Genomic DNA, 144,179 nt, shown 5'->3' with positions numbered 1-144,179 from the left:
TGAACTGTTTGGAAAGAAGGAGCAGGTATGGGGGCCTGTGGGAGGGGGCATGCTACTGGGAGTGGGCTTTGAGCTTTCCAAAGCCCACCTGAGGCCCAGTCTCTGTCTCTCTCTCTCATCTCTTTCTCTCCTCCACCGCTCCAGCACCATGGCTTCCCGCACGCCACCATGCTCTCCACCATGAAGATAATGGACCAACCCTCTGAAACTCTCAGCAAGCCACCAACTAAAGGCTTTCCTTTGTAAGAGCTGCCTTGGTCAAGGTGTCTCCTCACGGCAACAGAAGGAGAACTAAGAGAGCTGCTTTGACCTCATGCAAGCTTTGAGGTCCCTGCTGGATCAACCTTTTTAAAACTCCTCTGTGAACATAGTTCTATCTGGCCCCTTGAACTGGGGTGCAAACGCAGCTTCTCTTGTTTCTAGCCGCCTTAGAAACACCTGTGGCCCCTCTACGGTCCTCCAGGCCCTGGTATTTCTGGGCATCTCGAATGGAAACAACCAAGCTTACCTAACGCCTCTGAGAAGCCAGTCCTTCGGCGACTGAGTTCCGCCACACGGTTATGCAGCCTTTACCGTAAGGAGAGAAGGGTAGCTTTCTGCCTCTATGGCAGTCAGACTGATTCCGTCCACTCCTGTGTCCCACAGCCTTACAAGCCAGGCGGTGACAGGTTCTTCTTCTTTTTTTTTTTTTTTTGGTTTTTTGAGACAGGGTTTCTCTGTGTAGCTTTGCGCCTTTCCTGGAACTGGCTTTGGAGACCAGGCTGGCCTCGAACTCACAGAGATCCGCCTGGCTCTGCCTCCCGAGTGCTGCGATTAAAGGCCTGCGCCACCACCGCCCGGCCAGGTTCACTTTAATTGCCTGTTTAAGTTTCCCCTAACTCCAGCAGCTCAAGGGCTGTTTCCTGGACCATCATCGTTCAGGCCCCCACTGGCTCACATATTCCCCCCTGCCCTTTTTTTTTCTACTAAAGGTGGGACTTGATGGGTGTCGTCTACCATCTTTGCACGTCTCTCTCATTCTCTCATTCGTCCAATTTACTAGCCAAATCAGAGGCTAACCTGGAAAACGCTAGCCACATCTCCTATTCTTGTTACACAAACACATTCCTGCTCAGCCTACATCTCAGCCTCAGATGCATTTCTAACTGCACACAACAGTGGCCAGGCAACCTCCACCGCGGCTTGCCAACAACCTTGACCCTCGTGTCCTAAAAGACTGCCAAGTTTCCTCCAAACCCTTCAGGGTATTTCATATGCCTGTGCCGGATCCCACGGATCAAGCAGGCATGCCACCCCATACCACGGAGATGAAGACTGTCGAGCTGTGATTCCTCCCACAGACACGCCTCATCCTGATGGCTCAGCCTTCGCCGCATGTCTCGCTGTTGCGAGGCTCTCTCTGGCATGAGAGTCTCATTTCACTCCCACACCACTGAGAGTGGAAGAGGAGGCGTTTTCTCGCTGTGGCCCGAAGCCAGGGTAGCTCCCGAAAGACTTTAACCCCGAGTGCGGTTTGCACTTTCATTTCACGTTACGTTGAAAATGGCTTCTCAGGCCAGGAGGTGGCGGCGCACACCTTTAATCCCAGCACTCCGGAGGCAGAGCCAGGTGGATCTCTGTGAGTTCGAGGCCAGCCTGGTCTCCAAAGCGAGTTCCAGGAAAGGTGCAAAGCTACACAGAGAAACCTTGTCTCGAAAAAAAAACAAAAAAAAGGGAGGGTTTTAGATAACAACATAGGGAAAATGTATACTATTTGTGTGGCCTTGTTTTTAAAGTATGCTGCTTTATGGTTAAGAAAAATGTCTTTTATTTGTTTGTTGTTTCCATCATTCTTGATTACGGTGTTTTTCAACACAGGCATGAACCTTCCACACTTGAACAAAGCAGGCTGAGCGCCAGCGCCCTTGCTTGGTCCCTCTCCTCTGCTTTTGAACTATGAAAGCAGGAGAACCAGCTCCTCCACATTCAGGCCGCTGTGACGTCCCCCATCCTTGTGGTACGTACGTACTCTCAGACTGTGAATGAAAACAAACTCAGGCTTCCTGAAGCTGCTTTTGTCGTCTAATTTGATTCAACAACTAGGAAGGTAATTAGTACAGCTATAACACTATAAAGCTAAAACCCAGTGAGGGCTTATTGGTGCTGGACAGTATTCTATGTGTTTTCCTTCACTATAAAATCTTGCACCAAAAATATAGCACACATTGAAAAAAAAAAGAAAAACCCAAAATCTTATTTTGATTATGTGTGTATATGTGAATGGGTGTGTGCACATGAATGCAGTGCCAACAGAAGCCAGAAGAGGGAGCTGGGTTCACTTGACCTTGTATTACAGGCAGTTGCTGGGAACTGAACTCCTGGCCTCTAGTGGAGCAGTACCTGCTCTTTAAAACTTGCTCTTTTTGTTGCTGTTGTTTGTTTGTTTGTCTGTTTGTTTTTCCAGACAAGGTTTCTCTGTGTAGCCCCTGGCTGTCTTGGAACTCAATCTGTAGACCAGGCTGGCCTTAAACTCAGAGACCTGCCTGCCTCTGTGTGGCACACCACTAAAAACTTCCTCTTAGTGACTCATGGATGTACTTATTTAAAACTAAACAAGTTTTATAGGGTAGAGGTTTATAGGGAAATGTGATATTTAGAGGGAACGTTATGGCCTTAGATTCATTTATTGATGAGCAAGTGAAAATAAATAAATGGTATTGGACACAAAGAGAACCATAGACTAAATCTAAAGAGAGAACCAAGCCTGGGCATGAAGGCTCATGGTTGTTGTTCTGTACAGTCCAGAGAATGATCTCCCACAGCTGTGGGTGGGTTCTGAATGAGTGGATTTATTAAATATACAGCAAGCAAAAGTATAGGAATAAAGCTAGCAGGAAGCAGCAGATACACAGAGATCACCCCAGGGAGCTGCCCACTTGAGAGAATAACAAAAGGTAACAACATTTACAACAACAACAGATCCGCAGATCCACTGGAGAGGCCCTGTGTAAGCAATTGGCAGGAGTTCCTGAATGAGAGTCCCAGACACCAAAAGATTCTTTCCATCAATGAGCGTCTACCTTTTCTCTTTCCCACTGCAGACATTTTTATATTATGATAAAATGATAGTAATGGGTTGTTAATCATTGACTGGTTCGCTTCTCTTGAGGACTAAGTGTTTCTGCTCTTGCAGCTGACTCAAATGTGTTGGAAACTTAGACAAGAGCTCTCCAGTTCTCTTTAAGAAGGCATAAACACATGACAAGTTATCAATATAGTGTACATTACACCTGTAACCCCAGCCCTTGGAAGGCTGAGGCGGGAGGTTCAAGGCTACCCTGGTCTGCAGTGTGAGAAAGTTTTGGCTTTGTTTATCAAAGGTGGCTAGCCCACCAAGGGCTAATATTTCATAAACATCCCCCAACTTTGTAAAACTCTTATGCAAACCTTCTAATCTGCCAACCTGGTAAAAACCTGTTTACCCCAAGACCTGACTGTATTACCCAGACTTGATAGCCTGGAGAAGCTGACGCCTTCCCCTTTCCTTCATTTCCTATGCCGATTATGAATTAGCCAATCACAACAGATTGTGAAATACAGTCCTGTTAATGGGATAAGACACAGTCACCACCTGTGTTAGAATAAAAACTTAGTGACCATTACTAGCCCGGTTTGGGTCATGGCACAGCATTTTTGCAAAAAGAAATCGCCTTACCTGATTCTTTTCTATTTGTTTATATTTTTCTTTGAGAATTATTCTTTTCCAACGATAGTGAGTTCCAGGACAGCCAGGACTACCTAGCAAGACCCTATTTCAAAGAAACAAACCACAACAACAAAAAAAAAAAAAAGGAAAGAAAGAAGGAAGAAGAGAGAGAGAGAGAGAGGAGGGAGGGAGGGAGGGAGGGGAAGTAAATTAAGACTGACCTTGAACTTGCCACGTAGCCAAGGCCTTAAACTGGAGCAATCCTCCTGCCTCAGTTTCCTCAATACTGGGATTATAAGTGTGCAACGCCACACTAAGAAGTACAATTTTGTACATGATCATGACTACTCATCTTTAATAACCATGTATGGTATGAAGGGTTAGTGATCTGAAAGGCCCAGGTGGAAAGGCCAGCTGGCATGACTGATAACACCTCTGTGCTGTTAGGATCCAGGAAGCCAGCTCACGGTATTTACCTCTCAGACTGCAAGGGAACTGACCTGCAGGAGGAGTCTTTCCTCCTACACAAAACTCTGTGCCCAAGCACACCATCTCCACTCCCTCAGAGAGAGTCAGGCCCTGCAATATTCTAACTGAAGGACAATCTGCCCTCATCGAGGTCAGTTTTAGTTTATATCCACGCCACCTTAGCCAATCCCAATCTGACACCATATATTTGAAACTGCCTTAAATGTTTTCACCAAAAATTAAACTAAAAATGGTATATGAGATCACTCATATGCTAAACAGCTTAATCTAGTCATCCCATTTGTGATGGTTTGAAAGAAAATGGCCCCCAAAGGGAGTGGCACTATTAGGAGGTGTGGCCTCGTTGGAGGAAGTGTGTCACTGTGGGGGCAGGCTTTGATGTCTCTTTTCCTCAAGCTTCCCTCAGTGTGACAGACAGTCGACTTCCTGTTGCCTGCATATCAACATGCATCAGCTACCTCTCCAGCACCATGTCTGCCTGCACACGGCCATGTCCTGCCATGATGATAATGGACTGAATCTCTGGACTGAAAGTGAGTCACCACAATTAAATGTTTTCCTTTGTCAAAGTTGTGGTGGTCACGGTCTTCACAGCAACAAGAAACTCTAAGACACCATGATATGAAAACATAATGTTCTTACTGCAAATGTACATAGTTCTACTTTTGAATTAAAAAACAGGCTTGGGCTAGGGCTATAACTCATTTGGCAGATTTTTACCTAGCAAGCATGTAGCCCTTCGTTTCATCCCCAGCTCCACTTCAAACGCAGCATGCTGGTGCACACTTGTCAGAAGCAGAGGAAGCCCTGAGCGAGTGAAGTCCTGAGGATGTGATTTTGACGTGGACACAGACTAGGACTCTGAAACCAACTAGCCCATGGAAAATTGGCAAACCCGTTACCCATATGGGTCAGGCTCAAGAGGGATCAGAAAGCTCTCCTGGGAGTCTGAGTCTGAGTGTTGATGGATGATGATCAGTGTGTGCAAAGACTTGCAACTTTGAGTTCTTCCTCCAGGGCTGTGTGAGACTGAGGCTGACCGAGAGTGGCCAGCTCCACCCCTGTGCTGGATTTAACACCCTGGAGCTCCAGGTTTCAGAGGTTAGGAAACCTCACCTGGTCCCAGTTCCATTGTGTGTACCCGTGTTCCTGTGCTGTGGGATGATCTGTATGTCCTGTGGGAGCCCTTCTTGGGTTCCTTGTGGCGTTACCCAGCAGGTCCGTATAGAGGATGATTAGGACCATGGGCCTGAGTGCAGGTGTTTGAGATGGTCTGCACTTGGCTGTGCTGTGGGATGGTCTGTATGTCAAGTTGTTCTGATTGGTTAATAAATAAAACCTGATCGTGTGCTGCAGATAGTCACAAGCGTGCAGAATACAGAGAGGTGCAGCCGCCTGCCTTTCTTCACCGCCTGCTATGATTTTGGTTTCTCACTTCATGCCAGGCGTTTCAAGCTATAACCGTTCGAGCCTGTACCCGGGTTCTCCATCAACAGCTACTTACACTTACACCCATAAATCCCCAGCACTTGAGAGATGGAGGCAGGAGGATCAGATGTTCAAGGTCATCCTTAAATACATAGTTGAGATCAAAGCCATGAAATACCACAGGTGATCCTGTCTCAAAAAATAAAGAAAAACCCACAAATTTTTATAAAAATAATAAAATATTCAAAGAGGACTTGCATGGACAGCAGGAAAGAACCTTCATGTCTCAAGTAGTAACAAAGTCATCCATTTTTAAAATAAACCAAAAATTGTCATAGAATCACTCCATGCCAAAGAAAACCGTTGGATGACAGACACACTCATGAAAAGATGCTTAACATCATTAGAAACTCACTTGGAAGCTACACATTGAAACAGGTGCTAGGGAGGTAGCTCAGCTGCATGGCGTTTACCTAGAATATGCAAGGTCTGGGGTGCCATCCCCGACACTGCAAATAAATACACATCCGGACCAGCAAGACACACCTGCAGTCCCAGTACTCAGGAAGCTGAGGCTGGACGTTAGCAAGTCAAGGAGAGAGAGAGAGAGAGAGAGAGAGAGAGAGAGAGAAGAGAGAGAGAGGAGAGGAGAGAGGAAGGGAGGAGAGACAGAGAGAGGAGGAAGAGAGAGAGAGAGAGAGAGAGAGAGAGAGAGAGACAGAGAGATGGGGGGGAGGGAGAGAGAGAGGGAGGGAGAGAGTGTGTGTGTGTATCTTTAAACTAATACATAAGGAGGCAGAGAAATGCTCAGCAGTGATAGGTGCCGCTCTTGCAGTAGGACCAGAGTTCTGCTCCTAGCACCCATGTCAGTCAATATACACCCACACGGAACTCCAAGGGTTTTGATTTCCTCTTCTGGATTCCTCAGGTTCTCTCTCTCTCTCTCTCTCTCTCTCTCTCTCTCTCTCTCTCTCTCTCTCTCTCTCTCTCTCTCACACACACACACACACACACACACACACACATTTTTTAAATATTAAATACATGAATAAATAAATAAAACATAACAAGGAGGAAACACATGAGCTATGAACCAAAGGCTGAGGGGCCCAGCTGGATCAGGCCCTCTGAATAGGTGAGACAGTTGATTGGCTTGATCTGTTTGGGAGGCATCCAGGCAGTGGGACCGGTCCTGTCCTCAGTGCATGAGTTAGCTGTTTGAAACCTGGGCCTTATGCAGGGACACTTGGCTCGGCCTGGGAGAAGGGGACTGAACCTGCCTGGACTGAATCTACCAGGTTGAACTCAATCCTCAGGGGAGTCTTTGCCCTGAAGGAGATGGGAATGGGGGTGGGCTGGGGGAAGGTGGGAATGGGGGTGGGTGGGAGAGGGAGATCAAGGGAATCCGTGGCTGATAAGTAAAATTAAATTAAATTATAAAATAAAAAAAACATAACAAGGAACCACAACACCTAATAGAATAGTTGAGATAGAGAACAACCTGGGGGGATTCTGGGTGCTGCTGAGGATTCAGAGTGACTGGGGCCCTCATTTGATGCTTGTGAGAGTACAAAATGGAAAGACCGTCTATGTATTAATCATACACTCCAACAATGCCACTTCTGGATGTCCAAGAAAACTGGAAACCTAAGTTTACAAGAAAATTATATAACCATTTTTAGCAACTTTTTTCATAAACACTGAAAAAAACCGGGAAGAACCCAAGTGTTCATCAACTGGCAAGTGACTAGAGGAACAAGTTCATCTAAATAATGAACGTGGCGGTTCAACGGAGGACTTGTTGACATACAAATCATGGGTGAAAAATCAAATGCATTGTGCTAAATGAAAGAAGCCAGGCTCAAAAGATTTCACAGCATGTGGACCTATTTATATGGCATTCTGCAAAAGGTAAATCTATAGAGACAGAAAACTGATCAGCAGATTGCCAGGCGCGGAGGTGGGGAAATCACTGGCTATAAAATCAAGCAAACAAGCAAACCATATAAAGAACATGTGTGGTTGATGGAGCAGTTCTAGTATTTATCATGGTGCCAGGAAGGATGGTTCACACGCCTATAGTTCCAGGCGCTTGGGAGGCTGAGACAGGAGGATTACTTGAGTCCAGGAGTTGGATTACTTGAGATCAGCCTAGGCAACTGTTCTACCTTACTTTTCTGTTGCTGTGATAAAACATTTCCACCAAAAGAAATATGGGGAGGAAAGGATTGATTTTTGCTGGCACTTCCAGGTAGTAGTCCATCACGGAGGAAAGCCAAGGCAGGAGCTTGAGGAATGAACCAGGAGACAGGACCTGAAGTAGAGACTGGGGGGGGGGAACACAGCTTACTGGCTTGCTTCCCCCGGCTTGTGCTCAGTCGGCTTTCGTATACAATCCAGGTCCACCTGCCTAGGGGTGGCACCCCCCAAGTGGGCTAGTGTGGTGATATTTTATTTGTGCTGAAATGTGGTGATATTTTATTTGTATGTTAATAAATAAAGTTTGCCTGGAGATCAGAGGACATAGATAGCCATCCATAAACAGAAGTCAGGCGGTGGTAGCACCCTCAATCTGATCACATGGCAGGCAGAGTCTCTGTGTGTTCAAGGACACAGCCAAGTGTGGTGACACACACATTTAATCCCAGTACCAACCATAGAGACCTGGAGGTCTGTATAGACAGGCAGTGACGAGGAAGTGAAGTGGCTGGGCTTAGAGCCAATGAGAAGGCAGAACAACAAGGCAATAAAGGCGCAGGTTAGACAGGAAGAAGCTGGTTCTCTTGGGAAGCTATGACGACATGGTGAGCTAAGGTTAGTTGGTGGCTACCACTATTTCTCTGATCTCTACGGCTTTCAACCCTGTATTTGGCTCTGTGTTTCTTATTTTTTTTTAAAGATTTATTTATTTATTATGCATACAGTGTTCTGTCTGTGTGTATCCCTGCAGGCCGGAAGAGGGCGCCGGAAGAAGGCACCAGCTCTCATTACAGATGGTTGTGAGCCACCATGTGGTTGCTGGGAATTGAACTCAGGTCCTCTGGAAGAGCAGTCAGTGCTCTTAACTGCTGAGCCATCTCTCCAGCCCCTGTGTTTCTTATTTAATAAGACTGTTTAGAAATTCATCTACAGGCTAGATCCTCCCACATCAACCAGCCACAGGTGTGGCCACAGGCTAATTTGATCAGGGCAAACCTGGAATTACAGGTGTGTGCCAGCACACATTCTTTATATGGTACTAGACATGGAACCCAAGGCCTCATGTATGCTAGGCCAGCCCTCTACAACTGAGCTATATATTTATATATGCTTAGCACAAAGTGCCCCCACTTCTTAGAAAAACCAAAACCTATGGTGAATTTACTTTATGTGTTAATAAACATCTAGAGACGTCCCAGCAGTTGGGAGAGAAAAGCAGGAGAATCAGAAGTTCAAGGTCATCCTCAGCTATATAGCAAATTCAAGGCTGGCCTGAGATGCATGAAGTCCTAAGTAAATAAGTAGTAAAAATAGTGCCGGGCGGTGGTGGCACACGCCTTTAATCCCAGCACTCGGGAGGCAGAGCCAGGTGGATCTCTGTGAGTTCAAGGCCAGCCTGGGCTACCAAGTGAGCTCCAGGAAAGGCACAAAGCTACGAAGAGAAACCCTGTCTCGAAAAACCAAAAAAAAATAAAATAAAATAAAGCGGTACAAAACAAAAACTTAATGAAATAGACTGACATCTGATGAGATTTACTGGGAGAGTCATACAAGCAAACAACCCCAGGAATATAGAACTGTAAAAAGGGACATGTTTATACATGTTTAAAAATGTAGTAACATTTTTAAAATCTAAATGATACCCTGGACCATTTCATACCAATTTGAATTTTTTGAACGGCCAGTGAGACGGCTCAGCAGATGGAAGTGCTCGCTGTGAACACCTGACACCCGAGTTCGACCCCTGGAAAGAGCCAACTCCACAAATTTGTCCTCTGACCTCCCTCCACATGAGCGCACACCCTGTGTGCACACACTTTCCCAATACACAACTGTAAATGAAATCTTAAAAACTGGTGTACTCAAATTGGTGCATTAAATTGACAACTCATCTCAATAAAATGGGAAGTCTAAGCCAATAATCCTTCAAGACACTGAACTCAGCTGGGTGTGGTGGCGAGCTCCTTGAATCCCAACATTTGGGAGGCAGGGGCAAGACGATCTCTGAGTTCAAAGCCAACCTGGTTTACATATCATGTTCCAGGAGAGCCATGGCTATAGAGAGAGACCCTGTCTCAAGCAAACAAAAAGACGCTGGACTCACAATCAAAGGTCTCCCATCAAAAGTCAACAGACAAAGCTGCACACAACTGTAATTCCAGCACTAGAGGAGCTGAGGTGGGAGGTTCTCAAGTTCAAAGCCAGCCTAGGCTACAGAGCAAGGCCCTGTTTTTAAGAAGAGCCAAGCTTGTACAATTTTATTGATCAGATATATCAAAATGTTAGGAAACAAAAAGTTCTACATCCAGTAAGAGCTTCAGAAAACTAGGAAGGGGGAGTGCCCCCATCCCCATTTCATTTTCTTAGGCTATTGCTTAGTCAAGCAAGGACAGGAACAAGAAAATCCCAAGCACTTTCACTCATGAACATAGAGGGAGAGCTAGAACCCAGCGGTGTGTTTCAGAACACCCACATAGGTGTGAGCCATCACAGCCAGGTAGTCTTAGCGGGACTCTAAGGGATGAAAGGATGGTTTCACAGCAGGAAACTCCATTATTATGCAAGATGGGAGAAAACATGTTATTTTAATAGTTACAGAAAAGGCATTTGGTAATGCGGAACACTGGTTATTATTAACAATTTCCAGGAATCTAGGGATGAAAAGAAATGTCCTTTACTCTATTGATATCCACAGTCAAGCATGCAGGCCAGGATTGCCGCGCAGGATTGCCAGCTCGGCCAGAGGATGCTGTAAGGCAATTGTTATGAAGGTGGCTGTGCTATTTGGGGTGGAATGTAGAGGCGATGCGGTTTCATTCTGGACTAGCGCCGACAGCAAGTAAGAACAGGATTGGATATTCTTTATTTTGTAAAGATTTGCTTATTTTACTTTATGTGGATGGGTGTTTGGCTGCATGTATGCTTAGGCACCACATGTGTGCTTGGCGCCCTCAGTGGTCAGAAGAGGGAGTCTGATCCCCTGGAACTGGAGTTATAGATGGTTGGGAGCCACCACATTCTCAAACAGTGGCCGACTGTCTTCATTAGAGTTTCTATTGCTGTAAGGAGACACCATGACCACAACAACTCTTATAAACAAAAAGCATTTAATTGGGGTGGCTTACATTTTCAGAGGTTCAGTCCATTATCACCGTGGTGCAACATGGTGGCATGCAGGCAGACATGGAGCTGGAGAAGGAACTGAGAGTCCTACATCTTGACCCACAGGCAACAGGAAGTGGTCTGAGACACTGGGTGTGGCTTGAGCATAGAGGAGACCTCAAAGCCCACTCCCACAGGGACACACTTCCTCCAACAAGGCTGTACCTACTCCAACAAAGCCACATCTCCCTATGACCTTATGGGGGCCAATGACATTCAAACTACCACACAGGGATTTGCGTTCGCTGGATACAGATGAAGGCATTTGCGAGAGAGTCGGGGTCTCCTTGCCTTCTCTGGGTGTGCACCTGACTGGAATCTCCAGGTGTTCAGCCACCTGGAGGCTCTCGATATGTTAATAACTTTAATCTAGGAAGTAGACCTTGGTTTCAAAGTTCTCTGCCTGACACCTGGTAATTATGGCATCTAGTATGCATTAAAACTTTGTATGGGGTCCGTCTACCTACAGGACATTTCACCATCCTCAGGGACCAGCTCCAAGCCACAGTCTCCAAGTCCATGCAGCTTGGCCTGTTGTTTGTTTATTACTCTTTTGGGGGGATCAGTACCCAGCTCCCAAATCACACATGGAAGCTTATTCTTATTTATGAATGCTTGGCCTTAGCTTGGCTTAGTTTCTTGCCAGCTTTTCTTAACTTATCCCATCTACCTTTTGCCTCTGGGCTTTTCCTGTTCTCTTTCTTCTGTAAATTTTACGTTTACTCCGTGGCTTGCTGTGTAGCTGGGTAACTGGACCCTCGTGTCCTCCTCCTTCCCAGGCTCCTTGATCTCTCTTTCCAAATTTCTCCCTCTATATGTTCACTCTGTCCGCCAGCCCTGCCTATCCTTTCTCCTGCCTCTTTATTGGCCGTTCAGTTCTTTATTAGACCATCGGGTCAGGTGGATCTTGGTATGATCCGTGACTACAGAAGGAGGAAAGAGCATCACATTGTGAGAATGGGGCGGGGCCAGGAGTGGAGCCAGCAGGAGAAAGCCAAGGCCAAGGATGACCAGAGGCACTAGAATCTAGGAAGAAGCAGGGGCAGATTCTTGAGCCTTCGGCGACATCAGGACCCTTGTCAACACCTTGATTTGGGGCATCTGGCTTTCGGCACCGAGACAATACAATCCTGTTACATTAAACACCCCATGTGGTGGTAATTTTTAAGGCAGTTCTAGAAAACTATTTTATCTGGAACTCCTGGCTCTCATCTCCATCCTCAGACTCCAGTGCCGCAGCTGCCGGGGGAGGCTGCCAGTCTCAACGCAAACTCAATAGCCACTCTCAGCTTTTTTTTTTTTTTTTTTTTTTTTTTTTTTGTTCTCTTTTTTGCACGACTCCAGCTCCCTTCAGACGCCCCTAGCCCCCTCCGTGCCTGTGCCCTCTCGGACCACGAGAAGGCCATCTCCTCCGCCGACGCTAGATGGCGCCAGAGGAATGAGCCAGCGCTTCTTCTTGGGCTCTGATTGGGTGCAACATGACTTGCCCGGATCCTATCTCCAAGCCAATGGTTCTTTCCGGAGAAAAGGGTGTCAGGGAGAGGAAAGCGGATCCCCCCCCCCCACGCACACACACCTCAAAACTGCCTTGCTAGCTCCGGCTCCCGCTTTGTAGCCTCGCAGCCTGGCACCCTCAGCTTTTGAGTGACAGTTCAGGGACCTGTGCCTCCCAGGCTGGCAAGAGGTCGCCCCGAGGATGCAGAAATGCTTGCCAGGGGAGTTTGGGGTGAACTTCCTGTCGTGTGAGGACTTCTGTCTGGCAGGGGACAGGCCGAGGACGGCAAAGACAGGCAGAGCTCCGCATCTTCAAATGCCGCCTTTAGTTGGGTCACAGGCTTCTATCTATCTGTAATTGTCGAAATCCAGGTGGGAACTCTCAGTTTCAGCGAATTTACTCCAGAGCTGTGGGTCCCTTTTTAAACATTTTATTATTTTTATGTATGTGAGTGTTTTCGTCTGCATGTACGTCTATATACCACAAGCCTGCCTAAAGGCCACAGATACCAGAAAAAGGCATCAGATTCTCTGGAACAGGAGTTACAGGTAGCTGTGAGCCACCAGGTGGGCTCTGGGAGTTGAACGTGGGACGTTTGGAAGAGCAGCCAGTTTTGACATCTCTCAAAAACAAAATTAATTTTGTGCATGTGCTCACCCGTGTGGACGTCAGAGACAATCTGCAGGAATCAGATCTCTTCTTCCACTGTGTGGGTTCTGGGGTCAGGGTTAGTGTCGCTAGATGGTCTTTACCCACTGAACTGCCTCAGTCTTTTCTTTTTCTCCCCCACCCTCCACGGGGTTTCTCTGTCTCTTGGCTGTCCTAGAACTCACTCTGTAGACCAGGCTGGCTTCAAACTCAGAGGTCCGCCTGCCTCCTGAGTGCTGGGATTAACGGCGTCACCACCGCACCGCCTGGTTCTTTTTAAAACTCTCTTTTCTCTTTCTTCTATGACCCATCACAAAGATCTGGAGTGTCTACCTCTAAAGAAAGTCTGGCCGTTGCTCTTAGTTTCCCTGCCACCCTTGGGTTCAGGCTATCCCATTTCTTATGGAGACAAGTCCCTCACTCCTCTAATGGTAGTTTGCAGACCAGCCTTGGGAGCCCCTACGTTCTTGATAGAAATGCAGAATCCCTGCCTCACCTTCTGAGTCCTTCTGAGTCAGGATCTGCTTTTGAACAAACTCCCAAATAATACTGGTGCCTTGACAGGGCTGAGGTCTCTCCTCACCTTCATCCATTTCCAACGCAGTAAGAACTTTTGGAGAATACACAATATCATCCCCTTTCCCTGCTTTAGTCCCTCCATGATGGCACCCTGTGGCTCTCAGGTATATAGAAGTCCCAGGACGTTGGGTGTGTGTGTATATATATATTTTTTCAGCTACCAGGTACCAGCTGCTTTTCCAGTACCAGCTCACCACTCTCATCCCCTCCTCGACACATGCTATTCCAGGGTGTCTGGTATACTGGTCTCATATGCCAGGGCTTTGGGCTTGGGCTTCCTAGCCTCCAGACAGTAAGAAGTAAATTTCTGAGCTTTGTAAATCACCCTAAAGGACTGTGTTACAGCAACAGTGTGGGAGCCCACAGTGAGATCTGAGCTTGCTTTGCCAGCAGGGCTGCATAAGAGGATGATTGGACCATGGACCTGGGTACCAGGTGTTTGGAAGGGTCTACACTTGGCTGTACCTAGCAAGAGGGAGGTCTTTTGCCTCGCACCATGGCGTTGTTATAAAAAGCCTTTTTGAATGAAGTCCTGGGATGTTGGGTATTGACCCAGGTCCTCCCGAAGCTATCCTGTATTTCCGTCTTTCCTCTCGTTGGCTAGATCTCTCTACCTAATATCTCTTATCCCTCTCTCCTCAAGAATTAGCCTGGGGAAAGTGGGGGAAAGTCCCCCACACAACGGGAGTAGACTGAGACAGAACTTCAGATCAAGGGTATGTCATAATCATTTTTAATTGAAATTATTTTAAGTAAAATAATTTTATTTAAAAATAATCATAGCCAAGCAGTAGTGGCGTGCACCTTTAATCCCAGCACTCCGGAGGCAGAGGCAGGCAGATCTCTGTGAGTTCAAGGCCAGTCTGGTCTACAGAGTGAGTTCCAGGACAGCCAAAGATACTCAGAGGAACCCTGTCTCAGAAAACAAACAAATGCAATCATACACTTACAGAAAGCTTCCTGAACCATGTGGATGACTCCCTCCAAATACTGTTGTGTGTATAGCCATGATACAGCCGTCAAATCTAGAACTCAGCAGTGGCACAGATCATCCACCCTGCACATCCCATGTAGCTTTCTCCTTGCCTAGCTAATGTTTACATGATTTAAAGTGCCAACTATCATTCTCTCAAGGAATCTTGTCCTGAGCAGGCTGGCCACCTGTCTCAAGATGGGGACTGTGCTGATCTCATTCCCATCTTGTGTCCTTATGCTTCGCGGAGTTTGCACAGACATGCCCTGTACTCATTTGGTAATAACACATCTGGTGATTACTGTGCGTCAGAGCTGGCCCAGGAGAATCTAAGTGCGTGTGTTTCCAGGAATAACGTGACTCTCCATCCCAGGAATGTAAATATGTAGTAAGTTTGCATCAGACCTTGTAAAAACCTGGGTTCTGTGGGGAGAGGAGAGGAGAGGAGAGGAGAGGAGAAGAGGAGAGGAGAGGAGAGGAGAGGAGAGGAGAGGAGAGGAGAGGAGAGGAGAGGAGCTGGGTTCTGCCTCCTCTGGCTCTGCCCTCACTGGTAGATTGTCCCTGACCCTCTAAATTCCTTACATCCTTCCCATCTTACAAATCCAACCACCTCTACTTCGCCTGGAAACAGCTTCGGTCATCCCCCAAGAACACATGTGATGGGCTTTCTCCTGAGTCCTGGTCACAGCCTGAGTCCCACATGCCTTGACTCTCTGCATGGGTTCCCAGAATGCTTTCTTACAAACCAAAGCCATTAGCTGTAGATGAATTGCTAAACGGTCTTATTAAATAAAAACCTGGAGCCAGATATTGGGGTGAAAACCTGAGAGATCAGAGGAATAGGAAAAGCCACAAGCTAACCTCACCTTCCCGACCCTGTTTCCAAAAGAGATCTACTTCCTGTATACCCACGCCTATGTGCCTTTCTGTTCTGCTATCTCATTTGCTCTCTCTTCCTGCCCAGCTCTGTCACTTTCTGTCTGTCTGTACAGACCTCCAAACCTTTATGGTTAACTAGTGTCGGAATTTAAGGCGGGTACCACTACACCTGACTGTTCCCAGTGTGGCCTTGAATTCACAGAGATCCAGACAGATCCCTGCCTCCTGAGTGATAGGGTTAAAGGCGTGTGCTACCATTGCCTGACTTCTATGTCTAATATAGGGGCTGGCTTTTTCCTTGGATCTCCAGGCAAGCTTTATTTATTAGAGTACAAATAAAGTATCACCACAATTAGTTCACCGCCATGTTATACCTTCTGTTTCTCCTTGCTTTAGAGATGTAATCCTTCTGATCCCTTTGTCATTCACGAATCTCAGGCCTTTCACCCAGAGATTGTGTGTGTGTGTGTGTGTGTGTGTGTGTGTGTGTGTGTAATTCAGTAATTTATTGAGCATGTGTTACACTCGCTTGCTTCAAAACTCCAAAGTGCAAGAGGGTCTAGGACTAGAGAGATGGCTCAGCAGTTATGAACATGTACTCTCTTTCAGAGGACCCAAGTTCAGTTCACAATGCCCATATCAGGGAGCTCACAACTGCCTGTGACTCCAGCTCCAGGGAATCTGGTGGCTCTGGCCTCTTCGGGCACCTGCACTCAAGTACACACACACACACACACACACACACACACACACACACACACACACACACCAGTGGCACAGCATCACCACCTAACCTTTACCCCCATTCAGCTTTTAACCAGATAACAAAGGCATTTTTTTTTTCTTTAAGCCTACAGCACCCGGTATTCTCAGGTGGTCTCCCATCCAAGTACTAACCAGGCCCGACCCTGCTTAGCTTCCGAGAGCAGACGAGATTGGGTGCATTCAGGGTGGCATGACCATAGACAACAAATGCATTTTATGCAAAATAAATAAATAGATGGATAGACAAGTGGATGGATATGGATAGATGGACAGACGGACAGACAAACAGACGGACAGAAAAGACTCAGCTGAGAATCACAGGCCCCACTCTATTGCTTCGTGTCTCTTTGGGCTTCCTTAAGATAGAGTAGTACCTTGGTCTCACCTTGATCTTCATGATTTTGACATGTTGAAGACTTCTGGCCAGTCTGTATTTATGACTCAATTTGGGGTTTTGCCTCGATTTTTAAAGCATTCTTAGCTATCTTATTTTCTCTCCTGTATCTGTTTGTATGTGAGGCATCAGTTGTCTTTAGTTCGTCTTGATCATTATTCTCAGTTTTGCTTTATTTAATAGGTACAGTAAATAGCTTAGACATCATAAGCAAGACTCTGTGGGCTGGTTAGATTTGGGTGCATTTCCAGAGGAAATCCAGAGAGTGGCGCTGTCATCTCTCGATGCATCCCGTCAGGTGGCAGATAATTTTGATTTGTCCCTGTGGGCAAAGTCTGCCAGGCATTTTCACTATGAGGTTTTCTATATGGTGTTTCCTTATTTTTTTCCCCAGGGGGATACAGAGGGGAGATGCCCATTCACCCCAGATGCAGCACTGATAACAGAATAAAGGAAAGATTGTGTCCAAGTCCTGGTTGGGGAAACTGATGAATTTATTCTAGTTACTTCGGGAGCGTGGGTGACTCAGAGGCAGCTGTGTCATGGAGAAGTTCCACCCCAGCATGGGTGAGGACTCCCGGAAGTTGCATTACAACAACTGTTTACGGCTTTCATAACCCCTGGGAAGGGACGGGGAGCTCCGGGACTTGTTAGGTTACTGTGAGTTTCATGGGCTTCCCTGTTCCCTACAGAAGGGGATGTGTCAATCCAGAGGGAATGGCTATACGATGTATGGACACCTTAGGTTTTATGTTTTTAATTATTGTTAGCATTATTTTGATGATCTAACCATCTCTGACTTTGAGGAACTGGAGATGTGGCTCAGTGATTACGAGCATATTCTTGGTTCCCAGCATCTACATGGCAGTTCACAACCATCTATAACTCTAGTTCCAGGTGATCTGACACCCTCTTCTGGACTTTGAAGGCACCAGAGACATATGTGGTGCACAAACATGCATGCAGGCACACACTCACACACATAAAATAAATCCTTAAAAAAGTTACTGGCCGTGAGAGTCGTTCGGGCACATATCTACTATTCTTTGAAAACTTCTTTTGCTGTTTAACATAAAATGACTTTCTTGGGATCAGCCATTTCTCTTCAAGGAGCTCTGGTTTCTTTCAGTGTGAATAGTATTTATTTATTAATTATATTTATGCGTATGCATGTGCTTACATGAATTTTTGAGCCCCAAGTGCATGCAAGAGCCCAAGGAAGCCAGAAAAGATGTCCTATCCCCTGGAACTGGAGTTAAAGGTAGTTGTGAGCCACCATGTGAGTGCTGGGGACTGAACCCAGATGCAATAGCAGTAAGCACTCAACTACTTAGCATCTCTCTAGCCCTGGAAATAGTTTTTAAAAACAATAAACTGGGGCTGGAGAGATGGTTCAGCAGCTAAGAGCCCTGGCTGCTCTTCCAAGAGGACCCCATTTCAATATTCAGCATCCATATGGAGGCTCACACCATCTGTAATTTCAGTCCAAAGAGCCCCCTCTTCTGGCCACTGATGGTACTGCACACACAGTGCACATACACTCTTAACACATACAATGAAATAGAGGTAGGTAGGTAGGTGGGTGGGTGGGTAGATAGATAGATAGATAGATAGATAGATAGATAGATAGATAGATAGATAGATAGATAGATAGATGATAGATAGATAGAAGTATGGGTGATGGTGGCAGTGGTGCACGCCATTCATCCCAGTACTTGGGAGGCAGAGGCAGGTGGGTCTCAGAAAGTTTGAGGCCAGCCTGCTCTACAGATTGAGTTCCAGGACAGCAAGAACTATTACACAGAGAAACCCTGTCTTTTTTGTTGTTGTTGTTTGTTTTGGTTTGGTTTTTTGAGACAGGGTTTCTCTGTGTTGTTTTGGTGCCTGTTCTGGATTTCACTCTATAGACCAGGCTGGCCTCGAACTCACAGAGATCCGCCTGGCTCTGCCTCCTGAGTGCTGGGATTAAAGGCAGGTGTCACCACTGCCTGGCGAGAAACCCTGTCTTGAAAAACCACACACACACACACACACACACACACACACACACACACACACGTAAATAATAATAACAACAACAATAATAATAACAGTAAAAGCAACGACTCTAATCTCAGTGTACTTTTCTCACTGTCCTTGGGGTGTCACTGCTCCCAAGTCCCCTGGGAAGAACCTACGAATATCTGTGTATACAGCAAGTGTGTATAGGCACATCCACATTATTTCTGCATTGCTTTATCAAAGGGGGCTCTGTTGATTTTTGTCTGTTGAAAACCATGAGTTTAGATGGCTATAATGATGCATGTCTTTAGTCCCAGCACTCAGGAGGCAGAGGCAGGAGGATCTATGAGTTAGAGGCCAGCCTGGTCTACATAGTTGCAGGCAGCCAGAGCTACTCTGCTTCAAAAAAAGAAAGGAAGGAAGGAAGGAAGGAAGGAAGGAAGGAAGGAAGGAAGGAAAAGAAAAAGGGGAAGAAATAAGGAAAGAAAAAAAAAAGAAAGAAAACCATGAGATTACTCTCCCATCCATTGTAATCTGGCACTGCGGGGGCCCATTTTTTTTTTTCTTGTTTTATTTTTGGCTTTTTTGTTGTTTGTTTGTTTGTTTCTTGGAGGGGCTTGGTGTGGGAATCTTCCTAACTTTCAAGCTTTGTGATTCCCTTCTCTTCACTGCATGATGTGTTATTTTGTTTGAGACTTAGTAGTCAAGGTTGGCCTTAAATTTGCCATGTACCAGAGGATGACCTTGGATTCTTTTTTATTTTTATTTTTTTTAGACAGAGTCTCGTTATGTAGCCTTGGCTGGCCTGGAACTCACTATTTGGACCACACTGGCCTGGAACTCATAGAGATTCACCTACCTCTGGCTCCAGAGTGATAGATGGAAAGAATGGCATGAATTACCCAGCACCATTCAGTACCTTTTTTTTTTTCAAAGATTTTTTTAAAAATGTGTATGTGTTTTGCCTATATGTATGTATGTGCACCACCTGCATGCTTGGTGCCCACAGATATCAGAAGGCGGCATTGGATTCCCTGGAACTGGAGTTATGGACAGCTGTGGCCATGGTGCTGGGAACTGAAACCAGGTCTTCTACAAGAGCAACAAATACTTTTAACTGCTAGCCATGTCTCCAACTCTAGATTTGAAAAAAAAAAAGGGGGGGGGAGGACGGTGTCTACAAAGAACAGAAGAGATACCCATTCCCTTGCGGCTGGAGTTACAGGTGTTTGTGAGCCACTGGGATTCACACGTGCGTCTTCACAATGGAGCAGCAAGCGCTGTTGGCCCTGAGCCATCTCTGCAGCTCTGGCTGCACAGTGTCTTTATGAATGAGTTATTCAAAGAGAGGAGAGAGAGTGAGGACCTCTGGGTAGCTTTGGAGCCTGACCTGGAACTCGTTCTGTGGCCCAGGCTGGCCTCGAACTCACAGAGATCTGCCTGCCTCTGCCTCCCAAGTGCTGGGATTAAAGACGTGCGCCACTGCTGCCCTGCAAGACGGGGTTTGTGTATCAGACCAACTAGCTGTCTGGAACTTGCTTTGTAGACCAGGCTGGCTTTGAACTCACAGAGATCCACCTGCCTCTGTCTCCGAGCGCTGGTATGGAAGGTGTGCGCCGCCGTGCCCAGCGAATGCTCCGAGTTTTACTGCTGTTGTTTTTGTTCCTTTGGTCAACGTGGCAGGCCAGATAGATTATTCCTGATGCTTTGCTGGCCACTATTAGATAACTTGACCATTTCTGAATGCCTCCAGTGACGAATGGAAATTGACCAGGAAAGAATGTTGTAACTGGGTGAAGTACTGTCCCTCCAGATTCAGTACTGCCCCTCTGAGTAAACACTGTCCCTCTGGGTTCAGCACTGGGTGGGGTTTGAACCTGGGGCCTCATGCAGGTTAGGCAAGCACTCTATCACTGTGATATACTTCTTCAAAACCAGGTTGGGTTTAAACCAAGTCAGTAGCTCAGGCAGGCCTTGAATTTCCAATGCCCTTGCCTCAGCTTCCTGAGTAGACAGGATTACAGCCCTGTGCCATGGGGCTTGGCTTTCCCCCTCATTTCTGGAAAGCACTAAGGAAAAGAGTAACTTGTATCTTGGAGTAGCTAGCTGCCTGGCTGTTGCTGACAGAAACTTCCAGGCAAGCACAATAGGTGCGTCTTGTGTTGTCCCAGCCAGAGAGAAAGCAGCTTGGTCTGTCCTGGACACATCTGATGCCTTCATCTGCAGAGGCAGGAGCTGGCTGGTCCCCAGAAAGTTCTGCTTCTCTGTTAGTAAACCACAGTCTTCAGGAGGGAAGTCTCTCAGCATTTGTTTGTGGGTAACCTATTCCTGCGTCTTTGATTAAAAGCACTGAAGTCTAACCCTGAGAAGAAAGGTACTCAATTTGAGCAGGTTTCAAGGTAGTCAGAGGTTGGGTTGAAACTGCCTCAGTTTTTTTAAATATAAAATAAAATAAAAAAAAAGGAAGGGGGCAATTTCTTGTAGCTCCTCACCTCATATATATATATGTATATATGTGTGTATGTATATATTATATATATATATATTTTTAATTCCTGCGGATGTGTGCATGTCTACATCCTGGAAGGCCCCCTTCTTCCCATTTCATCCAACAGCCCCTTGCTCACTCACTTCTCTGGCAAGAGTATTAAAACACAATTTATCCTTTAAGACACAGGGGCATCTTCTTCCCTGGGGACTCCTTGCTCCTCCCCCAAAGCACTTTGCAGATCCATCCTTACAGCCTTTTCTTCTCTTTTTAAGCTCTAACATTCCAGGTGGCTGTGAAAGCCCTCTCTTCCCCATTACATCTTCGCACCACACCACTGAGGGTGTAGACCAAGTCTTACCCACCGCTGTGTTCTGAGAAGCTGGCACCAGGCTTTGGCAATGCCAGATAACAGTTTACTGGACACATTCAAAACTAATGAAGGAACAATGAAATGATGGACGCAGAGGTGGGGGAACAGCCATCCTGTACAGTGGTGGCAGCACCAAGTCCCACAAAGTCCCACAAAGCGCGGCTGCTTGAGGACGCCAAGAAACCAGGAGCCTCTAGAACCGAGGCAGTGTGCGGCTGGTGTGTTTGTGTTTGGTTTGCTCAGTCTCTCCAGATGTTGAACTCAGCAGGAAGGCGTCTTCTACAAACAGACTGTCACTCCCCTGGGAAAGCTCCGCTGGGGGGATGTCCACAATTGCCAAACCCTCTGCCTTGCTGGGCTGAGAACCCTGGAACAATGGCTATCCCAGGCACACAAAAGCTGCCCATGCAGACTGCAGGGGCCACATCTAAGTTGCAAAATTTCCTTTTCTGAGGACAGCGGGGAGTCAGGGGAAGTCCAGAAACCCAGGCAGCTGTTCCCCTCCTGGGTGTGGGATGGGATTCTTCTTGTGCTTTTATAATGTTCCTCTATCACCAGCAGCTTGCAGGAGAGCCAAGCCAGCTCAGGAATGTGTCCTGTCCCAAAGCAGGTTCACAGTCCAATGAAATCTCATTTCACAGTAAAAGGAAAAACCCTGGCCAATACCCTAGCACTAGATCCTGAAATTCAGAGCATTCCTCTGGGCCAGGGGCAGACGGGAGATGCAGGGTGGCTCATGGTTCACCCAACCCACCTAGGACGGGGAACCATGCTGACCCCTGGGGCAAAGCCACACCCCAGAGACCGAAGGTCTGGCTCTAACGAGGCTGGTGCCCTGGCTTTGGGAATTCTGGAGAGGAATTTGTGGCCAGGATGATAGGTGGAATGGGACCAAGTGCTGGGGAGGATGTTCCCAGGGAATAGTGATCAGGAAGTCAGGGGGAGCGGGGAAACAGAATGTAGAAGTGACTAGTGATCCCGTGGGATCCAGTTCAGGGTGGCATGCCTGAATTCAAATGCTAGTTCAGTGAGTGACTGGTAACTTTTGTGGTCTTAGGCTGTACTTGGACCCGTCTGAGTTTTGCTTTTTTCACTTGTGAAATGCATAGTCTCTGCCTTGCAAAGTGGCTTCCTCACAGGCCACTGTCCCTGTTGGGGCACAAGTGTATTAGCAATAAAATTCATTGTGCTGAAGACAGGCCTGAGACTGTGCATGGAAGGCCGGGCTTCCTGACTGCAATGGACAGTATGTTTCTCTTATCCTGGGCTAGTGCTGAGGAGGCAGGCCACCAACTCCTGCCATGGGATGGGCTGTTCAGATTCCCTCCTGGCTCCTTGTTCTATGCTCAAGGCCTTTGGGAGCAAAGAGTCTCTCCTTCCAGCTGGGCCTTGGCATTCTGAGTAGGGGTTACCCACTGTCCTCGGACCTGTCAGAGCAGAAGAGGCGGAGTCTCAGCTCCCTCCTCTCCCATCATCCTAAAGTAGAGCCTGCCACTTCCAGGCCACAGGACAAAGGCTGCCCGGCAGGAGCTTCCTCCTGTCTCAGCACCAATGCTCTAGTCCAGGCTGAAGATCAGCCAAAGCTTTGGCGCTGAGCTCTAATGTGGAAGAGGACAGACAGAATTTTAAATGAAGACGGCATTGCCTAGGTTTAGGATTCTGGGACATGTTCCCTATCCATGCTGGGCTCTTTCTCTGTACCTCTTCCCTAGGCCTTATCTGAGGAAGCCAGGGAGGGAGCGATGAGCCTCCCTCAAGTCAAACGGAGTCTTGGCTGAGTAACTTCCCTTGAACTTGCCTGAGGTGACTCTGACTTACCTGAAGCAAGCAGCGGCAGAGGGTGCCCTGCAGACAGAGGGAAGATGAGCTGGAGAGGAGGATGAAGGCCTAGCTCAAAAGCCAAGCAGATCGGTGGGCAGCGATGGTGCATGCCTTTAATCCAACACTCAGAGTTCAAGGCCAGCCTGGTCTACAAAGTGAGTTCTAGTACAGCCAGGACTACACAGAGAAACCCTGTCTTGGAAAAAAAAAAAAACAAAACAAACAAACAAAAAAGAAACAACAACAACAAAAAAAAAAAAACACCCAAGCAATCAAAGCTATTGGTTACTCTCCACAACCTGAAGGTCTTATTGCTGAAGACCAAACATACATATATCATCAAACACAGGGAAGTTGATCTGGGGTCTGATTAGAACCATCACCACTATTGACTAGCATTCAAGGTACTAGAAGGTGTTCTGCATGCTACAAGAGGAAAAAGTAATCATCAGTATCTCCCAGCTACCATCCCTGCATCCCTACAATGGCCTGCCTGTAAGACATACCGGTGCCAGAGTGGTACAGATGTTAGAGGAGAGAACCACCACTTTCTGGTTATCTTTAAGCGCCAGTCCATGAGACAGAACCCATACCTGACACTGATAAGGTGGCCAAGACCCTGAGACTAAATAAGCAACAAGGGGAGAAGTAGACATGGGCTCCCACCCCTGATCAAGAAGCTATCTACAATTAAAACCTGCTGGCAAAGGAAAAATCCGTTTTCTCTAGTGAAGTTTCCCTGGGTCTATTAACCACACACCTCAGGACAGGCCCATTTTCAGGAGGAATTAGCCAACATAAAATGAACTCAATGGTGTTTTTGTAGACTTTTTGGTCTCTTTTGCTTTGTTTGGGCTTTTATTTATTTATTTTTGTCTTATTGGTCTTTATTTTGATGTTTGTTTTTGTGGTTTTATGGGTGTGTTGAATTTTTTTTTCTTTTTTGAGAGAGAGAGAGAACTTAAAGTTGTGTGGGTAGGGAAGTGAGAGGATCTGGGAGGAATTGGGGAAGGGAAAAACATGATCAAAATATAGTGTCTAAAACTTTTTGTTTTGTTTCTAAAAAAAAAAAAAAAAAAAAAAAAGCCAAGCAGAAATGAGAAGTGTAGACTTGCTGAGGGTGGTGGGACAGAGACACACAGTAGTGTTCAACTCCATCCCTGCTTGGCCAGTTGGCCGGTCAGCACATAGCTGGATACATCGGTACCCTCACCTGCAAAGCTGGGAAGCGAATGACCACTGTGGGGTGTGTGCGTGTGCGTGTGCGTGTGTCTGGTTTGTTTCTAACACTGAAGTGAGTTCCAGGTGTGTGTGTGTGTGTGTGTGTGTCTGGTTTGTTTCTAACACTGAAGTGAGTTCCAGGTGTGTGTGTGTGTGTGTGTGTGTGTGTGTGTGTGTGTGTGTGTGTGTGTGTCTGGTTTGTTTCTAACACTGAAGTGAGTTCCAGGAGGTGAGGGATAACCACCTTCAAGCTGTCTTGGTAGGGCTAGTTTTGAGTGGTTTTCCGGTCTTGCATCACAAGGCAGCCTGGGGTTATGGGCTGAGTTCTCTGAGGCATCTATCAAGAACGTGGGCTGGAAGATAGTCATGTTCTAGTCCATCGCTTCATAGCACTGTGACCTTATGATAAAGCACTTCTCAGTTTTGTTATTAATCATTATGGCTGTACGGGGACAGACCACAAGACTGTGCGCTTGCTGGGCCAATCACCATCCCTATTATGGGTTTTGTTGTTTGAGATAGGCACTTGCTATATAGCCCAAGCCAGCCATAAACCAGTACCCAGCAGTTACAACTTCGAGCCCCCTTCATCAGGTGGACCAGCCTGCCACTACTCCACTTCCCCATCTCTGCCTCAGCCCCAGCAAGTTGCTGGGGACCAGGGGACTGAGTGTAGACTGAGCCAAGAATACACTCCATAGATAGCTGGTTGCTGTCTTTTGTTTGACTCTCCCAATTACTTCTCCACCAAACCTAAGTTCCTTTCTTTCTCTCTTGTGCCTGCTGAGTGACCTGACCATTATCATTTTTATAGCTTCTTGGGTAACAGGAATGGACCCTCTATCTATCTATCTATCTATCTATCTATCTATCTATCTATCTATCTATCTATCTATCTACCTACCTACCTACCTACCTACCTACCTACCTACCTACCTACCTACCTACCGTTTCACTATATATCCCTGGCTGGCCTGAGATTTGCTATGTAGGCCAGGATGACCTCAAACTCAGAGATCTGTGTGCCCCACCACTCCCAGTTCCTCATATAATTCAGACCTCACTGCCTTCTTCCCTAAACTACAATTTTTCCTTGTGGTGCTAGGGCTCAAACTTCTGGGGCTTTAAGGATGACAGGCAAGCAAATGCTGTTCCACTGAGTCACATAGCCCTTGTTTTGAAATGGCAGGGTCTCACCTCATAGCCCTGGCTGGCCTTCAACCCCCAATCTTGCCTCTGCCTCTGAAAGGCAGTATTAAAGGTCTACAACATGCTCCTGGTGTTCCTGCAGTTCTTATTTCCCTCTAGCTTCTCTACCGCCAGCAGGTCTGTGCACCCTTGAGATGTCTATTTTCCCCCACATGTAGTCAACACTGTGGTTTTGTGTTCTTCGTGTTAACAAGTGCCTTCATAAATTTGCCAGTTTCTATCCCAACAGCCACCTCCCGGGCTCAGCAGTGTCTTATACCTCTAAATCCATTCTCTACATGCAGTTAGACTCATCTCCCAATCCCTTCAACTTTAGTTCTTGCTAAGACCTACCAAGGTGATTTCTATGCTCGTAGGGTGTGCAAACATCCCTAGTGGGCTGCTGAGGCTCCCCATTCTCCACAATCTCCTTGTGGTCCAAGTCACTGTCCCCTCAAGTGCAGGAATAACTTCTTACACTGCATGTGCACATGGCTCCCTTTGTGCCTACACGAGCTGCATCCCATACCTGGCCTTTCCAGGCTCACATCTACGCTCCTTCACACAGCTTAGCTGTATTTCAGCTTGAAGGATTTCTTTGAGTACCCCATCCCATCTTCTTCTTTTTTTTTTTTTTTGGTTTTTGGAGACAGGGTTTCTCTGTGTAGCTTTGCGCCTTTCCTGGAACTCACTTGGTAGCCCAGGCTGGCCTCGAACTCACAGAGATCTGTCTGGCTCTGCCTCCTGAGTGCTGGGATTAAAGGCGTGTGCCACCACCACCCGGCTCCCATCCCACCTTCTTATAGGTTCCGGTTTATATCAATCACAACACGCTTTTTCATTGTCTACTCTCCTGGCCCAGTTGACACTCTATGCTGGCCCCAACCATATCAGGCTCCAATGTTCAATCCCAGCTTAAGTACAATGGTTGGCACCCTGAAAGAAATACTCGATCAAGAGACAATGGGCTTCCACTGATGATAGCTGGTGGTCCTTCTCCCAGGGCCACACTCCTCTGCACTGCCAGCAGTGGTCTGTGCACCCCCAAAAAACCCCCCCATCCAGTCAATCACCAAACTGTTGGTTCTATGTTCTTAATGAGCAGTTTATGAGTCTGTCTAGTTCCTTAACCTTGTTGCCAGAAAGCCTCTTCACAGTACATCTCTTCGTGAGCTCTTGCCCACATCTACTGTGTGTGTGTGTGTGTGTGTGTGTGTGTGTGTGTGTGTGTGTGTGTGTGTGTACATGCAAAGGCCAGAGGATGACATCAAGAGTCTTCTATTGCTGTCCGGATTATTTTTTTGGGACAGTCTCTCACTGAACCTGGAGCTCACTAATTACCTAGACTGGCTTGGCCAAGCTGATTCTGTCCTCATTTCAGGATTACAGGATCATATCACTACGCTCAGCTTTTTATATGGGTGCTGGGGATCTGAACTCAGTTCCTCATGCTTACAAACACTTTACCAATTGGTCTCTCTTCTCTCCTTCCTTTTGTGGTACTGGCGATTGAACCTAGGGCTTCTCACATGCCAGATAAGAACTCTAACACTAAGCTAGAGCTTTGCCTCCTATACCTATTCTTTTCAATCATCTAGAGTTCTGTAAAGCTTTTTGGAAAGGACTACATCTCCCAAAACTGCCTTCATAAGAATTTTTATTATTATTTAGAAATGCAGTTATATACATAGAACAATTAAAATTAAATTAAACTTTGTACAAATATTAAAATACTATCTTCATACCCACTGCAATGTACAGGATACCAAAAAATATATATATAAAATAAAATAAAGCAAACCCAGATTGATTGACATCCTGCACAATCAATTATGCATGTGTTGTTTTAAACCATTACATGAGTACCATTCTGCAAAGTATCCCATAGTGGTGCACAACCTTATGAAGCCAGGCTAGTGTGCATACAGCCATGCAGCCCACAGCCATTTCCTCTCCCTACTTGGCAATCTAAGTGCTCTATCCCCGCACCACACCCAGTGAGCTTTTTGGGGGGCGTGGGGTGGGGTGGGGAGGGGCTTTGTTCAAAACTCTACTACGTTTTCAACTGGAAATTAAGTCACACCTCAGAAAGACTGGCCCCGCTACTTTGGCTTTCCAGGGAACCAGCAACCACGTTACTCAGCCCAATATCTGCCAAGAAAATCATTCTCTAGGCGCAGAAGACCCAGCAGGCCCCACGAGGAGGCTCCAGCCACTGCCAGGCGCAAGCATACTTGGAACTAAGCTGTGCAGTAGATGTGCTATGTGTCCCTTCTGGCCCCTCTTTGCTCTGTAAGGAGGAGGGAGGGAGCAAGGATCTAGAAATGTTTGCAGCATATTCCATTTTCTACTCTAGAATGTTCCTCAGGAACAGAGGAGACACTGTTATGTAGGAAGCCAAGTGTTTCAAGAGCTCTGATGGGATTGGGAGGGAAAAGGCCAACTGCCATCTATCCCCATTCAGCCACTTCACAAAGCAGGAAAAGTATACCTTTGTCTTGTAGCCTGGCTTCTCTACAGACTGTAAAGCTGGGGGTGGAGGGAGGAGGGCAAGACGAATAGGGAAGACGGTGTTACTTTAAGTTCTCTTTGCAAATGGAGTGCTTGTCGAATGTACATTGAAATGCCTTATAAAAGCAAACAAATCCACAAAGTGGTCAGGACTCCGCCCATTTCACAGTTCTCACCCAGTGAAACAGGAATATGGAAATGTCACACAAAAGACAGATCTGGGCAGACAGAGCCTACCTGTTAAACTAAGGCATGGAGGGACGGAATTTTCTATTTATTTATTTATTTCACCATTCTGGCCCTTGGAAATTGATAAGACTGTGACAGCAAGTCACCAGGATATAAAACCTGCATTGAGTCGGCACAAGTATGAAAAAGCAAAAACATCTCCCAAACCAAAAAACAAAGTAAAAAAACAAAAACAAAAAACACCTCTGTGTAGAAGTCCTTTGGTGCCGACTGCCTTTTGGACAAGTCTGCAGGATGTCCCTGGAGGTGAGCCCAGCAAAGCAGGCTGCCTGGCTTCTTCCCACTTGCTCCAAGTTCCTTCCTGCCCAACAGCCTGGCACCTGCCACTGACCCTGTTTCTAGCCAGGCTCCACCTCAAGGCAATTAAGTCCCCCAGTCCCTCTGTCAGGGACAAAGTCCAGATGCCCCCAAAACCACCAGCACATGGCTGACGGTTAAGAAATTGCTTTAGAAGAAAGAGAACAACAGAGGAAGAAGTCGCAGATGCCAGCAGCAGTAGATGGGAAACTCCAAGAGCAGACTTTCTCGAAACCAGTGACTAGAGGATGGGAACATGGCCTCATCCTCCAGTTAGATGAGCCTGGCTTGTGATCCCCAGAGAGCAGGTTAATGGATGGGGAGAGGGAAGGAGGCACCGGGAGGTTCTTTTACCCAAGGGCCAAGCCAGTTACCATGTATCTAAATAAATCCAAAACAAAAAGTGCAATCTGTTAAGAGGCAAAAACCCAGAGTAAAGATACAGAAAAGGGAAGGATCTTCCATTTTTCTTTTAAAAACTCCTAGAGCAGAATTCAGATTTTTAGAAAAGCAGCAAGCAGAAGAGGAAGGTCCATTCGGAGGACTCCCACCCCTCTGCCCCACGTTTCTCTGGAGGAGGGTGGGCCCCACTGAGGGTGACGGAGAGCCACAGTGGCTGTTGACAGCAGCTGCTAAGAGGTGAGCACTGTCTCCTCTGGGCTTCAGTCTTCTAGTTCTAGCACCTTCTCCAGTCCAGTCCTAGCCAACCACACTGGACGCTGGGCACAACAGACTGGCCCTCTGGGTGGGGGTGTGAGAGTGGCCAGCAGGGACAGCAGGCACTGCCCTTACCCTGAGAGGAAAGGAGATGAGGGTGGCAGGAAGGCAGGCATGCCAGGGACTAAAGTGCATTGTAAGTGGAGGCAGTGGGCAGTGGTGGGCTAGGGGACGGCATTCCCCATCTGAGGCCACTGACGCCTGGAACTAACCCGTTAGGTCAGGACTATAAATACACTGGGCTTTTTATTATCTTTACCACCCCAGAGAGGCTCAGGGAGAAACATCACAGGTGCAGTCCAGGATTGGCTCTGATGTTTCCCAGCCTTGAGGCTTGAGAAAAAGAGAGAGGGAGGGAGAGAGAGGGAGAGGGAGGAAGAGGGAGAGGGAGGAAGAGGGAAGGAGAGAGGGAGGGAGAGGGAGGGGGAAGGGGGGAGGGAGGGAGGGAGCGAGTGAGCGAGCGAGAATCTAATGCCACATATGTCTTCTGAAGATGGCAGAAACCTGGTGGGGCTTAGCTACCCAGGTATTCAGTGCCATGGGAGGCCCAGCACAATGACTGGAGCACCCACCCCTTCAATGCCAGCACCTTCCCACTCCCGAGGCCTACTTCTCAGGCTTCTGGGTACCCGCCGACCCACATTAGCTGGTAAAGCCAGGGGTGCTGGGAATCCTTTCTCAGGCCTGCAGGACAGATAGAGAGTGGCTTGTCAGCAATGCTATGTGGAAGAGCGTGGAGAAGAGAGCAGAGCAGGAGAAGCGGCTCAGCAGGCCACTTCCTGGGCAGAGTTACTAAGGCACGTGACTGTGGTGAGGAGGATCCTCGGGACCTGGCCGGAGCTGCCTGCAGCCACGGGGGACTTGGTCTGTACCTCTCAACCTCTCCTCCATCACCACAAACCTAGAAATGGGCAACTTGCCCAGACTGCCAAAACCCAGATGAGCTTTTGTTGGCATCTCAGCAAATCTTGGGGTTCTGTGGGCTGCAAGGAAGCCAGAGCTACCTAGGACGAAGTCCAGGAGACAGCATGCAACTTCCCCTTATCCAGGAACAGAAACCAAGGCCAAGGCAGCCAATGCTGGAAGCAGGAAGTGAGAACTTGCATATTAGGAAGACAATCATTATCTGACAACCTTCTTCCTTCCCATAGGTCTTCTGGGTGCTTCTTGGAAACTCCGAAGAGTCAGGAACCTGCACCCGAGCTGAAGAGCTGAGTGCTGGGCAGGTCTGGCACGACTTCCCAAACCTTCTATCCTCAGTCAAGGAAGATGCCATCAGTGTCAACACACAGGGCAAGTTCAGGGACCCACACTCTGGCCCCAATAAGAGTCTCTCCTGCTTTGAGGGCCTAAGTGCTCAATCTGTTTCTGCAGCCCCAGGACCAGCCCCTGTGTACAGGTAGCAACAGCCACTAAGGCCTGTGGACAGCAACCCACCTGCACACAGGGAACCTGGACAGGGTGGGGGAAGGCACAAGTAAACACAGCAGTGCTCAGGCCCTCGTGACTGCGGGGCTGTCACCAGAGAGCTGGCTGCAAGGGACCCGGTGGCTCAGGGGAAGGGAGGGTTCAACCCAGCACATTCAGACATGTCCCTGACAGATGGGAAGGCTGGGCCAGGCAAAGAGCCAGGTCCTCCAGCTGTTCAGCGGGCAGATGGTGAGACTCTTCCTTGCGTATCCAGCGGGGTGGCCTGCAGGCCCTCAGGTACACACAGATACACAGGTGGCAGCTCAGGCATTCAGGTGGGGCAGCTGGAGAGGACACGGTACTCAAACCCACAGGAGGAGAGAGGACGGACGGGCAGAGAGGAGAGAGGACGGGCAGTCCTCATGCTTCTTTCAACAGGGGGATATCTGCAGAAAGATGGGGAGGAAAGGCCTGTAGTTACCTAAAGGTGTCTCTCAATATCATCCCAACTCTACCCGAGGAACCCCCACACAGCCCCCACCCATTTAAAGAAATAAACGTTCTGCTGCACACATCTAAACTAGTCAGAATTTCTTGCTTTCTGTCTGCCTCATCTCTCCTACTGCCTGACTGATAAAATCTCAATGCTGAGCCTGGCATTCAAACACCTGCTGGTCCCCCCAACACAACCCTGCCTCTCTTCTCTGCTGGTCTAAGAAGCTACAAAGTCCTCCCCAAGTCCCAGCACGTCCTTACAGCCCCCTGCCATCTGTGTGGACCTGGACAAATCACTTTGTTCTTCTGGGTTCTGGTCTTCTCCTATGTCACCAGAGGGGAGAAGGTTAGACCCATGTGTCAAGCTCCTGAGTTCCTAGGACATCAGCCTTAAGTATCTTGTTTTCTGAATACCTCATTATGGCATCAGTTCTCCAATTTTTATTTCATTATTCTATTTTTGTTTTGTTTTGTTTTTTGAGACAGTGTTTCTCTGTGTAAAGTCCTGGCTATCCTGGAACTCACTCTGTAGCCTGTATCCTGGAACTCACAGAGATCCTCCTGGCTCTGCCTCCTGAGTGCTGGAATTAAAGGCGCGTACCACCACTGTCAGGCCATTATTCTATTTTTTTAAACTTTCTTTCTTTTTTAATGTGTGTGTACATCTCCTTCTACCATGTGGGGCCCGGGGATCAAATTCAGCCCATCAGGCTTGGTAGCAAGTGCCTTTACCTGCTGAGTCATCTTGCTGGTCTTATTTGTTTTAGAGATAGGGTCAATGCAGTTCAAACTAACCTGGACTTGTGGTCCTCTTGTCTCAGTCTCTGAAATGCTAGTATTGCAGGCCTGAGGCACCATATCTGGTTAGCACTACAATTATTGGTTCCATAATTTCTTCAATGCAGGCCCCACTGTCCTTTCAACTGATACTCCATGCAGCAGTGAGCATGTCTCCTCATTTGGCACCAAACAGATGAGGCTTTCAAAGAGGTTTGCTCAAACCAGGTGTGATGACACATCTTTTTTTTTTCTTTTTCCGGAGCTGAGGACCGAACCCAGGGCCTACCACTGAGCTAAATCCCCAACCCTATACTTTTAATTCCAGCAGAATATTTTTAATTGGAAGCAGAAGCAGGTCAATCTCTGTGGGGTTGAGGCCAGCCTGGTCTACACAGTGAGTTTCAGGCCAGCCAAGCCTACATAGTGAGGCTCTGTCTTTAAAAAAAAAAAAAAAAAAAAAAAAAAAAGCCAGCACATGGTAGACCACTGTGATCAGAGACTTGGGAGGCTAAGGCAGAAGGACAACGGTTTCTGAGGTTATGCAGAGAGGCCCCGTCTCTGAAACAACAATAAAATAACACAAAAGCCCCCAAAACAAAAACAAGTAGCCATCAAGGCAGAGCAGGGAACCTCCTTGGCTCCTGAGGAAGGATAAAGGATGCCTGCCACGCGTCCTTAGGTGTCCTTAGCCACATGTGCCCGAGGGTCCCGAGGTCACTGACTGCCACATCCAAACTGGGTCAGTGATCACAGGGTCCTCGACATCCCTCTCCAACAAAGAGCAAAGAAGGCAGGCTACCGACAGACACATTTCTAAGTGTTAGACATAAGACTCTATCCAGGACACCAGGATTTGTGAAGTTTCCTCTGGGGATCTTTCAGAAAGACTGAAAGTGTTACTACCAACTGGGAGCTTCGAGGCTTTGTTTGGATCCTGAACTACACTGAGATTTCACTTACAGATATTCTTTAAAGTGACAGATTTGAATTATAGTTAAACTCTCCAGGCTCCAGCAAAGGCAGACTGTCAGTGGGCAACAGCCACTGCACTCTATGGCCAGTCTGACACAAAGGAGCTAGAGTTACCTGGGAGCCATCATGGCACTGTAAGGTTAAAACTGCTGGTTTAGAGCCAGTCATTCAGTTTTACATCTCAGCTGTCAATGACCAGTGATAAATGACAAGTGAAACTGGGCCCCATTTTCTCCATCTGTAAAATGGGGACAGTCATAAATACCTAGCACTCACTGATAGCTTAACTGAGATGGCCAGCACAAGGAAACCAGGGTTATACTCCTGTGTAAAACGAAGGCGCGCTCTTCTCTACAAGACACGCAGGCTACTATTTTCTCAGCAGTACAGCACAAGTTCTCCTTGTTATTTTCTGCCTTTTATGAATACAAAACTTTTTAATCGCCCTATACCCTGAAACCCATCCAGTTGGTTTAGCAGAGCCTATGGCTGTGAACAGTATTAGACTCCAGAGCCATCAAGATTCATAGCTAGCAATGAAGTCTCCCTAGGAGAGCCCAAAGCTCTACCTGGCATTCTGAAGACCAAATCCTACTTTGTAGGCTAATACTCTGGCTATTACCCCTTTTTTGGGGGGTGGGGAGGGTGAAAACACACCAATTATCAGAGTGGCCCACAAGGCTTCCTTCACTCCCAGCAAGGATTCCAACAGCCCATAATCCATGTTCAGCAAAGACCGCTTACCATCTGGGTACTCCTCTGAGGTGAGGGATAAAAGGCTTTGTATGTCACTGCTCTCCGAGTCTGCGGTGTCTTTGTGTGTCAGCTGGCTGCTCCCGGAGCCGGCCACCCAGGAAGAGGTGGTTGCCTGGTGCACCATCACAGTCTCTGAGCCCTGGGAACCCCAGGCTTCACACAGCCCAGAATGGCCCGGGGCCTCCTCCTCTCCACCTGCAGAGGAGCAGGCCCCCTGGCCCTGCATCTGTGGCTCCCTTGGCATGTTCCTCCCAGGAGGCGCAGACCCTTCCGACAAAACAATCTGTACTCTGGGGTCAGCCGGTGGCATGCAGTGGCCAGAACTGCCATACACAGCTTCCTCGTATGAAGGTAGTGCAACCTGGACCCCATCCACCATGATGGAGACCTGGTCCCCAGAAACCCCCTGGTCACGCCTGTATCAGAAAAGAAAAAGAGGAAAGAATCTGAGCAACACAGAGATGAATCAATAACATCGTACCAACAAAATCCATCATTTTCCAACACTTACTATATGTCAGCAAGTAGGAAGTGCTTTACACACTTTAGCACACTGACTGGATCCTCACCTGAATCCTTTCACGTAGGGATTCACCAAGAGTGTGGGCTTGGCTCAGAGAACTAGTGTAACTGCTTAGCAGTCAGAGAGCCGGTAAGGGATGGACTTGGGATTGAATCCAGTTTTACATACTTCTAAAGACTTGTGTTCTTGGGCTAGAGAGGGTGGCTCAATGGTTAAGAGCACTGGCTGCTCTTCCAAAGGACCCAGGGTTTGCTTTCCAGTATCCACATATCATGCACAGACATACATGTAGGCAAAAAACTCATACATCTTGCTGGGCATGGCAGTGCGTGCCTCTAATCCCAGAACTTAGGAAGCAGATGCAGAAAAATATAAGTTTGAGGCCAGGTGGTCTACAGCATGAGACTCTTGTCTTTAAAAAAAAAAAATTATACATAAAATTATGAATTTCAACACAAATGCAGAAAAGAACATGTGGCAAAGCCTACATACAGGCCCCTGCATGATCCAAAGGTGGCACTGGTGTACACTCCCACCGAGGTCAGGAACTGCAGCGCAGACATTCTGTGCCCAGCCCAGCTACTCCCACTTCCTCACCACCACTGTGTCCTGACTTACATGGAAACCACTTCTCTGATTTTTTTTTTTTTTTTTGAGACAGGGTATACACCACCACACCAGCTGATTTTGTTTTAAAGAAACATGTCTTGCTACTATTTAAGCTCAGACAAATCCTGAACTCAGGGTTACTTTACCTCAGGTTCCCAAGTTCTGGGATTACAATACCAGGCCTGGCTTACTCCCCGGCCCCCCAAATAATTTTTTTATTTTTATTTTACTTGCATGTATGTCTGTTGTGAGGGTGTCAGATCTTAGAGTTAACAGACAGTTGTGAGCTGCCATGTAGGTGCTGAGAATTGAATCTAGGTCCTCTGGAAGAGCAGTCAGTGCTCTTAAACACTGAGCCATCTCTCCAGTCCTGCCTGGTTTACTTTTTATTTACTTATTTATTTTTGTTTTTTTAAGACGGGGTTTGTGTAGCCCTAGCTGTCCCGGAGCTTGCTCTGTAGACCAGGCTGGTCTCAAACTCAGAGATCCACTTGCCTCTGCCTCCCAAGTGCTGGGATTAAAGGCATTTGTCACCTATCACCTATCACCCAGCTCTTACTTTGTATTTAATAGTTTGACTATAACACAAAATCCTTCAACACTGGTTTAGCTTTAAATTATATGTTTAGACATGTAGCCCCTCTGGCTTCTTTTGAATGAACACTGTGAGATTTATTTATACACACACATTTTCTGGGGATCACTCTTGTTATATACACACTCCCCCCTCCCCTCTGGAACCATTTGAAAGCATGGTGAAGACATAATTTTGTATAATCCTCAGGACTTCTTTCCCCATATAACTTAGTGTTGTTACATTCTAGAAACTTAACAATAGTGTACCATATACAAACTTCCCAAACTGTAAAATCACCCACTGCTGCTCTGTTCTTTCTTTTTATCCAGAATTAAACATGCTGTGCTGGCTAATTTTACGTCAACTTGACATAGGCTAGAATAGTGGTTCTCAACCTTCCTAATGCTGTGACCCTTTGTTTTTTATTTTTTAAAGATTTATTTATTTATTATGTATACAGTATGTTTTACTGCATGCCAGAAGAGGGCACCAGATCTCATTACGGATGGTTGTGAGCCACCATGTGGTTGCTGGGAATTGAACTCAGGACCTTTGGAAGAACAGACATTGCTCTTAACCTCTGAGCCTTCTCTCCAGCCCTGCTGTGACCCTTTAATACAGCTCCTCATATTGTGGTGACCTCCAGTCATAAAATTATTTCGTTGTTACTTCGTAACTGTAATTTTGTTACTGTTATGAATTGTAATGTAAATATCTAATATGCAACCCCAATGAAAGGGTCACTTGAACCCAAGGGGGATGCATGCGATCCACAGATTGAGAACCACTGGGCTGGAGTCATCTGAGAGGAGAAAATCCCAGTTGAGGAAATTGGGCTGTAGGCAATCCTGCAGAGTAGCAATTAATGTAGGAAGGCCCAGCCCATTGTGGGCGGGATCATCCCAGTGGTCCTGGGTTCCATAAGAAAACAGGCTAAGCAAGCCACGAGGAGTAGCACTCCTCCATGGCCTCTGCATCAGTTCCTGCCTTGTTTAAATTTCAGTCCCTACCTCCTTCAGTGAAGGATTATGGCTGTGGAAATTGGTCATAGCATCAGTGACCCTGAGACACACACCCTGTGTTTAGTTGTCCTGTCCCTTTCATCTCCATTCCTCTAGAGTATCCACTAGAGTTTATGACACTGACATTTTTTTTTGTTTTTTTTTTTGTTTGTTTTTCGAGACAGGGTTTCTCTGTGTAGCTTTGTGCTTTTCCTGGAACTCACTTGGTAGCCCAGGCTGGCCTCAAACTCACAGAGATCCGCCTGGCTCTGCCTCCTGAGTGCTGGGATTAAAGGCGTGCGCCACCACCGCCCAGCTAACACTGACATTTTTTAAAAATTAAAATTATTTTCTTTTCTGTGTATGGCTGTTTTGTCTGCATGCATGTCTGTGCATCACACGGGCGCAATACTGCAGAGGCCAGAAGAAGGTGTCAGATCTTCTGGAACTGAATTTACAGATGGCTGTAAGCCATCATGTGGATGCCAGGAATTAAACTTGGGTCCTCTAGAAGGGTAGCCAGTGTTCTTAACTGCTGGGTCATCTCTCCAGCCTTGAGATCCTGACAGTTTTTTAAGTGTCCAGGCGAGGGAAGATGTGTTCTTTCATTTTCCACACTGAGAGGCTGCTACAAGCCACAGAAATATGAAGTAGGAATTCAGCTGACTATGACAAAGTCAAGGGCCTTCCAGAGGACAAAGCCAAGTCTTAAGGAGTCTTGGTGATATTGGCTTTTGAATATTAGCCGTTTCCTGCTTTGAATTTCTCGTGTGCTACTGCAGTGTATTGATCATTCTTTGGGCATAGTTTTTCCATATACAATTAAGGTGTTTGGATAACAGTCACACAGGCAAGGCTTCCTTCTTCCAGGCTTTTGGTTTCTCCTTTTTAGCATTAGAATCAGATATCTCCTTTAGCTTTCAAGGCCAGGGCCAGCTCCAAACAAAAAAGCATTTTACCTGAGATACCTCTCAAACATCCAAGGACAAACGACAGACAGAATAAGCATTCTAGACCACCTGCTCGTCTCCTGAATTAAGTAAATATCCATACAGAGACACTGCCTAGGCCAGGTGGATGTTAAGTACATAGCTTTGTTTCTGTGCAAATTAAACTCAGACCCTCCTTTCTTACACAGCCTTAGTGTTATCTTTAGACTTCCCTTTTGACATTCAAAACAAAAGGGCTTTTTTTCATACCAGGTTCATCAAGCTGTGACGCAGGCTGCCTAGTTACCCTTGCCAAGTTTTATAGTGATGGCTCCTAAAGAAATATAGGCAATTTTATTTTACTCATGATCTATACTAACATTATAGACTCCTAACATTTTACCTAACCACTTCTAGGAATGTAGTTTAAGCACACAAATTCCCTTTTTTTGATATATTAACTGATTTTAGCTCTCAGCTGATCCCACTCCCCTTTTGGGTTGTAAAAGAAAGCCTAACAGTCACTGCCTAAGGTAAACTCTTATCCACCTTTATGACCCTGTAAGAATTCAAGCCTTGAGGGGCCCCCAGCTGCATCAGGCCCTCTGAATAGGTGAGACAGTTGATTGGCTTGATCAGTTTGGGAGGCAAGTAGGCAGTGGGACCAAGTCCTGAGTTCACTGCATGAGTTGGCTGTTTGAAACCTGGAGCTTTATGCAGGGACACTTGGTTCAACCTGGGAGGAGGGGACTGGACCTGCCTGGACTGAGTCTACCAGGTTGATCGCAGTCCTCAGGGGAGGATTTGCCCTGGAGGAGGTGGGAATGGGGGGTGGACTGGGGGTAAGGGGAGGGGGTGGGAGGGGGGAGAATAGGGGAACCCGTGGCTGATATGTAGAACTGAATGGTATTGTAAAATAAAACAAAATAAAAAAAAAGAAAAGAAAAAAAAAAAAGAATTCAAGCCTTGTGACCTCGCTTTGGCGAGAGAATTGCTGCTTTGTATGGGCATATAACTGAAAGCCTCAGAGACTTGAGAGAGGACTAGAAGAACTGGCAAAGATGAGGAGAGAGCTAAGATGAATGAAGATGAAGGAACAGAGACAGAACAATGAGAGGACATGAGAGGAAGGGGCAGAGAAGAGAACAGGCTGGAGCTGTGCAGATAGATTCTGACTCAGAAGAATAGTGTATGGACTACGGAGTTTTGTGTAAGTAGATTCATTTGATATCCCTCAGATTAGTATCCCTGCTGCTTGTAGTGTCTTCCCCAGGACTGGGAGAAATCTCGTCAGGGCAGGCATCTGAGGGGAATTTGATGAGAGGCCTGTACAGATGCCAGCCTATATTGGCATTACCATTGCTCACAACTCTTGATTTCCTTACCTGTACCTGACAGACACAATCTACATTGCCCAATTCAAATAACATACACACTGAAGACAATTAGCATCCCTAAAAGTACCCAGAGATTTCTAAATAAAAAGGAAACTTAAAAAAAATATTTTTGGGGGTTGGGGATTTAGCTCAGTGGTAGAACGCTTGCCTAGCAAGCTCAAGGCCCTGGGTTCAATCCTCAGCTCTAAAAAAAAAAAAAAAGTATTTTTTGCTGGGCATGGTTGTACATGCCTTTAATCCAAACACTTGGGAGGCAGAGGGATGCCAATACCTGTGAATTCTAGGTTAGCCTAGTCTACAGAGTGAGTTCCAGGACAGCCAAAGCTACACAGAGAAACCTTGTCTTGAAAAACAAAATTAATTTATTTATTCAGTATATGCTGTCCTATGATCCCCACATGTACATCATGGTATGGCACATGTCCACTCACATAGTAAACATAAATAAATAGTTCCCTTCAAAATACCTCTTTAAGGGGGCTGGAGAGATGGCTCAGAGGTTAAGAGCACTGCCTGCTGTTCCAGAGGTCCTGAGTTCAATTCCCAGCAACCACATGGTGGCTCATAGCCATCTGTAATGAGATCTCGTGCCCTCTTGGCATGCAGGCATACGTAGAAGCAGAATGTTGTATACATAATAAATAAATAATCTTAAAAAAAAACTCTTTAAAAATAATTGTTACTCCTCCTTTCTTCTAAACAAAACAAGAGGAAGAAGGAAAAATCACATTCCTATACAGAAATTAACTTGAGGGTAGTCTGCATCTGTAAGTTCCAAATGTGGAGCATTTTATAGAATGTGGTTAGTCTGGACTGCTATGCCTGAGAGCTAAGACAGTGACTAATGCAGGGCTATGAATGAATCTAAACAATCTGTTTTTCAAAGACATGAGGTACCCTCAAGAGTTAAGCAACTACAGAGGCCAAGTTAGGGCAGGAGAAAAGTCCCCTATCAGAGATACACTCAGGGCCATTCCCACCATCTGCCTCCCCACCATCTCCTGAGTCTAGGATGATTAATAGATAATATGCTATAAGAGAAAAAGGAGAATCTGCAGATAAGAAAACCCACTTCTGATTTCAGAATGGTACTATGATCCTGGATTTTCACTACACATTAAAACTATCTGAGAAGCTTTCTAGAAAATGTTAAGGCCTGGATCCCACTCCAAACCGAATAAATTAGAATTCGGGGAAAGCCGAGGTGCACTAAGGATTGGAAACCAGGAGCAGGAAGAGGCAGCTTGCAAATACAACCATGTATCAGCCTCATACAGAGGGCTATAAATCCTATCACTGTGCCTTAGCTCCAGAGTATCTCAGGAGTGATGCCAATGCTGCTAGACCCACACTCCAGAGACAAGTGGAAATGCTACGGCTTTGAGGCTGGACAGATTTAGGTTCAAATCTCAGTTCTGCAATCATCCTGAGATATAACGTGAATGCCTCAGTTTCTTTGTCTGCAATGTTCCCATCAGGATCAAAGCAATGTATGTGAACCAACAAGCACAGTGCCAGGCCCATCCAGGAGTTTACTCACAGCTGGACCCTCCTCTCCACTTCCCTAAGATACAGACTAGCAGAGGCTATAGGCCAACAGCTTTCTATAACTAGTCCAAGGTCGGTCTCACGGGGATGCTTGACTAACAGTGTGCTCACCTGCTATGATGGAAAGACTTCAGCTTTGGCTGCAGCAGTACAAACAGCACCACGAGGAGAAGAATGAGTGCTACAGAGCTGGCAGTGGAAGCCACTATGGACAGCGCAGGGACCCCGAGTGACGTGTGCGTTTCTTTGTCTAAGGAAACAAGTCATCACAAACATTTGGTACCCAGAAGCATAACACATGGCCTCTACAGATGATGCAGCCAAATATTCCCTACAGAATATAGAATATTTGACAGAAACATTTATTTGACAGCTAGGCCTTCTCAGGAAAATCTTATAAAGTGGCCTAGGTATTCCCTGAATAAGATATCCCCACCCCCCAGATCAAGTGGTACCTAAACTCAATTTAACTCTGGAGTTCTTAAAACACCAATAGCAGGCTGGCGAACACCCACCATTAAAAGGGCCACATCTTTCTACCACCCTGAGTTCCACAATGTTTTCCGCCATATAGCAGGATAATTAAGAAGTGGGCAAATAATAAGGTCCTGTTCTAAGGCCCTCAGCCTTCATTGTAAACCCCGTATTGTTTCCCACCCTCTTCTGAGGTGTTATGGGTTAAGCACGCTCTGGTCTTGAGGCCCAAGTGTGAAACAGAGAGAAGGCCACACAACACACATTTCCTTTTAGGAATCTGCATCTTCCTGTCATGCAAGACAAGAAGAGGCAAGAAAGAAACAGAAGGATTCTGTACAGCTGGGCTGTAACTCCATAACAAAACTGTCACTTTCTATTCAAGGGAAAAATAAAATGGAGGAGACACTGGAAAATGTTAGCACTGTGCTCGCTGTTCACTTTACGAGCAGACAGAAGAGCCTAAGGCCGTCAGCATCTGACTAGGCAAAGAGAGATCCTGACATCAAAGGAATTTTACATAGTCAGGCAGATGCCTCAATAAAGACAGAGCTTCTCAATGGTTCAGTGGAATGCAACGTGACATGCACTAGCAACCCCAATGACATCCACAAAGACATGGAATACCAAAGAAAGAGAGGCCAAAGGGCTGAACACAGCCAAGGGGGCTCTCAAGAAAGCGCTGCGCCGTTCCCCAGAGACTGGGAAAGAGCAGGCCGGGCAGCACCCCGCGTCACTTGTAGACTGACCTTCATTGAGATGGCAGCTGACCTCCATGGCCGGCCTCCACTCGCCATCCTTGCAGGTCAGGTATTTGTAGTCGCCCTTCAGCATGTAGCCTTCTGCACACAGGTACTCGATGACACTGCCTGCCGTCAGGGGGTCTTTGCAGGGCCGGGGGTGGCAAATGTAGCCGCCATTCTCTGGCTCTGGGGGCAGAGGGCACACTGCAAAGACAGAGGGAGAGGCTTCAATGGGCATGTGCTCTCACAGTGTGACCCCGAAATCTGAGGGGCATTAGAACCATCCTTGGAAAAGCCTGTTGAACTAGGATGGAAATAAGTTGTCACTGACAGAGGTGAAGTGTGCCGGTCAGTCTGGCTGTTTACAGCAGCTCTCCTCCCCGCTGGCCAGCAGACTCCAGAAAAGTTCTGTACCTGCTGCACTTTGGATCTGATTCTAACGGCGCCTACTAACAGTGAGTCAGACTGAGAGGGGATAAAGCATGGGCAACTCATTATGGCAAGTGTTAGGCTGTTTACAACATCAATGTCAGGAAGGACTCCGTGGTGTAATCAAATCATGAATTTGGCTTCTGAGAAGAGTTCAGAGAGCTTTCCTGGGAGGCTTCCCAAGCCCTGTGCACCTTCTCTGGTCTGCCAGGCTTCACTTGCCTCTGTCCCATAAACTCCACATTTCTCCTCTAGGCATGACAAGCTAGTTTTAAAGTCATGCTCATCTCTTAGGATTCTGTGCGACAGTTATCATTTCTTTCCTCTGACGATGTGGACATTACATCCCACAAAGTGAGGCAACTTTTAGCCAAAATTAGGGCAGGGTGAATGTCAACTTGGGACCAAAGTCAGGTCCTCTGATTCTAACCCTGAGCTCATTTTCCCATGAAACCCAACCCCTATCCCATGAGTCGCCTGATCTGTAAAGCTCTGTGTACCAAGATCACTCTCTCAGTCTGGTCAACTAAAGAGATGGCGAACAGGGTGTGGGTGTGGTGGGACTGTGGTTTAGAAAAGCTGTCACAGGATCACAGGAGCTGGAAGGTCTGAGCAGCTCTTAGGAGAAGGGAAACGATTTCTATTTCTGACAGATTACAGACCCGAATACCAAGCCTGGTAGCAAAGGAGGTATGTCTAGCCACACTTAAGGCATCTGGTGGGGGTGCTAAGGAGCCACTGAAAGGCTAGCCTGGGAGAAGGCAGCATGATCAGGCACTCATGACCTTCAACTTTCCAAATGTTTTACAAACACAAGATACAACAAAGATTTTTCCAAAGGAAATTCAGTTTTGCTGACTACATGCCAGCCTATCCTTGTATCACAGAGACATCTGTGTGGGAGTCAGAATGATGGTTTCCTTTTCTCACTTCCTCCAACAGGCTCAGAGTGACTGGGGGTCACACAGGAGTGTCTGACTATCACGATAAGGCCCTGGCTCACTTCCATGTGAATGCCCCACAGACCACATTCTGCAGCTGTACCCTGCAGCCTCCCACTAGTTCTGACCCAGAATGCTATTATGCAGGCTGACATCAAGTCTGGTGGGGGAAGGTACTAGATATGAAAAAGATCCTCGCCTCAGGCTGCACATCCCTAGAGATAGTTTGTTTTGTCATTTAAGTACATTTATAATTTTTCTTGGTCATTTCTTGGGACTGAACCAGCAACTTGTCCATGCTAGATAAGCACTCTATCACTGAGACACTCCCATTTACTTTCCCAATTTATTTGTTCCTTTGGTAGTACTGAGAGTTGATTTCAGGGCCTTACAATACTAGTATATACTCTACCACTGAGCTACAGTTCCAGCTCAACAATTTTTTAAAAGTTGCTAATTTTAAACGTTGAGAAAGGATCTAGAACTCTGACAGCAACTATGAAACTAGAAGATGAATACAAACATGAGACCCTATCCCCTTGAAGGACACACTCCTGATATCCCTACCACACACCCAGCTCAAAGTCCCAAACAGGAAGAAAGTGAATGCAAACATTTCTGTAATTCTCAAAGAGGTGGCTAAGTCATCCAGGGAGCTGGCCAGCAAATCAGCTGCTTTACTGTTCCATTTTCCATCTTCTGTTCAGAGTAGTAAGTCATCCCCCCCCCACCTTCTGACTGACTCGTGTCTCTGCAGACTGTGTCTAATCGGTTCATTTCCTGGACATAATTAATGCTGAACATTCTTCTGGGTAGCTCCTGGGAGTAGAGTAGGCAGGACCCAAAGAGGCCAGTGTGCTTGGAAGAGGCTCTCAGAGGAAGGGCTAGGATTCTAAAGCCATGTCTACTCTGCTCCATGTTTCCCTTTGTAAATCCCATAAATAGATAGGATCTCAGTATATATGTGGCATAAAGTTAAAAAATAAGAATCTGTATAGTGAAAAGCCAGACATCTTCTTGTGCTCTGGCCAATCAGTTCCCTCCAAAGACACTCAGCATGTAGTTTTCCCTTATGCTTCTAAAAAATCTCCGCATAGAGACTTATTATAATATGTCCCAAAGAATGGGATTCCTGCTTCAAGAGAGGGAACATAAGAGCAGCAGAAACAACAGCTTGTATGGGGGCTCAGAACAACTCTGGGAGAAAGTGGCGCCTCAGTGAGACTTCTTTTCATCAGGAGGGAGGGGCAAGGGGAAGCAAATGCATTGAGACTGGAGAACGTGAGTTAAACCCAGAGAATCAAAGTATCCCGGTTTAGCTGAGTTGATTAACAAAAACCTTAGAGAGGACTTTGACTCACAATAAGAGAGGCTTGTTTTATGTTTAAGATTCTTTTTCAACTAGTCTAAGGTGGATCAGATTATTTCCGAAGTACAGCAAAAATAAACTTGGTATAAAAATTATTTTGTTAATCTATGAAAGTCACTCAAAGGCAGCAAGCTGGAATATAGTAGGTTCAGCATTAAGATAGTCAGACCAAGGTTCAAGAAAATAAAGAAGTGCCGGGCGGTGGTGGTGCATGCCTTTAATCCCAGCACTCCAGACTCAGGAGGCAGAGCCAGGTGGATCTCTGTGAGTTCGAGGCCAGCCTGGTCTACAAAGTGAGTTCCAGGACAGCCAGGACTGTTACACAGAGAAACTCTGTCTCGAAAAACCAAACCAAACCAACCCCCCCCCCCCAAAAAAAAGAAAGAGGTTTTAGAATGAAGGGTCAGCAAACAGAACAGGCAAGGTCACTTTGAGATATCAAGGGCACACATACACAAGAAAACCAGAACCCACAAAGCAAATGAAACACCCAGCAACTTCTGGGAGCCATGGTCCCAGCCAGGAGGCTGACAATTTATACCTCAGGTTTTCTTCAACAATTCCTCACTTAAAGAGGGAATTTCAAGCTCTGTTCTTAACCCTGGGAAGACAATGAACTCATCTGATTTGGCAATACTACTTAATTTTTAAGAGGAATAGAAAGCCAGATGACTTTACAGGGGAAAAAAAATTCATCCTCTTAGCTGCTTCTATATTCTACTGTCTCCCACAGATAATTAGGCTCCTAGTGTTAAGTGTCCTTTCTCCTCTGAGACTTTCTCTACAGCCACACTCAGCTCCATAGATTCTGAGTAGAGTAATATCGGAAATTGTCTTGTACCATGCCACGTACATGACAGATATTGATAATTCTCTGTTTACTTTCATACTGCAAAGTAAACGCTCAAGGGAAGGGGCTAACCCATCAGAAGACAGTGTCTCCAGGGGAACTAACACACTGTGAGCATTCGGTGACCATCTAGCCGGGCAGCAGAGGGAAAACACATTGGAGAGAAATGATCCGGCTGAAGTTTCCACTTCCTCAAAAACCAACAAGAATCCCACAGCCTTTCTAACTGTCCTGCTTTTGTTGTTTTGGTGCCCAGTCTTTCAGGAAGGAGACAAATTAAAACTCATTTTTGTTTTTTTGAGACAAGGTTTCTCTGTGTAGAAAACTCATTTTTATAATAGCTCAACAAGCAAAATAAAACTCCAGAGAAGACCGGGGGGGGGGGGAGACACGGGACAAAGATTTGAACCCTGTCAAAACAAGTAGGAAGCTATAGAAAACAGGGGTATGCAGCCTCTGGGTTTTTAAGGGATTAGAGGTGAGAAGGGCTGGCATACATTTAAATATCTAGTGTATTTTCAAAAGACTAAATGAAAGGTTTCTAGCAACAGCCACCAAGAAAACACTACACTGTCAGAAAACAGGAGCCACAGGCTTAACCAACTGTTCTGTGTTAATCGTTCACTCACAGGTCTGAAATAATACAGTTTCACACTAAAATCAGTGTGTTAGCATTTGGGATATAAATGAGGTGACTGGAGAGATGGCTCAGCAGTTAAGAGCACTGACTGATCTTCCAGAAGACCAGGGTTCCATTCCTAGCAGCACATGGGGACTGAGGATGGGGGAGGGGAAGAGAAAGAGGGTCCCAGGCCCAAGCATCAATTCTAGAGAGGTGATCATCGGAGCGGGGCTGAGGTAGTACTGTTAATGTCCTACTGAGCTGTATGTAATTCCAGACGACAATTAGAGGGGTCCCTTTCCACATGTGTCCTTAGGAGGGCTGTCAAGACTGTAACAAGGCAGAGCATGACACTACGAATAGAGCCTAGGGTCCAAATTCCTTGGCTCCTTAGCAGTATGACCTCCTCCCTCCCCTTTCCCCACCATACACCCATCTCCTTTTTTCCTGGTTACCCCAGGTAAAAGCAGCTCTGTTTCATCATGTGTTCCCACTAGGATGTTCTGCCTCGCTACAGGCTCAGGTGACTGTGGACTGAAATGGTGAGCCCTTTCCTTTTAACTTGCTTTTCTCCAGCATTTTGTCACAATAACAGAAAGCTAACAGGGCTAGTAAAGGCTAATGTAATGGTCAGCAGAGCCTTAGTAAAGGAGTCCTTGGCTAAATATTGGATGATAGGATTGTGGACCCAAAAAACAGCAGAATGATCTATATGATGGTCATGAAATGTTATCAAATGTGGTGGCCACACTCCTATAATTCCAGCATCAGAAGGCTGAAGCAGAAGGATTCTGAGCTCAAGGAAAGCCTAGGCTTACACATTGAGATGTTGCCTCCCCTCCCCCAAAGCAGTCACATAAAAACCAAGCATTTCACACAGAGGACCCTTTAAGGTTATTTTTAAAGGTTATTTTTAAGAGGACTTATTTATTCACTTGTCAAACTTTCTTGATACATAAAGGTTCAATTTCTACTTCCAGTTTATTAGCAGCAGAGCCAGAGAAAAGACAAGGGGATTATAGAAAGTAAAGTTATTCAAATATGCTGTTTTGTGCAGGAAGCAGTAGTTACTGTACACAGCTTTCTGGATGTACCAAGCACCTTCTTGAGTTCCTTCTACATGAAGCATTTTACACATGAGGACAAGGAGACTCTTCTGAGTTGAATGATTTTCCCCAAGGCTGACCTCTATGTGCCTGTTCATCCCAGACAAGTTGGAATTAGAGCATTATAAATATAGAAAGGGAGAAAGGAGGAGGAAAAAGAGACCATCTGGTGGCAGTCAAAGGTTTCTGTGAGGTATCTTTGACAAGTTGAGTCTTAACAGCTTATGCTTACTGATATATGCCAGGCATTATTCTAAGGAGTTTACACATGGAACTCCTTTATGTTTCACAACACACACAGACACACACACACACACACACACACACAAATTTGTCTTAAATATATTTATAACACAATACAGATGAGCAAATTAAGGAAGAGAAGTCAAGATACTTGTTCAATGCTAGCCAGCAGGTAAGGCTGGGGCAAAACATCAGAGGGTCTCAGAGTCTAGCTTCTCCTCCAAACCTCAACCTGCCATAGGTGTCTCAGTGAGAAGCTCAGCAACAAGGACAATTTGGACACTGCAAGCAGACACTGAGGTCATTTTCTAGGCCTGTTTTAATATGCAAACGCACTAAACTAAAACACCTCTGAGGTCACTTCTGACACTAAAAAGCTGTCTGAAGTTGACTACGTGCTTAGTTTATAAAAATCCTACAGCCAAGTGGTTTTAAATTGACCTCCGAGTATGAAGGGCTGGCAGCACCTTGTGTCCACGGAGGAAAGAGCTCCTTCAATGGAACAGATTGTTGCCACAGGCTTGCTGTGGGAGCCAGAAAACAGAAATCTCATTACTAAAAGACACCTAAGGCTGCTTCCCAATGGCTCTCCTGGCCTTCTGCATTACTGATCACCACTTGAGTAGTCAAAAGTCTAAATCAGGATGCAGTGAGAGGGAATCAAGATGATTTCTCATGCCATTTGCAACCTTCTCATATAAAACAAATCTTCCAGCAGTCAGACAGGAAGCCCATTGTCCAGCCAGAATCTCTTTTCTTAGAGAACTTCCCACACACTGGGGGTAGGGCCAGCCTGCTACAGCTCAAGCCTTTCCCAGGGTGTGGATGGTGCTGGAATAGGAGAGCACAGGGAGGAACCACACAGACCAAGGCTGTCTCCCTGCAGCCCTTCCCAGTCCCAAAGAAAGGCCCAGCTCAAGCCTTGCTCTGGGACATCAGCAACTAGCAGACAAGTCTAGCTGAGACTGTCCTTGTTTTAGGACTGGACTCTTCCCCCTCCTTCCTTCCCTCTCTTTTACGAGTAACCTCAGACGGAGGAGGAAAAGTATTTTCTTTTATTGCCTCAAACATGGCAACTCTTATTATGGAGAGGGGCACAAAAACCTCTTAGTCACTCAGAATAAAGTGTTGTTTACCTTGGCCAAGGGTCCTGACCTTAAAGCACACACACCCAGCTGAAACTCCCACTTTTACAAGGCTGTAGCTCCTGAACGCCTCTCCAGCCACAGCTAAAGAGCACAGGCTAGAATTTGTCAGCGTGGGTCCACCCTGTTTGCTGCCTTCAAAAGTCATCCCTTACAGTCTTAGAAAGATCTATTCCTTGGGTTCCTCATCTAAAACAAGGGGGGGGGGGTACAAAGGTATCTACTTCACATAGTTGCTGTGCAGATTAATTCCAATACATAGGACAAGTACCTGGTTTAGGGTCTGTTACATACTCAGTGTTCAGTAAGCAGAAACTTTATTTTTTCCCCTCTGTGTTCCTGTAACAACTTCATTCCTCCTGATAAACTACTACTATATTGTTTTTACATTTATTTTTCCACAGGTCACCCTTCCTCCATTTCTCCACTAAGTGCCACAACCCATCTGTCCACACTATAGGATAGGGATGTGTTTTGTTCATGTTTGGTCCCCGATGCTTCATAAATAATATGACAGATAGTAAATACTTAGTAGAAATTGGTATGAGCTTGCAAATCCTGTCTTGCTTCTAACTAGAATGGGCCACATAATAGAGAATCTCTCTGCAAGTAAATCTCTTATTCTCTAAACAGGCATCTAGCTAATCATGAAAATATACTGTCTGCCCAACAGGATCAGGCCACAAAGGATCAGAGCATGGTCTTAGATCTCAAACAAATGAATCTGAGTTTGACCCAAGGATCCACTCTGCGGCCTGTCAACTGCCCTGTTTTCCTCTGAGTCTTATTCAATAGCAGTATGTGGTTCTACCAGTGTGATGAGCTAACTAATAAAAACAACATTCATGAAAATGCTTATATCGTGCTGCACATATAACAGGCACTAAAACATGTTTACATTTACTCCAGAGTAAACCAAGCCCCATATTTCTGAGTTTTGAATGGAGCAGGGCAAAGGCTTTAAGTAGAAAAGGACTATTTCAGAATTTCTTGATGTTGAGAGGGGGCAGGCAGCAAACATCAGGATGAAGCACTGGGGGGCTGCTTCTCGCTCTCTTCACCGTCTCAGCAGTTGAGCTAGCCCCTTCCCACTCCCCCGCAGCTGCGGAGCCTCAGGTACAGGCTACAGGTACAAGGCTGCACCTGGCTGACGAGTGACCTCCACATGGTCTGCCACCCTTTTACCTCTTCTTGTTTTCACAGCTCAGGAGGGAGGGAAAACCAGGCTGGCAGCTGGGCTGGGTCCTTTCTCCTCCCCACTGCTGTGACTGCTGGAAGAACGGACTAGGGGGCATTTATGCCTTGACTCCAGGTCCAGGCCCCAGTCCCCCATTCAGTGAGCTATGCCCAGGACAGAAAGATGACCACAAAGGTATTCTGGGTGTGCTAACACATTACCGTGCTACCTAGGGGTGGTAGAGAAGGGTCAAGAGAAATCGGAGGAGTTTGTATTTTCCCTCAGTAGCAATGGCTACCCAGTCTCATCTCCTTCCCCTAGCTCCTACCTAGCTGTCTAATGGTATGCTTTAGCCCTCCAGAATCCAACCCGCAGGAGGAATCCCTAGACAGCTGCTCAGACACTGTCAGAGGCTAACTGTGATAATAAACTGAGGCTTCCAGAGAAAATAGAGTTAGAGGTCCAGTACAAAGGTCAAAGTTGTAGCTTCATTTCCTCTACCATCTAAAAGCAATGTCTCGGCACACCCACTTAAGAAGCATACATTTAAGTGTAAAACAAACTTGTCTCTGTTGTCCCATGAGGTGCAAATGCGAAAGAGAATTAACATTTATCAACAGGCACTACATTGATCTTATTCAATTCTCCCACCCTACAAGGGAGGTGTAATGAGAATTTAGTCAGACTAAGAAACTAAAACTCTGACAAATTTAGTAATGGCCTGATAGAACATGGCTACTAAATTGTCAAATCTGTATTCAAATTCTGATTTTCCCTTATGTGCTAATGGAATCTCCCTGATTACAAGATGTCTCAAAAACAACAACAACAAAAACCTCCCCCACACTGCAATATATCACATGGGGGGATAAGAGACATGAATACAAGGTGCTGCAACTCCTGTCTAGAGTAGAGTAAAGATGGGTTGTTTGCTTGTAAACATAGAGGCTTCCTGTGTTCACATATCAGTAGGCAGTATTTCCCCAGCAAGGCGGGGGAGAAAAGGCAGTTTCCTTCACTACAGATGAACTATTTAAAGATCACAGATACCAAAGCTACACCTTAGAGTTGTGGAGTATTTTCAGAAGTGAAATGCAAAGTGATGTTACCACTAAATGCAGAATACACAGGGCCACTGAGGTACTTCTACTGAAACCCAAACAGCCCTACCGCATCCCACCAGTGAGCCAGGCAGTGCAGGCTGCTTCCACTGGCTCATGAGGCACTGTACTCACCGAGGCCTGGAGAACTTAGAACAATGAGGCATTCAGTAAATCCTAGTTATGGGTGGCCATAAAGCTCTGCTGAGGCAGTGGCTACATATCCTTGGTCTTTGAAAAGCACCCACAGGAACTGGGGGTAGAGATCTGAACATTGTTTTCTCAAGAAGGAGATGAGACTCAGTCTAAGACATACTATGAAGTGAGTTCTGTGCACTCTGCAGAGGGTGTGTGTCTGTCCACCCTGTCATGAGACAGGGATAACAGGATAGGAATGAGAGATGGAGGGTGCTATCAGGGGTATAGGCCTTGTCTTTTTTTTTTTTTTTAAAGAACCAAAACATCTCAGGAACAAGGCAATGAAAGTATATGGGTAGAAAGAGTCAAAAGGTACAACACCCCAAGATCTGGGTATTCTTCCTCTTCTACCTTACAGGACAGTGGTTCTCAACCTATGGGTCTTGACCCTCACAGGGGTTGTATCAGGTATTCTGAATATCAGATATTCACGTTGCTACTCATAACAGTAGCAAAATTACAGTTGTGAAGTAGCAATGAAATAATTTTATGACTGGGAGTCACTGCTACATGAGGGACTGTATTAAAGGGTCACAGCAACTGGATGGTTGAGAACCACTGCTGTCGGGGATGGAAGTCTCAGCTTTAAACAATGTTAACCCACAAGATTCTGATCACCTTGTCTCACATGTACATCACCACAAAAGCAGTTTGTCATGGTTTGATCTGCATGTCCCACAAGGAGACTCTGTGCCAGCTGATCGTGAACGGTGAGAGTATTTATATTGTTGTTGAGGGCTGTGAGTCTTTTGTTTCCTTGTTGTTTTGTGCTGCTAAGAACTGAACCTAGGGCCTCACAATGCTATGCAAACACCACCACTGAGCGGCCCAGTCCTGTCTGGTTTGTTCTTGTTGTTCTTCCCTTCTGTCATCCAATGATGACATCCAACAAGGTGACCATCAGGCCGCTCTGCACAGGCTCAGAAAAACCCTTTACTCTTCCTATGCTCTTTCCTGGTACTCCTTCCATGTATTGTTCTCTGAGGAAGCCACACTCAGTTTTCATTTTAAATTATGTGTGTATGTGTGTCTCTGTATGTACAGGTGCCTGTAGAAGTGGTTGTGAGCAGTCACATGTGGGTGCTAAGAACCAAACTCAGGTCTTTTGCAAGAGCAGTAGGTGCTCTTAACTACTTAACATCTCTTCAGCCCCACTTAAGTTTCTTTCTCTTCTTTCTTTGAGACAGGGTCTCACCATGTAGCAGTGGCTGCCTGGAACTCGCTATCAAGTCCAAGTTTGCCTTGAACTATAACCAATCTATCTAAGCTCATGCAGAGTCCAAAGCAAGTGCTTGATCATTACCAAAGATCTAGGATTTGCCTGTTCTAGGAGCCTGTACTTAAGCAGTCTGGCTCTGGAATGTGTCCCTTGACCATCACATAAAGCAACCTCAAAACGGCAATTTGTGAGCCTGCATGGTAGCATAGATCTGTAACCTCAGTACTTGAATAGGCTGATACAAAGCTCAAAGTTGGCCCGGGCTACACAGTAAGATTTGGTCTTAAAACAAACCAAGTGTGCCGGGCGGTGGTGGCGCAAGCCTTTAATCCCAGCACTCGGGAGGCAGAGGCAGGCGGATCTCTGTGAGTTCGAGGCCAGCCTGGGCTACCAAGTGAGTTCCAGGAAAGGCGCAAAGCTACACAGAGAAACCCTGTCTCAGAAAACAAAAAAAAAAAAAAAAAAAACAAAAAAAAAACCCACTATACACACACACACACACACACACACACACACACACACACACATATATATATATAAAATAATCTGTCTGTATCTAATTTGTGAAACTTTAGGCCTAGACAAATTATACAGTCTCAATTCAATGCTTTATTTAGTATTATGTTTTTTTGTTTGTTTGGTTTTGGTTTTTCAAGTCAGGGTTTCTCTGTGTTACAGCTCTGGCTGGCCTCAAACTCACAGAGATCCGCCGGCCTCTGCCTCCTGAGTGCTGGGATTAAAGGTGTTCATCACCACTGCCCGGCATAGTATTATGTTTTTTTGGAGACAGAGTCTCTCTGCGTCTGCCTGGCTGTCCTGGAACTCACTATGTAGACCAGGCTGGTACTGAACTCACAGAGACCTGCCTGCTCTGCCTCCTGAACGCTAAAATTAAAGGTATGCACTACAACACCTGGCTTATTTATTATTTTTAAGACAGGGTCTCACCATGTAGCCCTGGCTGGCCTAGCACAGACCAGGTTGGCTTTAAATCAGGCTGAAGATCATGACCCTGTTCCCTTTGGTGAGTATTAAATCCTGAAAAACCTTTTTTTTTTTTTTGACTGGCCAGTCTAACAGTTCTGGTCAGAAGATATTATCTGATGGAATCTCACCTACTCTGTGTCTACAGATGAGCCTTACCTACTCTATATGTCTACAGACAGAGTAACATACAGATGCAACATTTAGTAAACAGAAATACTCTTTAATCTTGTATCTTTCTAAAGATTAGATTTAATAAGCTCTATCTAGAAGACAATAAAAAAAATTAAGAGTCTTCATCCTATTGTTACTGGAAATTACTTTCCTAGCAGAAATTCCTTCATTAATTTAGAAATAATCTATTGAATACTTACTATGTCCCAGGGTAGTGCTACAAATTCAAGAGCAAATAATACAGCATCTGTCTTTGAAGAGAATCCAGTCTCTCTAGGGTTATAGACAAAGAGCCCGAAGTAGGTTACAGTAACAGTAACATCTCCTCTCTGTTTAAGCTTCAGAGTTCACATAAGGATTACATGCATCCATCCATTCCCTTGAGGAGGTTTTACTAAGTCCCAAGCACTGTGCCAGGCAATGGAGGAAGGCAGGTGGAATGGTGAAAAGGCAGAGGGCCTACTCTCTTGGGGACTCGTGTCTGCTAAGTGACCACAGCATAAATTAGTGTGGGACACAAGAGGTTTTGAAAAAGGATTAACCCAATGGAGAAGTGATGAGAGGAGATGGAAGAAATCAGAGTTCCAAGTGGAGGGTAACAGGACCTGTGACCACAGGATAAAGGACTGCGACAGAGATAAGCAGGGCAGGAAGAACACACTGGGTGTGGAAACAGGGCAGAGACAGAGAAGCAAAGAGAGGTGGCTTGTATATAAGTAGTAACAAATACGTCCAGTATTAGCAGGAGACAGAGATTTAGAAAATCAGTCTGGTAAACTAGGTGTTGCAGCATGTACCTCTAATCTCAGCACTGAGAAGCCTCAGCCAGGCTGCAAGTTCAAGCCAGCCAGGTCCACACAGTCAGCTCCTATCTTAGGGGAAAGCAGTGCGAGGGATGTCAGGCTGGTGTCTGATTCAGATAATTAGGGAAGGCCCTAAATGCAAGACAGGAATGTGAACTTTTGAGTTCTTCTCCCAAGCGATGAGCATTCAAAGAATCCTTTTAGCCCTAAAATGTAGACGTGCACTGCTCATAGTAAAATGCAAGTTTGCTTTATGGTACCAATCCTCCAGAAGAAGCCAAGCGTATAAATCTGCTTATATACTCCTGAAACAGGTGCTTCCTGATGGAACTGGATGTGCAGGGAGGTAGAATGAGGAAAGGGGGAAGAACGGGGAAGTATGTCATCCTGTAATTCAGGTTTGCAGGGGGACAGGAAAAGAACAGGAGGGTAAGGAAAAGGAATATAAAGATGACTCGGGGTCAATTTCTTTCCCAGGACCTGTCACATGGCAGCAGATGGAGTGCATCCCTAGAGGACTGGATTCCAGAAAGCAGCTGCTCCCAGTTCTAGTTTTAACAGCTGGGGTCACAGGTCCTCTTTGCACAAACTCAATGCCAGAAATCAATGGGTCCCATTGTGCCTGCATGTCAGACTCTCCTATCCCAGGCTTATATTCTACATGTACTTGGAACAGAGGATTGTGAAAAAGGACATAACTTACTTTAAAAGACTCTGTCTGTGAATTAATAGAAGATAAGAGAATTATAAAAACCTAATTTTACATAAATTGTCTGGAATTTTCTAGGAAAATGAGATGTTCATTGTCTCAGACTAAAAGAACGTGATCATAAAGTAGGGAGACAGAAGGATAGAGGATAACTAGATGAAAATCACTAAATGTCTCTGGTCTTCTTTTTCATGTCCAATGCATTTTTTGCCTCCAACCAAAAAGCAGGCTAGACATTTCAGTATTAGAAGAGGGATTAAAGAATCCATAAAATGATGTGTATATACACAGAGGAGTATAACTGTATGATTACATAATTAAGCATATTAAAGTATTTATACTGCTGAGACTAAAAGCTCCTTCTCAAAGGCATTCCACCAAAGTTGAAGGGGGAGAAAGAAGACAGAATATACAGCATCTAATTGCAATCTTCTACAACGCCAGACATCCCCAGCTGGTGCCACAGCTGAATTCTCTTAATTAAAATCTTGTAACAGCAAGTAGGAAAGACACTGTATACTTATCAACTCTACTCAGTGACCACCTAGGCATTGAAGAGGCTCCGAATACTATTACAATTAGAGATGTTTCTAGGACAATGGTAACCCAGTGTGGGATATTAATTAGTTTTTCCTAAAAATCTTATTATTTAAAGTACACACTTAACAACTCAATATTCACAAAACTGGGGACAAGGGCTAGAAATTAGAAAAGGTTCACAGTTTAGGAGCTGGTTTACTGACTGATGGTTCTCTTGACTCCTCAAAGTTGAGCCTTTTCAAGACAGAGAAAGCTAACAATATTTGAACAGGGTAGCATTTATTTTAGACTTAAAATCATGGGTTAAATATATCTAAGTGGAATAAAGATGATAGAAATGAGCATATACAAATGAGTACAATGTGCAGCCATTAATACATGAAGAGGCTAGGTAGCCACACAATTTATTTCAGTTCTGGAAAGGCTGTTTATATTTACAAAGAAGTTTTATTTCTGTATGACTTAAAGTTACAGCAGAACCCGTCCCCCTACTTCCCGAATGGTCCCTCAATGCCACACAATGGACTTACATATTAAACGGAAGTCCTGTTCTCAGCCAGAAAAAGACACTAAAATGCCTAATTATATCCTGCCTCTTGACTGTAACTGGGGGACAGTACAATTTGGGTATTTCAAACAACAGTCTGTAGCTGTGCGTGTGTTTTCTTCTTCATAGGTAAGCAGGGAAGCTGACTCACACTCAAGTAAATATTCTGCCCACACTGCCCTCCCCCCTGACCTCTGGCACATTCACTGACTAAATTCCAAATTTTTCAAATATGTATGTCAACTTTATATGACCTACCCTTTTTATAACTGGAACCAGCAATTTCATTTACCATTTTCAGTTTAACCCTACAAAATAAAGGTTCAATTCTAAAAGATCTGCTGCAGAGTAGACAGAACCAGCCACACAGGTCGGAGTCTGAGTCTGCTTTCACAGTATGATGTCGAGTTCTTTATCGGCTCTTGCAAAACTGTCCAAATTCAGAGGCATTGGGCACTGATTTACAACAGACCAGAAAGCAGGCTGCTCCCAAATGTCCAGAAGCAAACTGTTCAATTTTGCTTTGGAGGCCCTCACTTCCAAGGGCCCAGTCATTGCGATACAACTAGAGAAAATATATCCTTAGGTACCCTCAACAGCAAAAGAGGAATGTGGCTATGACCAAGGATCTCTGGCATTCAACATATACACCTGCATTTTCTAGAAAGCAGGCCTGCATCCAGTCAGAGGTATGCTGTGCCTCATAAGGAAAGTCAAGTAGTCAGCACCTATACAAGCCTGCTACTCTCTCAGGACAACTCATCCTGGGCTTCTCCAGCTCCTACACTTTGTGGAAAAGACTTGTCAACTATGCAGATATAGTCCTGAAGATGCTTCCAGCCAGGCATCCTGGTGGAATATTATTAGGAGCACAATAGTTTCTTCTCCAGCTGGGAGCAGCTCAGCCTATGGCGAACAGAATCAATGTGCTCACTTCTCCATACAAGTGGACAATGTCCTCTCAGGTCAGTCCTTTGCCTGCGAAACCAAACCAAACCACTCCGCTGAAAAGGGCACATATGTTTTAGGGCTGATTCTGGACTCTAGGCCTGGTGCTTCCTCCTTGAGCCCTTCCCGAGTATCCTCAATCTTCTCAGAGTAGGCCAAAATTAGACAAACTGCAAAGTTCTGCAACTCTGGCAGATGAGGGCTGTTAACTCAACCATGAGATACTTCACACGCAAACCCAAACAGAAGCTTTCAGGAGAAGAGAAAGAGTTTGCTCTTTAAGGGCAGAAAACGGGGCAAATGTTAAAAACTCAGGGATCGGGGCTGGAGAGATGGCTCGGAGGTTAAGAGCACTGGCTGCTCTTCCAAAGGTCCTGAGTTCAATTCCCAGCAACCACATGGTGGCTCACAACCACCTGTAATGAGATCTGGCGCCCCCTTCTGGCCTGCAGGGATATGTGCAGACAGAACACTGTATACATAATAAATAAATAAATCTTAAAAAAAAAAAAACAAAAAAAAATAAATAAAAAAACCCAAAAACCTCAGGGTCCCTCCTTAGCACTTCTTTTGCCTTATAAGCCCCAAATTCCTTGGTGGAGCCTCATCCTGGCCTGGCAACAAATGGGGCTGATTTGCAAAGAAATGCTCACTATCTAGGGCTACAGGCCATGCCAATGGGTCTCTGCCACGCACCCGAGCCAGGTCTGTAAGGGAGTGGCAGCTCTACCCAGGACCAGCAGCTGAAAGAGAAATGCATTCACTTTCCATAGGAAATCACTTTACCTTCCCCATTTCTATGAGGAATTAATAGATTTTTGAGATTAATGTGTCTATGCTTGTTCATTCCTACAGAATCTCTCAATAAATATTAATTTTTCTAATTTCCATTTCTTACTAAGAGCAACAGCTACATTCTTTCTATTAAAAACACCTTCTTGCCAAACAAAACAGTTTTATTAGCCGGGCACTGGTGGTGGTCTCAGCACTGGGGAGGCCAGCCTAGTCTCAAGGCCAGCCTGGTCTACAGAGCCAGTTCTAGGACAGCCAGGGCTACACAAAGAAACTCTGTATTAAAAAACAAAACAAAACAAAAACTCAGCCGGGCAGTGGTGGCACATGCCTTTAATGCCAGCACTCGGGAGACAGAGGCAGGCGGATCTCTGTGAGTTTGAGGCCAGCCTGGTCTACAAAGCGAGTTCTAGGACAGGCTCCAAAACTACACAGAGAAACCTTGTCTCAAAAAACCAAAACCAAAACCAAAAAACCACCAACCCCCCCAAATAAATAAACACATAAATAGAACACCTTTGACTTACCTCTTTTAATTTAGTCAAACCCCAAAGCTCCCCAAATTTCTTATTGAAAATGTATAAGGGATAGACACAAGAGAATGCTGTTTCACTCTATGTTGGCTAGGGTTTTCAGAAACATTCTTTCACTGCCAACCACGTATGAGGGGACTGATGTCCCCAGGACCTGGGCAGTAATCTTTAGCCAAGCTCATCCTAAAATGATCACGTTATGATAGACTCCACTGGGATGACTGGGAACTTCACTTCCACCTGGAGCAGGACCTAGCTAAAGCTCTACTCAGAGTGGTGGTACCCAACAGCTGATCACAAAGCCAGCAACCACCTAGGGCTTTAACTGCTAGGTCCCATGAGAGAAACTGGTACCAACACTGCACATCACCCAAGACAAAGACAAAAGCAGCAGCCTTCTGCCAGCCACCCCTCTTTCCCAGTGCCTAACTTTAGCATTTCCTTCTTGGCTATGGGCAGCTGGCATTCTTTCTGCTGCCTACACAGAGGCACACTCCACTGTGCTCTCACAGGCTAACCTTTTCTAAGCACATTTTTCCTCACCATGTTTCTTTCAGAATCTTTCAAATACTGCCAATTTCTTTCTATACGTTTCAGGGTTTCTGCCAAATAAGTGCCTTTCCACAGTAAATTCAAACCCAAATCAAACACTAGATGTATCTTAGCATCTCCTTCAGAAATTTCCTTCTCTGAACTCGTCTCCAATCTTGACAATCAAGCACACAATCTTACAATATTATGTTCACCATTTTAAAGTGTGTGTGTGTCCTCCTTGTCCAGAAGCCATGAGCTACTCACAACAGGACACCTACTTTCACCACCTGGAGCACATTAAAGCCACTGGACAAACACCAGACAGAACCTGTGTCCAGACGGCAGATACCTCTCATAGATAAGCCATGTGCTTAAAATATATCCACGGTTCTTGTGTTCCAGGGAGCCTCTCCTTTCTACAGGCCACTTCTGACCCAGTCTTAGCCAATGTGGAGACTTCTGCCTACAGACAGCTCACATTCCAACTTGCATCAAGCATCAAACAAAAGATTTCACAACCCCACCCTTGCTGTAGGCTCCAAAGCTCTTAAAAGGCACCCTGTTTAAACAAGAGGTGCTGGACATTTTTGGGAAATGATGAAGCAACTTCCAATAAGAGAAAGGGAAAAAAAAGCCCCTAAGTGCAAAAATGGCTTCTTGGAAACCAGAACAGCTTCCCTGCCAAGGCAGCGAGCAAAGGATTTGACATCTAGGCCCTTCATCCTTGGCAAAGCTGCTATACAGGGACAGAAGAGATGAGGCATGCAGGGAAAAACAGGAACTCTGTGTAACCTCCAGAATCCCAGCATAATCAGATGATGTACTATCCTTCATGATCTCTTAAGTCCAGTGCCCCTTTATCCTCTTTACATATCTTAACAATGGATGTGGTCAAAAAACTTGAGTGCAAATGCAATCACATCAGAGATACATCGCAGCACTTGTTACATAAAAACAACTGCACAGTGACTTTTTTTGGAGGGTGGTAAAATACTTTTTTCTATAGTCACACTATTTTTTTAAAGAGGAAAAAGAGGGAGGGTACATTTTGCATTTCTTTTTTTAACTTTTATTTATTTTTATTTAATGTGCATTAGTGTTTTGCCATGGACATTAACTGGAGTTACAGACAGTTGTAAGCTGCCATATGGGTGCTAGGAATTGAACCCTGGTCAGTGCTCTTAACCACTAAGCTCTCTCCAGCACCCCATTTTGCATTTCATATACTTGGTTAGATTATAAGGTAGTTTTCTCTTATTTTCTTTTTTATGTGCATTGGTGTTTTACTTGCATGTATGTCTGTGTGAAGGTATCAGATCCTGGAACTGGAGTTACAGACAGTTGGGAACTGTCATGTGGGTGCTGGGAATTGAACCTAGATCCTTTAGAAGAGCAGCCAGAGCTTTTAACTCCTGAGCCATCTCTCCAGCCCTGATTTTCTCACTTAGAGTGGCTGGTTTCAGAGTAGGTACATGTATAAAACTAGAAAAAACAGAAAATTACTATCAATCTGCTCGGTATACAAGGCTTATCAAATCCCCATTATTTCACTTTTAAAACTACTATATTACTATGATACTGGAAATATTCTTCAATCAAGTAAGAAGAAAGAAAAACATCACCCACAAAAGAAAATTTCCCTCAGGTTCCTGTCTGCACCCCGTCCCCCCCCCCATCTTGGTAACTCTTTATACATCCATACAGCATTTGAGAGGGTTCCAATTCTACTTCTTTGGCATAAAACCTCTACCAAACCTGAGAATTCATTTTCATTTAGCCTGTTTGCCTGGGCTAGATGGCAGCTTGCAACACAGTGACCCCTAGCATTTTCCTGATGGCTGGAACACGTGACACCTCCTCCCCTTTACTGTCCCACTTATCTCATCTTTATAGCAGCTATTCTCAAGAATAATGAAAAGGTCATAAACAAGCTGCAAAAGAAAGCCCAACTCCACTGGATGTACAGAATTCCCACCAAGTGTCTCTGTAGGCTCCTTCTCTCTAGTCCATCCTCCTCTACTGCTGCCATTTGGGCCCTAGACCATAAATTAGGAGCTTCCTTTCTGGGTAACCACAGGGATTCCTGCTACGAAACAATTTCAGAAAACAGAAGTTAATCTGCCTTCATTTTATTACCCAAGTTTATTAAATTTTACTTTGAACGTTGCTGTACCATCCAGAATTCTTTCTCTGATTGGAGCCTTCCTTAAGGCAGCAGTAACTTAAAGACAACTCACATATCACTTTTAAAATATACCAGATATCAATTATTACTTTTTTCTCTTCCCCCTCCCCCCCAGACAGGGTTTCTCTGTGTAGTTTTGGTGCCTGTCCCGGATCTCACTCTGTAGACCGGCTGGCCTCGAACTCACAGAGATCCACCTGCCTCTGCCTCCCGAGTGCTGGGATTAAAGGCGTGCGCAACCACTGGCCGGTTCAATTTATTACTTTTTAAAATGAGCAGTATGTGTATCAACAGTGGGGAAAGGGAGAACTTAAGTGTTTCTCTGAGTCTGTTCAATGTGCCCCCTCCTTGCAGGCAAGCTACACTAAAAGACAATTTATTAGGATGTCTCTCCATCAGCTGCTTAAATACAAGTAAAAAATCATCTTTTCTTGCAGCTACTAAAAAAATTGGGCTGCAAAATGATAGGGGCCAACCCTATAAATAGAATTTAAGGGAAGGAATTTGAGGGAAGGGTTAGAGATATATCATCTTTCTTCCTCTAACAAAGCCACAACTAAAACAAAGAAATTAACTTGGAGGAGTTAGGGATTTAGTTCAGTCATGGTGCTTGCTTAGCAAGCAAATGCCACCCTGCCCCCACCCCCAGTACCGAGGGCTAACTTGAAAGCTTTATTTTAATTGGACTGGTTGAGTTAACAGAGAGACTAAGGGAATCATCCCCTCAGAATGACACAGTTGAGTTTTGTGGGGTCTGAGAGACAAATGGAGGGGACATTTGAATGAGAGAAAACAGTGTAAGCAAGGCACAGGAGGCACAGGCCATGACGTATGGTAGGGATGCAAGCTCTAGACAAAAGCTAGAAGGAAAGATGAGGGTTAGGCTGCTATGGAACGTGATCTTATCACAGGCTTAACAAAACTGCTCGTATGTAATCGCTCCAAGCCTGAGATTTCAAGAGGTGTTTTGGCAGCATAATAGAAGGGGACGTGTGGAGAGAGCAACAGAGATGATACTGGAGACAGGAAGACTAGTAAGAGGAATAAGACCTTGCATGTCAGCTATTTTCTTGCTTGGAGTGGGTTATCATTTGTGCCCTGCCTACAGCTAACCACCTGGCTGTGTGCCCACCTATCCACCCCACAGATACCACCAGGAATAAGAAGACCAGTGCCTCTGGAGAGCGGGTGCTTCTAGAATCTCTGTCACTGATAGATTCTGGCCTCTGGACAGCAAGCTACAAAACTAGGGATTCAAAGTGAAGAGTATGCATCACCTCAGGGATTCGATTCACTGCTGTAGTCTGCAAAATGCCAGCTGTCTCTCTTTTACAGACAGTCTGGAGAAAGTGGCAGAACCTCTGCATCCCTGCTCCCGTCCCCACCCATATCCCATCTCCAGACCAATTTTATGTGCTGGGGGAAGACATAAATTAAACCTTAGTTCTAGTAATTGAAAGTCCTGGGAAATGGAAGGTGTCAGTTATAAAATATACTCTAAAACTTCTAGAAGAAAATATTAGAGGCTATCTTTATAAAACTATAAAGGATAAGAGAATACTTTTTTTTTAATGGTTATTAGGGTGCGTGTACACAGATTGTGTGTGGGGGCACATGTGCTGCAGTGTTCCTGAGGAGGTCAGAGTTGGTTCTCTCTTCCCACCAGGCCTGCATGGCAAACACTTCTACCTCCTGAGCCATTTCATATATCCTGAGAGAGTATCTGAAACAGGACAAAGAAAGCACACCCCAAAGAGAAAAAAATACTACTAAAAGTAACAGTTAACACAGTGTTGGTTCTCAACCTCTTTATTCTCAGGTCCCTTTACCATTATTAAAGGCATTAGCAGGAGGGGGGAAAGCACTACGCATGCATATGTAGGTCAGATGTTGTGATGTGTGCCTGTAGTTCTTGCTACCCTGGAGGCTGAAGTAGCTAGGTAAGTCACTTGATCCCAGGAATTTGGGGCCAAACAGTCTGAGCAACACAGTGAAGGAATACCTCTAACAGGGAAAAGGAAAAAAAAACATCAAAATCATTAAGGACCCTGAGCCAGTAAGCAGAAACTGTTTCCATGTAATCATATTGAAAAGTTAATTTATTTATAAATTCTTAAAAAAAAAAACCCACAAAATGGACAGTAACACTGTCAATGACATCATGATATCACAGAGCCTCTGTAATAAAAGCTTTATACATAATGAGTGCAAAAAGGGCAAATAACAACTCAGTGGTAATAAGAAAATGGTTTCAACCCTGTCGAGCCTGTAATTCCCCTCCGAGAATCTCAGCCACAGAAAAAGTTAAAATAACTTATAAACGAGGAAATGACAAAGGGAATAAATTAAAGTCTCAAAGATTTCATTTCTTACTCATTAGATGGGCAAACACAATATAAGCTGTAACAAGTATATTGAGAAATTGAGAAAAAATAATTTCTTACACTTCAGTAGAAGCATAAACTGGCACAACTATTTTGGAGAGCTAACTGACAAGATGTACAATGTAGGAGTCATAAACTTCCCACAATCCAACAGCCCTGCTGCTAGGGGTATATGCCCTGTATACATAGCTTTTTGTTTTTGTTTGTTTGTTTTGAGACAGGATCTCACCGTGTAGTTCTGGTTGGCCTGGATTTTGTTATGTAGACCAGGCTGGCCTCAAACACAAATCTACCTGCTTCTGCCTCCCTAGGGCTGGGATTAAAGGTGTTCACTATCATGCCAAGCCCTGTATATACATACATCTTATGACACATGTACAAGCATGTTCTTTGCAGCATTGTTTAAAGAGTGGAAAACAAAATACCTACAGATAAATCAATGACAATTTTATTTTATTTTATTTTTTGGTTTTTCAAGACAGGGTTTCTCTGTGTAGCTTTGCGCCTTTTCCTGGAACTCATTTGGTAGTCCAGGCTGGCCTCGAACTCAGAGATCTGCCTGGCTCTGCCTCCTGAATGCTGGGATTAAAGGCATGTGCCACCACCGCCCAGCGACAATTTTATTTTATTAACACAATTATATATTACAATTATAATTTAGTTGTTAATGATAATTACAAATAAGTACAATGTTACAACTGTTAAAATGTGAAAAGTTATAAAAGCTTACTACACTTTAAAACACATACAGGGAGCGGGGCAGTGGTGGCCCATGTCTTTAATCCTAGGACTCAGAAGGCAGAGGTAGGTAGATCTCTGACTTCAAAGCCAGCTGGTCTACTCAGAGAAACCCTGTCTCCACTTCCCCAGCCCCCCAAAAAAACACTTTTGGGGCTAGAAAGATGACTCAGCAATTCAGAGCATCATTGGTCTTCAGTGGACCCAGGTTCAATTCAATTTCCAGCACCCACATGGTGGTTCACAAACATCCATACCTCCAGTTCCAGGGGATCTGACACACTTCTGGTCTCTCCAGGCACCAAGCAAGCATGTGGTGCACATATACACAAGCAGGCAAAACACTCACACATTAAAATAAAATGAACAAATCTAAAAATTTTAAACACACATAAAAACACTCTACATTACTGAAGAATATATGTTCACGTGCACAAGAGTCTGGACCCCAGGTGTGAGGACACTGGTCTGTTGATTTATTTCTGAGACTGTCTCTCACTTTGGGCTTAAGCAATTCTCTCAGCTCATTTTTCCAAGTGTAGGGACTCCAAGCACATATACTATCTTGTTTTGTTTTTAGTGTTTACAAATTTTGGAGAAATGGCAGATTTAAAAGTAGCTAATATCTCAAAGATACTACATATATAAGTACTCTTTTTCATCTACAATATTTTTAACCAATAATTTCTTATATTTTTCAAGCAATGTTGCCACAACTCTGTGCAGTTCTTCGAGAAGCAGGTCCGGGTGAGCTGAGACCAGGGCTTGGCCCCTCTAGGGGGCTAACCTCTTCTTCAGCTATTGCCTCAGGTTACTGGAGGTGACCTAAACATTCTTTATAGATGGTATTTTGCAATGTCCCAAGCTAAGACATATCATTTCTCACCAAGGCATCTGGGAACTTGAAAACTGTTTTCTAATCTTCAGTACCCCGGTCCTACTTGGTCTCCAAGTACAGAGAGAAATCTTAAGAACTCACTGAGACTGCCAAGTCCTATGGTAGACCTATTTCCACCAATGCTGTGACTGACCTTGCCCCTCTCCAAAACACTCTCATCTGAAAGCTAAGACCTCCGATAGGATCCATCAGAGTAACACAAGTAACTATAGGCAGGCTAGAACTTTGCTGAAAGGCCCTTGGCCTCAATGGTCTACTATCTGCCTTTCAAGTGAGGCCAGCAACTGCCCCAGCCGCTGCAGTCAACTTTGTGTATATCCTTTCTTATCCTCTCCCCTACATTCACTCCTCCCATTTCCAATTAGGCCTCCATGATAGCAAGCTTTATGATCCAGATCCTTGATCTCTCATGCTTTCTGAAAGAAGGCACCAGAATGTTTTTGGATTAGTATCTTGGTGTGGTCTACCCTCACCAACTGCCACAGAATGAAAGGGGAGTGGGGGTGAAGTTTCTACCTCTGAAAGAAAAAAAAAATGCAATCAGTTTCTTCAGTGAAGAGAACTGAGGATCTGAGAAACTGTTTCACATTTTTATTTTCTTAAAAAAAGAATGGGAGTTGCTGCTGGTCTGCTCCTCAGGTCTATATAGGATAAGAATCTGATTTTAAAAGCACAGCAAGGGTAGAGAGGTGCTGGGGCAGATGAAAAGGACCCCCCACGCCCTGGGGCACTGGGCAGTGTTAAGCACTGTTAAAGTCCCTGTTAGAACTAATGGTGCCTTTTTTGAGTTCTTATTATAAGCATTCCTGTAAATAAGCAAAGATGGCAGGGGAATGAGGCAGTGTGACGATTTAATTGGCAGCTGTTAAACACTCTTTCTGCCCTGTCTACCTTAAGAGAACTGTCAGTCAAATAGCTAGCCCAACTATCTTATACCAACTCTAGCCATCTACAATGTTCCAGCCTTGAGAAAACTGCAGCTAATGACCTGGGATCCTAAAGGCTGAGCAAGGGCAGTTTCAAACAGTTTTCACCAGACTTTTTGCTATCACAGCCTCAGTGAACTCTAGATGACCTTGCAACCCTAGGCCAGAAAGGAAGTATTGCTAGTGGCCTAGCAGAGAAGCTGATGACTGGTGCTAAGGAGCAAGGTTGATTAGTTCAACAGACAAGCCTCAATGGCTGTGATTAGTCCAAGCACCTCTTCCTGGGCTATATAAGCAGGCTGCTCAGGCTCACTTGGTGAGCCAGCTAGAATACCTCTCCTAGGCTGCCTCCTATTAATTTTGCAGCACCAGGGCTAAGTTTCTCTCAAGTGGTCTTTTCTTGCCCACTTTTAGTACTGCAGGCTGAGAACAGCTGTATGGAGGGAGAGCCAAACAGTTGGCGGGACTAGCTGTGAGAACAGCAAGGTGGCCAGCTACGTGACAGCTGAACAGTTCAAGAGAAACCAGGGCAGGAAGAAGGGACACAGTGGGAGAGAGATGACAAGTGAGGGCAGACAGATGAAGCTGAAGGCTCTCGTTGCCAGAGGAGCTCAGCGAGCTGTCTAAGGGCTCAAGGCCTTGGAACAAGAACAGAAACCCAGGCCAGCGTTCAGGGCTAAGGCATCCTGATACCACAGCCTTCCTGGAAGCTGCAATGCCAGCCACAGCCAAGAACTGTGTGAGCATCCTGTATGTACGTCCACATGGTGAACATATATACATGCAGACTAAACACTACTAGTACAGATGAGAGGATCTGGATTCAAAACTGTTTTCCAACTTCCTGGGACCACACAAGGTAACACTTGTGGAGCTGACAGTCTAACACCAGAAGCCTATAGGACTGCAACAATGCAAAGTGCCACCTGCTCCTGCCTGGCTACCCACAATTTCTATACAGGTAGCGCCTTTAGACCCCTACCATCACTACAGCCCAGCAGACTGGTAAAAGCATCACCTCAAATGACACTGTTTTTGTAAGTCTAATGAACGATGCAAACAAAACTCAGCATCTTTCCTACACCCCAGAGTGCCAAGCAGTGAACTGATAACCAAAACTCCCCTTCTCTGAAACCTTCTGATTTGGGTCTGCCTTTCTACCAGCCCCAGTTACGTTTCGGCTCTTCTCAAAGCTTATCCTACCCCCAATTATACTGTAGGACCCTCCTTCCTGTGAGAAGACCCAGTACATAAACACAAATGATCCATGATACCCCAGTAGCTGGGGTAGGGGACATGCCTTCAATTCCAGCACTTAGGAGGCTGAGACAAATTTGAGAACATCCCGGGTCTCAAAACAGCAAAACATTTTAAGTTATTAAAACAATACTAGACAATGGCATGAGAGGTCAGTGTTAAAAACAAAACAGACAAAACAATGTAGCACAGAAAATGCTTAGAGGCCTGGAGAAATGGCTTGGTGGTTACGAGCACTTACTGCTCTTGCAGAGGACTAGGGTTGGGTCCCCAGCACTCACATGTCAGCTCACAACCACTTGTAATTCCAGTTCTAGGGGATCCAACCTCCTCCTGTGGCCTCCACAGGCATCAGGAATGCACATGGGTACATCCATCATGCAAGCAAAACACTCACACAAATAGAATAAAAATAAATGAATCTTTTTTTTAAGTATTTGATTTACAATGAGAGGATGTGGGTTCAAATCCCAGCTCCATCCTTTATAAACTGTGCCATGCTTACTACAAAGATAACAATATAATAAAATATGCACAAATCTAATCTACACTATAGCTGTGACAGACAGCTATCACTTTGTTATGTCGCTGGCCTCCTGAGGTGGTTTGTATTATTATTTTTCTTTAGAGTCAAGAATGGAAAAGCAACCAGGCGGTGGTGGCGCACGCCTTTAATCCCAGCACTTGGGAGGCAGAGGCAGGTGGATCTCTGTGAGTTCGAGGTCAGCCTGGTCTCCAAAGTGAGTTCCAGGAAAGGCATGAAGCTACAAAGAGAAACCCTGTTTGGGGGGGGGGGGGACCAACCAACCAACCAACCAAACAAACAAAAAAAACCCCAAAAGAATGGAAAAGCACAGAAACTAGAACTACAATTGTGCAAATGTTTACAGGTGTTACTGCAGGCCCAGTGATCCCTGTGCAGCCAGCACCCTGCTGGAATCCAACTGCTGAAGCTTCTGCATTCCCACACAGGCTGAAGAGAGGTACTGGGAACATGAACCATGCATATCACATTCCAGGAGGCCTACAGATGTTGAGTGCTAAAAGTGAGCGATGAAAAACTTGCAGGTGTACTTCCTGGGACAAGAGAGCACTCTGTGATAGGACCCTTCTCCACCTGTCCCATCCAGGCTCCAGGTGAGTATGAACTTAATTACAGCAACAGTCTCAGCTTTTGGAAATCCAGCCAAAGCCAGTCATTAAAATCATCTTCAAACCACACTTGCAACAGATGAAAAAGCAGAATGAGGTACCAAGCTGCCTAGATTAAAGCAGTGTGGTAAGGGAAAGAGAAACAGCCGGGATTTCCAATTACTGCTAACAAGAGGGTGTTCAGAAGGGAGTAAATTAATGAAATCATCAAAAGACTGGTGATTTTACTTAAAATGAATGAAATCAACCTCAGTCTTTCCCTGTTTCAAGAGAGATCTTGGGCTAGTCAGTGCTTGAGTTCCCTGAAAGCTGCCCCAGCTGGATCAGAGAGGCTAGCAACAATGAACAAGGGCTGGGAAATCTTTAGCTCCCTTGTCACAGGGCAGAAAGACAGGGCCAGACAATGGTTCTGAGGCAGTATGTTAATTCCTTTCAAGTCAGAAGTCCTTTAGCTTGCCAATACAAACATCACCAGGCTCCAGCAGGAAATAAAGGCAGAAAACAGGGTCAAAACTCAACTTGCAGAACAGCAAACTCCTTTAGGACAAAACATTCTGTAACTCATAGCTACCCAGAAGAACAAGGACAGAAAAGAGAAGGGGACTGAGAGCCCTGAAGAGCCACACCACAGTTATTCAGGGTCCCTGGTGATCAACTTGTGTATGCTTCTAATACGTTCACTACATAAGCAGCTCTAACAGAATGGGAGGAATTACCATGAGTACAGGCGCTAAGGAGGGAAGGATGGAAGTGAACAGGAGAGAGGAAGACAACTGTACCAAGTCTTATTAAGGGAGAAACAACAGGGAAAAAGAGGGACATAGATATAATTTCCTGTTGCCACAACCCATCATAACACAGCCCACACTGTGCTAGATAGTGGAGAATGTGGGCTAACAATCCCATGCATCCTGGAAATAAGAACAGATCATCAGCCTGTGAAGCATTAAGTCATTCCTCTCTGGAAGCAGGTATGAGGAAAGCAACACACACACAACTTGTTTTCATTTTGGATAGCCAGTCTTTGAATACCATTCTGATTCAGTACTGCTTATCAACAGTCCTCACAGGAAAAATGCAAAGAGAGTAACAATTATCCTTAAGTTTCTGGTATAGGGAAAAAGCTGTCTTATCATCACAGGCCACCTGGGCTAGTGTCCCTGGAAATGGGACTGGTGGCAAGTACCCCAGATCAGGTTCTTATTCCTTTATACCACAGAGCCCAAGCTGAGGAAAGGCTCCCTGTAATGCATGCAATGCAGCCTTTTAGAGCTCAATCTGCCAGAAAGGGCAGAATAGTACTGGGAGGAAATGGTCACAGTAACCCAGGTCAGAGATTTACCAAGTCCAACTCCTTTCTGTTGGATAGTTTGCAAGAGCCAGCTCAATCTGGAAGAGGCAAGACAAAGGCCTGCAGACCCTCCCTTAATATTTAGATTTTTCCCCTAGTTTTAAAATTAAGTTGGTGAGTAGATTCAGGATCTTTACATCTTTCTTTCCCCATTTGACCAAAATTTGCTCTGGAAAGGGTAAGATAGGTCAATTCACCCCATGTGTGGTTGGTGGTTCTTACCATATCATTCTCAGACCAGCAGAACTCAGGAGAAATGTAAAAATTTCAAACTTTATCCTAGATCGACCGAATGAGAAGCTCTGTGCAAGCCAATAGTCTACATTTAATAAACCCTGCAGAGGGTATGAACACTCAAATCTGAGAGTTACAGGTCATTTACTGGGATCGATAACCTGTAAGGTCAGCACATCGGTGCCCTCACATGTAAGCCTATTTCCATGAGTGACATCTAGAATTTCTAGCTTGGAGCCCACATAACTGCCACTAAAGTTAGACTAGCTAGCCTCTCAACTCAGCATATTCTTTTTTTTTTTTTTTTTAATTAATTTATTTATTTCTTTACACATAACTGAAAGTGATGTTACAGTACATAAGTTATTTACAACTGTGCAGTAATGTGTTGCAAAATAAATTATCTAGAAGGCAGCAAAAGTACATTGTGAATGTATATAAAACTGTACAAGTTTGCGGATACACTCTATAGGATTATTGGCTCTGTAGTGTTTCAAGTTACGTTCTCAGAAAGAGAAACAAAATGCCCAAGATTAAAGGAAAAAATATACAAACCACGTGGATTTGACTCCATTAAAAACACTATTGGAGAGTCCTGGCTGTGTCCCTGTGTCTAGGCAGGCGGCAGCCGGACCCTTGCCGGCACCAGTGTCCAAGCTTGTCCCAGGGACCATGACGGGACAGCACTTTCCTGCCTCTTTGACCTGGAGGTCACTGCTTATGCGAGGTGGACGCCTTAGTCTATTTTCCATTAGTTGATCAGAATGGAACGAGGAATTAAAAAACACACTCTGTTCTGCGACTCCTCAAGTGCCCTGTCGTTGGCTGGAAGAAAACCTAGAGGGCATGGCTGAGACAGAGCCACCTTGTTGTGGCCATGGTCTCCTAGTCCCAAGGCTGGCAAAGCTCTGCAGTGTCTGGGCCTCGTGCTCCCCACAGCAACTGGTAAAAAGAGATGCATTCTGCTCACTGGCATCTGAAGCAGAGACGAGTGCAGTGCAGTCTCTGGCTCTTCCACTTGATGAACTGGTGCTCCTCCTCCGCTGCCTGGACTCATCGCAGCACTGGCGACCTATATGCCCTTGTTTGTGTCCTGTGACCTTCCTCTAAATGTCATTCAACTCAGCATATTCTTGTGTTCTGTAGATTCAAGACTTCACACAAAAGAGCTCACCATGGTGGGTGGGGTGGCGCATGACTTTAATCCCAGCACTTGGGAGGCAGAGCCAGGTGGATCTCTGTGAGTTCGAGGCCAGCCTGGGCTACAGAGTGAGATCCAGGAGAGGCACAAGGCTACACAGAGAAACCCTGTCTCGAAGGGAAAAAAAAAAAAAAAAAAAAAAAAAAAAAAGCTCACCAAGTGCTTGGTGTGGTGGCGCACACCTTTAATCTCAGCACTCAGGAGGCAGATCTCTTTGAGTTTGAGGCCAACTTGGCTGACATACTGAGTTCCAGGCCATTGAGGGCTCAAAGCAAGCAAGTTGATGATGGAGGGTAGAAGCATGGACTTGGAAAGAAATCTAATGCCTGACCCCCAACCCCACTTGAAGGGCCTCACCTAGTTATTGATCAAGCAGGACTCTGCATACCAGCTTTTAGCTGGAGAGAGAGAGAGAGAGCAGCTTCCAGATGGGTAACAGGTGGGCCAATGGACCTAGGCTTCTCTGTGACTAGAGATTTGACATGAAACCATCCTGCCCAAATCCTATCCATGGCAGCTAAGTACCTGTTCTTCAGCAAGACTGACATAGACATTCACTGAGGAAGAATACTCCTTCTATCCATAAGGGGTTTCTCCATGGAAAGTGTTATGGGCCCTCTGATAACACCCTGGCACACACCAGGAGAGTGGGTTTCCATTGGTGTGTACCAGGAAGTCAGTATTGTAGTACACAATCCAACATCCCAGATACTGTCAACCAGAGCCTAAGAGAATAGTGTTAAAAACTCTGCTGGCACCTTTACTCCCTGTCCTTTACTCCACACACACTTTGCTTGGCCTCTTGTTTCTCCAGCTCACAACAGGACTCATTCCCAATAGGAAAACAGATATCAGACTCAATGCCCTGACTACAATTCCCTTCCAAGGTCCCCAGCAGCTGGCTACGGTCTGCCACCTCAGGTGACATACTGAAATAGTGATGCTATTTGGAACATCTAATCTTTGCCACCACCATACCTGGTGTGTGCAGTACCATTTTAACATTACAGACACAACCACTGAGGGCAGAGTGTGAGAATCTAGTTCAAAATTACAAACCATGCTCATGGCTGAACTAGGATTTAGACCAGCCACCCCGGCTGAAGAAGCAGCATTCTTAACCTTCCTGTGCCATCTTGCCTCTTTTGCCTACTAAGTCCTGTTTGCCGTCAGGTCTCAGTAGACTCCTCTCCCCCAGGAAAGGCTCACAACGATCATCCCATCTTGGTTATGAGTCCCTTCTATGTGTATTCCAGTGCAGTGCTCAATTCCCTGACCAGAGCAGATGTCACATGGAGCTATCACAGTGCACAGCAGTGCCACATCCTAGCCAAGTGCTCACCACATACTTGTAATCAGAGTGCTGTATCACAGCTCTGCCTTCGTCCCAGGGTACTGCTCCTGGATGCCACTGATAATCTCACAGGCTGACAAGTGACAGCTTCCATCACAAACCAGTTCAGTATCTGGCTCCCAGAAAGCCCTCCACTCCATTACACACCTCTTGCTGCGTCCCTCTCTGCCCACTTTCTGTCAACACGCACTTGCTGAACAAAGGTCGCAATGCTGATTGTGAAAATACTAACCCCAACTGTTTCCACAGCAACTCTGGGTCTCTCCTAGTTACCTGTCTTGTTGCTATGACAAAATACCCGACAAAGCAGCATGAAGAAGAAAGGATTTATTTTAGCTCACAGGTTTGAGGGACTAGTCCATCGTGGCTGTTGGCAGGAATGTGATGTAGCTGTTTATAATGCAACCAGTCAGCTGCAGAAGCAGTCAGGTCAAGCAACCAGTCTGGCCCCGAGAGCCAGGGGCACTTCTGCTCATTTCCCTTTCTCCTTTATTCAGTTCGGGAACTCTAGCCTACACGACAGTGCCGCTCACATCTAGGGTGAGTCTTCCCACCTCAGTTAGAAATTGATGTAGAAAACCCCTCAGAAACATGCCCAGACATCTTCATGGTGATTCTAAATCCCATCAAGTTGATAATCAAAATTAACCATCACTTGGTCATTAGAGTTTGGAGCAAGTTTCTAGGATTTTAATATAATGTATTATAATACATCTTCAAAACCGAGAGTTCAGGTCTTCTAAGTTCAGTTTCCTAAGTCTTATCAAACTGGCTGATCCTTTCAAATCAAAGACAGCCAAGCATTAGAATTCTATTCCTAAGAAAATGCTGGCATTCTCTGAAAAGTAAGGGCCAGGACTAAAGACTCTTGTTAATTCTGCACTGCCACTTGTTAATGCTGCACAGACATACAGCACAGCCCATTTTTCTTCCTTAGATGCTATTAATTCTCTTTTCTGTTGCTGTGATAAAATATCATGACCACAAACAACCTATGGAAGAAAGAGTTTACTTTGGCTTAAGGTTCCAGAGGGATGAGTCCATCATGGTGGACAGGCAATTGGAAGGCACAGCAGCAGGAGTAGAAGCTGAGTGGTCACACCTCTTACCTCAAGCACAGAGCAGAGAAAAGCAAACTGGAAGAAGAGTGAGGATGAACTCTCAAAGCATGCCCCGCCCTAGTGATGCACGTCCGCCAGCAAGGCTGCACCACTTCAACCTCCCCCAACAGCACCACCAAGTAGGAACCAAGTGTTCAATACCTGAGCCTTTGGGGGACAGTTCTCATTCAAACTCCTAAGTGGTAAGGGACAGGTGGTGTCCTATAAAAAAGGTGACTCTGAACCAGACCTTGTAGGATAAAGAGAAGTGTGGGAGGGCAGGGAGGCAGGTGGGATTCTAGCCATGGAAAGAATAGGATGAGAATAGGCTTCAAGGTGCTAATGTTCAAGTAAAGAGGAATAAAGACGCTCCTTAGCATGACCTTTAGGGACAGAAGAAGAGGAAGCTGTGGGTGAAGATGTAAAGCCAAGCCTATTCAAAAGACACTACCCCACCCTCACTCTTCAGTGCGAGGAAGTGTTTAATAGAGATGCCATGGTTTTCACTTACACTCTTCTACTCTCCCCCCACCTCTGGGAACAATGGAGGTCTTCCTCTCCCTGTTCTCTTTCTTTTCTCTTCTCTCCTCTCCCTTTTCTCTACTCCAGAACTAATGGGATCTACATTGGACTTTAAGGTCCCTACCCAGGCTAGAAATCAACCTATTCTACAATGGATTCTGGGATCTGACTATATCCTTTCCCCTCCACCTGCATTCCTGAGGCCTGAAAATATCTTCATGTGCTTCTAACTTCCGTGTCAGAATGCTGGAGACAAAAGCCTCAACCAGGAACCATAAACCAACAGGGAGGTCCCCATGCTGCTACTCCTCATGAGGCCTTAGACTTTCAACTTGTCCTCATAGAGAGGACAACCCACAATGAAGTAACTCCACCCAAGGTGGACTTTTCCCCAGGACACACTTATGATTATTATTAGCTTAGGTATAGCAAAGGAATAATGTATAACTTTGTCCCTGCTTTCAATAAGCTTAAGGGCAAATACATATAAAACCAAAAGAAAAAACAATAACTGAAGACAGACTTAAGTATAAATGATCTCAAAAAAAAAAAAAAAAAAAAAAGCTCAGATAAAAGCTAAGAAAACAAAAGGGTTTCCTTTGTAAGGATATAAAGCAGAGAGCTAAACAACCTAAGAAAGTCTCTAGCTAACTTCACAGTGCAGGAACTGGCGAGTATGAGTGACTGTGCATAGCTATCCCCGAGCCTAACTGAGCTTCAGTGGCTCAAAACATCACTGGGTCCTTGGCAACCAGCCTCCGTAAGTAGTGAGCAACTTGAAAGGGAGAGGCTCTTCTCCCACTTGACCCTAAATCTCTCTGAACTTAGGCCCCACACTTAGGAAACACTGACAGGCTGCCATCACGACCACTCAGTCCTTCTCTGTAGGCAATAATCTCAGCTACAAGCCATTCCCAAGTCAACAAGGCGGAACTGTCAGCATTCAAGCCAGTGACAACACAAGTCCCAAGCCCTCTGGAGGAGATACGTGTCCACTACACACGTGGAGCGGACCTCACCCTCTACATTTCATCAAGTGTTCCCTGTTACTCAGAATAATAAAAGCTAGAGCAGATGTTGTAACCCTGCTGTACTCAGCCCTAACTTCCTGAAACCCAATTGTGCCCCACCCCCGAATAGTTGAAATGTCAAAAATACTTTCTACATTCAAAAAAGCTCTGTGAAAAAAAAAAAACTGAAGAAAATGTATTTATCTTCCTTGTATTGCTGCCCGGAATTTTGAATGGTTAAACACTTGTACTTTAATATGTGGCTACTGGCAAAGCTAACAAGGCAAGTCAAACAAAGGGAAATCTCCATCCCTAGAAGGTCAAAGAACCTAGGTAAGAAAGGAAAAGTTCTTACAACTAGAAATGCTGTGTTGGAAAGATGGCCCAGTTGTTAAAGTGCTTGCTGTCTACATGTGAAAACTAGAATTTGGATGTCTAGAACCCTTGCTGGGTGGGCATGAAGGCCGGCCCACCTATTAACTCCAAAGTTGGAAAGGTTGAGATGGAGCATCCCCAGAACGACAAGCCACCAGATTGGGACACTATTTATTGTTAAGTGAGAAGAGACCCTGGCCCAATGAAAAAAGTGGACAGTAATCAAGGAAGACGGCAAACATCAACTTCAAGCCTCCATGTGCATGTGCACTCACACACACATACATGTACACTACACACACGAGAAAATTTAAAAAGAACACCAATAAACACAGGATATTCAAGTAAGAAAGCCAGATGTTACAGGTCTACTTCTGTGATCGCAGCTTTCAAGCTGTACAGCAGGAAGACTCAGGGTTTGAGGCCAGCCAGCAAAGACCCTGTATCAAAAAAGGAAGACAAAAAAAAAAAAAAAAAAAAAGCAGGAAATATAGAGATTATTTCTTTTAATTCCAATTCTTCCAAGTATGTGTTGGGATCTTTCAAAATGTAATCCTTTAATTGCATCACTGTCTTAGTGAAATAAACTGTCTTTAAATGAAAATATCCCTGGCATTTTGAAACTTAACATATAAGGTTTCAAATATGACTCCCAGGCTCCTAACAAACCACAGCTCTAAAATGCCAACAAAATACAATCTCATTGAAGGAAAGGCTTACTGCTCATGAGAAGACACTAACAGCTCAAAGAGGCATCACCTGCTATTTCATAGGTATGTTAATCTTACACAAGATGCCAGCCAACACGCAGCATCTGGTAATTACACAGCTAAGGAAACTATAAGGGGTATAACTCTACTCACGACTGTACTTAATGGGTTCAAACAGAATGGTAAGGGACGCGGAAGGGACAAGAAACATCTCACCTCATATATGATTGGTCTGAACTAATCAGCTGACCCATCATAAAAGCTGAAGTGTACACTGGCTTCAAATGATACTTGAATCTGAATTCCTGATAAGGAACTGCTCCTCTGTGTGCCAGGCGCTGCTCCACGGCCTATACATGCCATTTTATTTCATCCCTACAACAAATGTGTCAAGTCTGGTACTATCATACACCATTCTGGGGGAAAACAGAGCATGGTCAGGAAAACTACTCCCAGTAACACGATGGCAAGGGACAGAGGAAATACAAGCACAGATAACCTGGCTCTGGGGTTCATACTTTAATGACTATGGTGCTTCTCTAAAACAGAAGGTGGGAGGCAACGCCAAATGACAGCTACATGTAATAAACACAAAGCGACACTCCTAACCTCAGCGGCTCTACAAGAGCTGCTAGTGAAGGTATACACAGATCGAACCCATCCCACCAGTTCACACTTGTATGAAAAGAAATTGTTGACACAATCCTCTTTTTAAAAAAAAAAAAGTTTTAATCTTAACCTTATCTTCTTGTGAATTCAGACCTCCTTGTGTGTAATTTGCTCAAGTGAGTTGGATGAACAAGAGCTGAGGAAAGCTACAATGAAGCTCTCATTCACAGGGTACCATGGAAAGCCTGTCTTCTGAACACTGCTGTCCTTCTGAGCCCCAAAGGTAAACAGCAGGCAGGCCAAAGTCATGCCTAGACCATAGTCCTGGCACCCAGCCACAGCAACATAAGCCACCTGGGGTGAGGAGCTGCTCACACCCTCTGGAGGCTTATACATCCTGAGTGACAAAGAAGAACAGAATCTTCCAGTAGGTAGGAAGTAACACAAAAAGTTCATCTAGAAACCTACTACAATCATTAGAGACTCTGATTACCAACTCTATTTTTCCCCTTTAGCACCCTGTAATCTCCTTTTGATGAAAAAGATGGACAGGTAAGAAAAATAACCCCCAAGTTAACAAGTTAGACCAGAGTAAAAGGATACCATTGCTGAACAGACGGAAGTTTGTGTTTAATGAAGATTTTAAACCAAATGAGATTCAGCCAGGTATTCAATTTGGTGGGCTCAGGTCTCATTTGTTAGAAAGACAGTTACAAAGGTAGTACATGTACCTGAATGTTCTCAACATGACACAATTAGTCTGTGGAGAGTAATTTTTCAATGTCTTTTCATGACACAGGGTTCAACAAATCCAGTAATGACCTATCCAGCCTCCTACCACAATCCCCAAGTCTTTTTATAGTCACAGGTAATTACCCCGTGGAGAGATTACATCACTTTTGTCAGTAGGGTTTGCAGCTGACAGGAAGATGCTTTGAGGATGTTTTGGGAACTACATCCTCATTTAGAAACACTTTGCTATGGCTCCCATTGTTCCTTTCCAGGAATAGAACTGCCTTGGCAAACCCTGTTCTAAACTCCAACCAAACAACCAAAAGCCATTGTGGATAAGAATACAACCTCAGAGGGAAACATGGTAACCCAGAGATGACTCCTGTATCATTTTTATCCACAAGGAAAGAACACAGATAGGGTCTTTATCTATTATCACAACAAGTCTCTGAAGGCTGGTCTGAGTCTTTTAATCAGGAAACCGAGAAATGGGTCCAATGTAATGACACCTACCATTCAGTACAGGTAGGCCAATGCCAGCAAAGTCATGAGCGGAATCAGACTTAACACAAATCCCAGCCAGTTCCACCACTTGCAATTATGTGTCCAAGCAAGCTACCCAGCACCCAACTCAGTTCATCTCTCACTCAATGTGGCACAGAAATGGTGTTCCTTATGTACGCTTCCTATCTACTGCTCTACTGTCCCAGATCAGTGTACATTATCTACCTCCAGATCCTTTGAGATTGGGAGGTAAGCCAAGGAGACCTGCCAACACCTCTCTGGTACAGTAGTGCTTAGAGCCAAAGCCACATCTTATCACAGAGAACCTGGTTCTTAACAATTTCCATCTTCAACAAAAACTAAGTTCTTTCCTTTACTCTGCTATGTAGACATGCATATGGCTGCTTTCCCCACTATCTTAAAAGTGCATTTTGTGTGAACTGTGATGCTTAAGAGGTCTTGGGCATCATGGCAACATGGGGAGTAGGGGATCAGAAACAAAGATAATACTGAGTCTGTCAGTAAGTATTGTCAGGACAGGGAATGCAAAGCATAACTTTTGATCTGTGCCAGCAGGCCAGCTCAACTGAGATCATCAAACTGTGCAAACATGAGCTTTTGGGAAGACAAAAGGAATTCCTCAAGTAATCAACCCTTCCTTGCTGGTCAAATTTAACACCTGCTCCCAAATCACTTAATCAGGACAAACACTGACTCTGCATGTTCAGTTCCGTGTTTTCACGAGAGCAAAGGTGTTGTCTTCACAAAGTCTCCTGTGCAGTGACTCAATGGTAGGTCACTTAACAACTCTGTTGTTGTTTAGAAGTTACATCATGTTTTATATGTCATGTGCCCTCCAATCATTTTCATTAGTCTATACAAAACACCAACCTGACATTTGTTTCTCTTGAGTAGCAGCATGGGGAGGTCAAGTGATTTGCTTAAGGTCATACTTCAGATTTCTTCAGATTAAGCAGACAGAGAAAGCTGGGAGACACTGCCCCACAGCTGGGCCCTAGTTCCTCACTGGTCCAAGAAAGGTAGTTTGAGTAGCATATACACAATTTTGTTTTTAATTCTGGTCTTTTCACAGCATGGTGTGACTGCAGAACAAGAGATGCTTCCTCTGCCATACCTGAAAAGGAGTCTCCAATAATCTTCTCTGCTTAAAGAAAAGAAAACAGAGGAAACTCTGGCCCCTTGGTTAATGCTTCTCTAATACTTTTCCTAGTATAATTCCAAATCCTGAGCTATAGATAAGAGGCTGGGTATGGTAACACACAGCTGTAATCCCAGCACTTGAGAAGCTGAAGATCACTAGTTCAAGGTCAGCCTGGCTACACAGTTGAGACTGCTTCAAAAAACATGGAGGAAGAGGAGGAGGAGGAGGAGGAGGAGGAGGAGGAGGAGGAGGAGGAGGAGGAGGATGGGAGAAAAGACAGAAGAAAGGGCAGGCAGGCAGAATGGCTATGGAATCCAAACCCCCAAAATAATGAAAATGTACCCTAGAACTCTCAAGTGCCTCTTTACACATGATTCTTTTCTGTTTAACCTGAGACTATAGCCAAGACTGCCCAAGATGTTTATAATCAAGAGACTAGGCTTGCCATGACTTTGGGGAATTCTCATAGCCATGAATGTATGTGACATGTGAGCACATGTCTATTATCCACTAGGGTCCACTGGTAACAAGGCCATATATCTTACTAACATTCATTTTAAGATATCTCTGAGGGGTTGGGGATTTAGCTCAGTGGTAGAGCGCTTGCCTAGCAAGCGCAAGGCCCTGGGTTAGGTCCCCAGCTCCAGGGGAAGGGGGGAGATATCTCTGAAATGGGTATTCAGGAGCAGCTACAAACAAACAAACAAATAAAAACAGTAAGAAATCAAGAAGGTGGAGGTCTGGAGGAGATGGCTTAGTAGGTTAGGGTCACTTGCTATACAAGCTTAAGGACTGATGACCTGAGCTAGAATCCCTAGCATTCACATAGGAAAAACCTATAAAATGTGTGTCTATACTGTGGAGTGGAGACAAGGGGATCCCGAGAGTTCACTGGCTGGCCAGCTAGCCAAACAGAGCTCCTAGTTCAGTGAGAGGCCGTCTCAAGTCAGTTAGGAGAAGGATGAAGGAGGAAGACACCAGATATCTTCTGGCCTCCACATGCATGTTTGGGTACATGAACTTACAAATTCACATGCATGTAACCACCCCCTGCGCCCCCCTCCAACAAAACACACACACGAAGGGGAAGCAGAGGCTCTTCTTCTTGAAAGGAACTGCCTTTCTTTAGCTTCACTGTATCTGAGAGTCTTGGTTTTCTGGTGAGTATACTTGGCACCCTGCTCATGGCAGTCACAACCATGCAGGTGTGCTCTGGGTTTTCAGGCCAAAAGGGTGGGTATCACCCTCCCCTAGAAGTCACTTCACAGAGGAAAACATTGGCAGCAACTTGGCACACTGGATCTTAGTAATGGTGAAGGCCCTTCTCCCTGTCTGCACTTGGCTCCCAGATAATACACATTCTATGAGGAATAAAAATGACTTGAATGTTAGGGTTATAGAGGAGGAAGGAGTCTATGCAATGGGGAGGGGGAAAAATAACTTCAACTTTTCCATTCTAGTCTGGGTCCACATTACACACAGATAGTTTCCCCACATTGAAAAATAATAATCCCTTTATCTAGCCATTCTGAAACCTTGGGTGGAAATTAGGGAAGGTGTTGAGTATGGGATGGAAAATGGAAGGAAGAAAGCATAGAACCAATAAAAAGAAGAGTGGAGTGGGTGAGATGGCTTAATGAAACTAAAGAGGCTAAAGACTTCCGATACTCTGCTACCCATACTGCTGCTTACCATGCCAGGGCAGCTTCCAGGAGAAATCCTGGGAGAGGCAGGTTTCAGTAGTGTCCTAGGCACTAGTCCAGGTTCTGTTCCTGGCCCTACCGCTAGCTGTAAGACCTCAGGCAAATGTACCACCTCTGAAATCTGGCTGAGACTTTTACCCTTCCTTCTAGCTCTGACAGTTGTTCCATTCCAGCACATACCTACTGAGCACCATCTGTTCTAAGCTAACTGTGGGGAGTGGAGCAGGGGGATACAAAACTTCGGATAAAGAACCAAATCTCTTGTCTGTCTGTCTGATGCAGAGTCGTACCCTGCAGCCCAGGCTGGCCTTAAACTCACTGACAGTCCTCTTACCTCAGTCTCCTAAATGCTGGGATTATAGGCAAAGAGCCAAACAATTCAGATTTGGTCTTTACTATATCTATTTAATTTTTATCATTATAGCATAAAAGTAGTCACAGAAAACATATTCAATAATGAACATACCATGTTCCACTCAAATCTTACTTAATAAGCATTGGAATTTGAATTTCATAACATTTCTACATGTCACAAAATACTACTTTTCTGCTTCTTTTTCAACAAGTTAAAAATAGAGTTAGCATAGGTCACACAAAGCAGGTAGCAAGCCAGACATGGTGGACATACCTGTAATCACAGCACTAAGGAGTTAGAGGAAGGAGGACCTCAAGCTCAAGGCCAATCTGCATTACAGCATTATATCAAGTTTTTCAGACTAGCTCTAGCTAGATAGTTGGGGAGATTATCATGGGGCCATAGTTTGCTAGCTTCCACTCTAGAGTTAAGAGCAGTAAGCAAGACAGCTACTCCACTATATTTCTGCACCTATTACTTCTAGAGGCCTGGTATAGTCAGGTCTTATTTTCCTTTTCATACAAGCATGATCCCATACTATGGAGTCCTGATCATCAATGGTACTGGGGCTCCTCATGGCTAGGAAGGAAAGGTATGACCCAGAATAGGGTGGGAGGAGGGGAGACATTAAAGGAAGTATGTGCATGACAGGGAAGGCTATAATGGAACAACAGAGTCAGTAACTATTTCTTTCAACAATTCAGAAGAATGTCAAAAGTAGGCGAACCTGCTCCATCATCAGTATATATGGGTAAAAGGGTAATAGGAATGGTAAGTAATAGAAGAGAAAGCACTGAGTTACGAGAAGTCCACAGTCACAAATAAGGTGCCTCATCATGGTTAAGGTCCTCTGTTGTGGGGTATCTGTACACTGTGTGAAGCTATACTGCTGTGATTGGCTTAATAAAGAGCTGAAAGGCCAATAGCTAGGCAGGAGGTATAGGCGGGACTTCCGGGGACAGAGAGGACTCTGGGAGGAAGAAGGGCACAGATGCAAGCCTGACACGGAGGAAGCAAAATGAGTAGTATGAAGAGATGAGGTGATTAGCTATGTGATAGATTATAGATTAAAATAAACGGGTTAATTTAAGTAATAAGAGCTAGTGAGATAAGCCTAAGCTAAGGCTGAGCTTTCATAATTAATAAGAAGTCTCTGTGTTACTATTTCTAAGATGGCGGCCCAAAGAAAAATCCGACTACATTTGGCGCCCAACACACTGGATGTAAATCCACACAGGGCCTCAGAAAGTTGGATGAAGAAAAAATGTTCCAAGTAGGCTCAGTGCTTGTAGCTCTTTTAATAGGGTTTATGAGTAGTGAGTAGCACACTACTTGGTGCACTACTCAGTGGTGGAAGATTAGGTAGAACTGGGGCAGATAGATTGGCCCCAGGCTGGGGTTCGCAGGCATGAGGTTCCGTTCTCACCATGTTCTAAACAGAGCTACGTGGTGGAGGGTCTAGCCACCACTTAGCAGTTTAAGGTTTGGCTCACGTGGTCAAAGAATGCTGCAGGAGCTTAGCATAAAGCCAGGTCCAGACACAGAAAACATCAAAAAAGGTACAGTATGTTTAAAAGTGTGCTTAGATGCTAAAGAAAAAAAAGAAAATGGGTATAGACAGTCATAGAAAAAATTGTTTAAAATAATAAAGCAAAGTCTTTAAAGAGAGAGTAAAGTAAAATTAAAAAAAAAAATTTAAAAAAGCCACATAAAGATAGGAAATACACAGGGCATCTGGATCCCGAATGGTGCTTTGTTGACTAAGTTTTTTGAATGCTAATGAACAATAGAAGGACAGCTGCTGAGAGACCCTGGATTGTAGAAGGGACTGCTGAATTAAACCAGCCTAGATACTTTGGGGATGTCTTGGCTTCAAAACGGAAGTTGGACAATGTGTTGTGTTAGGGGAGAGGTTATGCTTTTGTTTCCACAGGAAACAAAAAGCTATGGATTCCTTCAAAGTTAATCAAGATCAGATTTGACTGGGGGAGACCTTCTGAGGATCTTGGCTACAGACATGCGGGAAAGAGCCAAGAAAGACTACAAGATGTACAGGTGATGTATAAACTGATCCCTCAATATGAGAACAGCTCTCAGACTGGATGAAACAGGATTAATCTTATTGGCTACAGAATCTTCATGACTTATTATTACATGCCATCCTGCCATATATAGCATGGATAGAGGTTTGGTAATACAGTCCAAATGGACTTATAAAACTTGACAGATGCCTCTTACCTGCTCAAACATAAAACAAACAAACAAAAAATCATCTTTAGTTCATTTGTACACACTTCCATACTTGGGTTAATATGGATATATATGTTACTTTTAAAAGTTTATATGTTTTCAAAAAAAAAAGATCCAGACACCAATGAAGACAAGTAGTACATACAGGTGATCTAGCCTCTCAGAATGCCCCTGTTGCAGTTTCCTCAAAATTCTGTATCCAGAACAACTTCAATGTTGCTAGTTGAGATGGTTCAGCCTCACATACTACTCCAGTCAGGACTTCAGATAAGCTCTGCACTTTCCCATCACACTGAGACTAAACAACAACTAGCTCTCCCAGGACTTGACCATTATCCCCAGTTTTCTCAGAGTCCTCAAAAGATGCTATTATCCCCAGACAAGAGGAAGCAGTCTACAGAACACGATGGCACATTCTCAAGAGGTGGGGTGGGTGGTTTTTGGTCATTCAGTGGGTTATGAATGTTTTTCATCATTTAGGGGGTTGGTTACAAGTTGTTATTGGTAATAGTCAGAAAAAGAGCTGAACAAAGGAGATTAGATTCAGGGATCTCTTTCCCATATAGTATAGAAATGATGGGATAAAAGGGTAAATTGTTGAATCTACTTTTGAACAACAAACAAACAAACAAATAAATAAATGGAAAAAAAGCTCTTGGCCATGAAAGTACAGACTGAGGAGCTAGAAGCAACCTTCAAGGTTATAAGGTCAACTCCTTTGTTTAGCCCATGAAGAAACTGAACTAGGACTGGAGAGATGGCTCAGAGGTTAAGAACACTGGTTGTTCTTCCAGAGGTCCTGAGTTCGATTCCCAGCACCCACATGGTGGCTCACAACCATCTGTTATGAGATCTGGCGCCCTCTTCTGGTCTGCAGGGACACATGCAAACAGAATACGTAATAAATTAAAAAAAAAAAAAAAAAGAAAGAAAGAAACTGAACTATGGGACAGTTAAGTGGCTTTGTCCAAAATTCAATGTTAGTGGTCATTACCAGGCCCTATTTTCACAAAGATACAGGATATCTCAACTACATACCTGGTCTGAGAAGAGACATAGAAAAACAAGAAAACAAAAAAACAAATAAAGAGTGAGCATCCTTAAGTGTTTACTATGCAACATTTAATACCTTTACAATCTTCAGTGAGGTAGGTACTGTTACTAACCCCCTTTGCAGCTGAGGAAGCTAGAAGTTCACAGCAACAGAGTGATTTGCTCAGGATCATAGGTAAAAACAAGAATGGGCTCAGAACACAGGCAATCTAATCCCAGTCTTTTCCCTTCCCTGTATATCATATACCCTGGATCCTATACCTCTCTCTTGCCTGAAGATGTCAACAGCTGGAAGAAAGGGAGATAATGTAATCACCAGCAGGTTCCCCTACATCTTTCTATTAGCTCATTAGGCTCCAAAAAACTAGCTCCCTCCCGTACCAGACTAAAAACGAAAAAAAGTTCTTCCCAAACTGCCTGACAAAAGGCAAGTCCCCTACCTCAGGCTCCAGAAGAAACACTGGTATACAGTCTACTCCCCCACACAGAGAAGGCAGGTCTGGACTTACCAGAGGTTAATCCATCTCCAAACAGAGTGCTAAGGATCACCAGCTGAAGGAACACTCCATGCCCCACGGAGGTCACAACAAACGCTGAGCTGCTCTTTGGTGCTATCCTGCCATGGCACATCTTTTATCCGTCCGATGTTATTTATTTATGTATTTATTTATTAAAAAAAACTTTAAAATCCAGAAGAAAGAATCCTAAAGCATGCCAGGAACAGCTTCACCTGTAACAAACAGACAGAAAGACTTAAGTGAAAATTTCAGCCATAAGTTGGTTAGAAACAAGCACTCTGCAAGGAAGCCACAATCCCACACTAAGTTGGAAGAATTCTAGCAACTGAACCCTTACTGCCAAGAGAAGAGAGAAGCACAGAAGTGGGTTTTCAGCTCCTCCTGGAGAGCTGCCAAAGCCTGCTGCCAGCTGTTGTCAAAATCTGGTCCAGCAGCCAGACCCTTGCAAAAAGGATCAGGACTCACCTGGACGTCACCTGCATGGCTAGCCAGGTCAGTGCTGCTTTCAGAGACTTCTTCCTGCCCTGCCAGGACCACTGACTTACGGGCTCCGGCAGAAAGCAGCTGCCGACACAGAGCTGCTACGCCTGTGTCCCTTGGCCTCAAAGCAACTTCAGCTAACCAAAAGGAAAAACAGTGAGCACGTGTCTTAAAGGAATAACCACACCGCCTAGAGAAGGAATGCAGCAGCAGGAGCCAAGGCCACAGAGGCCTAACCTGTCAGAGACTAAGGAGTCCTGAGGATCTGACTCGACAGCCATGAATCTCAAAACTATTCAAGGCTCAACCCATACACCTGTGACCAGACACCTGTGACCAGAGGGGTGACACAATGATGGGGATGTGAAAGACAGGCTGTAGTTGCTAATTGGCCCCACCACCCATTCCGGTTGAGGCTGGCTTCTAAATAGTGGAAAGGAGAGAGAGGGAGAGGGAGGGGGAGAGGGAGGGGAGGGAAGGGGAGAGAGAGGAAGAGGGAGGGAGAGGGAGGGGGAGGGAGGGAGGGAGGAAGGAAGGAAGGGAGGAAGAGAAAAGAGAAAAGAAAAGAAAAGAAAAGAAAAGAAAAGAAAAGAAAAGAAAAAAAGAAAAAAGAGGGAGGGAAGTAGGGAGGCAGGGAGGGAGGAATGAATCAAGCCATGTGTGGTAGCACACCTTTAATCCCAGTGTCCTGGAGGAAGAGGCAGGGAGATCTTTGTGAGTTCAAGACCAACCTAATCTACACAGGGAGTTCCTGATCAACCAGGACTACACAGTGAGACCCTGTCTCAAACAAACAAGTAAAACCAATCAGTAGTCAAGAATTTAAGGATTATTTTCTAAATGAGAAAGATGTTGGGTTGATGACACATTTATAAAGTGAGTCTTCCTCAGTTATCTTTTTTTTCTCTCTCTCTCTCTCTCTTTTTTTTTTTTTTTTGGTTTTTGAAGACAGGGTTCTCTGTGTAGCTTTAGAGCCTATCCTGGAACTCACTCTGTAGACTAGGTTGGCCTCCAACTCACAGAGATCCACCTGCCTTTGTTTCCCGAGTGCTGGGATTAAAGGCGTGTGCCACCACCGCCTGGCTTGTTTTATTTTTCAAGACGTGATTTCTCTTTGTAGTCCCGGCTGTCCTTGAACTCATTCTGTATATCAGGCTGGCCTCGAACTCAAGAGATTCCCCTACCTCTGCCTCCTGAGTGCTGGGATTAAAAGTGTGTATCATCACCGGCTGGCTATTCAGTTCCTTTAAAAAAAAATTCTATACACGCAACATAAAGTTTTATAGACACAGATTAGAGGGTCCGCCATCTATAACCCTAATAAAGGACTCCCTGATACTTGGCCAAAGATGTTAACTAGACTCAACTTATATATGTCTGAAGCCTTGACTCAAACCCTTGTCTCCCCCCACCCCAGAAGATAACTGCAAGCAGTAACATGAGTTCTCTCAGTCCAAAAGTGGGCAGTTATGAGAGTCTTCAGTAAACATTAGCCAGGAATCAAGAACAGAGCCAGCCACTGGTCTTCACCCTTGAGCCTTTAAAGCTACAGACAGAATGGTTCATGGAGAAGTCTGTATGTCTGTGCACACGTGGAGTGTGTTCACATTTATACGGCTGTAAATTAGAGTTAGAATGCCCAGTTATATTCGAATATTTGCTCCTCATGGCTTTTAGCCCCAGTCTCCTCTGTGAAATAGCTCCGATGTAAGTTTCAGACTCAAAGTGCCCAGCCCTATTGAAGTCCTCAACTGTCACCGCTGTTACAGTCATCAATAAGACCTGAGCAGGGATCTTAAAGCTACTTTTCTTGCAGATGCAAAACAAAAAGGGGGGGGCGGTGTTCAAAGTCAAAGATGTTAAAGGATATGCCCAGGGCCCTACTGGCTAATGACAGATCAACAATGAACCTGTGGTGCATCCACACTAGATAACCCTATGAGGCATTCTTTAGTCATCTCTTCAAAGCAACAACTGGGAATCATCAAGAATGCCAAATGCATGTGCCACACCACAGCACGTGCACAGTACATATTTAAGTGGTGAGTAGAGATATGTAAGGTAGTGACTTAGGTGTTCTGCACATGAGTATCAGGAGTCAAACAATACTACCCAGAGGAGCTAATGCTCGGCTGAGTCCTAAATGATGTGTAAGATGGGGGGGGGGGGCAGAGTTACCATATACAGGTGAATCAGAGTACTCCTGGTAGAGGTTCAGAGGAAGGTTAAGACAGGAGCTGACAACCTACTCTGAAAAGCAGGTAAACTGACAAGGACATTAAGTAGGGAAGTTACAAGAGCAAATTCCTTTTTAACCCCTAAGCCATCTCTCTAGCCTCAGGAGATCAACTTCATTTTGGAAGGGATTTTAAAGAATTGGTGGACACAAAATATATGTATTTGGTTTTTCAAGACAGGGTTTCTGTGTACTCGATTTGTAGACCAGGCTGTCCCTGAACTCACAGAGCTCTAACTGCTTCTGCCTCCCAAGTGCTGGGATTAGAGTTGTGTGCCACCACCACCCAGCTGATAGAATATAGTCTTAACATTTTATATTTTATTATATAATGCCTTCGGAAGGCAACTTAATGATGTAAGATCCAAAACAGTATATATTCTCTGACCTATTGATTCTAATTCTAGATCTGTCCTCAGAAATCACACGTGTGCAAAAACATATACATGTGTAGGGTACTCAGAGCATTGTTTAGAAAGGGAAAAGACTGGAGCAACTGGAAGTTAAAAAGGAGGTTGGTTAAATTAGTTAGAGTATGCTCAATAATATTGTTCAGTTGCTTTAAAACAGGGCATTCCAATCCTTGTTAATATTAAAGGTTTCTAAAATTAATGTGTGAAAAAATTTGAATGCACATTTATATTTTTTTAATTATTAATTTATTTTAGCTTTTTAAGATACAGTCTTTGTAGCCCAGATTGATGCTGACCTTGGTAGGTAGGTAGCCCAGGCTGGCTTCTAACTCTCCATCTGCTGCCTTAGCCTCCCAAATGCTAGGATTACACAGGTGTATACCATTATACACAGCCCATGCTTGGGCTTTTAAGGGGTGTATGTTATCCACTAAAAAAACCTCAGGAATAATGCTTAAGAAACAATGCCTTGCTGGGTGGTATACACCTTTACTCCAGCACTTGGGAGGCAGAGACAGGTGATCTCTGAGTTTGAGGCCAGCCTGGTTTACAGAGCAAGTTCCAGGATAGCAAGTGCTATGCAAAACAAAACAAAAACAAACAAACAAAAGAAACACTGCCTTTAGGAAGGAGAACTGAGCGGTTAAAAATCAGGATGTAAAAATTAAAATAAAAAATTCTTACTATGTTTTCTCTCAATCTTCTTATGCCCTGTACTTTGTACCCATATTAAATGTTCAGAGATAAAATACAAATCAACTTACTATAGCAAGACTTTCCTGTCTAGGGGCTTCTTCAGGGAGAGTCCTTTCCTGACACTTCCTATCATGCCTATCCCCAGAACTAGCTCCTTGGAACCCTTTACTACTTCAGCTTGAACAGGCTAGTACAACTATTGGTTTATCTGCCTCACCTTAGTGAACTGAAAGTTCCTTGAAGGCAGAGACTGTAAATCACTCATTTAGGAATCTTTAAGAGCTAGCAAAGACCCCAGCACTTGACAGGAGACTGCAAATATTTGACAAACTCTTGAATACTGTGGGAAGAAACAAAGAGTGGGGAAGTGGAGGAGTACAAGTTCCTGATTTGTTCTGTTTCACCAACTGCTGGCTTCCCTCGTACTGCTGAAGCAGCTACCTGAACCAAGGACCAATGAAACCAAATACCTGATCAAGTATAGAATGCAGAGAATGGCGGAAGAGTGAATTTTACAAAGAAAGGGGCGGGGGAGACATAAATGGAGTGCTATCCAGGGAGTATTTATGTAAAGGATGGTCAAGGTTACTGCTTCAGAAGTAAAACAGGAAAAGTCAACTTCCAAGACCCCAGAGTACCACCAGCTATAAGAAAACCCAGCTACTGTGGAGAAAGGGTCATATAGTAAATCAAATCTATATAAGGAATTATCTGCTTTAATCAGAAGTTTAAAAAGTCTTTAGTTGGGTATGGCTCTATACACCTATAATCTCAGAACTCAAGAGACTGAGACAGAACTGCTATAACTTCAAGGCCAGCCTGGGCTACAATATGACTCTTTCAAACATCACCAAATTGGGAGAGGAGGCATCACTTTCTTTAGTAGTACAGCCACTAAAAAGTCATCCACACTCCTGTAAATAACTTCCGACCCATGGCTATGCAGGCATCCTAAACTTAGTGGGTCAGGAATGTGCATGTATGCATGCATGCACGCACGCACACACACACACACACACACACACACACACACACACACACACGCACACACGCACGCACGCACGCACGCACGCACGCACGCACGCGCGCACACACACACACACACACACACACACACACACACACACACAGGTAGGGAGAGGAAGGAGAACATTTTAGCCCACACTTCCAGGTACAGTTATCACTAAGGGATGTCAAGCAGGGATTTACACAAGGAAGGAACCTGGAGACTAGAGCAGATGCAGAGGCCATGGAGGAATGCTGCTTATTGGTTTGCTTCTTATGGCTTGCTCGGACTGTTTCTTATAGGACCCAGGGGTGGCACCACCCAAGTGAGCTGGTCATCCACATCAATTATTAATCAAGAAAATGCAACACAGGCTTGCTCACAGACCAGTCTGGTGGGAGCATTCTCCTAAGGTTCCCTCTCCCCAAATGCCTCTATTTTCTGTCGGGTTGACATAAAACTAGCCAGCACAGTATCATTAACCCTAGAGAAATACTAGAACTTAAAATGTTCAAAAAGGGGGGAAGATCAATTGCACATCAGTATTCTTTTGGTAGGTTACTGACCATGTGATTAATTAATCTGCTTATTTTTGAGATAGGGCTTCCCTGTGTAGCTCACAATGTCTTTGAATTTACAGCCATCTTCCTGCCTTGGCCCACTGAGAACTAGAATTTGAATTACAGGCATGCACCATGGTACCACCTGTCTATATCCTCTACTTTTTAAAATATTTATCTTTATTATTTTTAATTATGTATACTTGTGTGTCTGTAGGAAGTATATGCAGGTACATGCAGGTCCCACAGAGGCCGGAAGCTTCAGATCCCTTGTAAGAGTTTTAGATAGTTGTAAGCTACTTGATGTGGATGCTAGGAACTGAACTGGTTCCCCTGGAAGACAGTATGGGCTCTTAACCACTGAATCATCTCCAGCCTTCTATCCTCTATTTAAAAAACAAAACCAAAACATACAATATGATTGAAAAGAAATAACAGGAACAAAGCCTCAGCTTTCAAAGCTAGCACTCACCCACCCTCACAGGAATGTAATAACTGAAGTTACAGGTGGGCAGAGATGAAGGACCTGAGCCTGCTTCTAAGTCTTACTTCTGCCCCAGGCAAGCAAGGCTTTCTGGCTTCTAGTTCCATTTCTAGGAATGATTCTCAGGTCTCCTCTCAGCCACAGAATTCTTCCCTATTACTTCTACATTTCTCTTTGTGTAATGCAGGTCTTCCTCAAGTAGTGCTTTCCTTTCAAAATACAGGGCAGGAGAAGACATGGAAAACCTGCATTCATTATTCTGGTTTCCTTTCTTGGGAACCCAGTTGCTGTCACCATAAGAAGCCCAATGAGCTATAGAGGGTTAGCCCCACAAGAACAAGGTGCTAGCCCTTCACATCCGTGAACTAACAATAAAACCTAGGGGGCTGCATCCTGCAGAATGTGATGAGCACTCATTTCTGCCACTAAGCTTCCACAGTACCCCTAAGCTATGATTCTAACTTTGGGGGAGTCACTAATCTCATCTCTGCCTCTTTCCTCCTTTATAAAGTGGGAGAGGAGTACTGTTTGCTTTGACTATCTCACTAGGCTCTGATAAAGCTCGGCCAGTCCAAAAAAGAAAAATGAGGGAAAAAACTGTAAACTAGACCTGGGGCTTCTGTGCAGTTTTAGCCAGAACCTGCAACTGGAGCCCAAAGTTCATATTGCTTACTTGCTTGTTGTTACCATAAATGCTTCCAGGTTAATGGCACAGCCTGCTAAAAAGGTTAAAGGTGCCCTAAAGTCACCTTCAAATCTAGCTCAATACTTGAGAAAGCAGCAGCAGGTGGGGCAACCAGGAAACAGCATGCACCCTGTTCTCTAGGTGGCCAGGCACACATCATCTTTGTCCCTTTGCCCAGATGCCTTGGAGAACAGCCCTGTGGAGAATGCCACAGTTCTGCAGGGGTGTGTGTGGTTATGTCACATTGAGCTCTCTCCTCTCTGGAGTCAAAGGGGCCCGACTCAGTAGGCCTTGACTTCCTCACACTGGAAGGCTGGTCAGCTTCAGTTCGCATATAATTTTTAGAACATGGTTTATTCGATAAACCATGGATCACTTATCCATTAATCAGGAAAGGGAACTGGGAAAGAGAAAACAAATTTGAAACCTTTTCTTGTCTCAGACTAACATAAAAAGGAATGGAGGGAGTGTAAGAGAGTCTAGAACAAGACAGTGTATTCCTTTGACCAACCATTTACACCAATCCTCTCCTGCCTCATGAGAAAGAACAAAGACCAGTTCCTGAAGTATGAACAGAATGTAAGCAGCACATTACATTAAAGAATGTCATGATAAGAAGTCCAAAGTTCCCAGAGGAGAATAATCAGAAAGTGACTCCCCTTCCTTACCTCTCACCTTCTTAGAAGTGACTGTATAACATTCCCCCTTTCACTCCCATTCACCTTCAAACCATCGGGACCTCCTACCACACCCTACGGACAATATAAGGGTTTTTGATGCCTTCTATTTCTTCTTCCTCCTGTGGATCTTTCCAGTCACTAACTTCTATTTCCACTGAACCACTAACACTTCAGTGCTTTCTACTGGGGTTTGAGGAACATATGGCAGCAAATTACCTTATCCATTTCAAGGCAGGTATGGCGGGGTGGCAATGGAGAGGGGGCTCGGCAAGGTAACCCAGGTTGGCCTTGAACTTGTAATGCTCCTGTATCAGCGTCTCGATTGCTGGGATTATAGCGGTGCTCCACCATTCCCAGCTAAAAACTAACTTCTATTGAAATTTAATCTACTCTTATAAAAATTACTCTCAGCTTTCCTCTTAAGCCACCTAAAAGTTACTAGAACATGCCAGAGATTTTCTTGACTTGCTTTGATATTTTTTATACCCTGTGCTGCTCCAGAAGAATTGCTGTTGATACACTCGGGGCATCACACTTTCTCCCAAGATCCAGGCAAGCAGGAACACCAGTAGATACACTACCATATCCTCCTTCAGTCCTCTCTTTCAATCTCCAACTCCTTTCTTCTAGGACCTAGCAGCAGTTGGACTACTGCAGGGACCTGACACAGGAGACAGCTAGGTCCAGCTTCAGCATCAGGTAGTGGTTCTGACCTTAACAAGTCACCCAGTCTTCCCAGTGCATAGGGATGGACCTGGATGGTTCCCAAGGCCCTTTTAGGTCTAAGGAATTCAAAGTCCTCTAGAAGACACCCAAAAAGTATTTCCTCCGAAAAAGTAAACCAACAAAAGTCCTAGCTAAAGGAAGAAATGTTCAATCTGTCCTAGTAGACCTTTCCCCCTTCCTCTTCCAAGACCAATCTAAAGTATCTACCACCCTCTGCACTGCAGTAAACTCAGGAGAGTCCTCTTTCCCACTGAGAGCTTAATCAATCCACCAGCACATCTGTACCCACCACCTAGAACACAGTGTTCCCGAAGTGTTTTCCAAAGACAACAAACATCTAACAAAGAGAGAGAGAAAAAAAAAACAAAACACAATATAAAACTAAAAAGCCAACCTCCCCAAGTCTCTACACATAAGGAGCACTGCAGGAGCCTAGGGAGGGGAGGGAAAACGCAGGAGAAAGGAGAAGGGGAGAACAAAGCAAAACGGACTCTGACAGGAAACAAGGAGAGCAGGGAACTCTGCCTTCTAAGTTTCTAATCTGTAGTCAGGAAGCCACTTTTTTTCAGGGCACAGCTTTACCATGGTCTGATAGGCTGACCTGTGACAAAATGTCACTTCCTGTGCTTCTATTTCCCTATCAGTGAAAGGAAAACTGTTCCACTAAGTATCTCTCACGAACAGTCTAGAAGACCAGGCCGGAATCTCTGCTCTACTTAGACTGTATTAATTGGGTGGTTCAGGGAAAGTCATTTTCAGTTCCCATCTGCAAAGTGGATGACACTGATCCTATTGGACTATGTGTGGTGAAAAAAAAAATAAACACGAGCTATAGGATGGATCTGAAACTGTAGACTTCAGTTTACGGTGGTGAGGGCCCTTTCTTCTATCACGCTATGACTGATACTCACTGGACTCTCAAAGGGCAGCCTTTGCATGTGGTTTAGAAACATCCTGAAATCAGGCTCAAGGTCAATTCAGATTTTAAAAAATAAACAAAACGAAAAACAGCCAATGAGTTAAAGAGAATCTTCCTCAACCTTAAGGCTCTTTCTGAATGCCAAAATATTTTTAAGGACTCTTTACTAAGCACTGCTGCTCCACAAAAAATTAAATACCTATTTGCCTGCTGAAGAGTGCCCTGCTCTTTTGTTTTCCAAATAAAAGGTCAAGCTCAGTTTTATCTTTGAACTCAGATTCACCAGTCTCTGCCTCCTGAGTCAACTCTATCTTGAGACAACGAAGTATATCACCCTCCTTGAAGCCACACAGAAACTACAGGTAATCACTGCATCAACCAGGAGAGAAGGGGCATATCAATCTTCAAGTTTTGACCAGGTAGCAAAACATGCTTGGCTAAAACAGCAGCAATTGGTTTCTAGGCCCCAGAGACAGATCCTTTGTCATCAGACCCTCTTCATGATTCACAGCAGAGCTGAGAGGAACAGGCTCCAATACTCATTTTGCAAATAAAGTTCAAGAAGGTGATTTGTTCAGTCTGAACTCTTCAGGCTCCGTGTTTCCAGGGACTACTATACTGCAATTCAGCAAATCCTTATTTAGCTGTCTTCTATGCAAGGTTTGGGTAGTCACAGATACCAAATGTGGTATCTTACTCTTAAGGAATTCACAATATTCTGGAGAAGTGCATGTTATCTCTAGCACTCAAATTGTTACTAGCACATTTTACAGTGCTAGGAGAGAACAAAGGAGTTAAGAACAAAGACTTTCGATGTGTATGGGGGGTGGGGTAAGCTGTACCCTGTACTTAAGTACACACTGAAGATGACACTTCTAGGGCAATCTTTAGCATGCAGAAACTACTTACTTGCATCATCAATCAAAAACAAACAACAAACCAAACAAAAAACTAACACACACACACACACAAAAAAAACCCCAAACAAAAACAAAACAGAAGACTAAGTCACTAAAAAGAATGAAGAGGGTTACAATCTATTTTGTCTGCCTAGAATCACAGAAGAAATAAATACCTATCTATCTAAATAAGTCACAGGAAAGGAAATTTAGGAGCCTGATTTTAGTGTTCAAAGTAGTTATAGCTGTGCAGGAAACACCTCCTCCATGCCAAAAATAGCAAGCCCAAAGGAAAAGGCTGTTGCAGTTGTGTTTACTTTTTACCATCTATGTGGATGGCTTTCCAAAGGCCCTCAAGTGGGATGATATAAACAGGTCTGTGTCACTTCCTGGTTCTCAGGCCTTCTGCTACATTCCCAGTCTGTCTGGAAGGCTGCCTACTTAAAAATAAACTTTAAAATCTCACCAAAAACTCCAAACTTAAACCATCTTCCCCTCTATTTCAGTCAATTTCACTGAAATTAAATGGAGTAGAGAGCAAGAAAGAAGACAAAATATATCACAGAGAAGGAATCTTCAGTTCAAAATAAAACAAAAAAAAAAAAAATGTGCTCAAAGGAAGTCAAAGTCAAGAGACTTGGGTTCTACTTATGTATCACCTCTAACTGGAAAATGACCTTGAGCAAACAAAGGCACTTCATCTCTGCACAAGAGGTGCTTCAGCAGCCATAACCCCAACATTGGAATAATCCAACCTGTCGGAACCTCAGTTTCTGTATCTGCATACCTATTTCACAGAGCTTTTCTAAGTACTATATAGGGAAAGGAACACAAAATACTTGGAATAATGCTAGCACATTGTCAGTTATCAAAAATGGTAGTTAGTTAGTATTACTGTTAGGGCTGATGGCAGTCTCATTATCATCAATACCTATCATCATTATTGTCATCATATTTGAAACAAAGGGTTGAGACAGATAAGTGCTACTTGAAGAGCATCTCTGCTCCAAATCCTATGATTCTTGTTACTTTCTCTTCTTTTTCTTCCATTTTTTTAAGAGTGCTAGACAAGAAAGGGAGATAAATTAGGCAAAGCCTGGCAGAACAAACATCCTCAGCCTCTATGTTGGAAACAGTAAGAAACAGTCAACCTAGAAGGAAATCCACAAGGAACTTAAAGAGAGATCTATCACTTTCCAAAATGGAAAGCCTTGTGTCACTGTGACATACTCACCCATGCGGCACTCTCATGAATGCCAAGGATAACATTCCCTCCCTAGGCCAGCAGAATCTGACTTTACCCACTTCACCTTTCACTACATAAAGGTTCCCCAGCAGCTTTTTAAGGAAGCCCTAAAAGATAGATAGCACAGTATCCAGTCCCACATTTCTAACAGTGATTAATCCTATCACCAAAGTTTTGTTGTTGTTTAAAGAGTCTTTTAACACACACACGCACACACACACACACACACACCCCTCCTTAGGGGCTGAGGGTGTAGTTCACTTAGTTGGTACAGGGCTTACCTAGCATGTATTGATGTATTGAATCCTAGCCCCTGGATTCAGTCCCTAACACTGCGTAAAAACTGGCCTAACAGTACATACACCAATAATCACAGCATTTGGGAGGAAGCAGGAGGATCTTGAGACAAAGGTCATCCTCACCTACATATCAAGTTCCAGGCCAACCTGGAACACACAGAACCCTATCCTTTAAAAAAAAAAAGAAAAGAAAAGAAAAAGAAAGAAGAAAGAAAGAAAGAAAGAAAGAAAGAAAGAAAGAAAGAAAGAAAGAAAGAAAGAAAGAAAGAAAGAAAGAAAGAAAAGAAAAGAAAGAAAAGAAAAGATTGGAGATTATTGGTGGTCTTGTTAGAAGCAATTTCATTAGCATGATATACACTGGTTATATGGATTTTAGCATGAATTCCAAGGGGGAAAATGAATAAAATAGGAAAAAATTATTAATTGGGAAGAGGGATTGGAAAGTGAGAAGACAGACTGGTGGTAGGTGTTCTAGTTTGCTTTCTATTGCCGTGATAAAACACTCTGACCAAAAGCAGCTTGGGGAAGAAAGGATATATTTTAGTTTACAGTTACCATCCATCACTGTGGGAAATCAGGGCAAGAACTTAAGAAAGGAACTCAAAAACAGGAACCATGAAGGGAACCTGCTTAGTGTCTCCTCCCCTGGCTCATATACAGCTACCCTTCTTATATAGCCCAAGTTCACCTCCTAAGAATGATGCTGCCCACATGGGCTGGGCCCTGTGCCCTCCTGCATCAACCATCCATCAAGACAATCTCCAGACATGGCCATAGGCCAATCTAAACAAAGTAATTCTCCAATTAGGTTTCTTCTTCCCAGAGGACTCTAGGTTGTGTATAGTTGACAATAAAAACTAACCAGCACAAAGGCTATTGGAGACTTGTGCCTCACAATTATTTTAGTCATAGCTCCCTGAACCATCCAAATAATAACTCAGAGAGCCCATTAGGAAGAGTCTCTCTGAACTAGCAGTTACAGCTGGCAAAATCCAGCAAGGGGCTTCTGGGGCTCTGTATTAAAGAGGTACCCACTTTTTAGTGTTTAGCAACAAAAAAGCCTTTCCGACCCACCACATCTCCCGAGAGCTGTCTTTGGCGAGATTTATTAGTGAAAAAAATGGACAACCTAGGGGTCTCTCAGGTACACAGATATGACCATAGTTTCTACTATTTTTCTCCTTCCTACTCATAGTTAAAGTTTAGTAGATAGAAGCATGTTCTTCACCCCCATCTAACACTTAACAGCCTCAAGGAGGTAGCACTCAAGTCAAATCAGCCCCTGGGTCCAAAAAGCCTCCATCTTGTATGAGTTCCAGCAAGCCTCCTAAGTAAACCATGGTTCTTCCTGTCTTCTTCCTCGCTATTCAGATTTCTTGTGAGCTACCAAGGGTAGACTGCCAGGTCCAAGGAAAAACAAGAAACAGAAACTTGCCAACTGTTCCCTTTAATTAGTCCCATGCCACTGCCCCCAAAGACTCTACATGACATCTAACTGTATAAAATCTTTCACCAAGATGGATCCAATATGTTTTAGTTCCAACTAAAATCTTATTTCAAGTTCCTTCTAGGTAGGGTCTCCACTCAGGAACAGAGTGAATCCACATCCAGGGACATTCCCTTAAATATCTAAAGGGAGACTTCAAAAGTAATCTTGAATTTGTCAAACTTCAGGCAAAGGCACCAAAAGAAGTTAGCCCCAGTATATGAAAGGTAAAGAGGATCACAAGCTCAATGCCAATCTGGGCTACAATTCCTGTCAAAAACAAAACAAAACAAACAAACAAACAAACACAAAGTGGAAAAGAGCCGCAGTGACTAGAAGATGGTGAGCTGGCACGACTGGGGGGGGGAGGTGCTCTTGTTGCACAAGCCTAGTGAGCTGAGCCTGAGGAAGGAAGGAGAATCAACTTCAGAGTTAGCTTCCTTGGACCTCTGCTCACAACGACATAAGATGCACACACACGTGCACCCCCACACCCCCCTACACACATACCCAAAAAAATAAAATTTAAAATGCAGGAGTAGGAATGAGAGAGTGAATAAGATCAAAATACACTGTATGAAATTCTCAAAGTATAAAAGACATAATTGAAATGTTTTCTAAAAAGAAAGATTAGGATAAATACACAGCCCAAGGAAAGAGCATCTTATATTACTGGAGATATTTGATAATGCCCCTCCAGGACAGGTTTCTGAACTCATTCCTAACACACTTTCCTAAGGGACTTACTGAGTTTACTGAACACAAACTGAGCACCTTCAAGTACTAGATTCCATGAGGGTGCAAAGGGTGAAAGTATGTGGGGGTTTTTTAAACCTTTTTATTTATTCTTTGTGTCTTTCACATTACGCATTCCAATTCCACTTATCTCCTGTCCCCTTGCATCCACCCTCTGCTTCTGCAAGCCCCTCCCCAAAAGAAAACAAAATAAAATTTAAGAGAAAAAAGGAAGTAAAAAGGGAAGAGAAAATCTCGTCATGGAAGCTATAGTGTGACTCAGTGAGCCACACAGTAAACCCCTTTATCCATACATCTTTACATGCAGGCGTTCACCACAAAGAATCACTGGTCTGGTTTGAGGCCCCTGGTCTCTGCTACACCATCAACGCTGGGCACTCACTGGGACTCTTCCTGGACGTCCCGTTGCTACTCTGCATTGTGGAGATCCTGTAGGCCTGGGTCCACAGGACACCCTCCCCGCAATACTTGAGCAGATCACAGATGGGGTGGATGTTGGGTAGGCCAACACATAACCCTGGTTCTGGGCCTAGGTAGTTGCAGGGTTGGTCAGCCCACCAGCTCTCCTGTCTTCACCACCAGGGTGAGCTCTCTAGCACTGCCCTGGCTAGTTCACCTCTTGCAGTAAAGAGCAAGTTGGGGAGGGGGGCAATTCTCTTGCTTTACATCCTCAGGGTTGGTTCTCCCACACCTACACCTTGCAAGGGCCACTCTCCTGAGTACTGCAGCTGGTGAGGGGCAGGGACAATTCTCCTGCTTTTTGGACCTCAGGGCCAGCTCTCCCACCTGCCTCAGGTGTTAATGGGGGAGGGGGGAGAATGACTTCTCCCCTGCCCAGCCACACGAAAGATGAATAATAGGAACAGCTCTCCCAAAGCATGTGTTCTTAAAGAAGTAACAGATTTCTGCATATTGTGTATGTGTAAGAAACACCAAGAATTACAATATGAAAAAGAAAGTAAAAAGACATGAGAGACATGCCACCAATATGTCAAAGACAAAACAGGAAGGTAAGCTGCATCCCAGAAGAGAGAAGTGAAACAGATAATTAAACAACAGTCTACTAAATCCTATGTGGCTTTTATGGTCATATAAATAGAGGTCAAATCCTGATTCTTGCTTCTCTTAGGACTTATGCATGCTTACTGCTTAACAGATATGAGTTTTGTCACATATAAATTTGGAGCACCTCTGGGTACAGTGGTGCACACCTTTAATCCCAGCATTTAGGAGGCAGAGGCAGGTGGATCTCTGTGAATTGAGACCAGCCTGGTCTATACAGTGAATTCCAGAAGCCAGAGCTACAAAGTAAGACTTTGTCTTGATGAAGAAAAAAAAAGGGGGGGGAGGGTTGGAGAGATGGCTCAGCAGTTAAGAGCACTGGCTGTTCTTCCAGAGGTCCTGAGTTCTATTCCCAGCAACCACATGGTGGCTGACAACCATCCATAATGAGATCTGGTGCCCTCTTCTGGCCTGCAAGCATGCATGTAGGCAGAACCCTGTATACATAAAAAATAAATCTTTAAAAAACAAAACAAAACAAAAATACAAGCAAAGAAAAAAGTAGAGTGCCAGCATTTGCTTCATAGAATTACAGAATCCAATGAATTTTTTTTAAGTTCAATAGTCCCCACGTGGGTGGGGGTGGAGAATATGAATGAATATGCAAGTGTGTATGTGCCACAGCACATGTGTGGAGGTCAGAAGACAACCTCCGGGTTACTGGTTCTCACTTTCTACCGTGTTTGAGACAGAGTCTCTGTTGTATTACTTCTACAGAGACTAAGCTACTGGTCCATGAAGTCAGGGATCTTCCTGTCTCCACCTCTTATCTCCCCACTGGATACTGGGATTTCAGATACTTGTGCAACACGTCTGGCCTTTACCTGGGTTCTGAGGATTAGAACTCAGGTCCTCAAACTTACATGGTAAGCTCCCTTGCCCACTGGACCACCTTACTAGCACTTTCTTTAAACAGCTTGAAAAACAGATGAAACAACTGTTTTCAGACATTAATGCAGTAAACCTTGTGTGCTCCAGCTAATGCCCTAGAGGTCTTCAGTTAAAGAGAACAGCAGGAAGAAACCTGAGTTCATAGATCTTAGTGGGTGGAGCTGGGGATTTGGAGGAGGACAAGGGGGTGGGATTTGCAAGGCAAAGTAACTGAAAAGGGGTTTCAAACACAAAAGCCTCAACAGGTGGTGGCAAACACCTTTAATCTCAGCATGTGGGTGGCAGAGGCAGGCTGGTCTCTGAGTTTGAGGTCAGCCTGACCTAAAATGGGAGCTTCAGTACAACTTTTGAAACCCTGTCTCAAAAAACAAACAAACAACAACAACAACAAACCCCAAAAAAGTAACAAGAGAAACTATCCTAAATAAGATAAAAGAAAAAGGGAGTTAAAAAAAAAAAGCATTACAGGGCAGTATCAAATAGCCTAAAATAACTGGATTAAGGAGTGGAGAGTCAAGTGAGACAAAGAAATAACATTTTAAGGACAAAATGGTCAAAGTTTTTAAAGACTGATGGAAAATTTTAAGCCATAGATTCAAGATTTTCATCAAATCTCAAGAAGAAGCACCAAAAGAAAATACAAGGCACATCATCATCAAAATGTTGAAAAACAAAGATGAAGAGAAAACTTTAAAAGCAACTCAGGGTGGGGCAAGGATAGATCCACTACATACAGAGGAACAAAGATTTACAGCAGACCTACTGTTAGAAACCTAGCAAGCCAAGAGCCAATGGAGGCTCCACCCTACCAGTAATAATTATGTGTTCAAATATTTTCCATGGTGCTTACTATTGAGCACAAAGATTCAATAGTCTGAAAAATATTTACAGTATCCTCCAAGAAGTGAAACAAGATGAAATCCTCTTTTACGATCATACTAAAGGAAATTACCTATGTCCTCTAACATTCCAACCTGCAACCCTGTGCCATATTACAGTAACAATGGAATACATCAACACACTAGAAATGAGTCATAAGGTCCTCATCCCATCACAAAATAAAATCAAGTTAAAAATAAACATTAAAGAATGAGATCTACCAGCATGTCATGACAATGTCTTCAAGTGTTAGTATGTTTGATAGGCCTCTACAAATTCAGATAATTTTTTTTTCAGAATAACTGAAACAGAATAACTCAAGCTGTAATATGAATTACTAAGTTCTTAGCTATGCACTCTAGCCCAGGGAAGCACAATCTTATCACATACTCTGCTTTGGGGACTTGTTCTTTATAATCCAGCCCAGGGTCTACATAAGAGAAGGCATAAAGCTGGTAATTTATTTTTCCAAGAATGTTGGTTTGCTTTCTCATATCAATGTCTGGAGGTAATTCAGGCCGTCACAACTTGGGGAATGGTATCCAATGATTAGTAATATAACTGGTATCTAATGATTAAGGTCAGTAATACTGCTAAACACTCTACTATATTCAGCCAGCTACCCAAAACAAATAACAACAAAAACAAAAAAAAAAAGTTTAATGTTTTGCCCAATATCCCTTGATAACCCCACACACAATTTTATGCCAGCTCAGAACCTCCAGCCTCAAGATTACCAAGAGTGATGAGGGCACATTACTTTCCCCTTGTATTTTTCCTTCTCTGTACAAAGCTAAAGAAAGGCAAGCTTGACCCACAACCTAAATTATAACTCTTCCAGGTAAGTAATTCAGCCTATACATATTGTTTGAAGATATCCCAAGAGGAAAAGTGGGAAGCAGGTGATGAACCTAAAGACACAAATTGACAGGCAGAGGCTCATCATTTACATCTGAAAGAGATCCTAAGTTTCATTTCTGAAGGTTTTTATTTTCCTGGTTTTCCTTCCTGCTGTGCTATTTTATATAACATGAAGATTCTCAGGGACCACGGCAAAGGGTAAAGTACTCACAGAGTAAACAAAAACCAGCAAGTGTTCCCTAGCAGAATGATTAGGGCGTATAACATGCATGGCAACAGAAGTCAGTGTTGGGGAGGGAGCCCTGGACCCATCCAAACAGTTAGTCTCTGAAAAAATAGGTTGTTGCTCACCCTACACCTCTTCCCCTGCTCAGGTCTCTCACAAGCAACAGATGGCCCCAGCCCCAGGCAGATGGCTGAATATGGAGCGGAGTAGGACAAAACTAAGGCCCATCACTCACTGCTTACAAGAGTGCCTGGGGGCTGGCACAGCTCAAAATCAATAGCATTATTCAAAGTTCTCCAGCACCCACAGAGCTCAGAAAGAGTCTGGGTAAGGAGTTTGGGGTTAGGGGAAGACCCAGTACAGCTCCCAGGAGGCACTGAGGTATGGTGGCCTCGGGGGACATTCATTTATTTCCTGGGAATATACCACAATCCAAGCAGTGTGCAGCAACAAGGGAAACAGTGACAGAGGTGGTGACAGAAGACAATCTGTTCTTAGGAAGTTCACTAAAAGACCAGGGTAAAGAAGTAACAGATGGCAATAGAGTGAGGGAAGTGCTGAGAACAGGGCAAAACAGTGGTGTAAGCGAGGGACACCCAGAATACAGGAATCCAAACCGACCCTCGCCTTACAGGTGTGTTAGCCAGACATAAATGAAAGAGGAAGTGAAAGGCACAGGGGCCATTCCAAAAAGAAACAATTTAGAGGCAGAAGAGAATTGGGAACTATCCCACCTTTGCTACTAGCATGAGACCCTAACCATTACTGCCTAAAATGTCTAGTGGGGCCATCTTATAATGTCCTGTCTATCCAATTTAATAAACTGTGGCCTCAGCATGAGTTGTAACTTGCCCAGGCATAAAGGCCTTATGAGTACCTAAACCATGGCCAGAGCCCAGTTCTCTCACGCAACAGTTTCCTTGGGTGTTTCCCAATCAGAATCTGGCTGCTGACTAAACCCTCAAGGACACAGTATCAGCCACAGGTCTACTGCCCCTGGATTAGGTGTATTCTGAGCACTTCTGGAAGGGCTCTTACCCAGGCCTCTCTACCAGATGAGGAACTCAGTAACACTGGCCTCCAGGAATTCCAGTGTGGCAGGAAGAACTCATAAGGAAACAGAAGCAGGCACCAACCTGTCTCTTCAGGAAAGAAAGAAGCAGGCATTTGAAGCAGAACTAAGAGAGGCCATCTCTGTCTGTGTAGGAACATGAGCATGCATGTACACGTACACACACACACACACACAGAGAGAGAGAGAGAGAGAGAGAGAGAGAGAGAGAGAGAGAGAGAGAGAGAGAGAGAGAGAGAGAAAATATTTAAAAAATGGGATCCCCTGGAAATGTAAGAGCTGAGGGAGGTCCACCAGTACAGAACAGGAGGTATACAGGCAAGCTTAATTAAGACTCCACAGCCATTCCCCAGGAGCCCACCCTCCTTGCCTGGCTGGTCACACTAACTTAACTATGAGAAGCAATCACTATAGTGAAGCTAACCTTGGGGAGGGGTTGACCTATCATCAGTCCAGGGGCCAAGCCCCTAGTGTCAGGGCCCAGCTGCTCTGTCATCTCAATCTGTTTTCAATAGCAATTGCTCTGTGGTTCCCCAGCTCTCAGCCAGGTTGCCCACTCTGCATCAGACTCTGTGTAGGGTGGAAGAGAGCATTCCTTAACTTTTGGAGTCTAACTCTCTCTAGACTCTAAACAGACAGCAAGTACAGCTGTTCAACTGCCAAAGCTCATTTCTCCTCTGCTTACAACAAAGCAAAATTACCTGTCAACATCTGGCTGGCTGATTAAAACTGTGTAGAAAAGGGGATGGTAAGAAGGCTCAGTTGGTAAAAGAAGCATGTTACCAAGCCTGACAACCTGAGTTTAATCCCTAGGGCCCACAACACCCCGTGGAAAGAATCTACTCCAAGTTGTCCTCTGACCTCCATGTCCCCTGCCCCATGCACACACAAGTATTTTTTTTTACTATGCAGAAAGAGGCAAATAGGAGTCAAATCTATTTACTATCCCATTTACTGCCTGGTGGTCATCTATTTCAAGACCTTGAAGCAAAGGTTTGATGAAAACAGCCTAATGACCAGGTATCTTTGCTGCCTCCACTGCCCTCAGATTCTCCTCTGACCACACACTCCAGTGCAATTGCCAAAAGATGGCTCTGAGGTCTGAGGGTGTAGTTCAGCACTTATGCAGCACATAAGATGAAACCCTGGGTTTCATCCTCAGGACCACAAAGTCATTATAAAGGCTTTCTGATCCTGGCCTTCGGGGCCAAAACCAGCTAGAACAGCCAGGGCACATAAGCGGCCTGACAAAAGGACTGACTGATGCAGGGACTGAAAAGCCACATTCAGGCCTCGTGTCCTGAACTTCTTCACCTCTACCACGAGAAAGCTATGGGTGGAGGTGAGGGTGTTTATATCTGTGTGAGATGACTCTATCCAGACTTCCTCCTCTCCATAAAAATCAGCCTCTGGACCTTGAACTCCTAAAAGGGAAAAACAGTTCTAATTTCCAGAACTTTTTCTCTGCTTCTTAAAACGTATGAATGTTCCCATAAGGGAAGGGCAGCTAAGGGTAGAAGGGGATGACTACTGTGAGTTCCAGAGCCATTGCACTTTTGCAAAGGCTTCCTCAAAAGAGGCAAAATACCCATTCCAAACAGAAAACACATTTCATTCAGATTACTTCTCTAAAGTGTACCATTTTGGCAGAATATGTCTCTGTCCTTCATGGCTGCTTCTTTCTTTATATGACATTAAAACTCTCACATACAATGTATAGAATTTTCTTCCTAGAAGCTTAAGAAATAACTAGTTTGCTGTTGATTGTGTACACACACACACACACACACACACACACACACACACACACACACACTTGTATTCCTAATACTGAAAAAGAGACAGAAAGACTAGGTTGAGGCCAGCCTACATTACATAGTGACTTCAATGCCACTCTGGACTATACAATAATAGCCTACATTGGAGTGGGGGAGAAGGCAGCTAGACATGGTGGCATATACCTTTAATCCCATTCTTAGGAGGCAGAGGCAGGCAAATCTTTGTGAATTAGAGGAAAACCTGCTTGCTCTACACATCAAGTTCCAGGACAGCCAAAGCTACATAGTGAGACCCTGTCTCAACAACAACACCCACACACACAAAACCAAACAAACAAACAAAACAAAAACAGGAAAGGAATGAAGAAAGGAAGACAGATCTCCAAACTGATTTCTCAATTAATGAAATAGAACTACTATAAGACCCAGCTATTTTACTCCTAGTCATATATCCAGAGAACTCTATACCCTACCATAGAGATATTTAAGTCCTCATGTTTATTACTGCTTTATTCATTATAGCAAAGAATTGGAAACAACTTAGTTATCCATCAACAGACTAATGGACAATAAAAATCTGATACACACACACAGAATACTACTCTGCTCTTAAAAAAATGAACTTTAAAATTTTGCAGGAAACAGATTAACTTAGTATGTATAATATTAAGTGAAATCACATATCTCAGAAAGAAAAGAATGCATATATGATTATATAGAGAATCTAACCAATAATGTACAAATACATAAACAAATGTACATGTGGGTAATACAGTATAACATAAAGAAAAGAGAATAAGAAGGCTAAATATAAGGTCAGGAAGGATTGAATGCAGGTAGTGAACACAAATTATGAGAGAGGATATAAAGCTAATTGTTTTTCTAGTTCAAATTCTGCCACTGAGTTTTTGTTTTGGGTAGTATATAAGTGCAAAGTGTAAAATGTAAAGCTCCACAGTTTCCATTCTGAATGACTACTTTAACTGTATAGAAATTAATTGAGTAATATAGACTTCAGATCTGGTTAATTTTGGCATGCGATGTTCCTATTTGCAATTTTTAATAATAAAGTTTATAAAAAATTTAAATTATTAAGAAAAGTAATTTTTACACAGTAGTAATACTAGTTCACAACTCAATCGGTGCACCTGGTACTGTATGTCACCATCACCACCACCAAAGAACGAAACTTCATCACAAATGCTGCAATACTTAGGTAAATTCAAGTCATCTTTTTAGGCAGAAAAGAATAGGAAGAGGCAGCAGCATTTTTCAAAGACACAGGATTCTGAGAATCACTCACTAGCTTATCCACCACAACATAGTAGAGCTGCCACCCCAAAGTCCATTTATAAAAATAAAGGATCTATAGAGGTAGAGAAAGGTTTGGAGAAGGTCTTGTTGTGAGAAGAAAATTGACACTGGTTTCCTTTCCACAAGAATGACAATTCCCTGAGTTCTGTCTATGCAACCACATTTCATCAAACCTGGATATACCCAAGGACTTTACCTTACCTAGCTGAAGCTGGTCCCTGCCCAGTTGTTACCAAATGTTCCACAGTCTTGATAGTTCAGAGGAGAGGAGAAATAGGCATAATCAATGATGCTTAAAACTCTACCCCCATGTCAAAAGTAGAAGGCACCACTTTAAATTTTATCCAAGACTCTATTATTTGAATTTAAAAAACCTAACATAGGCCTATAAGCCCCGCCAGTGACAAAGCAAAGAAAAAATGCTGTTCATACTTGCACAAGTTCAAATCTCCAAGCTGCCCAGATAACGTCAATACAAATGTCAATAATACATATAAATAAATAAATCCTTAGTCTAGCTTACTGGTGCTCCTATCTGGTCCCTGTGACTAGGCATCCTTCACACCTTCTATTGGGGTGACTCACCACAAAAAGAAACTGGATCAAACGGAGGCACTTGCTCTTACCACCATTCCAACAACCCTAGCACTGTTCTAAAATAAACGTATTTTCCACTCAAACATTTCAGCTTCTAGGAGAATCTCAAGGTTGGACAAACTCTTGAGATGTATGTCTGACCCTGCCTGTACTTGCCAGTTTCTCTCAGGTCTTGGTTCTCAACATCCTAAAAACTCCTGGATGGCACCAAGTCTCCAGATCCTTGCTCTACCCTCTGGGTCACCTGAAATTGTGAAGAACCACACTCCCTGTTTTATCCTGTCCTAACAACCTTCTCTATACAGCTTGTAAAATTTACAGAAGGCACAGACCTCAAACCCACCAGAACTTTCAATAGCGAAGGAGGCTACAGATTCAGACAGCAAACCAAAATAGGAAGATCTATTTCAATATTCTATGTGGGTGCAATAAATGTTGAAGGGTGAAGTATAAATAATGAGAAAACGAAGAATAAGCAACTACTACTTATGAGTTATGAACAAAATAATGAAAAACAATAGAGGACAAAGAAATTAATCTGAACCAAGATAATCAAAGAAGGCCTTCTAAAGAAAGTAAAGAGGTTGAACATAAAAGCTTTGAAGGCTGAGAAAGTATAGAGAGACAGTCTGTCACAATGGTATAAAGCTGTAATCCAGCTCTTGGGAGGCTGATACAGGAGGATCACATATTTGAGGCCAGCCTGGGCTACGTAATAATGTCACATCTTAAAAACAACAATTGTCAAGCAGTGGTGGTGCACGCCTTTAATCCCAGCACTTAGGAGGCAGAGGCAGGTGGGAGGCAGAGGCAGGCGGATCTCTGAGTTCGAGGCCAGCCTGGTCTCCAAAGCAAGTTCCAGGAAAGGCACAAAGCTACACAGAGAAACCCTGTTTCGAAAAAACCAAAAAAACAATTAAAAAGTATCAAGAAGCAAAAGTGGGGGGGGGGGGGACACGACATAAGAATGTTCCTTCTTGAACACTTTTTTTGGAGCAGAACATTCAACTGAAGTTAAACATCATAGATGGGGAAAGTTCAAAGATCAGGGAAGAACAGAAAATAAATTCCATTCTAAAATCCTCAGAACAATTCTTACTGGTTTCCCTAGTTTCTGTCTCCTGTCAGGTTCTGGTTATTCCACAAAGTATGAAGCATTCAACTGACTCTTCAAGTAGGGCCAGCTTGGACACTCACCCTTGGATCAGTAGGCAGTGAGAAACACCTGTTCTTGAACAGGAAACCTGACCTAATCAAACTCCACAGCGTTAACTAGAGGCCCCCCAGGAGCACAGGAAGGAAAGAACAGGGCTGCCACACCCTGATACACAGTTTTTATTCTCTTACCTACTCCCCTAAGATGCTAAGCACTGTGAGAGGGAGCTAGCTGACCCTGGCATGAGCAACTGCAGCACCCTGGAAGGCTAGTCAAAACACCACAAAAGGAGCCTCCTCAGGATACTGGTGACAGGAATCTGCAGAAGGTGATACACGAAGGGCTCTGAAGGAGGAGCACTGAGCAGAACTAGGAGATTCAGGTTTCCATCCCCAGACGGTGCCATTATCTTCAGACCTCGATGCTTTGGCTGGGCTGACAGATGCCAAATGCTAAGGTCAGTCAGCTCAGTGCTCTGCTTGCTTCTGGGAATGGGGTTACACATTCCATCCTTCCCATCTGTCTGTGGTTTCATATGCTAGCTGTGATTTCCTGTAATTCTTGTGTATAAGGGATCGATGAGAAGATAAGGACAAGCACAGGCAACTCCTCTGTCCATCGCACTATGACAAACACATCTCAAGAGTCCTGCACTACAGTTACTGGTAACTCCAATTATGGGAAGAAAAGAAAAGGGGAAGGAAGCATCTTGCTTTGAAAGCTATAAAGGAAGTACCCTTCTTACACAATCAATTCCCCTTTTGGCAGAGCCTTCCCAGAATGCATTTAGTGAGAAGGGAGGAGAACCAACGGTGTCCAACCCTGAGCCCTAAGTCCTGACTGGTTCCTGCACAGATGAGGAACCCAATATTCCTTACTTCCTTGTAGTGTGCAAAATGAGTACAAAACCAGGAACCAAGTGTCATATGTGAGGCCAAAAATGCTTCCAAGTACACAGCATCCTTGAAAACTGGGTGACAGCCTTTCACGGTGACGACTCTGAGGGAGAGAGGACACACAGACACTGCAAAAGGCTTGTCTCAAAGTAGACCAAGACCACTGAAAGTTAAAGGCCAGACTGGGATATAGCAAGACCTTGTCTTAAATAAACAAGCCTTACTTATAACTTGTTTCTTTTTCTTTTTGCTCTTTGAGGTAGGGTTTCATTATTCCAGGCTGGCCTGAAACCTACTATTAACTGAGGTTGACTTTGTTTTTTTTTTAAAAAAAAAAGTGTCTCTCTGTAGCCCTGGCTGTCCTGGAACTCCCTCTGTAGATCAGGCTAGCCTCAAACTCAAAGAGATCCACCTGCCTCTGCCTCCCAAGTGCTGGGATTGAAGGCATCTATGACCAAGCCAGGCTTTATGTGATGCTAGGAATCAAACCCAGTGCTTCAGGCATGCTAAGCAAGCACTTTACCAACCCTCAATCTGTGATTTCTAAAAGATCGTCAAGATCCGGGGAGAACCAATTTCAGATGTGTATCTTCACACAGGAAAAGTGCATTCCAGTACTTTTCTAACTATGAAATAAGCATACGGGGGAAAGAGAGCAGATTGAAGGAAGAACAAAGTGTTGTTAGTTAAAACACGGGGAGTTCTCTGACATTTTCTAAACAAGTACTTCCCTCCCACCAGCGACAGATTCAAGCACCCCAGAACAGTCACACTGTATTCTTCCACACAGGGGCCTCAGAAAACTAAATCTAGGAGACGACCCAAGAATACTTGTTACTGCATGATTTTTTTTTCCAGGATCAGGCCTCCTATGGATGCCAAACAGTCGTTTACAAGATCGTGGCCTGGCTGTGTTAGCGGGGAGAGGGACATTTTGTCATTCTCTATAACTAAGGTGGTCATAATTCCATCCCAGGATACTCAAGATAAAAATACCATTATTATTATATTAACTAGCATTTGACTGCTTATCTGCTGGGCATGAATCTAAGCACTTTACACTTATTATCTGATCTAGCCCTCACAACCACCTTAAAAGGTAGGTACTAATTATTATCTCCTGTTTTAGGCAGGGAAACCTAGCAGCAGAGGTTAAATAACCAGTCTAAGGTCATACAGAAAGAGATTGGGTGAGATTTCAAACTAAGCACTCTGACCCCAAAGCATGCAATCTTGGTAGAGGTATAAATTTGTTTCATGTCAGGTACTGTAAATTTTAAATGTTAACATCATATTGGACTGAACAGATGGCTGGGGGTGAAGAGTACTTGCTGCTCTTCTAGAGGATCTGAACTCACTTCACAGCAATGATGTCAGACAACCCACAACAGCCTGTAACTCCAGTTCCAGAGGATCCCCAACACCCTCTTCTGGCCTCCTCAAGTACCCACATACATGTGGCACACACAAATAAATACACATTAAAGAAGTAAATCTAAAATAAAAACTGTAGATTAGGATGCACCTTCATAAAAAGACAACAGGAAGTTCTAAAGTCTGTTTAGACTGCTGCATGCAGCTGTGCAACCTCCTGAGGAGCTGGGAACTTCAGCAGATGAGCAGAGGAAATCGAACACATGGATGCCAGGGACCCAGCCATGAAGAGCACTGACTTGAAGAGCTGGAGTGCTACAGTTTTATCTTCCCGGTGTTTGTTGTTGTTTTTTGGGGGGTGTTAATTATTAGTGTTCAATACAATGGGTTTCATTATGACATTTTCATTATTATTGTATCTTGTTCATATTTACCTCATCACCACCTTCCCCATCCTCCATTTCATCTTCTGATTTAGCACATTTTGTCCCCAAAAATAGTCTCCCTTCTAGTGGCCTGTGTGGCCTCAAGCCTGTCCTCCACCCACTGTCAAGTTCCCCTGAAACATCAGTGTTAACCACATCCTCGTCCCAGCATGTGACTAGTCACTCGGAGAGACTCAACCCACAACAGCTCAGCCCCGCAGTGTCCCTGGGTTGAGAGGGCAGCGCAGGGGTGTGGCCCACCAACCCCAGCCCAAACCCCACTCCTCCACTCCTTGCGATGGTCTGTGCTTTTTAATACATAGAACAAAACAGTAAGAGCAGGGTCTACCACAAAGAAAGCTTTCAATAGTATGATGGCACACACATGTAATCTCAGAATTCAGGAGAGTGAGACAAAGAATAGTGAAAAATCAGCCTTGGCTATGTTATAAGTTTGAAGCCACTTTGGGCTAAATTTCAAAATGCTGACTCAAAATGAACAAAACAAAAACACTGTTCTGTACATGTTGGCATTTAGTATCATTCTACCTTATTGTATTAATTTAGTTCTATACAAATTTGGGCTTTATGCACTTTAAATGTGATTTAATCCATTGTGACTATATTCAAGCCTTACAATACCCGTGTAAGTTAGATCAGACTCAAAGACAGTTCCTGCTATAAGGAAAAACAACTAGGCAAAGGGTAGGAACTGAAATACACAGCAATCTCCCTCCTTAGCGAGAGACCTGTCTCCATCATCTCTGAATATTCTCCCACCCCTACCCCATACTATCACATATTCAATAAATCCATGTTAAAGTAGACTGACTGCACAGTTGTCAGGCTGTGAACAGAACAACACCAGCCCTGTAGCCAGAGGATGGGGAACAAACAGGATTCATCATTCCTGGGCATTCCTAGCCAGCCTGAACAGACAAGAGGGCTACTATTCCCAGGCCAGACTCCAACTCATTCCTGAGAGGGAAGGGAGCGGCCAGAGGTCACTTAGAGGGAAATGTCAGTATTGCCCCTGCAGAAATGACCTCTGAAGCAGCAGGGAATTAAGGCTAATGTAATGGGACATTGTTCAGGCCCTCCCACCAGGCCAAATGGGGATCCATATATGCTTCAGAGGCACATAATGCTGCCTTGCTAATTGAAGGGGGAGTTGCCTTTTACAGAACTTAGGCCAGTCTATAAATACCAGGGACTAAAAGGTTTCCTGTGGGGCTCAACTGCACCTCCCTAAATAGAGAGACTATCTGGTCCTCTACGCCCCAAACAAATCCCAGGGAGCATCTCTCACAAAAGAATTGTCCTCAAATAGCGCACATGCGCCCCCAGAAATATACCTCGACTTCTCTATTTCCACTCTAGTCTGTTTTTATTGGCCTTTCCTTTCCATACTCCTCATCTAAACAATCCACTCCTAAATACCCTTGCGTGGCCCTACCCTCTTTTCTTCAGATAATTGTTTTGCCTCTCTCTCCAGCTCAACCCACACTTCAATATTCCTATCCCACAGACTTTGTCTGCCATGAAAGAAACCCTGGCTCTAAAATCATTGCAATTTTAGTTCTAGCTGCAACACAGTAAATCACAGTACTTCATGTTACTGAGGTTGGTGTTCTGACCTATCCAATGAAACCAGATTGCCTAGGTCAAACACCCATCACAGTGCTACCCAACAGTTCTTGCCTTGTCCTACTCCCCAGAGGACTGTCCTTCTCCCCTTACTCTACTACTTAGATATAATCACTCAAGGTATCATACCTCAAAACCTCAAAGTCTTACCCTAAATGAGTGACTCCACTCTGTAGTAGACACATGGTCCTATCAGCAACCTTCTGGTCACTTTGCATCTACCTCCTTAATTGGAAGGGATGGAGATGAAGAGTCACTAAGTCTCTGTATGGTAAGAACAGACCCGCCACATGTGACCAAAATTCCTAAAGCAAGAGAGCACACAATCCCACATTTACAGGTTAATTTTATCCTAAGAGCAAGAACATTAGTCAGATTTATTAGAAATACCACCTGGTTCATTTCTTTAAAAAAAAAAAAAAGTCTTAACATTTATTTATTTATTTGTAAGAGGGGGCATGAATATGGAGGTCAGAGGATAAACCTACTTCCACTGTTAAGTAGGTTCCAGGATCAAACTCAGGTGATGAGGACCGATGCTCACTAAGCCATATTACTGGTCCCCATCTGGTTAATTTCTGGTAAGATCCGGCCATGAGTTTTCAGAGGCCAAGAACTGCCTATAATTTGATTCCCAAAAGGTAGAATCCTTTATGACAGCTCCAAAACATTGTGCCAGGTCTCTCTTCCTGGTGTCCTAACGCTGCTTCTACAAACTCATCATTAGCCTTGAAATAAACCCACAACCTGGTTTTTTAAAAGAACCTTGTCCAAAACTTTCAGTCATCACCCTTAAAACCAGAATTACTTTAAACAGACTATCTTCAAAAACCAAATCAATACCAGAGAAAAGGGACAAAAGTCCTTAGCAACTTGTGCTTAAAAGGGGACTTTTGACAAAGAGATAAGAGGATGCTTCTCCTCTAATGATTCTTATTTTTGAAATTAGCTACCAGTAAGAGGTTCTCTTTCATGAGGCCTTTCAGATCCTCCTAAGACCCAAGCCAAAAGGAATGCAGACAGACTTGCCTAAAGAGGTACAGGCACTGGATGGTCTGAAGTATGAAAAAGTTGGTACCTCAGGGTTGGCCCTTAAACTTTTCAGTCACCAACAATAGGCAGATAATCATAGAACCACAAAAGTGAATTGAGAGGGAGGTCTTCCCCTGGAGAAGTTCAACCTGTCTTGTGCAGGCCTGTTGGGACAAAGGGGGGAAAAAAAAGAATGTAAGCACAGGTTCAGTATTGTGGTGTCAGGGTGGCCAGCAGCGAGTGAGGGCAGCTCCACAGCAGACAGACTACAATGTTCTGAACCTGACAGAGTTCAGAAACTTGAACCACAAACAGGGACAACATTAGAGAGTCTGCCACGTACCAAACAAGGTAGATGTGGAAAGGGGAAGGGAGGAAACAAGTCCTACCCTTTAGTAACTCAGGATGTGGGGAAAATGATGAGGTCCAGAACTGGCCACAGTCCCATCAAACTTGAGCCTTGCTAACCCCTGGGGCCAGAACAGTGATGCTCTACTATGCCCTGGTCCACAGCCCTAGCCAATACATGCATGGACAGCTCCAAGACCTCCAGTTTGCCACAGTCTACATTGTAGAACAGATGCTTCCAGACACCACACAGGCACTGTTGTAACCCAGCATCTGGCCTTCAGAAAGCTTTCCTAAACATGAAACCAGGTGTGATGGCTATAGAGCAAGATCCTACCTAAAAAGAAAAGGAGGAAGAGGGAAAGAAGGAGGGTGTGAAGGAGGGGGGCAAAGTCACTTAATCACCCTGTGCCTCCCCTTCAGTGACTTTAAGTGTAATTCCCACCTCACTTCAAGCCATTGTCATGAGAATAAGAGCTGACAAGACCGATGACAAGACCACGTCAGCTGAGTCCTTCCCATGTGCTAGACACCAGGCACTTCTAGTCCTCACTGCATACAATCCTCAAAACCCACGCCTGTGGTACATGCAATTATTAACCCCGATTTTCGGTTGAAGAAGCTGAGGCTTGGCAAAAAGAATTACTCACGGCCACGTACTCAGAAAGAAAACTAACAGTATGAAAGCAAGGGTCAGCTGCTTTTATCATTTCTTCCTCGAACTGTTATCTGAGTATTGTTTAGTTGTCAGGACTGTGCCTTCTGTTTTAAAATATGTCCATCTGATTTTATATCAATTACATGAAATGTGGTTTTAATAAGCTATTCAAGTTAAACATACCACTAGTATAAAATTCAAGTAACACAGAAAAGTAGTTTAAGAAATTAGTTTAGCCAAGAGGATCTCTGTGAGTTTGAGGCCAGCCTCATATACACTGCAAGTTCTAGGACAGCCAGAGTTACTCATAAAGAGACCTGTCTCCAAAAAAAAAAAAAAAAAAAACACACAGAGATGGCCGGGCAGTGGTGGGGCACGCCTTTAATCCCAGCACTCGGGAGGCAGAGCCAGGCGGATCTCTGTGAGTTCGAGGCCAGCCTGGGCTACCAAGTGAGTTCCAGGAAAAGGCGCAAAGCTACACAGAGAAACCCTGTCTCGAAAAACCAAAAAAAAAAAAAAAAAAACAGAGAAGTGAATGAGGGAAGATGAAGTTAAAGTTTCTCTTATCTTTATGACCTAGAATTGCCTCCCGAGTAATCACTAACATGTTAATAAGCCACCTTTCTTGAGATGGTGTGAACATCAGTTCCATTTTACAAACTACAAAACTGAAGGATCAGTTGGGCACAGTGCTGAATGCCTAGAATCTCAGCATTAGGAAGGCTAAGGTATGAAGGTTGCCAAGAGTTGAGACTAGACTGGGCCTCATAGTGAGACCTCATCTAAAAACAACTTTCAAAAAGACTGAAAATTGGTAGCACACACCTTTAATCCCAGCACTCAGGAGGCAGAGGCAGGTGGATCTCTGTGAGTTTGAAACCAGCCTGGGCTACAGAGCGAGATCCAGGACAGGCACCAAAACTACACAGAGAAACCCTGTCTCAAAAAACAAAAAGACTAAAAATCGAAGTTCAATTTGCTCAAGGTCATACAACTGGGAAGTAGAAGAGCTGCGCCTGAAGCAAGGTCACGTAAGCCCACTGCCTTCTCTGCTGCCGCCTAGGAAGTACTGTCTTCCGAAAACAACTGTCATTTTCAAAGGACACAGGAACAGGGAAACTGTACCTGGCCCACAGCCAGTTTCACTCCTCCACTTTCCCAACTAAATGAGAAGGCAGGCAGGCTGCCCAAGTATATCTCTGGTCCAAGAGTGCTGGCACTCCTTCATATTCCTTCTATTCTAGGCTGCCACCGCTACAATGTCCTTACGGCGCACAGTCTCAGCTCCAGCCTCCGGAAACAATACAAGGACAATGGTTTAGAGTCAGAGACTATGCTGGTCTCCTCCTGGTAATACCAAAAGGAAGTAAGTGTCTTCAGAAGCCTACGTAAGCCCCAAAGCACCACTAACAGTCCACCAGATGACTACAAAGGGGCAGTCAGAACCAAGATTCCAACAATACCTAATTTGGGGTGAACTTGCTGAGCCACTCAAAACCCCCAGGGCAGAGTTTGGAAACTAATGAACTCAGAACTTCTGCTTTGTTTTACTCCTATTTGATGGTCCACCACATAGATTTTGAGACAGTATTTCTGCTTCTGGAGGCTTTCCTCCTCCTCCTCTGTATTATATGGGAACATTTTTCCTTAAGAGATTAAGGCTGCCTTTTCAAATGACACACATTCACATTTTTTTCAGATTTATTTTTATCGGGGTGTGTGTGTGTGTGACATGTCTGAGTGCCAGTGCCCGCACAGGCCATTGTTGGTGCTGGATCCCCTTAGAACTGGAGTTACAGGCAGTTGAGGACCCAGAGATGCTAGGTCCTCATCAAGAGCAGTACTGGCTCTTAACTACTGTGTCATCTCTCCAGCCCCACACTAGAATTTTCGACCCATCCATACACAAAAACATACTGACTTTGGGACTCCTGTGCTGAGCTAGGAGAACAGGAAAGGAGCTACTGCTATTACACTGCTGTTACTCAGCAAGTAAGTTTTATGGATCTGAAATCCCTGGAAGTTTCCATTTCCCAGCATGAGCAACCCATGTTGGATTTAAGGCTGGGTCAGCACCTCAATTATATAAGTATAGTAGTAGCTCCTTCAGGGGAGGGGAGAGAGAAAGAGTATTTATGAGCACTTGCTGCTCTTACAGAGTACCTGGGTTCGGTTCCCAGGAACCACATGGCAGCTCACAACCATCTGTAACTTCCTCCAGTTCTAGGGGATCCAATGCCCTCTTCAGGACTCTGAGGGACCAAAGCATACAGGTGATATATATATATACATACATACAGGCAAAACACTCACGCACATTAAAAGTAATTTTTTTTAAAATCTCAACTCATTGTCAAGGGTTTTGCTTTTCTCATTTGTATAACAGGACTAAAAATCATGTACAATTGTCCCTTGGTATTCACAAGGATTACTGGTTCCAAGATCCCTGTGGATACCAAAATTTGAGGCTATTCAAGTACCTTATTTAAAAACAGCACAGCAGTTACTTACAAATATCCTCCCATATATATTACATCCTCTCTAGATTACTTGTAAGACCTGTACAAATAATTGTCATGCTGTATTATTTAGAGAACAACAAGAAAAAAAAAAGTCTACACATTGCCCAATAGAGACACATTCTTCTCCCCGCAAACCAAACTGTCAATGCAAGGTTAGCTGAATCTACAGATGAAAAACTCCCATGGTTGTGGAGGGCACATATGTTTTATATGAAATGTCCTGTGTGAGAACTTATAAAATGTAGAAAATTTTTGCATTTTTGCTGCTAGCCCATAGAGTAAACAGAGGAAATTTAAAACACACTTAAGAATTTTCAAATGTGTAAGCAAACACTGGAGAATGACTCAAATAATACATCATTAGGTGTTAACCTGTGCTGCAAAGAATATGGGAGAGGGCATTCAACAAATTCTTGTACAATTAACACATGAGTTGAGATGCATTACTTGAAAAATCCCTTACCTTAGCACCACTGTATCTATATCTTCCCTATTAAAGGAGTCACCAATGGCTCTTACATCTATCTGTTCATGCTACCACTATCTATATTTCTAAAAATAAGCATGTACTTCTAGACAAGTACACATAGGACAAATGAGAAGCACCAACAGAATTATTTGTTTCTGAAGAACAAAAAAACAAATCATCCTGTGTTAACTATTTCCTTATCTATAACTGAATTCACATTCATGCCAAATATATTTATTTCTCTAAGCTGCAAAACAAATGTATAAATTGTTTTTAGGGCATAAGTGATACCAAGGATTTTACAAAAGCCAACAAAACTATAGAAACAAAACCTGCACCTGCAAATTAGCAAATACACCTTTTTGTTTTCAACCATGACACTTAAAGAACCCTGTAGTGTCTTTAAAAAATATTTTATTATTTTTATGTGTCTAGGTTTTGCCTGCATGTATGTCTATGCACCATGTTTGTGCCTGGTGTCCACAGATGTCAGAAGAGGGTTTTAGATCTCCTATGATGTCGGTGCTGAGAATTTAACCCAGGTCCTCTAAAGCAGCCAGTACTCTTAACTGATAAGCCCTATCTCTCCAGTCCATTATAGTTTGTTTTTGACTGCCCTTGCTATATAGTGAGATCCTGTCCCTAAAATCAAATAAATAAAGTAAAATATGAAGACTTGGGGGAAAACGAGAGAGGGAAAAAAGTATCTATGAAATACGCACCACTTATCCTACCTATTCCCTTCTCCCACATTCTTACTGTTTTCTCTCTCAACGGAAAATAAAGGGCAGTAAAACCCTTGGGATGTAGCTGAGTTGGTAGAGGACACACAGCATGCACAAAGCCCTGGGTTCAATTCCCAGTAACACATAAACCAAGCATGAAAGTACCTACTTATAACCCCTAGCACTTGGGAGGCAGAGGCAAGAGTGTCAAGGCCAGGGACTAGAGGAATTACTCAATGGTCAAGAGTATTGGTTTCACTTCCAAGGGACCCAGGTTTGATTCCCAGCAGCCATAACAGCCTGAAAACGCCAGTCCCAAGGGATCGTGGCCTCTGCAGGCACCAGGCACACACATGGTACACAACTCTTACTTATTTTTGAAATGGAGTTTCACCATATGGCTTCTGACCTCAAACTTGAGATCCCCCTGGCTCAGACTGAATAGACTGAGTTATAGACAAGGTGGGCCATGTCCTGTTAAAATTATTAATTGGTAAGATCTTTCCCTGACATTATTTAACTGTGGCTTTATAAACAGTGAAAGACATAGGTTTCCAGTAGTCCTAAATCCCTTTATATTTTTATCTCAGTGAGAGTCATTTCTTCTCAGAGGTCAGGTCAGCCCAAGCCACTGTTCAGCCTCCACCGTCAACACATATATACACAACATACACATAAAGACACAGACTCCAGGCTCCCAAACACCTCAGATTAAAATCTGATTTTACATAAAGTAAAACAGCAAAAAAGCCTTACACCAACCGGATCAAGCTCCTACATCTAGCAAGTAGTTCATTGTTAGTGAGATTAAGCAACTCCCCAAGGATTCTGCCCCAGGCCCCTCCTTCCTTCCAGGGTGACTGTAAACCCAATATACAGAAACCACTAACAAAGCCAGAACAATAAGACTTTGTGTCTACTGTATACAACAGAGTTCTCCAAATTAACTCCTGGGCATTTCCCCAGACTGGTAACGCCATACAGGCAAGTGTTGTGACTATTTTGTTCTCTTTTAGAACTGTACATATGGGCTGGGCATGGTGGCATGTGTCTTTAATCTGGGGGCAGAGGCAGAATGATTTCTATGAGTTTGAGACCAGCCTGATATACATAGCAAACTACATAGAGTGACCCTGTCTCAAAAAACAAACAAACAAACAAAATGTATTTATTGCACCTAGCTGATATATTCACTTCATGCCGAATAAATAAATTTATCTCCTTTTGGTTTTTGCAGTAACTATCTACCTGCCTCTCACCAGTCCAAAACCCAAACTGATTATCTGCTCATAAATTATTACAACTTGAGGGTATACATAAACATGAAAAAAGATGGACCAATCAACTCTTAAGAAACCCAGAGCCTGTTTTTCTTGCTAATCTGCTATGTACCAAGTAAAATCCCTATAGGATTAAACAAGGAAGAAGATGGTCTTCCTAGAGGAGAGCTTCTACCTGCAGATGGATGAGAAATAATCAAGGACTAACAATAAAGGTGTGTACCAGTCAGCATACCATTCACTAATGGTCTAGAAAAGCCCTGAGAACACCAACCAAAACAAAACAACAGCACCAAATATAAAACTTTATTCACGAGCTTTCAGGAATGGGGGAAAAGAGGATATACGAGCTGTTTCTTTCCTAGCTGACTAGAGACACACTGTTACAGATGTGCGTCCACAGTGTCTTTTAAGTGGGTGGCTGATTCCACACATCATAAACCCCAGGAAGTCACACCCACAGCTATGAAGGGGTTCTGTTGCTAACGGAAGGAAGAAAGCAGAGTGGGGCAGGGGATAGGTAATAAGTCAGGAGGTGGGGGTGTGGGGTTCTGCCATAGGACTGCTGTCCCCCAATCTTCAAGTAATCCTACTATGTCAACAGGGCCTGCCACTGTCTCACCTGGAAGACCTAAGGAGAATAAAAACAACAGGGGACACAACCCATTGGCCTGAGGTCAAGTAGCATTTCTGAATCACAAAAAAAAGCACAGCACAGAGAAAAAAAAAAAAAAAACAGTTAAGAAGCCTAGCTATCATGCAACTGTACCCATATTAAGAAAGCATTCCCAGGGCTGGAGAGATGGCTCAGCAGTTAAGCCATGCATTGCCTCCAGAGCACCAGAGATTGATTCCCAGCAATGTAACTGGGTGGCTCACAACAACTGTATTCCAGGACCAGAGAATCCAACACCCCTTTCTGGTCTCTATGGGTACCTGTACTCAAGCACACACACACACACACACACACACACACACACACACACACACACACACACACTCTCTCTCTCTCTCTCTCTCTCTCTCTCTCTCTCTCTCTCTCTCTCTCTCTCTGTCTCTGCCTAAAATAAAAAGTCTCTTTTTTTAAAGTACTCATTCAAACATCATAAAGGCACATTCCTCTTTGTTGCTCACTATTAGACTCAAAACCACCACTGCAGAGGCTAGGATAGCTCAGATGATAGAATATTTACCAACATTCATAAAGCCCTGGGTTTTATCCCTACTACTAAGTAAATCAAGATACAAGCCTATAATTCATCACTTGGGACAAACAGGCAGGAGGATCACAGTTCAAGGTCATCCTCAGATACTTGCCAGTTCCAGACCAGACTTGGTGACATATCCTGTCTCAAAAAACAACACACCATAGAAGAACATGAGTTTATTCAGAAAGAAACAAAACAATATGAGTCACAAACTTGGCTGGGGACCCAATCCACTTTCTAAAGATAGGCTGAGAGGAGGACAAGAAACAAGGGGACAAGGTGATCGATCATACTGGGGTAGGAGCCTGGCTTCTCCACTGATCCTTTCCAAGTAAGCTCTGAGACTCCATTTCTCCTTTTTCTTTTAAGAGGGAAAGAGGACTCAGACTTTCAAAGTCCAGTTCTCCTAACTTTAATGAGCCTAAACTTTCTCTTTATCTACTTTATTTGTTGCACAAAAACCTGATGGAATCCAGAAACCTACCTAAACAGTCAAAAATTTTATGCCAGTATGGTGTTGCACAGCATTGTGGAGGCAGAGACAGGCGGATCTCTGTGAATTGGAGGCTAGCTTGATCTACATAATGAGTTCCAAACAGTTAGGGCTAAATAGACCTCGCCTCAAAAAATAAAAATAAACAAAGAATAATTTGACTCTTCACTGGGCATCTTGAAACTCTAGGACTCAGGAATAGAATTTGTATTAACAGTTGGGCCTACTCCAAATTCCAACCTTTTAGACAATGAACTCGGCCAGGTAAGTTATAGCTGCATTCATGAATATTTATACACACACCTGAAGAACTTTCCGGAAGGATTAATCTTTGGCTTGGTTCCAGAAATGAGAAGGCTAACTAAAGTTCCCCATTTTTGTGTCTTGGAATGCACGTGCCCTTCCCTATGTTTCTCTAGAAAGAAACTGTCTTGACACTCTGATTAAAAAAAAAAAACAACTAGGTGGCCTGTAAGTGTGTAGTTTCAAGGGCTTTTAGTAATGATCTAGAAGCAAGAAAAGCAAAACCTGATGATTACGAAGGCTAGTTCCAAATAGGACAAGGGCGAAAGGAGACAAGCCATTACATGATTCCAGTAGGATGGCTGGCTTGCTGTCAATGCTCAGGATTAGATCCCATAGAGGAAATGACCCTCTCAGCAGCACCGTCTGCTCCTTCTGGTGTCTAGCCTCACCTTTTTTTTTTTAAATTCAGCTGTAGCCAACGTCCACCTGTGTGAGGACTGTGGCAGCTGCCCTGCAGAGCACTGTTTCTCACACCTACATATTCACTGCGCTCACAGCCACTTCAGATCTCCCCACCTTACTGGTTAACTCCCCAGAAGGTACAAGGGAAAGGAAAAACTTCTGAGAACTAGAGATCACATTTAATAATGAAGGCACTGTGGCATACTGGGTAAAGATCTCTCTGAAACGTACAATGACCCTTTAGAACTGAGGCTTCATGCCAGGCGATGGTGATGCACGCCTTTAATCTCAGCACTCGGGAGGCAGAGGCAGGTGGATTTCTGTGAGTTCAAGGACAGCCTGGGCTACAGAGTGAGTTCCAGGAAAGGCACCAGAGAAACCCTATCTCGGAAACCACCTCCCCACCCCAATAAAAAGAACTGAGGCTTCACACTGAAAATATTCTACTTTTTTTTTTAAGAAGCAATATATGTAAATTTAGATATTATTCTGTCAACTCTCATCATTAGGTTCTGCACCAATGATTTTAGGGCAATCACAACAGAACAAGAACAAGAGAATTTGTTCTAACGTTGCTTTTCCTTAAACTGCATTGTCAAGTAGGTTAACCTAAAACCAGAACTATAGATGCAGCCTTAAAATAGAGCCCCAAGAAATGATCACACATGTCCACACAAAAACTTATACAAGGATGCTCTTAGCTGACTGTGGTGGCACATGCCTATAATCCCAGCACTTGGGAGGCTGAAGCAGGAGGATCTCAAATTCAAAGCTAGCCTAGAATAATGACTACATTATATGTATATATACACTATAATACATGGCAACATTATTCAAAAGTGGAAGCAATGCAAATGTCCATCAGCTGATACAGAAGTATGGTGTGATATATCTATACAAAGAAATATTACTTGGCAATAAACTGGGACTGAAGCACAGATAAATGATACAACTCCAATAAACCTTAACAATAGTAAATGGGGCTGGAAAGATGGCTCAGCAGTTAAGAACACTTCTGTTCTTCCAGAGGACTCAGGTTCAATTCCCAGCACCCACACAGTGGCCCACAACTGTTTGTAGCGCCAGTCCCAGGAAATCTAACAGCATCTTCTGGCCTCCAAGAGTATTGCATGATCATGGTATACAGGCAAAACATCCATACACATTAAAAAGCAAAAAAAAAAAAAAAAAAAAAAAAAAAAGGTAACCAGAAGTGAAAGAAGCCAGTTACTAAAGACTACATACCATAATTACAATAATATGAAATGTCCAAGTGGGTAAACATACACAGAAAGTAGGCCAGTGGTGACCTAGGACTGGGGAGACTGGAGAGAAATGATAGGTAATAGATTTCACTGAGGGTTGATCAGAGTAGTCTAAAGTTAAACTGGGGTGGTCTTATACAGTCATACAGACATACTAAAAGACAGGTGTATTGTATATGCAAATGTCTATCAACTGGTGCATAAAGAAGGTGGTATAGACTGGGCAGTGGTGGCTCACATCTTTAATCCTGACACTCAGGAAGCAGAGGCAGGCAGACCTCTGCTGTGGGATGTTAATGTATGTCCTGTGGGAGCCCTTCTTGGGTTCTTTGTGGCGTTACCCAGCAGGTCCGTATAGAGGATGATTAGGACCATGGGCCTGAGTGCAGGTGTTTGAGATGGTCTGCACTTGGCTGTGCTGGGGGATGGTCTGTATGTCAAGTTGTTCTGATTGGTTAATAAATAAAACCTGATCGGCTGTGGCTAGGCAGGAAGGATAGGCGGGACTAACAGAGAGGAGAAATAAAAGGACAGGAAGGCAGAAGGAGATGCTGCAGCCGCCGCAATGACCAGAGACACTGCAGCCGCCGCCATGACCAGCAGCATGTGAAGATGCCGGTAGGCCACCAGCCACGTGGCAAGGTATAGATTTATGGAAATGGACTAATTTAAGCTATAAGCACAGTTAGCAAGAAGCCTGCCACGGCCATACAGTTTGTAAGCAATATAAGTCTCTGTGTTTACTTGGTTGGGTCTGAGCGGCTGTGGGACTGGCGGGTGACAAAGATTTGTCCTGACTGTGGGCAAGGCGGAAAACTCTAGCAGCAGACCTCTATGAATTCTAGGCCAGCCTGGTCTACATACTGATTTCCAGGAGAACCAGAGCTACATAGTGAGGCCTTTTATCAAAAAATAAAAAAATCTTAGCCAGGTGGTGGTGGCACATGCCTTTAATCCCAGCACTCAGGAGGAAGAGGCAGGCAGATCTCTGAGTTCGAGGCCAGACTGGTCTACAGAGTAAGTTCCAGGACAGCCAGAGCTGTTACACAGAGAAACCCTGTCTCAAAAAATTCAAAAAATAAATACAGCAATCTTAAAAAGTGGTACATCTATACAAAGAAATATTACTCAGTAATAAACAGAATAACATACTATAACACAAACCTCAAAAACATGCTAAGTAAAAGAAGCCACACTTTAAATGGGTGGATTTTTATGACATGTAAGTTATCAGCCAACAAAGCCATTTCTTTTAAAAAGTCACATGACAAAATAACACGGTAAATGCCGAAAAAAAAAATCTCCTTAGCAAACTTAGAAAATATATATAACCACAAGCCATTTGAACTATTAAGGGTTAACCAAAGGAAAATGACTAAAGAATAATGCTGAGAAAAACAGAATTCAAAACTGGATGTTTAAGGATTACCACAAAGGATGTTAGAAACAGAAAAGACGTGTTGGGTTGTACAATAACGATCTTCCCCCCTTGCATTCCAACCTTTCTGTAACCCTTTTCCCCTCGGCTTTCCTCAAACAGTCTGCAGAGACAATTACAATTTAAGATGCGAAACAGGCAACCCAGCTCCTTGGTTCCTGTTCAGACTTCCACCCCCATGGTTTCCAGAGATCTACTGAGAGCAACCCAAAGGAGGAAGATCTGGACTAACACACAGCTATCCTAGTCCCAAAATCCAGTTTCATCCACAGCCTCATCAAAAGCCCAAGCCTAGTCCTGCCAGGAGAACTTCAGCAACTCCTCTCCAGGCTTAAACTTCTGTGGGTGCCGATGAGTCACTAGTGGTGGTAAACTGGGTTTGGGAAGATTGGATACATGTTCCTCCTCGACAAAAGTTAGTAAGACCAGGGAGAATGGAAGAGTCCCTATTCAAATCTCTTGAGGTTTTGCTCCCAATCTCAAACTACAGGAGTAAAGAACGCTGAGTCATTTAACTTCTTCTCAACATAAAAGATCCTGCTCTAAGTAATGAAGAACGGCTCGGTCACCAGCTTTGCAGGCTGAGAAAGCACTGAGTCTGCTGCTGTCATGAGGAATCCCAGGCTAGCTTCACAAGTCAAGTAATGGAGCACTGCAAAGAATAAAAATAAAAACAAAACACTTAGCCAGGCAGTGGTGGCGCACACCTTTAATCCCAGCACTCAGGAGGCTGAGCCAGGCAGATCTCTGTGAGTTCGAGGCCAGCCTGGTCTACAAAGTGAGTTCCAGGAAAGGCGCAAAGCTACACAGAGAAACCCTGTCTCGAAAAACCAAAAGAAAACAACAACAAAAAAAAAAACACTTAAATTGGTACTCGGGAGGGAGTATGGCAGAGCACATGGCTACCAGATAATCTTAGAGCTCTCTCAACACTGACCACAATAACAGGCAACTACATCTGTTTCTGCTTGAGAGAATGCTGTTTCGGGAGTACTGCATGAATGCCTGGCATGCAGCCTTCAGATGTCTCTGGGTGGGAGACACATCACAGACAACACGGAGTCTGAACCCCTGCTCAGTTCTCACATAGCTGCTCCACTCCCTGCTACTCTTATACCTAGTACCTTCACAGACCCAACTGTCTGTCCCTCTGCCTTGGGACTGAAGCAGCAGTGACCCAGCTCAGCACCACTTCCAGATCTACGAGGTACCTGGAGACCTCTACACACAGACGAGGACCAGAAGACAAAAGAACAAATGAAGAAACCCTGCTGGTTTCCAACAACAACAACAAAAAACTGGGGGGGGGGAGGAGTGGTACACAACAGACAGGCACAGATATGAGAATAAAGACAGAAGACAACAGGTGCCTGCCAGACCTACATAAAAATGTTTACAGGGCAGCACTCATGATCCTACATCAACCAAAGGAACAATGTCTCCTTACTGGAATCTCAGCCATGATATAGTAAACAGATCTTCATGCCCAAGGTCAGTCACCCCAAGGTTTGCCTGACTGCTTCCTGGGTCTCAAGATTAACAGCTTCAAATACGCTGTATCAAAAAGCTTCTAGCCCCAACTCTAAGCGGCATTCTTCCTTCGCACCAGCAAGCAAACAGCCCTCCCACACACAGTATCTTTCACTGCTTTAAGTTTTTAAGTATCCTACAATGTGGCCATATATCTTATGAGCATCAATTTTCTAAAAACCAATAGACTAGGTGAAGGCTTATATATTATTACATATGTGGGTGCTGTGTTTTGGTTGGTTGGTTTGTTTGGAAACGATCTCACTAAGCAACTCAAGCTAACCTTGAATTCAAAATCTTCCCTCCTCTTCATCCCATGGTTTGAATGTGCCCCTAAAAGTTCAAGTACTAGAAAATCCTCAAAGTCATATATGAAGTCTATTTGGGACTAGAAGGCAAATAGATACATTGGCAGATAACTAGGATTAGTGAGGTCTGGAGGGTGGGGCACCCATGCTGACTTTACAAGAGGAAGAGACTCAAGTTACCAAGTTTGCTCACTTTACCATGTGATACCCTATGCTGTGTTATGATGCAGGACGCTGGTGCCAAGCTCCCCAACTTCCTGGTTTCCAACTGTGAGCCAAATAAGCTGCTCTTCTTTATGAATTACCACATCTTAGGTACTTTGTTACAATAACAGGAAATGGACTGAGACAGAGAGTGTTCCCTGCATAGAAGCAATTTTCAGAGAAACCCAAGAATCTCTTATCACATATTATTTGTTTCAATATTTGCCCTTTACCCAAATGTCATAATCTTCACATTCAAGTCGGCAACACAGCAGTTCTTTTGTTGTTGTGGTGGTGGTGGTGTTTTGGTTTTGTTTTTCAAGACAGGGTTTCTCTGTGTAGCCCTAGCTGTCCTGGAACTCACTCTAGACCAAGCAGGCCTCCAACACACAGAGATCCGCCTGCTTCTGCCTCCCAAGTATTGGGATTAAAGGCCTGTGCCACCACTGCCCAGCAAGAAATTATTTTATTTTATTATTATTATTTTGTTATTGTTTTTTTGAGACAGGGTTTCTCTATGTAACAGCTCTGGCTGTCCTAGAACTTGCTTTGTAGACCAGGTTGGCCTCAAACTTGATACAGGATTCCTTTATCTGTTCCTTTTCTCTATTCTCATACTGCTTGAGAGAATGCTCTCAGCAGGGATCCTGTGAGTTCAGGCAGATAGAAAAAGGGAAATGAATTCTGCTCATCAGCTTCGGCTAGACTGCATGCCAATCCAAGAGCTCAGTAAAATGTTTCATGTATATATGGCAGACAGGTGAGACAGGTGGCCAAGCCAAGTGGGCTCCAGGGACCTGCCACTGCCTCTCATGAAGGGTCACTTGGTAAATGGAAATAAGGGAAAACACAAGTACCGTATGCTCTTTGGTTTTCTTTCATTGCCAGCAAATGGTTCTGCCTCGTTCTCCCAGATCACCTGTTTGGTACTGAAATGAGGAAAATCTCGTTCCTCGTTGGATTTTTAACTTTTTCTTTTTTTTCTTTTCTTTTTTTTTAAGACAAGATCTCACTTTGTAGCACTGGCTGCCCTAGAACTCACTATGTAGATCAGACTGACCTCAGACTCTGCCTCCCAGAGACTAGGCATTCACCACCATGCCTAGTCTCCACAAAATTCTTAAAATAGTATTGTTTATATGGAGGTGTCTGTGTGCACTCTGGAGCCTGGAAAGAGCATCAACTCCCCCCACCCCCACCCCCGCCCCCCGAAGATGGAGTTACAAATGACTGTGAGCTGGTTTGGTGCTAGGAATCAAACTCCAGTCCTCTGCAAGAGCAGCATGCACTCTTAATCACTAAACCCTCTCTACAGCCCCCTAAAAGTATTTTTAAGACACTTTATTATTTCTCTAAGCCTCCAGAGGATTACCAGCAGTGAACAGCTATCAAGGGAGCTAAAGATACAGAAAAAGCACAAGGAAAAAGCATGAAATGAGAGCAAGGATATTGGGGGAGGGGGGAGATTTCGGTTGGTTTTTGTCATCTGATTTTGACACAGGGTTTCACTGTGTGTATCCAGGCTAGCTGGGACTCATGCCTCTCCAACCTCAGGCCTCCCCAGTGCTGAGATCACAGACACTGCACAACCAAGGCAAGTTTTGATCTGAGAAATGGACCAGCGTAACGTGAGCAAAACAGTAATAATAAACTTCTTTTTAAACAGGCTTAATTACTTTTAGTAGCCCAGTGAATTGCTCCCTTTGGAGGGTGTACGTGTGTGTGTGTGTGTGTGTGTGTGTGTGTGTGTGTGTGTGTGTGTGTGTGTGTGTGTGTAGGAAGAGTGAAGCAGGAACTGCGGCCCCAGCTACAGCTGAGGAGGAAATCCCCTGTCAGGAAGACACATCATTACATAAGAGCTCCAGATCAATCACCACACCATGGAGATCAGCCAGACAGCCGGAGTGCTGAGGTGGTGCTGAGGTCCTGCCACCGGCCAGGCTGCAGCACCTCTTTTTACCTGTCTTCCTCTTCCTTCAGTGAGCCTGAATTCAAGATTTGGAGAAGCTGGGCACAGCAGGTCAAACTGCCATCTGCTGGGTCCGCTCCCAGGACTGCACACCCAGAGGCTTTTCTACAGCAGGAGGTGAGGATCTGACTCATATATCACTTCTACTACATTTTCAAAGTCCCTCTGGAGACAGGACTCCCATCTACAGGTTTCAAACTCATAACTGTCCTCTCACTTAATGGGTACAAGTTCCCAAAAGTAGCAAAATTACCATAATAAACCAAAATAAAATAAATTTAAAACTTAGAACCAAGTCAGGTATGGTGGCGCACACCTTTAATCCCAGCACTTGGGCGGCAGAGGCAGATGGCTCTCTTGTGAGTTCAAGACCAGTCTGGTCTACAGAGTGAGTTCCAGGACTGTTACACTGAGAAACCCTGTTCCAAAAAACAAAACAAAACAAGGGGGAAAAAACTGAGCACCATGAAGACCTGTCTGGTTTCGGTTTTACTCATCACGGTATCTCTAATATAAGGTACCCACTGGTATAAGCTGTGTATCACATGAAACAGAATGAAAAAAAAAATTTTAAAGGTGAACAAGTAGTATTGTGCACACCGACCATAAATGTGCATCCAGGAGAGAGTTAGGGATGCTTGTAATTAGAGAAACAGCCTCAAGTAGTGTTGCTTTGAGAAGGATCTAGAGACTCCAGAAATTAATTTGTGGCCCTAAATTATTTAACGTGTGTGGCTTTTATCTCAACTGGAAAAAATAAGGATAACATCCACCCTGCCTCAAATGTTATTAAATGAGATCCAAAGTGAAACTTGGGCCCGTGACATAGCTCAGTGGTTAAAAGCACTTGCCATCAGACCTGATCACGTAAGTTCAAGCGCTGGGAGGCAGAAAACTGGCCCCTGCAAGATGTTCTTTGACCTCCGCACCAGCACCCTGGTGTGTACAAACACAAGCTCACACACTCGAACTCACCTACACCAAATACATGTAGCTTTTTTTAAGTGAAACTTTTTAGCACAAGCTTGGAACACAATAAACCCTCAAGAAGTTTTCCATATTGTCAACCGCTTTGTGGAATTATTCCTTTACTGAGGTACAGGAACACCCTCCAACTCAGACAATTCTCATTTCTATTTGCATTTGCATCTACTCTGAAAGTGCCAAGCTCAGAAAACTAAGAAGTCAACGCCAAGGGCATGTCTCTACTAGTCTCCACTAGATGGTGACAATCTGGGTGTAGAATTCCCAGAACACAAAAGTGTGGTTGGTGTGTGTGTGTGTGTGTGTGTGTATCAATTTTTTTAACTCAAGGGATTCATAACAGCAAAAAGCGAACTGATCCCTGTAAAGAATGGAAAGACGCTGCAGATCTAGAAGGGAGTGAAAACCCATGGCTTAACTGAACGGGATCATGTCCCCGCACCTCTCTCTGTACAGCACTTCAAACCCCAGTCAGCAAAAGCAACAAAGGGCAGCACACAGCCTGGTCACCATAGAAGTGTGTGGCCACAACACTGGGCCTCTCCGTGGAGCCACGAAGTTCCCAATGAACTTGACTCCTCTTTTCCTGGGCCTCGCTGTCCTCCCAGTCCCGTTACAGGTTAAGTTTTTCCACCCCGGTGGCGGCACAACCACAACCGGGAGGGGGCCGTTCGGACTCGCAAATGTGTGGGACTTGTGCAAGGATTCAAAAAAAAAAGAAAGTCTGTATCTAGTCACATTAACAAAAACAAAACAGGAAGTGGCTTCGGCGAGTTGCAGCCCACAGAATAAAGTTTCTGCGACGGAAGAGGCGAGGAGGCGGCTGGGGCTCCGGAGAGCTCACGCGCAACTGGCGAGCGGCTGCAAGATTTCCTCAGGAACCCCGCCTCGGCCGAGCCTGTCCCGCCGCGCCGGGCCGCGGCTTCTCTGGGCGCGGGAGGGCCAGCGCGGCCACACCGAGGGCCTCCGCCCGCGGCGCGCTCCCCCACCCCGAGCCCGGCGCCGACCCCGATCCTCGGGTCCCCGGCACCGCACAGCCGGCAACGCCGCCGCCGCCCTCAGAGCGCCCGGGGCCCGGCGACCTCGGCGCGCGCCTCGCGGCGCTGACACCGGCCAGAGCGGGAGCAGGCGGCCGAGCGGAGGCCCGGGTCCCCGCAGAGGTGCGCGCCCGCCCGTGCCCTGACCACCAGCCGTCGTCGTCGTCCCCCCCCACGCGCGCGCCGCTGACACAAAGCCGGGCCCCCTCCGGCCCCCGGGGCCGCGGTGGTGACAACTCACCCGGGAGTCCGCGCCGAGACCTCCGGGAAGGGGGCGCTCGCAGCTCCCCGCGCCGCAGAACCCGCTCCGCCGCTGCACGCGCGCGCCCGTCCGCCCGCTCGCCCGCCGCGCCCGGCTGCACTCCCGGTCGGGGTCCCCGCGACGCCTTGCGTGCCCTGGGCTGGCTCGTGCGGTCGGACGCCGACGGGAGGAGGCAGGACGCGAGCTGGGGAGCAACCTCGGAGGATGGAGCGCCGCGGCCGCTGCGCCAGCGTCACTGGCCCAGCTGTACAGGGAGGGCGGGGGAGGCCCCGCCGGGGGGGGGGGGGTGGGAGGGGAGGGAAGGGAAGGGACGGGGCTGGGCGGGGCCAGGCGCGCACGCCACAAGCGCCGGCGGCGTCGCGTCGCGGCGACCGCCCCCGCGGAGTCGCGCGCAGGCGCAGGCGCAGCCGGCCCTGTCGGACACGCCTCTAGAGGGGATGGGGGCGGGGGTGGGTGGAGTGCCTTAAAGAGACAGTCGCTCTGACGACACCGGCTGTTAACTATGGACTCTAGTTCGCCACCTTTCTGGAGCGCCCTCCAGTCCTTTTACTGTATTGTTTGGTTATTATTTGGATGTTTTAATTACTGTCATTTGCAAAGAAGTATATTGCTGTTTAAGAGGCTCCTTCGCACACGTTGCCTGACCTATCTCTGAAGCAGGTTATTATCTCCCTATTAAGCATTACTCTAGGTTATGGTGTGTAACTTAACGACCTCAAAAGTGCCCCCGAGGGGTTAGGTAGGTGTGGAAATGTAGATCCAGCCATTTGGAGTCTATAAAGCTGGGGTGGACTTCGGGAATCTTTTTTAATAGATGCCCCTAAGTGCTATTGCGGCGCACTCAAAAGCACCTGGTGGGTCTCAGCTTGAGGAAAGCTGACGTCCCAGCAAGGGCTGGGGAACCCGGAGCTGCGGGCATGGCCCCTGGCTCTGCTCTGCTCTCAGCACATCTCAGGGGAGCAAACTGTAGACCGCCCGCGGTATCCATTCAACAGTGACCTCTCACTGCAGAGGGGTGGCCACATGATAGTGGAAACTGTGGCTCTTTGTGCCCATGTCCTTGTATTTGACCTGTTTCAGAGGTGTTTAATAAATGTTGAGACACTCCTTGAAAATCAGTGGCTCATAAATCAGGCAGAGCTTTTAGCGGAGTTGCCCTATTCTTTTTTTTCTAGGCAAGTGCCCAACCTAGCTCCACTGGGAAGGAGTGGGGTTTTTTTTTTGTTGTTGTTGTTGTTTGTTTTTTCCAGATGCCCTTTGAACAAAGCTACATCTCAGGGCCTTTCACCTAGAAAGCTTTCAAATAAAGGTGCTGTGAATTAGCACCACCACAGCACACCCACCCCCTAGAGAGCTCTTCCCCATGGGCCTCAGAGAAACCGGTGGTGTGTTCCACCACCTTTTCCTGTTTTATCCTGGGAAAACTGGACACCTGGCATCCCGCTCACTTACCCACACTAATGGAGCTGCACTGCCCAGACCATTAAGGGGTTGAAAAACATCAGCCGGGCAGGATCTGGACATCCTGTAATTCCAGCACTTAGGAAGGAGGCTGAGGCAGGAGGATTCCAAATACAAGGCCAGCCTCAGCTACAAAGCAAGACCCTGCCTCGAAAAAGAAGATGAGCAATGCTGTAGGACTGCAGTGTGCTTGCTAAAACTTGGGGTCCTAGCAGGAACACCCAAGAGACAAAGAGAAATGAACAGAGGAAAGAGGAAAGGAGAGACTGGAGAAAACCAACGGACGGATGAAAAAGAGGCCAGGGAAGAAAGCGGGTAAGCAGGCGCACACCGGAGAGGGCAGCCCAGTCTCCAGCCATGTGTGGCAGTTTGACCATTAACGGGACCTCGTGAAGGACTTGCCACGTCTCACAGTGTGAAGTGGTATAATTATTGCTCACAGCCTACCAGAGTCCACAGCTGAGAACAAAGTCCGCAGCACAGACTGTCCGGGACTCTCCGCCGTCTGGCAGAAATCCAACCACACCACGGCTCTGAGGAACTGACCGGCCAGCCTCCCCTGGCTGTAGCAGATCTCTGACAAGCCACCGCCTGTCACACCTCTGAGTCCTGCTCCCCGACCTGGAGTGTCCTCACTTTGCAGCTCTCCCCCTTCTGTCCCTCTGTGGTGCTTTGGTTTTAGCTTCATTTACACATTTCTTTCCTTTTGCCTTGTATTGCCAGGATCAGGACCAGGGTAAGATCCCTTTTCTGTCTTGTCAATACTGGCTCAGCAACCTCGTCCCTCCTTCCTACCCCTCATAGCTTACGTTCCGATTCTCCTTACAGATCTGGGTCAAAGATCTTCTTACATCCTGCTTATAATAAGTCTTGCTCTACTCTCCTACAAAACGAAGATGGTACTCCCTGGCTTAGGGTAAATTTTTGTTGTGGTTTGGTTTGATTTTTTTTTTTCGGGGAGGGGGTTGGTTTTTGTTTTTGCCAATGATGAGATACCCTAAGATGGAGGTTAAGAATGCTTAGTGCTCCCACCCATGCTCACACAAGCAACCCTAATTAAATGAAGCAGGGCGCACATACCAAAAAAGTCATCAAAGTAGGAGAGAAGTGAGTTGCTGATAAGAAAGGGTTTGGTGGCTGGGGACGAGAGGATGATGGGGCGATGGAATAGGATCAAAGTACATCATAGATATCCTTATGTGAAATTGTGACAGAATAACTAAGGATGATTTGGACTGATGAGATTCTCAAGCGTATAAGAGGAACACTGGTTTAAGGAGGAGGGTTTTTTTTATTTTTAATTTAAATGATGCTAGGGAGTCAAACCTAGGTTCCCACCTCCCTGCCCCACCAAGACAGGGTTTCTCTGTGTAGCCCTGACAGTCCTGGCACTCACTCTCTGGAGACCAGGCTGGCCTTGAACACACAGAGATCTGCCTGCCTCTACCCCTGCACCCCTGAGAGCTGGGATTAAAGGCATGCGCCAGCCATTACTGCTGGCTCCAAACCCAGGTCTTCATGCATGCTAGGCAAGCATCTTACCACTGCGCTATGTATCCTGGGCCTCCTGGCATTGCCTTTTCAGTTTTGGTTTGCAGCAGAGTCTATGAAGCCCAGGCTAGCCTTGAACTGAGATCTCCACTACCTCCTGAGAGATAGGAATACAGACATATGACATCCTATCCTCCAATTTTATTTAAAAATTGTTTTGAAGCTTTAAGGATGGCAAGACAGGGGGCTGGAGAGATGGCTCAGAGGTTAAGAGCACTGATTGCTCTTCTAGAGGTCCTGAGTTCAATTCCCAGCACCCACATGGTGGCTCACAACCATCTGTAATGAGATCTGGCACCCTCTCCTATATACATAATAAATAAATAAATCTTTAAAAAAAAAAAAAAAGGATGGCAAGACAGATCATCCAGGAAAGGTATAAGCCTGATGACTTCTGAACACATTTGGAGGAAGGAAAAAACTGACTTATACACACACATAAATAAATAAATAAATAAATAAATAAATAAATAAATAAATAAACAAACAAACAAACAAACAGTTATATAAGCATACATTTTAATTAATTTATTTTTTATTTTATGTACATTGGTGTTTTGACTGCATGTATGTCTGTGTGAGGGTGTTGGATTCCCTGGAACTGGAGTTATAGACAGTTGTAAGCTGCCATGTGGGTGCTGGGAAATGAACCCTGGTCCTCTGGAAGGGCAGCCAATGCTATTAACCACTGAGCCATCTCTCCAGCCCCCATAAACATACATTTTAAAACCTTAAATTACCTTTTTTTTAAAAAAAAAATTATTTATTTATTTGTTTGTTTGTTTATTATACAGTGAGTTCTGCCTGCAGAAGAGGGCACCAGATCCCATTGTAGATGGTTGCTGGGAATTGAACTCAGGACCTCTGGAAGAACAGCCAGTGCTCTTAACCTCTGAGCCATGTTTCCAGCCCCTTAAATTATCTTTTAATGTTTTATTTTGTTATACAACTCATCACCGATTCACAGCTTAAATGTACATTTATACATCTAACATATACAATTGGATGTTTTAAAAATATAGTTACAGTATTGTATAACTATTACCATAGTCAATTTTAGAACATTTTCAGGACCCCCGAAGGACACTATGCTAAGTATGGAACCCAGGGCTCAGGAGCTAAGGTATGCTCACTGCCACGCACTACATCTGTAGCCTCCAAAACAAACTGTAATACTCTATATCTGGGCAACCTAATATCTATGCCAGAGAGGTTGAGCTAATCCCAGTGAGAAGTAGAAAAGCCATCCATGGCAGTTTGTCAGTGACTAAGGGGATTCCTGACTTGTGGCACACCAAGCACTAAGGTTAGGGCCGTCTTGGGCAAACCGGGGAAGTTGGTCAGTTCCTTAGGAAATGGTCCGGAGGCAAAGTATTCATTCCTTTCCCAGGAACCCAGCCAGGAGTATTTGGGCCCTCAGGCAGGAACAGAGAAGCTTAGCTCCTGGGAGGTGGAAAGTAGGGGTGGGCGGCTCAGAAATAAGAGCATCATTGTTGCTGTGGTTATGACATATAACAGCTGTAATGATAGCCACTATTTTTAGAGCACCTACTGTGTGCCAGGTACTTATTTGTTAGGAACTTTATCCCTGTAACTTCTAATTCTGGTAACAATCTTCCAAGTCAAGCATCTCATCAACGTCATTTTTACCAGAGAGGCTCACAGAGGTTTCAACCTACCAAAAACCACATAGCAGTTATGTTGCAAAACTAGAATTTGTTGCTTGTCTATTCCAAAGGTCGTTCTTTTCCACCGGGGGTGGGGGGGTGGGGAGTGGGGATGGGGGGGAATCAAAGCATGCAGCCTCTCCTAGGCCTGGCCTGGGGGTTGGGGGCCAACACATGACACAATGGTCCTTGTGTGTATCTGTTCCTCTCTCTCAAAGGGCATCTTTACACACCAGATCATTGTATCCTCATGGCATTCCCACAAAATGAAGATCCATGACTATCCCCTATCTTACCCAAGGAAGCTAAGGTAAGGAGATGTCTTAGTTAGGATTTCTATGGCTGTGAAGAGACACCGTGACCATGGCAACTCTTACAAAGGAAAAACATTTCATTGAGGTGGCAGCTTACAGTTTCAGAGGTTCAGTCCATTTTCATCATGGCATTCAGGCAGACATTGTGCTGGCTACATCTTGATAAGAAGGCAACAGGAAGTAGACTGTCTCGCTGGGTTTGGCTTGAGCTTATAGGAACCCTCAAAGCCTACCTCCTCGATGACACACTTCCTCCAACAAGAACACACCTACAAACACAGCATACCAGCAAAGCCACACCTCCTAATAGTGCCACTCCCTTTGGGGGCCATTTTCTTTCAAACCAACCACGAAACAACTGGCTTATTTCATCTCACACAGGCCTTGGTTTCAGTTTCATGTTTTAATTCAAGATTCCTTGGGTAGCCTTCACAGTCCAAGAAAGGAAACCTATTTGACTCCAAGGGAAGTAGACGTATTCAGTTGCTAAAGAAAGCAGAAGTCGAGTATGGATGGGCCATGGGGCCCCCCCAGCCTGAGCTGAGAGGAAGATCCCATCCAAAGGAGGAAGCTCTGGGTTTGTGACCTGACACTGTCATAAGGATGTTCCTTCCTGCGGCTTGATGGGAACCCGAGAGAACCAGACTTGATACCCGGATGTCTGGAGATGACCAGTCAGATAGGGCTTTGCAAAGTTCAAGGTTCAAATCACAGTAACTATGTGCACCCCAACACTGCCCCCATCCTTAGAATATGCACTGGCTGGGCTTGGTGGCCCCACACCTTTAATCCCAGCACCTAAGAGGCAGAGGCAGATCTTTCTGAGTTTGAGGCCCACCTGGTCTACACAGGGAGTTCCAAGACAGACAGAACTACAAAGAAAAACTCTGTCTCAAATAAATAAAATTTAAAAAAGAAAGAAAGAAAATGTGTACTAGAGTCTGCTTGGCCTGTTAGTGTGGACTGTGCCCCACTCCTGATTTTTCTGAAGCACCAAACTCTTTTTATTCCCAACACAGATCTGGTAATCTGGGTTAAAGGGTTGGACCCATTTTTCACACACAAGAAAGGCAAGATAGAAGGCATCCACTAGCCTGGACTACAAAATGAGACCATGTAAGGACGAAAGGAGAGAGAGAAGTGAGAAATGGAGAGAAGAATTCAAATATGAGAGCCCATCTGCTTTGTCCTTAGGTGGCCCAGGTGGTAACCCAGTGGGAGAAAAATGCCAGATCCTGTCACAGGCACACGCCCGAGGCTGGCCAACCAGATCACCTTTGCCCAAGAGCTGGGCAGGGACTCTGGAAGACAGCCAGCCTGGAAGGAGGAAGGAACAGGGGGCAGCTGATGGCCTGAGGCCTCTGTAGCTACAGCCAACCCACAAACCTCACCCACACTGCTCTCGGTCTTCCGACACCACTGTCCCTTGGTGACTCTTCCTCCTCCGGGTTTCTTGATGGTTCATTGTCCCCGTGACTTAATGGAGAGAAGAGAGAGCTGTATGATTGGTTCAGCAAGTTCTGAGGTATCGGTGGATGAAGGAATGGAGTAGTCTCCTCCTTCAGATCATTAGGGGAGGGAGGCCCTGACAGCTGCCATACAAAGTGTGTAATATCCTGGGGCCCATCCCCAGAGACAAAAAATAAAAATAAAAACAATTCAAATTTCCAAGTTTATTGTTAAACAAAATTAAATCACATACAGAAAATTTAATAAAGTGTGATATTAGTGTGATACTCAAGATATCACTTTTTAATCACTTTACTACACTGTACTCTTCTCTCAGCTTTCAAGTTTATCTGCATTTACTCTATCTGTGCGTTGAGAATACTAATGCAGTACTATTAAGGCATCTCTTTCCAACTCCATATGCAGCATCACACTGACAGCCTGAAATCAGGGTGGAAGTGTTTACACGAGAGAAACTGACACAGCCTATAATTCAGATCCCACCTCAGCACACACGTCAAACATTTACATCTGAAATAGCGAATATATACACCTAACAAGAAAAAATATTCAAGAGTTTCCAATACTTGCATCTATAGATGTGAATGAATAGGAATAGTGGAGGAGGTGGAGCCAGCACAGGTGGCCCAAGATTAGCCAAACTCACTAGCAAAGCCACTGGAGTGAGTGAACGTGGGTAAAAGGTGGATTACTCAAGGAGGCAGCCGGACCCTCGACACCTTACACATGACTAGAAAGATGGGAGGTGGGCCCGCAGAAGAGGCCAGAGATGTTTGGTATTGGTCCTATCTGCCTCTATTCTTTCTCCCAGTAAAGTTGGATCCCAAGTTACCATGGAAGATGAAGATGCCAGGTCTGAGAGGAAGCAGGTGACCTCTAGTGGTAATGAAAATGCCAGCCACATCCTTCCAGCCTCCCAACATTATTCTCCTGACACAGAGCACATCCAACAGGAGAGCAGGAGCTGACAGTCATGGCACAGACAAACAGACCATGAGCAGAAGCAATTATTCAAACCAGAGGGCTTTGAGCGCTGCCTCCGAATCTATGCCTTTTAGCAGAGCCAGAATCTGATGATGCCCTTACTACCATAGAATGAAGACCTATAGCCTCATTGCAAGAAAATAAGAAATGCATGCACATGTTCTCTAAGAGACACATTCAAGAATGATCACAGCACCATTATTCGCGATAGAAAACAAACAAAAATCAAAGACAACCCAAATGTCCACCAATGGAGGAATGGATCAATTGGTTATGGTATGTCTGTATGGCGACATACTCTGCAGTGGATAAAGATTAAACAAACTTCCAAGCTGTGAATGAATCTCATAAATAGAATCAAAACTAAAAGGAGCCAGACATTAAAATGGATGCACTGTGGTTTTTGTTGTAAATCAAGAAATGGTAAGTGAGACTAAAATAAAAGAAAGACAGTTTTATTTGGGTGCAGAACAGATTTGCAAATCTGGGATGTGGGCTCAGTTCAGAAGCTAGGTGAGGTTTCACGTAAGATAAGCAGGGCTGAGGTTTGCACAACACAAAAAGCATTCTTTGGGGATGATAAGGAGAACTGAGATAAGTTCTGTGTTGGGAACCAGAGTGGTAAGTCCTTTGGAATGTCCAGGTCAAGAGGCAAACCAGCTAATCTAGTGTCTGCAAAATCTTGTCAGATTCCAGAAAATCACTCTGACAGATTCAGTTCCCAGTGTGACTCTTTACGGCAGGTTATTTCTGTCACAAAAATTGCAAAGGCTTAGGGTGGGGGTTTTGTTGTTTTTACTGTTCTGTAGTCATTTTGACTAATCACTATTTATATCGAGTTCCAAGACAGGCAAAATTCATTTAAGGTGTTAGAAGTCAGGATGGCAGTCACCTTTAGGGGACATTTTGGTTAGGATTGGATTATCAGGATGATGAAAATATTGATACATGATCTCACTACTGTAGCAGGCTTTGTTTTGGACCACCAGTCAGCTCCCAAATCATGACATGGAGACTTATTATTAGTTATGAATGCTCGGCTTTATCTTATGCTCGTTTCTTGCTAGCTCTTAAACTTATGTTAACCTGTTTCTCTTCATCTACATTTTTGCCTTGGGACTTTTTACCTTTTTTTCATTCTGTATGTCTGACTGGCTGCTGGCTGCTTGGCTGGCTGGCCCTGGGCATCTCCCTCCCTTTCCCCCTTGTTCTCTCTTCTTCTTTCATTCTCTCTTGAGCCTAGATTACTCCTCCTATTTATTCTCTCTGTCTGCCAGCCCCACCTATTCCTCTACTGCCTAGCTATTGGCTATTCAGCTTTTGATTAGACCAATCAGGTGCCTTAGGCAGGCAAGGTAATACAGCAGCACATCTTTACATAATTGAACTAATGCAGCATAAACAAATGTAACACACCTTTACATAGTTAAAGTAATATTCCACAACACACTATGTAGCTCAGGCTGGCTTATAACTTGTGATCCTCCTGCCTCAGCTTCCCAAACAATGGGATTATAATTTTGTGCCATCACTCCCAAGACTCTTCTTTTTTTTTTTTTTTCAGTGCTAGGAATGAAATTAAAATCCTTGAACATGCTAAGTATGTTCAAGAAACATGCTAAACTCTACCACTGAGCTACACATCCCAGCCTCGTTTTGCCTCTTGATCTGGGTGCTAATTACACAGGCATGTTCATTTTGGGAAAGTTCATAGAGATGCACATTTAAGATCCATATACTTTTTGAATCAGTCGTCCTGGTGTACACTTGTAATCTCAGTAACTCATTGGGCTGAGGCAGGAGGATATTGCCGAGAGTTTGAGGCCAGGCCAGGCTACATATTAAGCCCCTTCCTCAATCTTTCCACTGGCCCCCACAAGAAAAAAATTATATAGTTTACAAAAAAAGTTCAGGGCTCTACCTATAGATGAGAAGAGAAAGATAAAGCTGATTGAACCATGGCCACAGCAATCACTAATACAACGTGGCTGGGGTTTTTATGATCTAAATGCTTTGGGCATTGTTACTACTGGCTTTTTTTTTTTTTTTTTTTTTTTTGCTTTACATTGTTACTTTTTGACTTTTGAAATGGTGAGCTCTTTAGTAAAGTGCTAAAATACAGCATTCTCTCTGGGCAGTTTACACATGTGAAATAAAAATGTCAGAAGGTCATTGTTTAGACTAAGAGTCTACACTGGTCAAGAGTCTACACTGGTAAAAGAGTCTACACTGGTCAAGAGTCTACACTGGTCAAGAGTCTACACTGGTAAGAGTCTACACTGGTCAAGAGTCTACACTAATCAAGAGTCTACACTGGTCAAGAGTCTACACTGGTCAAGAGTCTACACTGATAAAGAGTCTACACTGATAAAGAGTCTACATTGGTCAAGAGTCTACACTGATAAAGAGTCTACACTGATAAAGAGTCTACACTGGTCAAGAATCTACACTGGTCAAGAGTCTACACTGGTCAAGAGTCTACACTGATAAAGAATCTACACTGGTAAGAGTATACATTGGTAAAGAGTCTACATTGGTAAAGAGTCTACACTGGTAAGGAATCTACATTGGTAAAGAGTCTACACTGGTCAAGAGTCTACACTGGTAAGAGTCTACATTGGTAAAGAGTTTACACTGGTAAAGAGTCTACATTGGTAAAGAGTCTACACTGGTCAAGAGTCTACACTGGTCAAGAGTCTACACTGGTCAAGAGTCTACAATGGTCAAGAGTCTACACTAGTAAGAGTCTACATTGGTAAAAAGAGTCTACACTGGCCAAAGTTCCAAGTTGTTAATCTGAGACTAAACTATTTGTCTAACTTTCCAAGAAACCAAGATTAAAGAGTTAGTCCAATTTCACAAGCAGGCCAGTTGCAATCAACGTGATAACAGTGGTCCCTCTGCCTTAGTCTGTGCACATAGCAACAGGTATTCTTAGTGAACCCAATGTTAAACAGTTAGGTTTCTACTCCTCCACTGACTGACATGAAAGAATTTTGAAATGGTGGCTCTTCTTTTTGTTGTTTTCCTGCTTTCTTTAACTCTTCCCTGTCTCTAAACCCAAGCTATTCTGTTGGACCCCACGGAGCACTGACTCTACTTTATGGAATGGAGTATGCCACTGCTGTAAACCTGAAAACACAGACCATTCAGATCTACAAGTGGAAACTTGGCAATTTTGTTCTTTGCTACAGGACAGCTATATTTCTAATCATAACAGGATTTTTTTTCTTACATTAAACACCCAAAGGCTGGCTGCATATCTGTAATCTCAGTATTTGGGTAAAGGTAGGTGTATCATGAAATGGGTCAACCTGGGCTACAAAGCAATATCCTGTCTCAATAAAATAAAATAAAAACAAAATGAGGGCATGCCTGCAGGATCTATGCAACACAGGATGTGTCTATTGCATACTAACCAATGCTCTCTCACTTGTGAAATGGGGTTGGTGGCAGAATATACTAGGGAAGACTGTGTGGAGATGGAATGATCTCATCTCATTAAAAACCTAAAACCAGAGTCTGGCATGCAATAAGCAAAAAATAAGTGTTTGCTATTATTTGTCTTGCTCTGGACCCTACCCACTAAACACCAAATGCGTTCTCAGCGGCAGCCTAAAACACTCCCCAGGGTGTCCAAACAGCCTACAGTGTTAGGCTTTGCATATATTGAATGGCCGGAACCATGGAGCAAGGAGAAACACCCTTCATGCATTTGTTCACAAGAACGATGGAGACAGCTGGCACCAGGCCGGGCACTCAAGGTACTGACTGAGTAGAGACACAAGACAACAGCTGAACAACAGGGTCAATATAGCCCCGTAGAACAGACTGTGTACTCAGGCCCCAGCTTCCACAGAGGGGTTTGATATGTGCTGTGGTTTGTTGTTTGTTTAAGCTTGTATTTAGCTGCAGTGAGAGACAATTAGAAGGTTTCATATCTTTAGAATCTAGTTTTTCTACCTGTCTTTAAAAAGTCTGCAGTTTGAATTCCCATGGTCAGGAGTCCTGCCCTTGGTCACAACCCCTATCCGACTTTCACCGCTTTCCTACCAGATCTTTATAGGCCCTGAAGCTTGGAGCCAATGCCACAGGTCTGTCTGATGGCTGCTGTGGAGCCCTGAGGAAAACCAAATGCTTCTGGCCGGAGCTGATAAGTGAGCCTCGAGTGCTGAATAGGAGGCAGATAAAGTGGGAGAGGGCCCCGTGTTCAGAGGCTCGTGCTAAGACATTAGACAGATGCTCAGGGTCCAGTCCCTCACCACCAGGCTGCTGCAGCATCGGCAATCGGACGTCCACAGTAGATGGCACACTATCCCTCTCTGCTCCTTCGCACACCTGCTTGACAGCAAAGAGCCTTTAAAATCTGAATACCGAGACTGAGATGCTGTGGGACGCGGCTCACGGTGTCCTGGCACCTAGGCTTGCCCTGCACCATGCCTGTAAGCACCTTAGGAGAAGAGTAAGAAATGAAGAACAGGGCATAGCTCTGCAGGGGCCTTAGAGTCTGGTGCTTAATAGCGATTGTCACTTGGCAGGATCCAGAATCACCTAGGAGACAGACCTTGGGCATATCTATGAGGGAGTTTCTAGATTAGGTTCATCGAGGCGGACGGACCCACCCTAAATTTGGGAGGCGCTGGTCCATTGGCTGGGGTTTTCTGCTAAATAAAAAGGAGAAAGAGAGCTGAGCATTCCTGACTGCAAATGCAGTGTGACCAGCTGCTTCACGCCCCCGAAGGTCCCCTGCCACAATGGACTGTCCCCTCTAACTGTGAGCCAGAACAAAGCTGTCCCGCCTTAAGTTACTTTTGCCAGGTAGATGCTCTTGATTCAGCAATGAGAAAAGAAACTAATGTGAGTCCCCACAGGGACAGCCTGCCACAGCATCACTTAAGGAACCGGAAGGGCATCCCCATAACATGTCTACAGATTGACATCCCCTAGCTTGCTCCTCCAGCTTTGCTGTGCACACAGATCACCCAGGGGTCTTGTTAAAATGCAGATTCTGAGGTCTAGGATGGCACCTGTAGGTCAGTATCTCGACTCCCCATGGAGGCTGCCCTGTTTGGGCCCAAACCCTACATTTAGTAAGAGCAGGGTTCTCAACTACAGCACTGTTGGCATTTTGGATATGATGAGTCCTGATGACGAGAGTCAGTTTAATGCTTCATCCCAACAGGTTTCATGCCCACCCAATTGTGGGAAGGCTTAATCTTATCCTTGCCTATTACCTGAATTGGCTTGGAACCTATTCTATAGCCCAGGTTGGTCTTGCTCTTCCTGAGTGCTGGGACGACAGGATTGCCTCACCACACCCAGCATGGAATTCTTCAAATATACATATCTGTGACTTCCCTGGAAGAGAGAGAAAGATGTCAGAGCCTAAGGCTGAGCTGACCACATAATTTGTAAAGCATAATGCAAAATAAAAACAGGGCTGGGTGGTAGTGGCACACGCCTTTAATCCCAGCACTCGGGAGGCAGAGCCAGGCAGATCTCTGTGAGTAAGAGGCCAGCC

General features: G+C 44.6%; 1 protein-coding gene and 1 non-coding gene across 4 annotated transcripts; both read right to left on the bottom strand.

The window, feature by feature from the left end:
- Positions 1–16,385: 16,385 nt before the first annotated feature.
- Positions 16,386–16,504, bottom strand: LOC114697795. Its single transcript, XR_003735239.1, has one exon. It is a non-coding gene; the product is annotated as a 5S ribosomal RNA (ribosomal RNA).
- Positions 16,505–28,570: 12,066 nt separating this feature from the next.
- On the bottom strand, positions 28,571–131,276 carry Susd6 (sushi domain containing 6). Of its 3 annotated transcripts, XM_037210679.1 has the most exons (7): positions 131,191–131,276; positions 113,850–113,967; positions 85,014–85,234; positions 41,783–41,980; positions 40,671–40,809; positions 33,964–34,391; positions 28,571–31,418 (listed from the first exon to the last, which is right to left on the bottom strand). In XM_037210679.1, the coding sequence occupies exons 3-7, from the start codon at positions 85,132–85,134 to the stop codon at positions 31,393–31,395; spliced, it is 912 nt and encodes a 303-aa protein (XP_037066574.1). In that variant the 5' UTR covers positions 85,135–85,234; positions 113,850–113,967; positions 131,191–131,276; the 3' UTR covers positions 28,571–31,392. The 3 variants fall into 3 exon arrangements, with proteins under 3 accessions (XP_037066574.1, XP_028731976.1, XP_037066575.1); XM_028876143.2 differs by lacking the exon at positions 113,850–113,967 and having other exon boundaries at positions 131,191–131,272; XM_037210680.1 differs by lacking the exons at positions 113,850–113,967; positions 131,191–131,276 and adding an exon at positions 85,488–85,613.
- Between the last annotated feature and the right edge of the window lie 12,903 nt (positions 131,277–144,179).

Source organism: Peromyscus leucopus, chromosome 14, assembly GCF_004664715.2.
Source record: "Peromyscus leucopus breed LL Stock chromosome 14, UCI_PerLeu_2.1, whole genome shotgun sequence".
NCBI lineage: Eukaryota > Metazoa > Chordata > Mammalia > Rodentia > Cricetidae > Peromyscus > Peromyscus leucopus.
The sequence above is the reverse complement of the archived record's forward strand: the minus strand, read 5'-3'. Positions and strand labels throughout refer to the sequence as shown.

Excerpts from the sequence above, each read along its gene's own strand:
- Susd6 (XM_037210679.1), bottom strand. The coding sequence starts at position 85,134 with ATGTGCCATGGCAGGATAGCACCAAAGAGCAGCTCAGCGTTTGTTGTG. Across the intron at positions 34,392-40,670 it reads AAGTCTTTCCATCATAGCAG|GCGTGACCAGGGGGTTTCTG; the intron begins GTGAGCACACTG and ends TTTCTGATACAG. Across the intron at positions 31,419-33,963 it reads CTCAGAGGAGTACCCAGATG|ATATCCCCCTGTTGAAAGAA; the intron begins GTAAGCGGTCTT and ends ATCTTTCTGCAG.